The following is a 144,179-nucleotide window of genomic DNA, read 5'->3' as shown; positions in this document are numbered from 1 at the left end:
TCACATGTTCTCTGTCCTTAAGGAAAATTGCTTTGGCATTAGGGTGAGGTGGAATGAGCAGAAACCAACAGTTAGAAGACTATGGCAATTATGTAGGTGAGAAGTAACAAGGATCTGAATTAAAGAGGTAGCTGTGTGAGTGGAGAGAAGGGGTTAAATGGAATCTAGATCATGGAAGTAGAAATGGCAAGATTAGGCAACTGATTGGATAGGAGGAGTGAGGCGGAGGAGAATGATAAAGCTGAAAATGTGAGAATTATGAAAGATGTGATGCTTAGTCAGAAATAGGAGAATTTAGAAGGAGGGCTATGTTTTAAGGGAAAAGGCAATGAGCTCAGTTTTGAGCACATTGAGTTTAAGATATCTCAGAAATGTCCTGATTTACATAACTTCCAACTCCAGTGGTTCCCTATTTGCATCTAGAATAAACTAGAATCTCCTCTTTTGAACTTTTAAACCCCTATCTAGCCTACCCTAAAATCCACCTCACCATGCTCATTGTATAGTATTCACCCTCATGATTTCTGTGATCCAGTCAAACTACCATGGAGAATTTAAGAAAGCATTAAACTCTTCTTCTTTTCCAACAAAAGTAATCAGTTTTAATTTTGATTATCATAGAATCATAGGATCATCTATTTTGAGGTTAAAGGGACCTTTGACCTATCACCAAGTCTAGCCAAAATTTATAGATAATAGAGAAATTAGGTGACTTGCCTAACATCACATAGGTATGGCAGAGATGAAATTTGAACCTTCTTCCTTTGCTCCATATCCAGTGCTTTTTCTGCTATTCTATTGTACCTTCTTATTATTTGAGCACCTTCCCACTATCAGTTGGGAGCCCTTTGGGAACTTCATATTGTTTACCCCATAGCAATGAGGGACAAACAAAATCAAATAAGATTATGTATGTAAATTGCTTTGTAATCATAAAGCCTTATATAAATGGGTTTTTGTTTACTTAACATCACTTATTGAGTACAGATTACCTGTGAGGCACTGTGCTTGACACTGTGAGAAAATAAAAAAGATTAATATTTGGCCTCTGCCTTCCTCTACCAAGGAAAAGTAGGGACAAAGGGAGACACCTTCCATACCCCTTTTTGTCCCATCTTAAATTAGGCTATTGTGTTGAGAGGAAGAACTTCTTCCTCTCAACACAATAGCCTAATTTTCCATAGGCAAGCAGTGGAGTGTATAGAACTCTAGACCTGGCATCATGAAGACTTCGTTTCAAATCCTGTTTCAGAAACTTGTCAGCTTTGGGGTCATAGGCAAATTGCTTAACCTCTCTCAATCTCAGTTATCATTTATAAAATGATATAAAAAAAAAGTACCCACATCACAAAGTTGTTGAGTGGCTCAAAATGAGATGATGTATGTAAAGTGCTTTGCAAATCTTAAAGCACTATATAATTGTTAACTATTTTTATTTTTGTTATCATCATCATTAGTCTGGAAAGCTTTAGATTAGTTTCCAAGGTTTGCATAATCCCCATGTGATTTCTACCTTCTCTGAATCTGGGTTCCTGGACCTACAGGACCTCAGTAGTCAGTTCACCCAAACATTGACCCTTCAATGATTGGCTCACACATTCCAACTCAAATGAGACAGACTGGTACTAAAATGTCAATTTACTAATTGTCGTAGGAAATACAGGAGAACCTTACATATTTAGGGTTTATGAGCCATTGTCTACATTTATTTTTCGAGCTCAGATGACCTTTAATTGTATAGTAATTCATCTCACCTTAGATAAGCTTGTCTATTCATCCTTAGCTCGTGAATCAAGGTGGATAACGTATAAGACCCAAAAAAAAAAAAAAAATAGTAGTGTAAAAAAGGGCAATTGAAGGATTTTCAGGCATAGAGGAACTTAAAAACAAAGAACTATGAAACAACTTATAGAACGCCTATGTTCCTTGAAAGACCCCTTTCAGCTTTAAGAGGCCATGATTCCAAGGGCTCTATTTGGACAGTAATCTTCTAGTAGTCTGAAGATCAGTGATTTCATCAGATGTATATTACAAGACCTCTTTCTCTGAAAAGATGATCATTATGAGTCACTGTCACTGAAAAAAATTCACCCCACAGTGGCCAATCTATTGGTGATAAACTGAGCCAAGCTGGTTCCAGAGCCACAAAAAAAAAAAAAAAAAAAAAAAAAAAAAGGAATTTTTACATTTGGGACAGATACCACAAATCATGCTCAGGGCAAGTAGCATAAAGCAAGCTTGATGGAGAAGAAACAAAGATCCTGAGATAGCAACATGAGACTTCTGAGGAGGCTACCAGAGCTGAACACTTCTTTTTTTTTTTTTTTAATTTTTATTTAATAGCCTTTTATTTACAGGATATATACATGGGTAACTTTACAGCATTAACAATTGCCAAACCCCTTGTTCCAATTTTTCACCTCTTACCCCCCCCTCCCTAGATGGCAGGATGACCAGTAGATGTTAAATATATTAAAATATAACTTAGATACACAATAAGTATACATGACCAAAACATTATTTTGCTGTACAAAAGAATCAGACTCTGAATTATTGTACAATTAGCTTGTGAAGGAAATCAAAATGCATGTGTGCATAAATATAGGGATTGGGAATTTAATGTAATGGTTTTTAGTCATCTCCCAGAGTTCTTTTCTGGGCATAGCTAGTTCAGTTCATTACTGCTCCACTAGAAATGATTTGGTTGATCTCGTTGCTGAGGATGGCCTGATCCATCAGAACTGGTCATCATCTAGTATTGTTGTTGAAGTATATAATGATCTCCTGGTCCTGCTCATTTCACTCAGCATCAGTTCGTGTAAGTCTCTCCAGGCCTTTCTGAAATCATCCTGTTGGTCATTTCTTACAGAACAGTAATATTCCATAATTTTCATATACCACAATTTATTCAGCCATTCTCCAACTGATGGACATCCATTCAGTTTCAGTTTTAGCCACTACAAAAGGGCTGCCACAAACATTCGTGCACATACAGGTCCCTTTCCCTTCTTTATAATCTCTTTGGGATATAATCCCAGTAGTAACACTGCTGGATCAAAGGGTATGCACAGTTTGATAACTTTTTGAGCATAGTTCCAAACTACTTCCAAAATGGTTGGATTCTGTTCACAACTCCACCAACAATGCATCAATGTTCCAGTTTTCCCGCATCCCCTCCAACAATCATCATTATTTTTCCTGTCATCTTAGCCAATCTGACAGGTGTGTAGTGGTATCTTAGAGTTGTCTTAATTTGCATTTCTCTGATTAATAATGACTTGGAGCATCTTTTCATATGACTAGAAATAGTTTCAATTTCTTCATCTGAGAATTGTCTGTTCATATCACTTTGACCATTTTTCAATTGGAGAATGGCTTGATTTTTATAAATTAGAGTTAATTCTCTATATATTTTGGAAATGAGGCCTTTATCAGAACCTTTGACTGTAAAAATATTTTCCCAGTTTATTGCTTCCTTCTAATCTTGTCTGCATTAGTTTTGTTTGTACAAAAACTTTTCAGTTTGTATAATCAGAAATTTTCTATTTTGTGATCAGTAATGATCTCTAGTTCTGCTTTTGGTCATAAAAGACCTTCCCTTCCACAGGTCTGAGAGGTAAACTATCCTATGTTCCTCTAATTTATTGATAATTTCATTCTTTATGCCTAGGTCATGAACCCATTTTGACCTTTATCTTGGTTACGGCGTTAAGTATGGATCAATGCCTAGTTTCTGCCATATTAGTTTCAATTTTCCCAGCAATTTTTATCAAACAGTAAGTTCTTATCCCAAAAGCTGGGATCTTTGGGTTTTCAAAGACTAGGTTGCATATTTGTTGACTGTTTTGTCCCTTGAACCTAATCTATTCCACTGATCAACTAATCTATTCCTTAGCCAATACCAAATAGTTTTGGTAACTGCTGCTCTATAATATAATTTTAGATCTGGTACAGCTAAGCCACCATCATTTGATTTTTTTTCATTAATTCCCTTGAAATTTTGACCTTTTGTTTTTCCATATGAACTTTGTTGTTATTTTTTCTAGGTCATTAAAATAGTTTTTTGGGAGTCTGATTGGTATAGCTAAATAAATAGATTAGTTTAGGTAATATTGTCATCTTTATTATATTTGTCTCCTATCCAAGAGCATTTAATATTTTTCCAATTGGTTAGATCAGATTTAATTTGTGTGAAAAGTGGTCTGTAATTTTGCTCATAAAGTTTCTGATTTTCCCTTGGCAGATAGATTCCTAAATATTTTATATTATCAGTAGTTACTTTAAATGGAATTTCTCTTTGTAACTCTGACTGTTGGATTCTGTTAGTGATATATAAGAATGCTGATGACTTATGTGGGTTTATTTTATAACCAGCAACTTTGCTAAAGTTGTGGATTATTTCTAATAACTTTTTAGCAGAATCTCTGGGGTTCTCTAAGTATACCATCATGTCATCGGCAAAGAGTGATAATTTGGCTTCCTCATTGCCTATTCTTATTCCTTTAATCTTTTTCTCAGCTCTTATTGCTATAGCTAGCGTTTCTAATACAATAGTAAATAGTAACGGTGATAGTGGGCAACCTTGTTTCACTCCAGATCTTATTGGGAATGGTTGCAGTTTGTCTCCATTACATATGATGCTTACTGATGGTTTAGATGCTGCTGATTATTTTAAGGAAAAGTCCATTTATTCCTATACTCTCAAGTGTTTTTAATAGGAATGGATGTTGGATTTTATCAAATGCTTTTTCTGCATCTATTGAGATGATCATATGGTTTTGTTAATTTGGTTATTAACATGGCCAATTATATTGATAGTTTTCCTAATATTGAACCAGCCCTGCATTCCTGGTATAAATCCTACTTGATCATAGTGTATTATCTTGGAGATGATTTTCTGTAGTCTTTTGCTAATATCTTATTTAAGATTTTAGCATCAATATTCATTAGGGAGATTGGTCTATAATTTTCTTTCTCTGTTTTCAGCCTACCTGGTTTAGGTATCAGTACCATGTCTGTGTCATAGAAGGAATTTGGTAGGACTCCTTCATTCCCTATTTTATCAAATAATTTATATAGCATTGGGGCCAATTGTTCTTTAAATGTTTGGTAAAATTCACATGTAAATCCATCTGGTCCTGGGGATTTTTTCTTAGGGAGTTGTTTAATTGCCTGTTCTATTTCTTTTTCTGAAATGGGACTATTCAAGCAATTTACTTCCTCCTCTTTTAGTCTGGGAAGTCTATATTTTTGGAGGTAGTCATCCATTTCACTTAGGTTATCAAATTTATTGGCATAAAGTTGAGCAAAATAACTCCTTATTATTTTCTAATTTCCTCTTCATTGGTGGAAAGTTCTCCCTTTTCATTTTTAAGACTACTAATTTCGTTTTCCTCCCTCCTTTTTCTAATCAAATTTACCAAAGGTTTATCTATTTTATTGGCTTTTTCATAGAACCAACTCTTAGTTTTATTAATTAGTTCAATAGTTTTTTTACTTTCAATATTTTTAATTTCTCCTTTTAATTTTAGAATTTCCAATTTAGTATTTGATTGGGGGTTTTTATTTTGGTCTTTTTAGTTTTTTAGTTGAAGCCCAATTCATTAATCTTTTCTTTTCTGTTTTATTCAAGTAAGCCTCTAAGGATATAAAATTCCCTCTTATTACGCTTTGGCTGCATCCACAAATTTTGGTATGATGTCTCATCATTGTCATTATCTTGAGTGAAATTATTAATTGTATCTATAATTTGCTGCTTCACCCAATCATTCTTTAAGATGAGATTGTTTAGTTTCCAATTACTTTTTGGTCTATTTCCCCCTAACTTTTTGTTGAATGTAGTTTTTATTGCATCATGATCTGAAAAGAAAGCATTTACTATTTCTGCTTTCTTAGAGCTGAACACTTCTAAGATTATTTTGTGCAATGTTGTGTTCACTCTAGCAAACAGCTCCATCTCCTCTCCCATGGCAAACTTGGACTTTGTCCTGCAGACCCCAAGCCCCCAAACTCTAACAATAGATGAATGTTCACTTCATCTTGTCTAGGAATTAGAACTCCAGATCACTTCCTGGTCATCTCTACACTTCTCCCAGCCTCCCCAGTTCTAGTTCCCCTTTAGACTTTGTCTTCCACTCTCCCTGCCCCTCCCATTTGAATATAAAATTCCTGATTCAAGTACTATTGGACTTGTTTGTATATGTATCCTGCTTAGACAATGACTTGAAGTATTCAGTTATATCTGATTCTTCATGACCCCATTTGGGATCTTTTTGGCAAAGATACTGAAGTAGGTTTCCATTTCCTTCTCTAGCTCATTTTACAGATGAAAAAACTGAGATAAATAGGGTAAAGTGACTTGCCCAGCCACTACAGACAGATTTGAACTCAAAAAGATGAGTCTTCCTGGCAGTAAGCCCATACTCTTATCACTGTGCCACCAAGATGCCCAACAGAATGACTAACACGTGAGAAATGTTCTATGTAGCTAGTTGTCTGCCAGTCTAAAAGGGGACAAAAGAGGATCTCATTGAAGTCCACCATATTGCAGCTTCCTATTTCAATCAAGTTTTCTTTCTCACCAGGTCCTAAACTCTATTTCTTTACTTGCTAATAGACCAAAAATGATGTTAGAACCCTCTAAATTCAACACCTTTGGGCAAAGCTCCAGTAACCCCACCCTAGTTATAATTATAATTGCTCCTCAGACTTCAAACAGACAATCTATCATTTAGTCTTGGAAGGCATTCCAGTCTAGTAAGGCTTGCCAGGGTCTGTGCTCTGCTGGCATACCTTTCAAGAACCTGATGTTACCTCCACACTACATAAGCCTTGGGAATAGGCTTTTTTGTGGGAAAATTATTTCATAAGATGCAGGATTCCATTTTATGACTCATCAAAGAATATATCTTCCTTTCATCTGTCTCTCCTGTTTTACCAAATATCCCCATTCACAGCTCCAAATTTCTCAATTTGGGGGAGGAATAAAGAAACAATAATGAGATCAGCACTGGTAACAATGGTGGCAACAGCAGCACAAGGAAAGCCAGGAGATCTGGCTTTTGTTTATTCATTAATCCAACATTTTTCATTGGTAACATCCCAGTCACTATAGACAATAAGCTATAGACATAAAATCAACTTAAAAACTCTGGAGATACAATATTAGTCTCCCCTTCTCTTTCCTCACTGGTACTAGGTAAATTATTTTATTGTGCCACATATCTGTATCATAGGTCCAACAATTCTTTTCTTTTTAAAATTTTATAAATCGCTTTTGGCCAAAAAAGGTCATTATTGAGAACATTGTACTTTAGATTTTATATAATGGTCCACATAATGAATCAATCAATAAATAAATGCTTATTAAGGGCCTATTATGCATCAAACACTGTGTTAAGCTCTAGGGATGCAAGAAGAGACAAAAGGCAGTCTCTGCCTTCAAACGACTTACAATCACGACATTCAAACAAATATATACAAAGGAAACTATATAAAGGATCTAATTAATAGAGGGAAGGCACTGGAATTAAGAAGGGTTGAGGAAAGTTTCCAGTAATAGATGGAATTTTATTTGGGACTTAAAGAAAGCCAGGGAAGTTAGTAGGCAAAATTAAGGAAGGAAAATGTTTCAAGCAGAGGAGACAGCCAGATAAAGTGGGAGTTGGAAGGGGCATGGCTAACAGATGGAAGATCTTGTTCACAGAACAGGCAATGTCATTGGGATTGAAAAGTATGTATAAGAGAGTCAGGTGTATAAAGACTAGCAAAGTAGGAAAGGTTAGGTTACAAAGGGGTTCAAATGACAAACAAAGCATTTTACATTTGATCCTTGGAAGTAATAGGGAGCCACTGGAGTTTATTGAGTAGGGGGTGACATGATCAGACCTGCATTTTAAGAAAATTACTTTTATGACTAAATGGAGGCTGGATTAGAGTAAAGAGAAGCTTGAGACAAGCAGATCCAGCAGCAGATGGTTGTGATGGTCTTCAGTGGAGTGGGTGCAATAAAAGAGAAATAAATCTGGTGGTATAGGGAATAGAATAGTAGGCTAGAAGATCAGGAAGACCAGGCTTCAAATTCTGCCTTTCCTCTTACTAGATATGTGATCCTGACTGTCATTTAACTTTTATAGGTCTTTTTCAATTTATATGTAGATCACACAATCTTGTCTCTTATAAATCTATTATCCAATAAATTATAAGCTCCCCCAAGACAGAAACTACCTTGTTTTCATATTAACCTGTCACATATAGGATACTTTATAAGTGCTTATTCAATCAAATTGAAATGTCAGATATGTTGTAGGATTCCTTTTAGGTGTGAGCTTTCTTGAGATAACCAGATGGTTCAGTGGATAGAGTACTGAATAGAATCAGTAAGACCCAAATTCAAACCCAACTACAGACACTCACTAGCTCTGTGATCCTGAACAAGTCACTTAATCTCTGTTTGCCTTAATCCCCTGGAGAAGAGAATAACAAACCACTCTAGTATCTTTGCCATGAAAATGCCACGTTCTCTGTGATCCATGGGGTCATGAAGAGTCAGACATGTCTCAGCAATAACAATGAGCTTTCTTACAAGTCTGCTGAGGACCATCCTTAACTTAAAGTTCTGTGATCTGATTCTGAAATTGAATGATATGGAACACATAAATTATACTGATTTTTGTTAAGCTTTGAGGTTTACTGAAAGAATGAGAGGCAATATAACTATAGTGGATAGAGTTCTAGTTTCAGAGTTGGGAAGAGTAGAGTTCAAATCCTGCCTCTGCTACGTAATAACTATGTGTTCCTGATCAAGTCACTTAATTTCTCAGTAAGTATTACTTTCTCTAAGACCATAACTTATAAAGTGCTGATCTGTAGTAAAAGAGAGAGCTCTCTTCCCTATAATTCCTATTTCCATCTTTTTCACAAGAATGGCCCAAAATATTTTTGGAAGAATACAAATATGTAAAAACAAAAGTGGTTGTACATATATGTGATAAAATATTTTTGAAAGCATAAACTTTTTCCTTTCCAAAATCTTTGGAATTTTGGAAATCTTTGTTTCTAATCTGTCTCTGCCTCTGCCTCTTTCTCTCTGTTTCTGAGTCTGTCTCTCTGTCTGTCTCTGCCTCTCTCTGTCTCTTTCTATGTCTCCCTGAGTGTCTGCCTCTCTGTGTCTCTTTGTATCCTTCTCTCTGTCTCTCTCTCTTTCTGTCTCTGTTTCTCTTCTTCTTCCCTCTTTCTCTCTCACTTTCACAGCCCAGCTTTTTTTTCTCTCTCCTCTCTTTCTCTCTCATTCTCACTCTCTTTTTCTGTTTTCCATCTCTAGTCTCACTTTACCTCTGTGTCTCTGTCTGTGTGTCTTTGTCTCTGTCTCTGTCTCTCTCTCTCTCTTTCTCTGTCTCTCTCTCTCTCTCTTTCTCTCTCTCTCTCTCTCTGGCTGGGATTTTTCCTTTTCCCCCTGAAAGCTTCTATTATCAATCACTGCGTGGGGTAAATTTTCAAATCAGGATTCAGGGTTTTTAAACGGCATGACTCCTATTACAGCCAAGAGGAGTCAGGTGACCAGCCCCTGTGCGAGTCCTGAAAGCCTGCTCCATGGAGTCTGTTTACTTGCTTTTCTTTCTTTCTTTACTTCTTTTTTTCTTTATTTTAATAGCTTGTGTCAGTGTTATCATTTCAATGAAGCTGGGCCTGTTTACAGCACCAGCAGGCCTAATTCCCAGAGGACTGGACTGGACTATCTTTCTCAGAGAAGCCTGGCACAGGAAGGCTGGAGAAAGAATGAACCAGAAAAAAGAACGGAAATAGGGCAAATTTTGAGGCTTATTCTTCTTTGACATTTCACCAGGACCATAGTCAGTTTCACCCTAGGAGCAGCTCCCATTAACACTAGGTGCTATTATGAAGTAAGATGGTCTCTGTGTGTCTCTCTCTCTTCAGCCTCCCTCTCTGCTCTTTGTTCTAAGCCTTCTTCTCATTCCCCTCTCCTCGGAAAGCAGTATTTTTCTTTCATTCTTCAGAAGCCTAAAAAGATATTCCCCAAAGCACTAAAAGAAATTCACAAAAAGACAAAAAATACTTGAGTAATAGTATAATGTAGGCAAATGACTGAATTCCCCAAACACACTTGTGAGTCCCTTAGTCACTTTTTTTTACATGTTCTGGCTCAGGAGAAAGAGTGTGACAATTTGGGGTGAAGCAGTAAAGCCTGATAGGTCCCTCAGTCCCAAAGTGAAGGGGGAGGGCATGGTATGTTATCCCAGAGCATCAAATCATACATCACTGAGCTGACACACATAATCTATGAAAATTTCCCCAAAGTTGGGAAAAAGTGAGAATCACCCGTTTGAATCCATTACAATAATAATTTTAAATTATTAAATATTATAGATTTAGTATATAAAAATTTAAATATTTAAAAATAATATCAGTAATAGTATTTATTACCATTACTAGATTTATTATTCAGAGAAACTGAGGTTCAGAGTGACTTGGGCCAAGTGACTTAACCAACACAGGCAGTACATTGCATAGGCAGAATTTGAACCCAAGTTCATGAAAGGAGATATCTAGAGCTAGAAGTGACCTCCTGGGAATATAAAGCAATCCCATTTTATAGATGAAAAAACTGAGGCCTGAGGAGGATCAGTGATTTGCTCAAAATCAATTAGAAGTAAACATCACAAGGCAAATTTAGACCCAGATTCTCTAACCATAGAATCAAGACTCTTTCTTTCTCCTGTACCACACTACCTCCACAATCTAAACTTTTCATTCTACAATTGAGGAAAACAATGCCCCAAAGAGTTGCCTAGGTCACACAGTCAGTAAATGGAAGGTCTGGGATTGTTTGCAAAGGATTGAGAGATTGAGTATATTCCCAGGCTTTCCCATGTTCAGATAAATTTCCCCTGGAAGTTTATTAGCTTATCTTCCCAAATGAGCTTTGCTCCAAAGCTACAATTTCCACAGAACCAGGTGCAAAGTACCCAGAAGCCTGAGTCTTCTGGAGGATATCCTAAATTTCCTAGCTGACCTCTCAAAAAAAAAAAAAAAAAAAAGGGTCTCAGAAAATTACCCATATGGTCCCAATAATTCACACAGAAAAAGATAGAAAGAGACAGAGACAGAGAAATATATAGAAATAAGACAAAGAAATAGAATCAGAAACAGAGAGACAGAGAAAAGACAAACACAAAGACATAGAAACAGAGACAAAGACAAAGACACTCAAAGGGATACAAAGAGAAAGAGAGAGAGAGAGAGAGAGAGAGAGAGAGAGAGAGAGAGAGAGAGAGAGAGAGAGAGAGAGAGGAAGGAGAGAAAGGAAAAGAGCCTTTCAAGAGAGGGAAGACTAAGGCAGAAATTAGAGTATAGAAGGGATTAAAATTACCCATATGGTCCCAATAATTCACACAGAAAAAGATAGAAAGAGACAGAGACAGAGAAATATATAGAAATAAGACAAAGAAATAGAATCAGAAACAGAGAGACAGAGAAAAGACAAACACAAAGACATAGAAACAGAGACAAAGACAAAGACACTCAAAGGGATACAAAGAGAAAGAGAGAGATGGGAGGAGAGAGAGAGAGAGAGAGAGAGAGAGAGAGAGAGATTAAATAATGACTCTAACAAAACAAGCAAATATGATCTTTTCTATCCCCTTTTTCAGAAAGGACAAATATTAGTCTTTTTCTCCCTCTTAGAAATAGATATCATTCCCTTCAGTCTGGAAAGAGTGTTAGACCTGGAGTGAGAAAAAAATGGCTTTAGTTCTGGTCTTGCCAAGTATTCTCTATGTTACTATCAGTAAGTTATCTGACCTCTTTCAACTTCCATTTCCTCTTAGAGAAAATGGGTATAATAATACTTATGTTATTTATCTCACAGGGTTGTTGTTAGGAAAGTGGAAGACTAATGAGAGTTGATACTATTATCATTATAGCAATCAGAAAAAGAGAATTTAGTCATTTTCACCACAAAAAATCTTGATGGCTCTGTTTTTCTTGGTCAAAAACTATAACTCAGCAACTTGCCCAAGTAATGCCTACATCAATTCATTTCACATAGCATTTACGTACTTATTTGAATAAGAGAATGAATATGCATTTATTAAGAATTTTCTTGGATAGGACTTAGAAATATGCATATAAAAACAACACTGTTCTCAAAGAGATTACATTCAAATAAGAAGAGATAACACTTATAGAAGAATAATATCCAGGAAAAGATGTTTTGGTTTGGAAATCAAAGGGTTGGTGAATAGAACCATGGAGGAGTTAATTAACATACTTATTCTAGTAATAATGGTAATACTAACTTGATTATGGTTCTAATACTAGAAAACAGAGAACTGGAAAAAATTACCCTATGGAAGATTCCAAGAAGATAGCCAGAGTAGAGCATGAAACATGGCTGGAGTCAACTGGTTATAGTGAGCCTCGTGATACATTTCCTAATCAAGAGAGGGAAGACTCCAAGGCAGAAATTAAAAAATAGAAGGGATTAAAACTACTCATATGGTCCCAAGGATTCAGTAATAGAGTGAATAGAAAGGTCTAGCAGTACAGAGATTACAATCATTGGCAGGGCAGATGCAAGAAAGTGACAATGTTAGAATGTGAAAAATCTCAAGTCTTTATTTTGAGGCTTAAATGGCATTAGTGTCAATCAGGCCAGAATTTGTTTTCACTTGGGATTGATGGAGTGAAGAACCTGAGACACCAACATCAGAGAATTCTTCAGGATAGTCAGGAGGAAAAGTAGAGGGCAAGCTCCCTCCCTGTGATGGTCTGGCTGGAGTCTGCCATCTTTGAGCTTTGCAGTATTTTTCCAGCTTGTATTCCTGTAAGTTAATGCAGTGGGCAAGGGGAGAGGAAGGCTCCAAATGAAGTGCAGTAGAAGAATTTTGAGAGAAAAAAATGTGTGCCCTGGCAGAATTTCATCAGCCTGCATTATTACAGAGATCAAGGGTGAAGATAGATCCTGGGACAGAACAAGGGAAATAGGGTCTGGTAGAAATCTGAGGGAAGAGGGAAAGAGGGAGTATGAGTCACTAATTATATTTACTTCAGGTGAAAAAAATAAAGTTCTAGTTATACCTCTGGGACTTGCTATACAAAGACTAAAATACCCCATTCATACAAGATACCTACAGGCATTCATCTCCAAATAACATTACCTTCTACAATCCTCAAGAATGAACTCATTAAGTAATGACTTGCCGGATATCCTCTAGGAAAAAACAAGGACAGCTACTAACTGAACTCTTGACATTTTGACTTTTTGACATCTGACAACCATGTAGAAAGTGTGGTCAACAAACTTGGGGGAGATTAAAATACCTTCCATGAAAATCAAGACTCTTCTCTAATTCAACAAGCATTTAACTCTCTAGCTTTTCAGCCAAAACATCCAGTGAAAGAGGATATGAGTTGGCCCCAATGTCCTAATCCCTAGTGACAATAACAAGTGTGTGGTTATCCCAACACAGGACCTACCGCACACTACACAAGGCTAGGGGAAAGGCTTTGGGAAAAATTATCAACAACATAACCATAGAATTATAACATCATGAGGTTTCAAGGAATTTTAAGATATCACATTGTCTATCCCTCAGCCACCAAGGACATAAATCATCCTAGATAAATGGAAATTTTGGAAGTTTTCACAAAAAAAATTGTCTTTTTATTAAGAAGTTTATTATTAAGATTGCTATTTGAAAAAATGCATCTTTTTCCAGTTTCCTCATCTGTAAAATTCAGCTGAAAATAGTTGTATTCCACAAACAATGCGGTGTAGTGAAAAGAGAGCTGGCCTTGAAACCAGGGGGATATGGATTCAAATTCTGTCTCTGACTTATACTGGCTACATGACCCTAGGTTGCCTAGTCACTTAAACTCCCAGTGCTTTTAGAGAATCCTCTAAGACTATAACCCCAACTGCCTACACTGAGAGGTAGTTTCCTCATCTGGGAGTTTCTTGAACTAATGAAATCACAATAATTGTCCCAACACTTGTTCTACCCATCTCACCAGATGTTTGTTTGGTTTTGGTAAACATAACTTTGTATTGCCATAAAAATGAGAGATGCTCAAGAAGACAGAAATCCAGATAGCCCACCAATTAAAAACAATTTGAAACTAGACTTCTAGGTAGAGTTTTGTAAAAATTCTAGGAGAAAGTTGGATAGAATGGGGATTAAAGTACACATCTTGGTCTGAAAGAACACTCTTCATGGACAAATACTGAGAAGTTTAGGCATTTTGCTTCTTAGATTTCTCTTTTTGAGAGTAGGCAAGTGAGCTCCTGCTGTTGCATCCTTGTTTCTGTATGGGTGTGGATCATGGTTGTCAGCTAACCCAGACATCCCCTCAATGACAATTTTCTTCTCCCTTACCCCCAAGGTGAGGAAGGAAGCAACTCTCATCAACTGAGCAACTGTTCAGTTTTGCCTCTTCCTCATTCCCACTGCAGGAAGGAGTCCAAAACAGGAAAAGCTAATTTCTGTTGTTGCTCTCCAACAAATTACACCCCTTTCCATTTTGCTCTCCATCTTTCATGATATCTCCTCTTTTATGAAATACAAAGTTTTATTTCTCTTCATCCTTCTTATATGATTAAGATTAGAAACAGAATTAAAGATTTAGGTAATATTTGGATCTAGGTCAATAGTAACAGACAGACATGTATCTCATTTCATTGGAAAGTGGCAAAGATACTGGTTTTCTACCCATCATCACAAACACATTGGAAATACTCTTCCATAGCAAATTCAAGTTCATAAGCAGGAGAGATTTTAAGCAAAGATAATAAACTAAAATGAATCAGAATCCCCTAGACACATCCATGAAATATTTTTATTTTGCTTTCTACATTATCAAACTTTGGGGATTCATGCCAAATTTCAGAGATAATAGCTTTTGCTTTTATATAGGGCTTTAGAGTTACTCAATGATATTTTCATATAATCAGGGATGAATATATATATATATATATATATATATATATATATATATATCCTTACATGTTAAGTTACGTATGAGGATTTGAGAGGGAGATGGCAGTACCTCTCATGTAAATTCTCTCTCTCTCTCTCTCTCTCTCACACACACACACACACACACACACACACACACACATATATATATATATATATATATGACATGTTAGGGAATTCTCATGTAATCACCTGTAAAAAAAATTCATAAAGGAGCCCACAAAATACACAGATATAAATCCTTTTCCCCAAATACTTGACTCACAAACCTGGTCCATTTTACCAGATATAAGAGTTATCTGATAATGCTTCTAAAGGCAAAGTGAAATGGAAAATGCCTAATCAGAAGTACTTCAAACTTTATATTCTGATAAGGCTTAAGTATCAGCTTTCCAAAAGTATATGATAGTAGTTATAAATTAAGTTACTGAATCCCATTTCAATGTGTACTTTTATCTGTTAGTATTTCCTTTATATGTAAAAAATAAATACCTGTCACACTCAATTTATGTTGTACATTGAATATCTCTCTACTACCACTTTTGGGAGAAGACCTGGACAAAAGATATAACCTAATCTTAAAGGAATTTCAGATTGCCAGGTTTAGAGGGTTAACAAGTCAAAGATTATGATAAGTAGGGAAGTCAGTTCCCATTTTCATTAGAGGCCATGCTTCCCAGGAATTAATCAAGTTCGGATAGTATGCTTGGGCCATAGTGGAGAAATGTCATTTAGTGGAGAAGGGAAAGGGCACAATATCCTAGGTCCCAGGACCCAGCATTGGTTCTTAAATATCAAACACACACACACACACACACACACACACACACACACACATGTTTCTGGATTAAGAAAGTTATTAATCCATTCAAGTTCAATATCTCAAAACCAATTGCCTCTCAAGAAAACATGTTATAGTAGTGTTGACTAAAAATGAATCCTGTTCTGTATTATTAATTTCTCTGCCCTAAAAATCTCTCATCTTGTTCCTAAGACAAGTTTCTCCAGCCCAAGTATAAGAATCAGATAGAATCAGTTAGCTTAAGATGCTACAATGAAAGAATCCTTCATACAAAGATGAAGAAGAGGAACAAAGGGACAGAGGAAATGGAGAGAAGGGAAAGCTAAAGATGGCAGGAGGAAATGAAGGAAGAAAAAAGGGATGAAGGAGAAAAAGGAAGAAGAGTAAAAGGAGGGAAAGAAAGGTGAGCTAAAAGGAGGATAGAGACAAAGAGAGAAGAAAGGAAAAAGGAGGAAGAGAAGAAGGAGGAGATGGAAAAGAAGGGGGAGGGAAAAAGGAAGAGGGAAGTAGGAAGAGGAAGGAAGAGAAAAAGGAGAAAAGGAATAGGCAGGAGGGGAAGGAGAACTGGAAGAAGGAGGAGGGGAAGGAAAGAATGTGGTAGAAAGCAAAGGAAAAGAGAGAAAGTGAGGAAAGGAAGTACAGAAAGAGGAAGGATGAAAAGGAAGAGAGGAAAAGAGAACAGGATGAGGGGAAAAAAAAGAGAAAAGGGGGAGGAGGAGAAAAAGAGGGAAGAAGGGTTCAAGAAGAATGGGAAGAGGAGGAGACAAAATACAGTATTCCAGACTGTATTATCTTTTGCTACTGGACAAGCTCTGGGGGCTTTCTCTTCTGACGCCTCAGGCATCAGACGAAACAAACAATTCACATGTCAAAGAGTATGGCCTTGGGCCCATTCTAAGCCGCAGCCCCTGGGATGAAAATATACCAAAAGGAACTGGTGCAGACTGAGTTTGCAGACATTTGCAACAACACAGCTGGGGAAGCCTGACAAACTTTCCCTGTCCCAGTTTTGACAAATGTCCCATTTGTGTAAAGGATCAAAGAGAGTCAGAGACAGTAATCTAAGCACAAAACTCCACTCCAATGACTTTGCACATTTGCTCCCACATGTGAAGAGCACAAAAACATCATACTCAACTTTTTGGAGGGTCTAAATCCTCCAATTCTTACTTTTCCATTCCCACTGTAGCTCTTTGCTCCGTCCTGCATAAAACCTTTCTCATTAACCAAAACAAGGTGTGATCACAGTGAATCTCCATACAACCAGAATACCTCCATATGCTCAGAGATATATGTACTGACTGGAATGCTTCCCATGGATGTGAGTACTCACTTCCCAATAGATTCCAGCCCTTTATCCAATAGACTGTAAGCCCCTTCAGGACATTTGCCTCTTTTTGTATCCTCAGCACATAGCAAAGTGTCTGGCACATAATAGATGCTTAATAAATGTTTATTGACTGATTGGTCTTCATGTCTTGCTGGAGCTCAGATAATCTATTACCTGGAGTCTAGCTCTTTGCCAAAAAGCTTTTCCATAGTTAGATAGTCTGGTCCATAAATCTGACACAAAGTTCATATTGAAAGTTTTTCCCCTAGGTACTTATCACAGCTTCAGCTTTTCTGAAATAATTCTCTAAAGATAAATCATCTTATCATCTTATAGTAGAGCATCAGAGGAGGCATTTAGGGAAAATATGTTGTTCATATTTATGATTATCTTTGGATGCATAAAAAATAATCCAACCTCAGATGATTTCAGAGAGGCCTGGAGAGACTTACATGAACCGATGCTGAATGAAGTGAGTTGAACCAGGAGAATCTTTTACACAGCAACAGCAAGATTATATGATGATCAATTCTGATGGATGTGGCTCTTTTCAACAGACAAGTGATTTAGGCCAATGGTTTTGTGATAAAGAGAGCCATCTGTACCCAGAGAAAGAACTATAGGGACTGAGTGTGGATCACAACATAGTATTTTTCACTTTTTTGTTATTGCTTGCTTACATTTTATTTTCTTTCTCATTTTTCCTTTTTGATCTGATTTTTCTTATGCAGCATGATAATTGTGGAAGTATGTATAGAAGAACTGCACATGTTTAACACATGTTAGATTATTTTCTGTCTAGGGGAGGGAATGGGGGGAAGGAAGGGAGAAAATTTTTGGAACACAAGGTTTTGCAAGGATGAATGCTGAAAATTATCTATGCATACATTTTGAAAATAAAAAGCTTTAATGAAAAAAATTATTCTGCCTCAATAATATTTAAAGAAGTTCTACCAGGGTAAACTTTCTCTAATCCTCTGATGTATAAATTTCCCACTCTGTCCCCATAATATGCATACATATAATTTCTCTTAATTATCTTTTATTCCAAAAAATCGTGGCAGAAATTAGTATCTCAGAATGAGAAACATTTAAGGTAGCAGCATGATACAATAGAATGTGTACTGAATTTATTTTTAAATTTCACTTAATTTTTTTCAACTAAGAAGTATTTTTCTTTCCCTTCCCCCTTCTAGTTGAACAAAAAGGGGGGAAAAATCCTAATAACAAATATGCATAATTGACCAAAACAAATTGCCAAGGAATTAAAAATTTAAGGGATGACCATCAGTTGAATGGCTGAATAAATTGCGGTATATAATTGTCATAGAATATTATAGTTCTATAAGAAATTATGAGACAGCTGATTTCAGAAAGACTTGCATAAACTGATGCTGAGCAAAGTGAACAGAACCAGGAGAATATTAAATATAGTAATAGCAAAATTGTGTGATGATCAACTATGATGGAACTATGATGGTTCTTCTCAGCGATGTAGTAATTCAAAGCAACTCCAATCAACTTGGATGGAAAATGCCATATGCATCTAGAGAATGCACTATAGAGACTGAATATTGATTGAAGCATACTATTTTCTCCTTTTTTGCTTGTTTGCTTGCTTTTTTTTCTTGTGTGTTTTTTTCCCTTTTGGTCTGATTTTTCTTGTACAACATCACAAATATGGAAATATGTTTAAAAGGATTCCACATACTTAAATTTCATCAGACTATTTGCTGCCTTGGGGAGGAGGGGATAAGAGAGGAAGAAAGAAAAAAATTAGAACACAAAGCATTATAAAAATGAATGTTGAAAACTATCTTTGCATACATTTCGAAAAATAAAATACTATTGAGAGAAAAAAACAATAAATCCATTCTAAGATATAACTGAATTACATCACAAAGGGCCTAAAATTGCTATTTAAATAAAGTCCTGTTCAGATTGGCTAAAAGGACAGGAAAAGATAATGAATATTGGAGGGGATGTGGGAAAATTGGGATATTAATACATTGTTGTTGGAATTGTGAACTGATCCAACCATTCTGGAGAGTAGTATGGAATGCTCAAAGGGCTATCAAACTGTCCATTCCCTTTGATCCAAGTGTCTCTACTGGGCCTGTATCCCAAAGAGATCATAAAAAAGGGAAAAGGACCCACATGTGCAAAAATGTTTGTAGCATTTTGTAGTGGCAAGGAACTGGAAGTTAAATGGATGCCCATCAGTTAGGGAATGGCTGAATAAGTTATGGTATATGAATGTTATGGCATATTATTGTTCTATAAGAAATGATCAGCAGCATGATTTTGGAAAGACCTGGAGAGACTTACATGAACTGATGCCCAGTGAAGTGAGTTGAATCAGGTGAACATTGTACATAACAACAGCAAGATTATATGATGATCATCAATTCTGATGGATATGACTCTTTTCAGCAGCAAGGTGGTTCAGGCCAGTTCAATGGTCTTCTGATGAAGAAAGCCATCTGCACCCAGAGAGAGAACTGTGGGGACTGAGGGTAGATCACAACATAGTATTTTCACTTTTTTGTTGTTGTTTGCTTGCATTGTGTTTTCTTTCTCATTTTTTTCCTTTTTGATCTGATTTTTCTTGTGCACATGATGATTGTGGAAAAACGTATAAAAGAACTGCAGTATATGTTTAACAGATACTGGATTATTTGCTGTCTAGGGGAGAGGATGGGGGAAGGAGAAAAAATTGGAACACAAGGCTTTGCAAGGGTGAATGTTGAAAATTATCTATGCATATGTTTTGAAAATAAAAAGCTTTTTTATAAATAAATGAATAAAGCCCTGCCCAGATGTTAAAAAAAAAGTCATATTAGGCATGTCCAAAAATATATTATTTATCTTGTATCTTAATTCTATCTCCTCTCTATCAGAAGGTGGGTAGCATGCTTCATCTACAATGATCTGGAAATATATTTTTCATTACATTGATTAAAGTTTTTGAGCCTTACAACTTTTTTTCCTTTTTAATATTGTTGTATTATATAAATTGTTCTCCTGGTTCTGCATTCTTTACTCTGCATCAGTCCATAAAAGTTTTCTCAATTTTCTCTAATCTATCCATTTCTCATGGTGCTAATCATATATTTATATACCATAATTTCTTTAGCCATTCTCCAATAAATAGCTATTCCCTTAATTTTCAGTTTGGGGCCACCACAAAAAAAGAAAGGCTACTATAAATATTTTCATATATGTGAGTATTTTTCCTCTTTCTTTGATCTCTTTGGGTATAATGATCCTAGTGTTATCACTAGTCAGATAATACACAAACTGAATTTAGAACCAGAGGCCTGAGCTCAAATCCTTACTTTGCCCACTGCAATCTTTATAGCCCTGATCTAGTTATCTAGCTACTTTAGGACTCAGTTTCCTTATCTGTAAAATAATTGAGTTGCTATCTGAGATTCTTTCCAGCTCTAAATCTAAGATCTTTGTCTGCTACCAACGTCAGTAACATTTCATCTCTTGATAGTTTCCTTTCCCATTTATTAAAAAACAGTGCCTACCCAGTAACTTAGCAATCATTGTCAAAGTTAATTGATATCTACATCGCTTAACATTTTTCTTTTCCCTCTTAATCCCTGAAGTTCCCAAAAAATTCCACTTAGAACAAAAGACTGCCTCAAGCAATGTCATACCTCCTTCAGAGAAACAGAACTAGATGGTAAGAAGAGGGAGGTGATTTGCAAAGCAATTGAAAAGTATAGTTTCCACACTGCCTTAGAGTAGGAAGAGGGCATAAAGAAAAAGAGAGGAAAATAATTATCCTTGTAAAACTTTACTTTTTGGAAAAGACTATTTCAATGTGTCATTTCATCTTTTATCTCCTAAACTTTCAGGAACTTTTCAGGAACTTCAAAGGGAGTTATGAACACCAGAACACAGTACTGAGGTTCAAAACACTGGGGTTCTAGGCCAGTTTTTCTTCCTTCCTATTTGACTTCAAACGAGTGACTGAACCTCTCTGGACTTCAGTTTCTTCATATGCATAATCAGAAGTTTTGACTATATAATCTCTAAAGCCTCTTTTATGCAAAATGTAGCTCAATAAGAAATTCAATTCACAAAATATTTTTAAAAGCCTATCACCTATAAGAAAATAATTCATATAGTGCTAAAACAGTCCAAGAGCTTAGGATAGGCTATATGGTGTAATAGAAAGAATCATTTAGATATCCAGAGAACTAATAAAAACATAACCCCTAATCCTTGGGAGTGGAGGATGGGGAAAGGAAATGCAACAAAATATGGTATATTGTCATCAAGCATATTTAATGTATTCATTAGAGTTGCTTAACTGTACTTCCTTATTACATAGAACAATGCTTTTCAAGTTGAATCTTTGTAGGTGCTAACAATGTTAGAATGATTAATAGTAGATGATCAGTAATTTTTTAAAAGAAAGAACCTTTCTTTCTTAATGAAATCCCAACTTGACAATGTTTATGTAAGCTGGAGCAAATAATTTCTTTGAACTTAGTTTTTTCCTCTGTAAAATGGGGAGAATAATAATTGTATAATCTGCTTCACAGGATTTTTTGAGGAAAATATTTTGTAAAATGGTAAAGATAAAGGTCTTATCTTATAAGTCTTTTATCTGAAGTGGAATTTGGGGGGGGTGGACTTCAAGAATTTAGAAGGAAAAGGAAAATGTTAAAGAGATATAGATTTCAATTAACTTTGACACTGATTGCTAAATTACTGGGTAGGCAGAGATTAAATATTACTGATGGTGATAGCAGACAAAAATCTTAGATTTAGAGTTGGAAAGAATCTCAGATAGCAACTCTTAATTATTTTACAGATAAGGAAACTGGGTAAAATAACTAGATAACTTGATCAGGGTTATAAAGATTGCAGGGTAAAGTAAGGATTTGAACTCAGGACTCTGGTTTTAAATTCAGTTTGTGTACTATCTGACTAATGATAACACTAGGAACATTATACCCAAAGAAATCAAAGAAAGAGAAAAGGACTCATATATACAAAACTTTATAAGAAAGTAGTCTTAGCCTCTTAGCATAAGGTTAGATTGCCTCCCAGATCATAAAGCAACATCCAAGGAGGACAGAAGTCAAAACAAAACCGCAATTCTTAGAAAGCACAGAAGTGTGTGTTCCTATTCCCCCTGTCATTCTCCAATGCTTAGTAGTAGTTCATTCCATCAGCAATTGGCCATCACCAAATCTTCCTTCTTCATCTCATTCGTCTCTTGGGGAGTAGCAAATAAAGGGCATTCAGATCATAACATTTATTTTTGCAACCTATGAAAATCTTATAAAAAAAGAAATAAAACCTGCAGTTTAATGGCCATCAATGATTCCCAGAACAGCTATTATGACCAAGAGAGTAGTAGGTGGGGGTTGGAGGAGAGGAGCAGAGAGGGGAGGAGAAAAGAAGCCTTAAGGACTAGAGAACCAATTTTCTTCTATTTAACAATGAACAGGTATTTCTTCACCTGCCAGTGAAGAAATCATCTATTTGGGTGGATGTCTTTTAACTAACATAGACTGTGTAAAAATAGAAAATATTGGGGTGGGGGATGGGAAAGAACAGCTGCTATCCTTCATAGCTCTACTCATTTGACCCAAAACCAAACCTAGAGTTAGTGAGCCATAACTGGGGCTTCCCATTAAATAATGGGGGATTCTGAAAGCATCTCCTCATGGAAGGAGTCACATAATTACATATTATCAAACTGGCAGTTCACTAAAACTCCTAGATATGTTTCATCTTTGCTCTTGTAGACCATGACTCTTCCCAATATTCAGTTTACTTTTTTAAGCCAAGTAAATAAAATTATATTTATCCCAAATTCATTTTATCTTATAATCAACCCATGATTATGATCTATGAACATCTTTTGGTATCTGAGATCTGCTAGTTATCTAGCATTTTCATTATTCCACAGAGATTTGTGTTTCTGCAAATTTGAGAAGCATGCAATCCATGCCTAGATAGATAGAATGGAAATCACTTGATATCATGGATGCTGTCCCAGGAGAGACACCTTGGGAATACTTTAAGGCAATAGGAGATAACTGTTCATTTAGCAAAGGAGACTGAGAAGGAATGGTCAAAAGGCTATGAAGAGAACCAGGAGAGAGTAATACCATAAAAGCCAAGTGATGAGATAGTGTTCAGGAGGTTGAAGACTAAGAAAAAGCCATTGGCTTTAACAATTAGGAGATCATCAGCAATCTTAGACAGAGCAAACTCTCAAAGTCCAGTAGTGAAATTGAAAGCCAAATTGCAAGGGTCAGTGAAGTGAGTGGGCAGTGGAAATGTGAAGGCCATGAATAGAGATAGTTCTTTCTTTTTGATAGAGAATTTTGATAGAGAAAGGGAATAGAAATAAAGGAATCATAGCGTGAGAGGCTAGCAGAATTCATATTATGTTTTTTTTTTTCCTTTAGAGTGGCAAAGCTCTGACAATGGGGGAAAAATTAGTGTAAAAGAAAAAATTGAAAATAGAAGAGAGAGGGAATGATCTTTGCAAGAAGAGTCACCCCTTCATTAGAGATAAGAGATCAAAGTAAGTGAATAAAAAATAGAGGTGATTAGACCTACCTTCTTTCTATGGTCCATTATTATTGTCCCATTTACCTCAAGAACTAGTCCTTGTACCTTCAAAAATATATATGTGGGCATCTAGATGGTACAATGAATACAATGCTGGGCCTGCAAGCAGAAAGACAACTTCAAGTCTGGCCTTAGTCACTTATTAGCCGAGTCACTTGGGGGGAGTCATTTAACCACAGTTTACCCATCTGCAAAATGGGAATGATGAAGCACCTACCTTGCAGGGTTGTTGTGAGAATAAAATGAGATAATTATTGTAAAGTACCTGGTACGTAGTAAGAACTATCTAAATGTAAGCTATTATTATTAATAATATTTATTTGATTGAATTGAATTGCTTTTGGTCCTAACATTGCTCAAAAAAAAAAAAGGCCTTTTTATTGTTATTAGCATTCATTGACAACTTAAGCATTATTCATCTTAACATTCTTGCCACATGATCTTTCTCCTGTTATGTTTTCATCCTATTCTTGCTTTCATCAGCTACACAGGTATTTTGAAAATCTAAGTTGATCATTGATTTCCTTGTGTATCCACACTGGTCTCTTCAAACATTCTCTCTTCTTTGCTCATTGGAATCATTTGCATTTGCATCATAAGAATTATGATCTTGAGGAAATCTTCTTCAATTCTTCTCTGGCTATAGAATCTCAGGCTGTATAGTTCTACGTAATCTTTCTCTGAACTTTGGAATCTGTCATATGTAAGTCTAGGTGAATATCAATCAAAGTATGACCAACATTCCCCCTCCCTATCTGACTCCAGCTCTAAGATGGCAAGCTAACTTTCTTTCTCCCAAAATTCCTGTCGTTTCTACTTTGGCAGCCGGTCCCCTCCTTGTTGGTCAGAATTAGGACCAGAATAACAGATCTGCTGCTCACTCCTCTATCTTCTAAAGAATGACATTTTTGCCACAGAATTTTAAAGCAGTAAAGAGGGAGAAGCCAAATTCACACACATAAATATATGTACATGTGTGTGCATGCAATAAAACACACACACTCATACACACAGTTTGTCTCCTATCAAGACCAGAAGGAAGCAAAAATGTTTGAACTTCTTTGAAGTTTCTGAATATCCAGAATGTGATTCTTTTAACCTATTAAAAAAGTAATAACTAACAATCATTCTTTAATAAGGCAATTAATAATTGTTTTATTATGAATATTAATAATTATTATTTGTTAATTAATAATTAATTATACCTTAATTAATTATTATTAATATTAATGATAATAAGGCAAGCTTTTGTCTTCCAGTGATGGGGGCCCCTATTCTCTCTGTTAGGTGAAAATAGATGTTCTGCTGACTTCTGTTTCTCTTCCATTTCTCAGTTTCTTTCTGTTTTTCTTCAACATAATCTTTTTAAAAAATTATTCTTTGCTTCTATTGTAGAAATGCAATAGCATTTTTATCTAAAGTCTCTATTCTAAAATAGTGAGGTGACACGTTGAATTGATTCCACGTCTAGACATCACACAGGTTGGAAATATCCTGCCCCTCCATTTCTCCTACAGAAAGAGACAAAAGATGATTCCTTTATCTTACACTAAAGTGTTTCCCTTTAACTCCTATTAGGCTCTAAGCATACATTCTGGATTGATTTTACTCTACCCCAGCCTGCTTCCTTTTATTCCAATTCCCAGTACACACACACACACACACACACACACACAAAGACAATCTGGGCCACCCCACAGCAATCACCCCCTCTAGCCATATGTTAAGCTGCTATCAATAATACCCAAGGGACAGAATCAGCAAGAGCTCCAAATGCAATCACTGCTAGAACTTTCCTCTTCCTCCTCCTCCTAAACCTAGAAGATGGCACTGGTAACTAGTCCCCCACTGCTTCCACCTCTCAGAATATCCTCAAAGATCAAACTCCTACACCCCAAATTTATTTAGGCATTTAAGCATGATAGTACCACACAGCCTAGCCCCTGATCATATTCTGGAAGGAATATTGTCCTTTCTACCTTCACAATATCTCTCATATGGGTCTCCTTCTCTCATCTGAGTTCAAACAGGTTCTCATCACCTCACACCTGGACTGGCTGATTAGACTTTCTCCCTCAAGTCCCTCCCCACTCCATTCTATCATACACCAAAGTGATCTTCCTAAAGTACAGATCCAAGCATCAACCCTCCAACTCAATCAACTCCAATGGCTTCCTAATAACTCTAGGATCAAATATAAAAGTCACTGTTTGGCTCTAAAGCCCTTCATAATCTGTCCTCATGATACCCTTATATTCTTTTTATATTCTATTCACCTTCCTTTACTCTAGGGGCAGTACATGATGCAGTGGATAGAACACCAGAGTCAGAAAGATCTGAGTTCAAACCCACTAGTTGTGTGATCCTGGGCAAGTCACTTAACCTTGTCTGTATCAGTTTCCTCATCTGAAAAACGAGCTGGAGGAAGGAATCACAAACCACTTTTGAAGAAAACCCTAAATGGGGTCACAGAGTTGGATATGACTGAACAGCAAACACATATTCTAAAATCCAGTGACTGTCTCCTGTTATTTTTCCCACATGGTACTCCATCCTCCAGCTCTGTCTTTTCATCAGCTGTCCCCCATACCTGGAATGTTCTTCCTATTTCTCTTTGCCTCCTGGCATTCATTTCCCAGCTGGCTTCATTCCCTTGGTCTTCATTATACTTCCTGCCACCTCATCATCCATCAGGAACCTCATTACCCAGCAAGATCATTTCAGCCTTGGTACTCACACCTCATCAGCACTCTCTACCCTTCTGACTAGAGTCAGAGGGAAGAACTCCCTCCAAAATCTTCATTTAATGAACGCAGCCAGGCCAGCTATGTTCATTTCTGAAGCAGTTGCACTGCCTTGGATTTCTCCATCATGTCCCAGAGTCCAGGATCCTTCCCTACTCTATCCTACTTTTCATTTTTCTTTTGTGTATTATCTTTCTGTATTCAATTGTAAGCTCTTTGAGGGCAGAGACTTTCTTTTACATATTTGTATCCCTAGTTCTTTGTGTAAACACAATACCTGGCAAATAGTTTTAATAATGTTTGACTAACTGACTGACTTCCTTCAAAACTCAAGTCAAATCTTATCTTTTCCAAATGGCCTTTCCTGGCCCAACCTAATACTAATGCCCTTCGATAATTACTTTCCATTTGGAGAGCTTACTGTTAAATTTTCGTTGTGAGCATTTACATCTAGAAAACCAGTGAATGACACAAATGACATTGTTTTGTTTATTGCCTAAAATTAAGAAAATACTAATATTTCAGATTGAATATAAAAGTATATCCTTTGTAGATTTTGGGAAGGTGAGGTATTGTTAAACATTTACCAGCACACTCTAGTCTCCCCTGATAGAACGGGAGATCCTTCAGAGCAGGGTCTGTGTTTTTGCCAGTCTTTGAATTCCCAGTGCTAAGTAAGCACTTAGTAAATGCTTGTTGACTAACAATATATGAGGCCTCCACTACACCCCCTGCTGAGACCTGGGGCCTTACCTATGTGCTTCCCCTTAAGCTCTCATTGCTTCCCAGTCCTGCTTAACCATGCTATGTTAAGCACTTAAGGGCTAGGACCTGTGCGTGGTGCTGCTCACATTGCCTATACTTAATAAATATTTGCTAACTTAGTGTGACTTTGGAGGCAGGAGAAAAGGATAAAAAAGTAAAGAAGGGTTTGGTGAAAATGGGAAAAAGGATAGGGGAAAACTGGATAGCTTTCCAGAATCATTTGATAGCAGAAAGCACAATGCCCCTTAACCTCCAAAAGATCCAGGATCAATAACCCAGCTGTGACAATTAGCCCAGGCCCACAGCCAGAAAGAAATGAGGTTGCGCCTATTATAAAGCATTCTCAAGGAAAGCAGTGATTTTAATCACAATTTAAGCTGTGATCCCCAGTGTTTCTGCCTGCCACATATCTCCAGGTTTCTATGCCTCCTGACCAAGGAGCTGTCATCTTATCATCCCTGTGGCACAGGGGGGTAAAGGCTAGTGGAAATGTTGGGGGGGGGGGTGGATAAAAAATTGGAGATGGCTGTATTTTTGTTCTAACCTATACTCGGTATTCTATGGGCAGCCTCTCAGCACAACATCAAAGAACCCAAAGAGATTGCCTATGAACAGAAGAAAATTGTAATAGGAAACAGCCCCCAAAGGAGTAGGGGGAAGGACCCTGATGCTGCTGGTGGGAGGGGTCAGTTAAAGCCTCCATCTGGAGAAGATCTTCGAGTAATAATAAGTCACTGATGTACAATCTGCCACATTGTTTGTAGGGTGGAGGTGGGGAAGAGAGGGTTGTTTTCATTTTCAGCTGTTTCTCCATAATCCAGAAAAGCTAGTCACTCTTGCCAGGTCTGGGTTAGCAAAACCTACAGAGTGGGACAGATTCCAGCAGACGTCAGAAGCTCTCCTCCATCCTCCCCTCTTCTTGGGTCACCCTGAGCAGAGATGGAGGAGGAGCTGGGGACAAAAGGAGGACACGAGTAGGACTGAGGTGAGTATTCTCAGCCAGGGAAATGACTCAATAGTGACGCAGACACGAAGCCAGTGTGGTAGGACTCGTGAGACAAACAAGTTCAGGGGCGAGTGGGTGCCCCTGATTCATCTAACAGGGAAACCCCCACAGCCTAGAAACTCAGCCTTTGGGTACAAGCTGTTCATTCAGTTCTCTTAAAATGGAAAAAGATAGAAGGTGGAAATCCAGAAATGTGGGTCACTCTTTGGATCTGGATCTTTTTATCATTATTATTTTGGGGATAGGTAGGTAAAATTTAATCTTAAGCAAAGCCTGGGGAAGGGATGAACCATGAGCAATTCCCTAAGTAGATTTATAGCAATCTGGACCCAACTTGAATTTGTCAGTTCCAAATGATTAGGGTGGGCTAATAGAGTAGAATTACAGTTTTCTATAATAGGCAAGTTAAATAGACAAGCTCGCCGATCCTGAGGAGACAGAGGCAGAGGTCAGTATGGTGGCTTTGAACATGAATACCGCCCTTCCCCTCGGTCCCCTTTCACATGTGGCATGGCAACAGTAGCAGACAGATGCTACACAAAGACAGACACACCTGATTAACTATGAATGCAACAGCTGTCGGTTCCCCACTACTGCCGCTGCCCACACCCTGGCTGTTTCTGTTTTGTTTTTCCCATTCATTCACCAAGCATGAGGAAATTAAACCTACCATTAAAACCCAAGTTAGTGGGAGGGTGTCAGCATCAGGCCTTTGTTTCTTGCCTCGCAGACATGTAATAGGTACCTTCTGATTTGTCCTTTTATCTAAGGGAGGGTTGAGGCCTACCGCTGAGAGCTCAGTCAATGTAAAACCTGCTGCCCAAAAGGGGGAAAAAATGCTGAGTGGTGGGTGAAGGGTGGAGTGGAGTCAAATGAAGGAGAAAAAGTTTACTGCTAACTGCACATTTGGGGGACACCTGGCTCTCCACCCACCTCCTTTTTCTCTTTTGCCTGCTTTACTCAGAATTACGTGCTATTTAAAAAAAAAAAAAAAAAAACGCCCACTCTTAAAAAAAAAAAAAAAAGAATGGGTGTAGAAAGCTAGATTCAGATATATTATCTGGTTTTCCATTAAGTTCTGCTTTTTTGGTCCATTTTTCAGATGGACTTTAACAAAGAAGAGATAGATCAAGTCTAATTTTTTTCACACTAATTCTTGTGTGCTTCTGGAAAACAGAGTATAAATAACAAGGAGAAAGACAATTGGAATATTTTGTAACTTGCCTAGTCCTCTATCATAGTATATATTTATATTCTAGTTATTTGTATCCCTGTCTTATCTTTCCTGCTAGAGTATAAACTCCCTGAGGTTAGGGACTATATTTTATTCAACACTGTATTCTAAACACCCATAAAAAGACCATATACATAGTAGATGCTAAAAAGATATTTGTGGATTGAATTGAATACCAAGTGTTAGTTTCATGAAGAAATTTTAAACATACTTTCTTTGTATTTTGTGGCTAAATAAAGAGCAAATGATAGTGTAATCTAGTAATAACAGTAATAGCTATATCTCCTAGAACTTTTCTATCTGAACCCCATGGGGAAAAAATGAAAACAAAAAAGATAGCAATAATTGCTTCCCTAATAGCTCAGACATGTTATTGATATGTAAAAATTAAGAATAATTTAAATGTATCACCACACAAATACTTACATCCAAATTACATGTAATGGAAAGCTTTCAAAATATAGAGACATAATAGAAGAAATTAAGAACAAATAAGAATAGGATGAATTTCATCTCATCCCTAACATCTTGTTTGTCTGTTTTTACTGCAGCTGTTCTTAAGATGTTTTCAGCAAGCCTACAGAGAATGAGCTTACATGTCTATATACTTATTCACTTGGAAAAACCAATGTTTTTATGCACCTCTACAAAAGTCTGAAGATTATAAGATATAGAAGAAAAATAACAGGATAGTGACTGAACTCTATCAAAAATGACAATAAAGGGGGGCAGCTAGGTGGCACAGTGGATAGAGCATCAGCCCTGAAGTCAGGAGGACCTGAGTTCAAATCTGATCTCAGACACTTAATGCGTTCTAACTGTGTGACCCTGGGCAAGTCACTTAGCCCCAATTGCCTCAGAGGGGGAAAAGGATAATAAAAAAGGAAATAGCAGTGATGCTGATAATGAAGATGACTGACAGTTATATTGAATCGTGACATTTTAAAAGTTTGAGGGACATAATTTCTGGGTAATTTAATCACTTTATGCATAAAGTTAACATGTTTATTAATTTTTAAAAAAGTAAATAGACCTCTCAAATGCCAAAGACCCTTCATGGTTGTAGTTCACAGTTTATATGCCCTTGGAAGAGCAGGTGATTCTGAGGGTGACAATCAACTCTGCTTGCTTAACAATTGATGAGAGAATGGATATTATAAAGGGAGGTAGACAATACCACAATGAGGGTCTTGGGGTATATGACTTGGATCACCTAAATCTTGATCAAAGAGATTTATCAATTCCCTCATCAATGTCTGTCTGACAAAAGAGAGGATCCATATTTTCCCATATCTATCTGATTAAACACAATGAACTTCTTCGCAATAGCTTTCTTCACTGATTGTTGACTCCTATTTCAACTCATCTAAATTGCTATATTCAGGACTTAGCTATTTAAAGCCTAGTCCATGAGAATAGTCAATTTTTGTTCCTTCAGTGGCATCATTCCCTTCCTCATCAGAGTTGTTCATACTTTATAAAGGGAACCTTGATGTTAATACATGGTTAACATATTAACACTTCATCATTTATGGTTATATTGAACACTCCCCACACATATATATAAATATATGTATGTGTATTCATATATATACATATACATACACATATGGACATAGATGCAGACACATAAGCATGCATTATATATATAATGTGTGTATATATACATATTTTATGGCTGTTCAGCTGATCAATAATGTCTGACTCTTTGTAACACTGTAGACCAACTGTCCATGAGGTTTTGTTGGCAAAGACACTAGAGAAGTTTGTCATTTCCTCCTCCATTAGATCTAGTGGATCCTTTTGTCATGTAGTCAGAGGTTAAGTGACTGGACTACTCATATAGCTAGGAAATGTCTGAGATTGGATTTGAACTCAGGTATTCCCGACTCTAGATGCAGTGCTCTATGTACTGAGTCATCAGCTGCCTCACATATACATATAGAAAGATTGAATGTTATAGTGATAAAAGTACAGAATTTGGACTTGAGTTCATATTTCAGTTCTTGTCACTTACTACCTGTGTGACTATGAACTAATCATTTAGTCTATCTGAGCCTCAATTTCTCATTTTTTAAATCTAAGGGTTGGACTAGATGACTTATAAGGTTCCTTCTAGCTCAAAATTGATAGATAATCTCATTTGATCCTCAACAACTCTCTGAGGTTGCAAGCTTTAGTGTCTCCATTTTGCAAGTGTTATTACTAAGGCTCAGAAAAGTTAAATGAGTTACTTAAAATTATATAACTAGTTAAGTCAATGGAAGGGAAACATTCATCTTTCTCCTGCTGTATCACACTGCCTCCCATCTTTGCCTGCTCATAGTCTCAGGTTTAAAGCAGGTAAACCTATCTGTTTTCAGTCTCCAAGTTTCCACATGTGGTAAACAAGTGGAACTTTTATAAGATGTGATCATTTGGCACATGAGCAATATGCTTTCCATTTCTGGCGATGAATGCTTCTGGCTTATCATGACCAGAGGGATAGAGAAAAGATGCAAGTGTATTCTGCTTGCAAAACGTTTATACTGCCTAGGAAAAAAAATCTCTTTTGATTTTATGGAAAATAATAAAAAGAATAAACACCCCCATTGAGATGCAAATCAAACTAAATTCCCAGCTAAAGTAACATGGATTTTTGTTTAGCATCACTCTTCCCACAATTCACCCACAGAAGAGAACAAAGGAAAGTGAATGGATGAGTATTTCACTGAAGAGCATTATATCTCACAGAATTCCATCATATGTATTCCTGTAACTGTTGAAAATTGTGGCACCATCTCCCAAAAGAATGAGAGAGATTGATGCCCAGAGTTGTTATGTCTCCGAGTCGGAGCTTACAATTCTTTTCCTTGCCAAGTATGCCAATTCATTGAAGTCCTAAAAAAAATCTAGCATTTAAAAATGGCAAATGAAAAGGAATGAATCATCAAGTAGGCAGAACATGCTTCCTACAGATCTTATATCTGAACAAAAAAGGCCATTTCCTGATGGAGTACAAAGGATGGAAAGTGGAGGGCAGGAAGGGGAGAGGGAGGAGGTGGAGATGAATGCGTACATGATTAAGGCCCTGTGACTAACAGAAGTGGCTGGATTGTTCCAAAAGAGTCTTAAGACGTCATGATCTTCAGGCAATGCCCATATCAAGTAAAGGCAACACTAGACTTTCTGCCTCTCACCCATAGAATCATTCATTCATGGTACATTCATTCATATGACAAACATTTATTAACAACATATAAATATGTGTGTATGTATGTATGTCTGCTAGGTATTAGTTCAGTGCTGGGAAGAGATAATTAAAATGTACTCCTCACCCTCAAGGGCCCTACAATCTAATAAAAAGGATAAGACCTATATACTAGTAACTTGAATACAAATAAGGCATAACAAGTTTGTAAGAAGAATGAAAAAATACTAACCCTAAATGCAGGAGAGATCACTTTTATAATGGATCAATAAACCCAACTTGGAAGTCCCACCATATGACCTGGGACTTAAAGAAAAAGTAATTGTCACTCACAATAGCTGGTGACTATAGAAACTGTCCCTCACTTCTCACCTCTGGAGTTTAGAGGATTTATCCTTTTCATCCCCCTCCTCAAACCTATCCCCTCTTCCATCCCCTGTAAGGAAACTGATTGATAGCTGGGATTATCAACCCTCCATATACACAGGCATGTGTGTGGTGTGAGGGGAGAAGGAAAGGGGTGCACAGGCTAAAACTCTGTGACTGATCTTCTCTTACTTTTATAATTCTGTCCCTGGCCCAGGAGCAGTCTACTTGGCAGCTTCCTTTAACAATTTTATTATTTATCCAGAGACTTTGTCTTATTGAAATCAATTTAATTGTTCAATCAACATTTATTAAATGCCACCTGTATATAAGGTACTCTAACAGTACAAATATCAGAAAGGGGGAGCAAGTCAATAAATACCAACCTCCATACTTTCTCATCTTTATAATTGTTTCTGAGAATAATCTATATACATATTGAAAGCATCCTTGATGAAACTATGAGATGTGAACAAGTAAAAAAAAAAAACAAAAAACAAGATTTTTGCAACAACATTCTATTGTAGACCAAATCTTTAGGCAGTCAGTTTCAAGGTTGTTGTTGTTTATCCTTCATTCTCAAAGAGGACTAATGACATCATGAAGATGACATTTTGACATGCACCTGAATTGGACTTATGTAAGGCAGGGCTGTGGCAAGTCATTAGCCTTATTCTCTCCTCCAGAGTCATCTGAGTGCTTTGACATAAGTCAAGTGACATAAGGTCAGTAACATAAGTCACGGCAAATGATAAAGGCTCAGAGCTTCAAGGTACAAAGTAAACAAGATCCTACTGTTATTCATCACTGATGGTTTTTTTTAATCACTTGATTTAGTAGAGCAAAATGTTCTTTATAGACTCCAATAAGGCATTTGACATTTAAATGAATGAATGAATTCAAGAATCACTACTTCTTTGAAAGATATGACACCAAAGACAACTTGCATCCAGTTAATTAAATCAAGTAAGGCATAAAACAGGGATACATGTGCTCATCAATGATATTTGCAACAGTCATAGAAATAGTCCAACATAGTCCAAATTTAAAAAAAAAAAAAATAAAGACTGCCTATAAATACTAAGATCCTCTAGATTCTTCCATTTCTGGATTATATATTGCTGATTGTAACATCAAATGCTACTCTACTGTAGAGTAGCCTAAATGATATCCAAAGCCATTCAAAAGAATTTGACTTAACATTCACAAAGCAAAAACTAAATGGTTAATGATTATTATCCAGACTAAGATATGCTATTAGATAGAAAAGCCAAAGAGCTGGCTGGATCATATATCTTAGAGAGATATTGCAGATATATAACAAACTGGGTCCAGTATTGGATTGAAGGAAGAAAGTCAGCTGGATGGAAGTTGGAAAAATGCCCCAGTGACTTCAAATACCCCAAGTTTCTCCTGAAAACAAAATCCCATATTTTTAACATCAATGTTTCTTCAGTGATATTATATGTCTACCTTTACAGAATAGAAAATTCTTTAAGGAAACAAACCTGTGGAGCAATGGAAGGGCAATGGAGAATATAACGGGCATAAATAGCCCAGGGCAGCCAGATAGTGCAGTGGATAGGGTTAAATCTGACAAGTTAAATTTAAGAGAGATAAATGTAAAATCTAGCATGAGTTCAAAAAATCAACTTCATAAGTACAAAATGGAGGTTTTCTAGCCAAAGAGTAATTTGAACAAATTCTGAAAGAGTTAGCATAATCTGACCTCATCAGGAGTCAACTATGTGATAGGGGTACCAAAAAAAAAATTAAATTAAATCTTAGGGTTCAGTAGGAGACACAGTATTTATGAGTAGACAGGTGATAGTCTCTTACTTTGTCCTGCTCAGACCCCATCTGGAGTATTGTAATCAGTTATCTTCCTCATTCAAATTCAATTCACATCCTCTTCCTCCTCCTCTTCCTCCTCACATTCTCCTGCTCCCCCCTCTTTCTCCTTGTTCTCTTCCTTTTCCTCAAAGGTTAGTGCTAGGCAAAAAATAGTATAAACCAAAAGAGTAGAGCCAAAACTATGCTAGTAAATAGATTGCCTCCAAAAGGACATATTTTAAAGTTAAACCTGCATTATCAAAATTTTCTGCAATACTTTGTAAGTCTAGACAATCAACAAAACAATAAATCAAGCCCTGGTTTGTAGAGTTTGTTGATTTCCAAGATGTAAACGTTCATACCAAAAATTTAACCATCTGCTTTCTTAAACCACTTAGATTTGGCTCCAGCACACCTTTTAGTTGGGCTGTCAACAAGTGCTGAATTTCCTGAAGGTAATGGAATTTGAATTGGGTCTTGAAGGATGTATATAAAATCACTTTATTGCTGTTGTTTTTAGTCATGTCTGACTCTTTGTGAGGATTTTCTTTTGGAGGATTTTCTTGGGAGGGATACTGTAGTGTTCTGCTATTTCCTTCTCTTGTTCATTTTACGCATGAAGAAACTGAGGTCAACAAGGGTAAATGGCTCGCCCAGGACCACACAACTGGTAAGTCTCTGAAATCACACTTAAACTCAGGAAAAGATTTCTTTATTTCAGCCCAGCACGCTATCTACTGGGCCACCTAAGCTGTGCCACAAAATTCAGTAGGCAAGGATTATACAGAAAACTGATTTGATACAGTGTCTGAGGTCTCTCACTGTACATATTCCAAAAGTTTGGAAGGCAAAAAAGGACAGGCAATACTGCCCAGAAGTACATTTATTACTGAACTAAACCATCAGAGAAGGCATGATCCACTTGCTCTCTGAGACAAGTCCCTGCTTTTGTCAGGAGCTAGTTCTGTTTCTCCTTAGGTTCACTGGCTTAAACTCTTCAAAAGACCATACAAACCCTCTTGTCCAATTATTTTCCAGGCTCAGAGAGGTCAAATCACTTGCCTGAGGTTACATAACTAGTGGGTGGGAGATCCAAGACCTGAATCCAAGGTTTCTGACTCCTGATCAAGTGCTTTTTTCACTACAGGTTGTGCTTCCAAAATCTCTCTTTTTTCACAGTCCTTTCCTTCTTATAATTCCTTACATGCCACTCTCTTATCTCTTCCATGCCTTTGCTCAGTCTTTCCTCTATCCCTGACATGCAATTCCTTCTTACCTCCATTTCTTAGAATCCCTTGTTTTCTTCAAAACTCAACTCATTCACTACCTTCTTTTTTTTTCTTTAGGCATTAAGTGGGATTAAGTGATGTGTCCAACATCACATAGCCAGTGATTTACAAACATTTAGTTTGAGGTCATGTTTGAATGTTTTCTTTTATTTCTTTATTCCCAGCCAAGTTTTCTTTTATTTCTTTTTTCTCTGGATATCTCTTTTAAAACTTCACAATTAATTTGTTTCCTTCCCCTCCCTTTCCAGTTCTGCAGTCATGAGCCATGATCAAATTGAGCCTGTCATTGTTCTGAATGGGGTGTGTGGCTTTATTCCTTTATAGTACTGCTTACCACTCCCACCCTCTCTTTGTTTTTGTTGTTTGATCTTTCAGTCCCATGAACCTTATCTCCATAGGGTTTTCTTGGCAAAAATATTGTAATTGTTTGCCATTTCCTTAGGCCTTTAACTAGTGCTCATTCCCTCATTCATTCATTCATGAGCTGAATCCAATCCTAGAATCACAAAATATAATAATCTAGAAGAGACCATTACAGAATGGAAATTGGGGATTATCTAATTTTAAAATCTCATTTTATAGATGAAGGAATTAAGGCCTAAATAGGTGAAGTGATATGACCAAGGTTATACCATTAATTTAGAATTTGGTCTTGAAATTAGATCTCTATTGTAAATCACTGCTTACAGTAGGGGTCCTAGAGCCCTAGCTATGGGAAGATGGACCTCCAAAAGCAAAATGGTGCCAGTAACTTATGTGCTACACAGAATTGGCTCCCTGGAGAGCAGGCCAATGTAGAAAACATCAGGATAATGCAATGCTTCCTGGAGAAAATCAATGATTGGTTCAGCTGAGAGTGTTTTTCCCCACTTTGCTCCTGCTGCCTTTCTATTGGTTTAACTTTCTTTCTCAGGTTGGTTTTAATGAACTTCCTGATAGAATTTGACTTTCTAATAGACTCTCAGTTAGCAGTGAAGGCCAAGAATTGATATTAAAAGGTCCATTTTCAGTCTTCCTCTAAGACTCTGTTTCACACATTCTGCTCAACTAAAAGGGAGTTTGGCATTGAGGCATAGCTCAAACTCAAACCTTCAGCATTAAAAAGCTAATCATGGGTAGAAATCTTGAAAATATAATTAATGTAAGAAAATCTTCTATCACAATGACTCTGTGGACATGATAAATGGAGAAGGAGAACTAAAGGTTCCAGAAAATAGACTTTATATGCACACTCTGATAATGTCATTCCACTGCTAAAAAAACTATCCATTGCTTACCTAATCAAGGGAAGAATCTAAAAAGGACCTTAGACACCTTCTATTCTACTTCTCATTTTGCAGAAGAAAAATATAGCTAAAAATGGTTAATAGAATTATTGAACCCAGGTCCTTGGGACTGATTCCAGAGTCACTACTTAAATACTATATATTATACTGGATGCCCTAAAGGTGAGAAGCTTAAAGTCCATGTGATGCATATTTGTTTATTTTTTTCTTGTTTTATAATGATCTTCTATTTCTCATATCATTAGTTATCTTCAGTTTTCTTCCTCATCCTTTCCTCCCCCCTCACCATACAACAAATTATATCATTTTAATGAGGAAAAAAGTCAACTCAACTGATTAATACACTGAAAAAGTCCAAAAACATGTGCAATATGTAACTATAGGGCTTAGGAACCAGAAAATGAGTGACTAGAATAGATAGAAAGAGAAAATGTAAAATGAAGGAAGTGAGAGAAATTCTCTCTAGAAAGGATTGCAAAAAAAAAAAAAATAATCTAATAAATAGGACTAATTGACTGATAAAAACACAAAAGAAGAGATATTAAAAATTAGAGGAGGAATAGATAAATTTGAAATAAAACCCATAGAAATTATGAATAAAACTAAAAGTTGGTTCCCTTTGAAATGACTAATAAAATTTATAAACCTGAAGCTAATCTGATTAAAGAGGGCAGAAAATAGAATCAATAAAATAGCAAATAAAGAAGACAAATTCCCCACAAACCCAGAAGAATAAAAGGAACAATCTGAACATATTTTCAGAGTTATATATTAGCAACTGAGAACACAGAAGAAATAGAATAATCTTAAAAATATAAAATACCCAGGGGCAGCTAAGTGGCGCAGTAGATAGAGCACCAGCCCTGAAGTCAGTAGAACCTAAGTTCAAATCTGATCTCAGACACTTAACACTTCCTAGCTGTGTGACCCTGGGCAAGTCATTTAACCCCAATTGCCTCAGCAAAATATATATATGTGTGTGTGTGTATGTGTGTGTGTGAATATACACATATATATATAAAATAACCAAATTATCAAACCAGATAGAGATTTGAAAAACCTGGTTTCAGAAAAAGAAATAGGTCTAATTGTAAAGAAACTACCAAAGGGAAAAATAAACTCTAGGCCCTGATGGATTCACAGGATAATTCTATCCAAAAAAAAAAAAGTTAGTACTCATATTTCACAAATGATCCTCAAAACTTAAGAAAAAAAGCACTCTAACAGAATCCTTTTATGAAATATAGTCCTAAACCATTATCATTAATGAATATGGACTTAAAACTTTAAACACAATATTGTTCATAAACTATAGCAATTTAAGCCCTCCCAAAAAATTTTCCATTAGAACAAAAAGGAATTTGTACCAGAAACCACATGAATATCTCAACAGATGCAAGAAAAAGCCTTTGACAAAGTACAACACTCTTTTATGCTAACATGCTTACAAAAGATAGGCATCAGAGATAGATTAATGGAACTGACTATGTAAGAAAGAATTAGGAAAAGGATGTGAATAAACCAGTGTTTAACAAAGTGGAAAGCATAAATTACCTGGAATAGTAAATTATTTGATTTTTTAAAAATTGCTGGGAAGCTGAAAAACAGCCTGGCAGAAATTAGACTTAATCCAGAACTTTATACCATATTGCTAAGCAGATTTAACCTTGTCTCACATATATTTAAAAAGAAGTTTCTTTCTGGTCTATTTGCTATCACTGTCCTTGGTTGCTGTATTTATTCCCACCTTCTATATTTCTGTTGTTTGGAGCATTCAAAGGATCAAGTACAGCAAGTGGAGCATACAAGGATCAAGTAATATTTTCAGTTCTGATTTTCTTTCTAAGAATGTTTCAAATGCCTCTTTACAATTGGACATCCACCTTCTTTCATTTATGGTTAAGCACAGATCTTGAGGATAATTCACTCTGGGCTGCATTCAGAGTTCCATTGCTCTTCAGATCATATTATTCCATTCTTTCTACATTTTCTAGTGGGTGCAGAATGATCTCCTATTATTCAAATCTCTTTTCCTTTGTTTTTGAAGGTCTTGTCCTAAATGCTTGCAAAATTTGTTGTTTCTGAATTAAATGATTAAATTTAATTATCATATATCTTGGAGTTGGCAGACTTGGGATTTTTTTCTGGAGCCAATTTATGAATTCTTTCAAATGACATTTTGAAGTTTAAAGTTCAGAAGCTCTGGGCCATTTTTTTCTATTATGTCCTGCCTTGTGTTGTTAAGGAATTTTTGTCCTGTCATGTTCTGAGATACTCTTGTCTCTACTCATGTTTTTGAGATGTTTTGCTTATGTACTGAGTCTTTAAATATTAAGTTGTTTTGCTTCTTATCTTCTAGATGATCCTTCATTTATGTGTATTTGTAGTCCCAATCTATTGTTCTCTCTTTTGTTTCTTTGGTAAGTCCTGCCATTGTAGATTCTGGTTTTTCTATTCTTTTTTCATTATTATTATTTTTGTTATATAGCCATAAATTCTGCTCTCATAATTCTCATTCCTTTTTTGAATCACTCAAGAACAGTATTGTGGTTCCATGTTCTCCTCACATTCCATAGGACTCTCTGTCTACTCAAGTAATCTAACACTTGTCTTTGTTTTGCAGTATTTATTCATATATCTCTGAACTAATTTATTATATCTGAAGTCTATATCTCTTTTAACCATTAATGTTTTTCTTCTTGATTTATCTGCTTATGTTCAAGGTCTTTGAGCTTTCTTTCTTCTGAGATCTCTGGTAATTTGAGAGTATTTTTTTCTCTTTATTTCCCACCCCCCACCCCCCATTATTCAATGTCTGACTCCTTCCCCTTTGAGGGTAGATTCTTTAGAGACTGGAACTCAAAGTGTCTCAGCCTGCTTTTATGATGAACAATTCATGTTTCATCAGCCTAAGTCTATGCCCCAAGTGACTTCTGAAGGGACAGAATTGGCCCCAGCTGAAATTTGAGGTTTTTTCCTCAGGATTGGTTAAATGCTGCACAGTGGTACATACACACACACACACACACACACACACACACACACACACACACACACTGAGCCAGTTCCCTATTCTATTGTTTGCTATTCAGTCCAATGACCCAGTATCAGAGTTGAGAGAGCTGCCACACTAGTGCTTCAGGGTTGATTTCTGTAGTCTGGGTCTCTGAGGTTCTGGAAAGATGAAGCATGAGGAGTATTAAGCTATATTTCAAGAGCAGATATGAGCTTTTTCCCCTTTCCTGGCCCTCCTATGGGGATCTTTAGCAACACAGACCACTGCCTTCCCCCAGCCTTTCCAGCAAACCCCTATCTCTAAAGCCTTGCCAAGGCAGAGGCACTGGCTGCCAACTTCTCTGGGGGCATTGCCCCAGTGCTGGTTGACTGTTATAGCCAGAGCAGCAGCTTTAACATGAAAGGGAACCAGGTTCTCCATGGCCTTGGAGAGAGGGAGGGAAAACAATTTGCAGCTCTTGGGTTTGGTTGTGTCATCATGTCAGATTCCTGCATTGGCCAAAAACAGCCTCAATATTGGTAGTGTAGGAGATGAAAGAAGAGTGCTGAGTGAGCTTGTATAGAAGTTTATTCAGAGGTTCATTTTTGATTTTACTTTCTTTTGTATTCTAGGGGTCCTAAATAAATGGAGACAGCTGAAGTTGCTTTATCGTTGGTCCTTAATTTCTGTTTTAAAGAGATCTGAGAGATCAGGAGATCAGAGAAAATGTCTAGTCCTCCATCTTGTTGATCTCATGACTGATCTGTTCTTGTCTCAGTTTCAACAGCACCTAGACCAAGACCAGATGCAGTTATTATATTGATATATATGTTTTTGATTAATTGGACTGATAATTCTGTATAAGCTTTGAGTACTAGCCCCCATTGCGTTACTTGCCATCTGAGAATCCATTTTTAAAGTATTCCTTAAGAATGTGAAAATGTAATATCCCCATTCGAAGGCTGTTCTCTATTAGAGAATGGAATGGATCACACATGTCCCAAATTCAACTAATCATATATTATAAGGAAAGTATTTCACAAACCTTAAATGAAAGTCATGTAAAAATTTGTTATTGCTATTTTCCCACCCTATCCTCATCTCCTCTCTTACCTCAAAAAAACAACCTGCTTTTCTTCTTAATTTTCTTGGTTTTTATTATGAGCATCCAGGACTTGAACAATGTCATTTTTGATGCATCCTTCTCCTTTATCCCCCACCCCAGTAACTCAGTATTTCCTAAGAATTCTGTTTCAGCAGGTTCTCCCACACTCACCTATTTACTTTTCTTTCCTACTACCAGTAAAATGGGTTAGGTACCATGTTCCTGGACCATTTCAATACTATTTCTTCCTTCCAACTGAATTAAAATATGTTAATTTCTACCTTAGTAAGTATATTGGACTGAACCTAACAATACTATCATGACATAATGCCATACTTGACACATAGTAGGCATTTAATAAGATTTTATTGGTTGATCCAGAACACTACTCTGATCAATAGCAAATGGTTACTAAGTATTTGTAAGACAGGGTGTTATCATCAGTTCTTATTATATAATATATTCAAACATATCCTCAAAGTCAAGTTTCTTTGTTTTTTTTTTTTTTTTTTACCAAGTCCCTAATAGGACTTTATTTTTTGTGCGTTTGATTTGAGATATTCTCCTAAGAATAAAGCATTAAGAAAGAAATCTAGCTAATTCAGGTCAAAGGCTAGTTGTGCTCCAAGTAATAGTTTGAAACAGTTGTTCTTTAAAAAGAGAGTGAGAGCGAGAGCAAGAGTGAGAGCGAGAGAGAGAGAAAGAGAGAGACAGAGAGAGAGAGACAGAGACAGAGAGAGAGAGACAGAGACAGAGAGAGACAGAGAGAGAGACAGAGAGAGAGACCAAAGGTGACAGATTATAAACTGTACACTGATCCCATTATACTTTTGCCTTGGCATTTTCAAGTAATACTCATTTTCCTAAAACAGAAGAGAGAAAAGGTAGTCCCCTTCTCTATTGACATAATATAAATTGCCTCAAATGCTTTCATATTTATCTTCATTTTTACTACAACCTATAAATTACTTTCTCATGGGATGTGGTTTGAGTTACTGAAACAAACCACCCCTTCACTGCTAGTGTTCAAGTAGTTTCCACTGTCTCAGAAGTATGTCTTTTGATGTTCAGGTCCTTATTTTAATCCCCAAAGCCTAAATCAAACAAAATTATGGTACAACAGGATGTGAGGTTCTTGTAATGTGACCAATATAGTCCATAAGTACTCTTCCAACAACAAACTCTATCTACAAGGCCATCTTGACATATACTTATAATATCTTAACAGAGTTCTTTCCTTTATAACTTAAATGCCCTTGCATTCATTGTGCCCATTTTAGCTCATTTCCACTTGTCTTTACTAAACTGGTTTTTATTCAGCATCTCTGGAGATAGTATAGACTAGTGGAAAGAGAACTACCAAGCTAGAAATTCTGAGCCCTGGATCATCAGTTTCACTCAGATATTAACTAGTTGAGTGATGGTGAACTACTTACTTCCCTTCTGTTATATACTAACTTCTTTACCTTCTTCATAGGTCAGGAAATGATCAAATGAGACCATAATTAAGGAATAAGATCACCAGAAACAAGTAAAGTGATGGTCTTTTACTAAAAGTAACTCTTCAGGAGGACCTGAATTCAAATCTGGTTTCAGATAATTAACACTTCCTAGCTGTGTGACCCTGGCAAGTCACTTAACCCCAATTGCCTCTGCAAATAAATAAATAAATAAAAGTAACCCTTCATTTACTTGACAGTGAATTCAATTGATAAACATTTATTACTCTATGTATGGGCAAGGCATTGTGAACACAAAGACAAAAATGGACCTATCCCTTATTATTATATTTATTATATATTTATAATTTATATATTATATATATTTATTATATATGTTATATATATAGGGGTATATATATATGTATATAGGGGTATATATATATGTGTGTGTATAACATACCACATACACAGATAAGCACAAAACAGAGTTGAATAGATGTTTAAGAAGGATTAATATCTGGTTTGAGAGCTTCTAAGCCCTTTTCAATGCTGTTCATCCACCTTTGGTGTCTACCTGACATTCACTTCTCAACTTGGCTCCAAATATGTGCTGCATGTACATTGTTACCCTCTGATAAATCATCTTGGCAGATGGGCTAAATCAGGTTGAGGCATAACAGAGGTCTCAAACTTGTCAGTGAATTAAGAGGGATATACATTCTAATTTTGTGAAGACTTTCTCTGACAAAATGAGTGGATGAAAACAATTTGTTTCAATGGACACGAAAGCAGCTTAAACAGGTAGTGTAGAACAGATACTTAGAACTTAGTCAGACATAAAAGATACCAAGGTCATTAACTTCACTCTGGGCCTTCCTCCAGTCATCTTAGCTCTTGTCTTGCCAGTGGATATCAATGACTAGAAGACAGAGTGAGGCTGATGACTTTGTACAAGACTTTGTACAAGACAGACTTTGTTCTGTCTCACTTAAACCTAATTTATGCACAAGTCAAGATATCAGTCCCTTATGTCATTAGTCCTCTTAGAAAACAGAGAAACAATAATAGACCATAAGGGGACAAAAAAGATAGCAGGCTATGTTTGGGGAATGTTTGAGAATAGAAAGAACACTCACACGGATACTCTTCTAGAGAGGATAGCACCTGAGCTGTTCCTTAAGAAAAAGAGAAGAAGCTAGGCTGAGGAGAAAGCATATTTTTGGAATGAGGGATTAGCTTAGGTGAATGCATGTAGGCAAGCTGAAGGTAGAAGGAAGAGTTCAGAGAATAGTTTTAGTATTCTAGTTTAAATGGAATATATAACACCTAGTAGGAAGTAATCTATAATAAGATTGTAAAGGTATAAGATTCAGAGAAGTAGAGAATTTTATATTGTTAGGGACCTCAGGAGCCAATTGGTCCAACCTAAATATGAAAGGAATATCTACTATATCTTTTAGGATCTGGAGTCAGATTATAGGGTATTTTAAATGCCAGATTTAAGAGTATATTTTACCCCTAAGACTAATCTACTGCAGGCTTTTGAGCATGGGAATGTCTTGGGAGATCATTTTGGCAGCTATGTGAGTTATGGACAGGAAAAGGAAAAGGTGAGATATAAGAGGAACAAATTGGAAGTTGTTATGGTAGTCTAGAAGAGCAAAAAGGAGGGCCTAGATATGAGAAGAGAGAGAAGGACAGACTTGACCCATGTCATCTCTTAAACAATGAAATGCACTAGCTTTCTGCCTCTCCAGGATTTAAGTTAAAATCTTTTATTTTGGATTCAAACACTTTCATAATCTACACACACACACACACACACACACACACACACACACACAAAACCTTTCCAGCTTTCTTATACTTCACACCACTCTCTCATACTCTTGAAATTTAGTGACATTGGTTTGCTTGCTTTTTACCCCAGTTCCTGAATCCAGGCATTTTACAGATTTTACAGTCTCCATCCCTGAAATGTTCTTCTTCCTCATTGTCAACTCCCAGCTTCCTTGTTTCCATTCATCAAGTGCCAGCAAAAATCTTATCTTCTACAGGAAGAATTCCCTGATTCTTTTCAATTCTAGGGTCTTCGCTCTGTTAATTACTTCCAATTTGATCTAGATATAGTATTTATATATAGTAGATACATAGAGGCATACCTCCATTAGACTGAGAGCTCCTTGAAAGCAGATACTTTTTAATCTTTTCTTTGTATCCCCAGAACTTAGCCCAAAGCCAGGTACATGGAGGATCTTGATAAAAGTTTATTAATATTAATATTAATAAAGATAATTATTAATTGACTGATAAGAGACAATACCGGACAAGTATATTTAAGGTACTATTTGTGAAGCCAACCATAGTCCAGTCAGAAATTTGGAGCTATTCCCCCAAAGTTAGCTCTGCATACCCTTTCATCCAGTGATACCACTACTAGGAATATGAAAAAAAAAATCTATAGAGATAGAATTGATAGAGATTTACGGGGAGGAAGAGGGGAGGACAGAGTCAAAGAAGGTACAAAGTTGTCGACCTGGTTGGCTGAAAAGATGCATTCACCACGAACAGGGAAGTTTGGAGGAGGACGATCTTTAAAGAATATGGTGATGATGATGTTGAATTTTGGAAATGTGTGATTGTAGTTATAGAGACTGGAATGATAGATAGATAGATATTTAGATATATACATAGATACATACATACATAGATGCACATACTTACACATGTATTTCACAAACATGTATTGTACATTATTATGTGTGTGTACAGAGATGATAAGTGAATTTATAGGGGCTTTTGAGATCACATGGGTAAATATATAGAAAGAGAGGAAAAGAAGAGCCATAGGGAACACTCACATTTAGGGACCAAGAGATGGAAGATAAGCCAATAAAAGGTAAGTCACTGGGACCAATCAGACATGGAAAATAGAGAAATGAGTGTATTTAGGAGGAGGAAAAGGTCAACTATATCAAAAGTTGCAGAAATGTCAAAGCAGATGAAGACTGAGAAAAAGCCATTATCATTATCTCAAATATTAGGATATATTTGCCTTTAAGAAATTGTTAGTAACAACCATGGAGAGAATAATTTCAGTTGAGTGGTAGGGTATGAAGTCATATAAAGAATTGAAAAGTGAATTTGTAGTGAATAAATGAAGATTCCCCAATACTAACAAGTTTTCCGATGGTTGGAAGATAAATTTATAAGTATAGGATAATGTAGGGAATGTTATGATTAAATCAGGGCTTTTCCAAGATGAGGAAGACATCAATATATTTTTTGGTTATTGTGAAAGAGAAAATAGATATGATGAAATTAATGATGAGAAAGAAAAATCTAGTATCAGGAGATGAAAAGTTTCTTAAATGTGAATCTTATTCCTAGGAGCCAAAACTTATTTTAACTATTTTTAAATATTTTATATATATGTATATATTTTAAATATAGAAAGATAGATAGATTTTATATAAATCTTATTAAGATATATTCTTCTTATCCCAATGTAAACAAACAGGACACAGGAATTTGTTAGTGCCCCACTTTAGGATTATAGATTTAGACTTGGGAGAGACTTTAGAGTAGACCAACTCCTCCTTAAAGATGAAACAGCCATAGAGGTGAATTGGCCACTTACACACAGGGAGTAAGATGCAAAGTGTGGTAGAGATTTGAACTGAAATCTTTTGACTCCAAAAATATCGTTCTTTCCATGATTGTCACTTCTCAGTGAAAAGACTTTTAGGTTGTTTGTACATGCAGAGAGAGCCAAAGAAAAACACACACACAGAGAGAGAGAGAGAGAGAGAGAGAGAGAGAGAGAGAGAGAGAGAGAGAGCGCCCTATTCATTTTCACTATTTTTTATTCACTATCAAGACCTTTTTACTTATAGGTTTCAGCTATAATCTGAAGGTTACTGGAAGTTGAATTGTCAGATAAGTGAAACATTAATCATTTATTAGAAACTAGGATTAATAGAGTTTCCTTGTTAAATTCACACAGATTTCCAATTTTCAAAGAATTAAGAAACAATAAGCTATACTTAACACTAGCTATGTAACTTGGATAAATTACTCTACTTTTCTGGGTCTATTTCTCAACTCTTAAATTAGGGAACTCAAGAGTAGATGATCTCTAAAGTTGCATCCAGTTCTAGGAGTCTTCCTATTTAAAACATATAATTCAATTGTTTTTGATGACTTACCACACATATCAGGCTCCTTTGGTGGGTCATTAAAGACCTATTGTAATGTTGTGGATATGCAGAAGTACTTATTGATAAAATGCTCAGATAAAGATTTTAAATTTAGAGCTGGAAAGGATGCCATACAGCATATCCTTCTCCGGTTCTCCCTTCCTAACCCTGTCATTTTGCAGATAAGGAAACTGAGACCCAGAAGTTATGATTTACCCAAAATCACATAAAGAGTAAGTGGCTGAACCAGAATTTGGACCCAAGTCTTCTGTCTAAGATCCAGGGATCTTTCCACTGTGTTATATTTCATGAAGGAAGCAATAATTTTCTCTCTAATTATTAGATTTTTTAAATAATTATTTAAAAAATTAATTGGTAGTTATGACTAATTAACTTCTTAGAATGGAGAAAAGTCTTGTCATTTTACAAGGGATCACAGAAATATAACATGAAAGCTAAGAGACTTTAGGGCTTATCTAGAAAATCCCTTTATTTGACTAATAAGGAAACAGACTCAGAGATTAAGTCATTTAGTTCACACAGGTAGTAAGGAGCAAAACTAGAATGTGAATTTTGGACATTAGTCATAGAATCAAAGACCTAGAGCTGGAAGGACTTCAGAGGCTATTTAGTTCAATTCCTTCATTTAATATATGAGGAAACTAAAATTCAGTGAATTGACTTGTCCATAGTTATACTGGCAGCAAATATGAGGCAGGATTTGAACGCAAGTCCTCTGACTTTAAATCTAGTGCCATTTCCATGACATACACTGTTTTTCATAAACTTCTTAAGAGGTAGCACTGGCTACTACAATGTCTCAGATTTCTAGAATTTTCTTTGTTTTATGATCCCATTCTTCCCCACTCTCTCCCACATTGTCATATGGCTTCCTTTAAAAAAAAAAATTATCCAAATATATTTTGCTTTGAGAATTTTGGGACACCTCCTAAGATAAAACAGAAGCACATAAAGGCATTATACAAACCAGGATTGGAAATCATAGATAGAAGGTCTATTGCACTCAAAGTAAAAATATCTAGATTCCAACTGAGCTTTGCTAGTGATTCACCGCAGTAACTCATTTTGTGATGTGGTGGTAATTTACTCCACCTATCTATGCAGTAGTTTCCTCATTTGTAAATGGTAATGATAATATCTCCCCTCTTCCTACCTTGGGAGAAATTAAAGATTCATTAGATAAAGCATACAAAGTGTTTTCAGTTCCTCAAGATAGAGGTTATGTAAATACAAGGCATTATCATCTCCCAGGTGTTAGGGCACATTGAAATTCTGATTGGGGATGGGGAGGGGGAGAATTGTAGAAAAATCTTACTTTTTAGAATCTCTTACCTAAGGCTTATTGCCTTGAACAAAATAAACCAAGACTAGGAAATTTTCATGAAAAAAAACTTCTAACATTTGATTTTTTAAATCAAAGTTTAAATTGCTCTTGGATTTTAATATAGTTTTGAAGTAATGGTTCCAGTTTACTCTCATTTATGCTAAATTTCCCAAATCAAAGAATGCTTTTAATCATATTTAAATATTTGTATTCTTATTTTTCTGCTTCCAGTGAAATGTAAGTTCCTTGAGGTCAGGAACTAGCTCCTACTGATTTTGTACCCATAGTACCTACCATCATACCCTGGAAAACTAGACAAGACTAGTCACAAATAGGAAATCTTTCACTCCAGTCAAAAAATATTAAGGGAAAAGGGAGTCAATGGTTCAGAAGACAAAGAGGGGAAATTCTAACCCCAAAGAATCTCACCAATATCTTTGCATGGGGTTATATATAAGAGAAATGTGAGACAAATAGGGAGAGGGAAATAGCAATAGGATCTTAGGGTACCAACTAATTGAGGAAGTGTAGGTTGCTAGAGTACAATATAGTAAAGGTAGCAAGTTCTGAACAAACCTTAGGAAGAATCACCTTGCTGACCCTCCCATTCACTGCACCCTCATACCCGCAACCTGGCATTATTTCCATGACACTACACTGTTTTTCATAATCTCCTTAAGAGATTAAAATGTCATGTCAGCACCATGGATCAATACCCAAGTTATTCCATCCTAGTTACAGCTGTGGCAAAACTGATGTTGGGGAAGGGGTGTGAAGTCAAAAAGATAGACTAGGAAAAATTAAGTGGCTTCAAATATTTGAAAGGATATTGCATAAAAGAGAGATGAGATTATTTTTGTTTGGTCTCAAAGGGTAAAACTTAGATCATTGGCTGGGAGTTTCAAAGATTCAAGATCCGATCAGATGTAAAGGGAAATTTCCTACTAATAAGAGTCATTCCAAAGTGTAAGGAGTTACCATGATAGGTGGTAAGATCCCTTCCCTTTGGGGGTTTTCAAGCAAGGACTTGATGATGGCCTAGTTCTAGAATGATTCCTTCTTTAGGAATGAGTTGGACTAGATAGTTCTTGAGGGTCTCTTCTGGCTTGGAAATGTTCCGTTTCTATGATAGACTTTAAAGAAATGTTGAATTGAGCTCATACAAATCTGAAATCTTCCAATAAGAAATAAAGCCAATTTCCATCCAAAGCAGAAACCTACAACTACCTTTATTATTGAATTCCAGAAATAGCATGCAAAGCAACAGATTCTTCAGAACCAGAATGAAACCATCCCAGTCAGCACATTAGCATTTCCTCAAATGCTCCTGAGGCTAACCAAATGCTGAACCATAATTTCACTTGGAAAAGGAGTCCATGAATTTTTTCTACAAGTGAACTCCACTCAGGGTTTAATTTCAGGTAAAATAGTCAAAATTTCAACTTGTTTTTTCCTTAGAGTTCTTAAAACTAAAAGACAGTCTCAAAATCATGTTAACAAAAGGCCTTTCCTAGAACAAAGACCAATCTAGCAAGGCAGTTGTTTTATTTTAGATGGACAAACTTAATCAGAGTGTTATTTTTAAATTACCAAATATGTTTTTGTTTGTGATCAAAATTCACATTCAAACAAATCTAAAGAGGTGAATGACCAGTACATTATTCCCAGCTGGATCCAGAGACCAACAAGAAATAGAACAGCTGGCTTAATGTCTTAGTGTCAAAGGCTTAGACTAGTTCAGTGCAGAGGACAATTTAGCCACCAAGTTTCTCCATCTAGTTCTCACTTGAGCCTTAATTAAGCAGAAGATTCAATGGTTAAGCCATCTCCACATTCACCCAAGACCTTCCTTTCCTGCAAATGTGAAAGGGGGAAAAAAATACAAGAAAAAGGTGATGTGGGAGAGGGGAAAGGGAAGAGAGGGAAAGAAAGAGATCCAGGAGGGAGGGGGAAAAGCAGTTTGGGGAGAGGTAGTGACAACTCCAGAGACGAAAGGTGACAGCAAAGATTTGAAAGAAGGAAGAGAAAAGTAAATATCGAAGAAGTTACAGTCAGGCAAGCTGACAACCAGAAACTGTTTGGATTGTAAATTGTAAATGAACTCAGTGGACAGAGAAGGGGAAAGATCATTGAACTGTTACCCCTGAATGACAAGGAGAGAAATGCAGCACAGCGAGAGAGAGAAGACATCTAGTAAATTTGGCAGCAAGTTGCTTCAGGAAGGTCCTGAACGCCAAAGCAGCAGCTGATGCTGCTTAGGCTGTGACATGCATCAAAAGAGAGTCAGAAAGATGACTGGGAAAATGTCTGACCTAGGAAGAGAGATGGGGAAGCAGGAGGCACCACAGAAAACAGTAAGGCAAAAAAGGGGGAGGAAAAACCCTTGGGCATGAGTAGAATTGCTGATGAAGTACTTAATGATGAGGTGGTAAAAGAATATCATTCTGTCATCTCCAAGCAAGGAAACCAAAGATTAAAAAAAAAAAAAAATCTCACCCACATTTGGGAAATGGCAGACACCAAAATTCAGAACAAAATTGAGGAGAAAGTAAATAAAAACATCCTCTAAGAGCAGTCAGTGTATTGGCTTGTACAGAGTTTGTGAAAACAAAACTCACAAGGGGCAGTAAATGACAAAAGGATTGTGAATGAGCTGGTCTCTAAAACAAACATCTGGGAACTCCCTGGAGCTCTGTCCTATCTATAAGGCACTAAACTTCTATATCATCAAAGGCTTCAGAAATCTACAGATAGAAGACCATTAAAGGAGGATTAAGAATTCTTTATAGACCCTGAAAAAACTCCTTTGAAGAAGATTGGCAATATTCAAATAACAGTAGATTACCTTTATCTAATTTCAAGGGGGAAAGAGGCCATTACTATTCAATCCCTCTTCACTGCTGGAAAAATTCAAGATCTACAGTATCACTTTCTTGAATCTAGACAATCAATAAAACAATAAATCAAATCTAAATTTGTAGCATTTGCCAATTTTCAACCTGTAAATGTTCATGTTGAAAAATTTAGCAATTAACTCCCTCAAGCATTTTGAACCGAACTGCTGAAGAGAGATACCATTTGTAGTAAAAGAGAGAGAGGGGAGAGAGGAGAGAGGAAAGAGGAGAGAGGAGAGAGAGAGAGAGAGAGAGAGAGAGAGAGAGAGAGAGAGAGAAAACAGTGTTCTGAGAAAATGAGGGAGTCATCTTTAAGAAAGACTAAAGAGATATGTCCTTAAGAGAACTGAATTTTACTTATGTGCTATGAAAAAGAAAAAAGTATCCTAAAAAAAATTCTCAAGAGACTTGGAGCAACAGATAAGAGCCTAGAGTCAGTTCAAATATGGCCTCAGACAGTAACTGGCTCTTGACACTGGATAAGTCACTTAACCCATTTGTCTCATTTTCCTTATCTGTAAAATAGGGGTAGTAATAGCACCTGCCTCCCAGATTGTTGTGAGGATCAAATGTAATAATAATTGCAAAGCACTTAGTATAGTACATGACATATAGTACTATTTAAATGTTGATGTGAGTTAAGGAGAAATCTTTTGTGATAATTAGAGATTTCTGACTGCATTCTTTCTCACTTCGATACATTGTTGAGACATTCAATATGTGATTGTATTATTTGTAACATTCTTAATAAATTCTTCGATTAGTAACAATGATGACTATTTAAGCCAACAGAGAACAGACAATTTACAAAAGAGTAGAAAAAAAAATGCCTTTGGCTAAAGAAGTTTTCCAGCCTAAAATATAAACTGGTACAGAGACTCAAAACTAATTAATAATGAGGAAGACTTATCTTGCTATTAGTTTATGAAGAAAGAGCATAATAATGCCCTTTGATTATCATAGAATAGCAAATAAAAATTAAGGTAATGGTCAAGTAGCAGATTGAAAGATAGCTTAGATCACTGACCAGTATAATGTACCACCTAACCCATCAAAGGTTACATGCTATTCTAAAACCCAGTAGTAGAATTCAAATTCCATCCAGTGCTGACTCCAAATCTAGTACTACATTGTACTATAGACACAACATCTATAGACAATGAAAGAATACCATTCAAAGATGTTTTCAGAATACCCTCTCAAAAAGTATGGAAATGGAGTTAGGTATTTCCTAAAAATTGTAGATTAGAATTCCAATAATTCCAATGTCATCCTCTCTCCAGCTCATTGACTTAATTTAAGCCAATACATTAGTTAAGTTTTATTTATTTTACATTCTCAATATAACCTTGTTTGTCCTATTACCCTTTCTGCCCTTTCACACAAATTACCTCAATAGGTTCTAACCACCTCTCCTGATCTATTGTAATAGCACATTAATTGGTCTTTCAGTCTTTCTTAACCATCTTTCTTATAGTTTCTGCTCAAGAAATTCTAGTGGCTTTCTCTTACCTATAGATGTTGTATTTACAAATCCCTATATTTGTTTTTAGAACCCATCTTTGCCTGGCCCTGGGCCACTTTCCAGATTTTTTTCACTTACTCTTCTTGCCAAATTTGTTCTGGCAAAACTGGTCTATTCATTGATCTTAGCACACAATCTTCTATTTCTCCTCTCTATAACTAGTCAACACCCTATCATCATCCCTAACAACTCAAGAGCCTCTTCCTAGTACAAGAGTTCTTAACCTTTTTTGTGTCCTGGACCCCTTGGAATTATGGTGAAATCTATGGACCTCTTCCTAGAATAATGTTTTTAAAGGCATAAAGACAAAGGATTATAAAGGAAACAAATAATATTGCAATAATTATTTTTAAAGTTTTTTTATCCTACTCATCTAAGTGCCTCTGAGCTAGAGGCATCTATCTTCCCCCATTTGCTAGCATTCATTCCCTAAATTATTTCAAATATATTTAGAACTTGATTTTCTGTTTATATGCTGTTCTCCTCACTCTCAATCCATACACAAACCAATAGAATGTAGGTTGCTTGAAGGTAGGTGCAGCATGTTTATTTTCTTTGTATATTGAGCTTAGCATAATGCCTAGTACTATCTAGATACTTAATAAATGCCACAGAATTCATTTGAATTGAATTTATTCATCAACTTCTTAAAGGACATAAGTGCTCAACAAGTTTGCAGATGATAAGTCTGAAGTTAGGAACAAAATATATCTTGTCAGACTATAATTATAATAAAATGATATTTAATAGAAATAAAAATAAGACCCTTCATTTAGGTTCTTAAATGAAACTTTAAACATATAGGATAAAGGAGGCATTGCAAGTTATTATATGAAATATTATCCAGAACTGGCTAATTGTATGAAAAATATCTGGAGGCCTAGACAAATGTAATTTAATTTAATAGACATTCATAACTGACATCCTTTGTGAAATGTGGTACAAAGAACTGTGCTGGCAGCCTGAAATGTTAATGTGATCTTAGGTAACATTAAGAAAACAATAGTATCCAGAAGAAAAGTAGAAACATTCTGTTCTAGTCAAATTATAACTCAAATCTTGTATTTTCTTCCAAGAAGCACATTTAGAAAAGACATGAACAAGCTTTAGTGTATAAAGATCTCTCAGGATGGGGAAGGACCTGGAAATTGCATTCAAAGACTGTTTGAAGATGCTGGAAATAGCTTGTAAAAGAATAAAAAGGAGGAGGAAGAGGAAGAGGAGAAGGAAGAGGAGGAGGAGGAGAGGAAGAGGAAGAGGAAGAAAGAAAGAAAGAGAGAGGGGAGGGAGGGAGGGAGGGAGGAAGGAAGGAAGGAAGGAAGGAAGGAAGGAAGGAAGGAAGGAAGGAAGGAAGGAAGGAAGGAAGGAAGGAAGGGTTGAAAAAGAGGGAGAATGGAGAAATACTTGATAAATATTTTCTAGTGTCTGAAGAACAAATATGTGGAAGAAGAATTAGGTTAGTTTTCTAGAGCCAGGAGCAAAGGTTTGGAAATGGAAGGGAGGTGGGATGGGACAGACGAAGGGAGTGGCAGAGAGGCCAAACATTTCCTAGTAATTAGAGATATGCAATCAAAAAGCTATCTCTGAACAAAGAAGAATGCCTTCTCTGTAGGTCATCAAGCAGAGACTGGATGACCGCTTTTCAGAGATATTGTAGGGGAGATCCATTAAAAGTTGACTTCTATCAACTCTGAGGAGTTCTCTTTCAATATAATTTTATGATTCTGTCAGAGAATAAGAGACTGGAATGACCTAAAACCAAATTGTGAGGAAAGGTAAAATGTGTTTTATGAATTTTTTTTCAACAATTTCCCACTTTATCTTCTTTTATTTTTCTTTACCATCATAAAGCATTCAAACTATTCTGTCAAGATAAAGAATTCCATCATCTCATTCACACTAATGTGTTAGATTTACTAAAAACAACAATAACTAACATTTACACTTGCCTTTACAAGTGTTTTATGCATGTTATTTCATTTGATCCTCGCAAAAATCCTACTCCATAGAAGCTACTACTACATTCATTTTACAGATGAAGAAACTGAGGGAGACAGTGATTAAGTGTGTGTCTAGGACCACATAGCTAGTAAAGGATAATGGCAGGATTTGAAATAAATTCTGCCTATCTCTAATCCCAGATCTCCATCCACTGTGCCAACTTAATGTATTAAGATAAATTTATATTTTATAGGGCCATTTTTGCCACCTGTTTAACCCCTCCACTGCTGGTTTATACAGTGTTTCAAAGTTTGAGATTTTTTTTCCCTTGTATTATGCCATTTGAGTCTCTGTTAATTATCCAATCAACAGGAATTTGTTAAGTACTAGCATGTTCCAGATTCTGTGCTAGGTGTTGAGGACTGGGCAAAAATGCAAGATTCCCTGACCTCAGAGAGTTTCATTCTATCACAAAAACCTCATAAAACAGGTACTGCAGGTAACATTATTCCCATTTTACACGTAAAATTATTTTCTCATGATTACAAGGTATGTATCCAAGGTGGTCTTTTATTCAAAGTATTTTTCTTTGCTATTTTGGTGCCTGATAAAGCAGACAAATGATCTTTATTGATTATATTCAATCAGAATTGATGCATAAAAGTATCAGTTCCCTACTCCCTATAATGGCTGACTATATAATATGCTATATGCCAATTATGTGCCAGGCATGGTACTGAGGATACAAAGAAAAGCAAAAATAATCCCTCAAGGAGTTTACACTATAATGTATGTTGGCAAGGAGAGGAAATGAATAAATAGTTGATGATTATTAATCACTATGCCTAGAAACTATAAAGGATATTAAGTCTTTAAGGTATTTTTAATCTATATGGGGAAATAAGACTTACATACATGAAAAACAAACATCCCTTCCTAAAGAACCCAGTCCACATTTTAAAAATATAAGATGATATTTGAGGTGGTTATTTCTTTGGACACCCACACTTGCCTCCTCCTGATGGGGCATATCACATTAGGTGAATCTTTGACTTCAAGTCCAGGACCGTTACTCAACCCTTAGCTCCAATCTTTAACTTAGGATAGAAGTCCATTTTACTCATTGTTTCAGTCCTCTATGTATCTAGCATAATGTCTTCCATGGAATAGGCTCTTATATGGTATTTAAAGAATTGAAAACAAATGAAGTAAGATTCTCTAAAGTCACTCTAAAAGAGACTATAGCTGCTATTGAAGTTCAGAGCAGGAAGAGATCGCTGTGGGCTAGCTCAAAATAAGTACCTAATAATATGCTTATTGGTTGACTGACTGACTAACAGATTAACTAACTGACTGACTAACTAAAGAAGTCAGAGGAAGATTCATAGAGAAGGTAGGATTTGAGTTAGGTCTTGAAGGATAGATAGGATTAGATAGAAAAGAATAAGAAAGATATTCTGTGTTCAAAGTAGGACTGAAAAATTGTAGAACAAAGACAGGACTTTGAAAAACATAATCTTGGGGGTAGTAAATAGACTAGTAAATATAAATTCTCTGAAGGAACTTAATCACTTAAAAATTTATATTCCCAATACCTAAGGAACTTTGTGTTTTGGGCATATCAGGCACTTAGGAAATAGATGCTTAAAGGAGTTTGTTGAATAGACAAGTCCAGCCATGAGGGGTAAAATGACCCTGAAAAGTAAAATATGTTGAATCAGGATGCAGGCATAGTGGATAGAGTTGGTAGTTGTAATAATGTGGGATGTAAAAGATATTCAAGGAGGACTCGCTCCTCTGGTGGGAGGGCTTGCTGAGGTAAAACATATCCAAGGTAACTAAAATTCATGACCTAATGTAACATGCCCCAACAGAAGGGTGCAAATATGGGTGTTTAAAGGAATATCAAACCATCTCAAGTATCACCTTATATTTTTAAAGTTTGGACTGGGTTCTTTTAGGAAAAGAAACAAAGGAAAAACAAAGTTTTTCATGTATGTAAGTCTTACTTCCCCGTGTAGATTAAAAGCACCTTAAAAATCTAATATCATCTATAATCTCTAAACATAGTGACTAATAATCAGCAACTATTTATTCATTTCCTCCCTTTGCCAATATACATTAAATTATAAACTCCTTGGGGAAATATTCTTGCCTTTCTTTGTATCTTCTTAGCACAGTGCCTGGCACAGAGTTGACAGCATATTATATAGCTAGCTAATAATATATTACAGGTGGAGGGAACTAATACTTTTATTCATCAATTCTGATTGAATAGAATCAATAAAGATCATTCATCTGCCTTATCAGGCATCAAAAGAGCAAAGAAAAGTCATTGAATACACACTTCTTAGAATAGAAACAACATATGGTAAGATTTCAAGCTTGGCTACCCAGACTCACTGACACTTCTCATGCTCTATGGCAGAATACTCATTTTACAAATTTAACATAATAAAAATAATCCATTGCTAATTTCCATAGTTCAGCATCACTGTGAACTTGGGTTCTCAAGTCAAGTTAATATGCATTTATTCTGCTTTATTATATGTGCCAACTATATGCACTGTGCTAAATGCTAGAGATATAAAAAAAGGCAAAAACTGTCCCTTAAGGAACTCACAATCCAATGGGGAGGGGGCAGAAAATATGCAAATGACTGCATAATTCAATTCAATTTGATATCAGGCACTATCCAAAAAAAAAAAAAAAACTTAACCTCAAGAAATTTACATTCTATTATGGGAAAATTTATGTCCCAGGTAAATGAAGAAAAAAGAGATAAATAAATGCAAATACAAAAGAAAAAATATAAAAAGGACTTTGGGTTGAAAAGCTACTAATAACTAGAATTATCAGGAAAGATCTTTTGTAGAAGTTAGCACTTGATCCAAATCTTGAAGGAAGGGAGGCAAGCAGGGATAAAGAAGGAAGCATTCCAGGCATGTAAATAGTCCATTCAAATTCAAAGAGGTGGCAGATAGAATGATAGTTAAACACACACTCTAGAAGGACCTACCAGACTTAAAAGTCTCCAAGTAATAACCCCATCTTTTATCTAAAGAGCAGTCTAACTAGATTTGTTTTGTTCAGTCAATTTTCAGTCATGTCCACCACCTCATGACTGCATTTGGGGGATTATTTTGCAAGGATACTGGAGTTTATCATTTCCTCCCCCAGATCATTTTACACATGAGGAAATTGAGGCAAACAGGATTAAGTGACTTGCCGGGGATCACATAACTAATAAGTGTCTGATGCAGGATTTGAACTCAGGAAAAGGAGTCTTCTTGACTTCAAATCTGGCATTGTATTCATTACACTACATGGTTAACCCTGTTGAATTAGATTTAGAGAGACTCATTGCCAGGGGATTGCCACTAGTATGGCATGACAGTAACTCATGAAACTATCCACTAAGGAGGAGATACAATCTGTCTAAATAGAGGGAATTACTACATGGATGAAATGACAGTTGTCAATTTTCCTTCCTTCTCAAGTATAATTTTTCACAAAGGTACTATTATTTCTCTCTGGCCTATGAATGTTCTTGCCTTGTGTTGCATTCAGACTGCCTCAAAATGTGTACACACTGCCTAATTCATAGTAAGAATTATACAATTGTGCTAAACTGACTTCAATGACTGGGCTGCCTTCACCATTTATTTGTTTTTTTAATTCAAAATCCATGCAGCCATCACCCCACAGATCATTCTGTAGGTGACGCTGATCCACAGCACTCTGTTGGTATCATCTCTGCAACAAAACAAAATGTACACAATAAAGACCACATTTATATCAACTGTCACAATGGTTCATAGAGTCATAGATTTAGAACTAGAGAATACATCAGGGTCATTTAGTCTAAACTCTTTATTTTACCAGTGAAGAAAGAAGGCACCAGAGAGTTTAAAAAATTTACACAAGGTAGTTCAGTGGCTGAACTGCAATTCTAAGCCACCCACAGCTCTTATGACACCAAATCCAATACTCCTTCCTCCAGTACCATTTGTCTTGACTACATCCCTCTTTCTGAAATTGTATTCCATTTCCGTTGGTTTTGAGATGGATTAAAATCTAGATTTGTTGGGTAATAAAGAGCTTTGTTTCTTTATTCTTACACACAGAATATTTTTTCATAAGAACAGGACATTCTTTTCCCCCAATATATTTAATTAAATATTTCATATTTCATAAATAATTTCATATAGAATTTTTAAACATTAATCTTATTTAAAATCTTGACTTCATAATTTCCTCCCTCCTTCCCTTCTGCCTTCTTGAGAAGACAAGCAATTTGATATTAATTATACATGCAAAGTCAAGCTAAACATTTTCATATTAGCCATATTGCAAAATAAAACAGTCCCCCCCCCCAAAAAAAAAACAAACAAACAAGAAAAACTAAGAAAGTTTTAAAAGCTTGCTTAAATTTGTGTTCAGACTTCATCAATTCTTCCTTTGGATAGCAGTTTCCATCATAAGTCCTTCAGAATTGTCTTAGATCTTTGTGTTATCAAGAATAGCTACATCATTCACAGTTGATCATTGTACAATGCTGCTGTTACTGTGTACAAATGTTCTTTCTATTCACTTAACTTTGCATTAGTTCATCTAAGTCTTCCCACGTTTTTCTGAAAGCATCCTGCTCATCATTTCTTTAGCATCATAATATTCTATCACAATGATATAGCACAATTTTTTCATCCATTCCTCAATTTATTGCCATCTGCTCAATTTCCAATTCTTTGCCCCCATTAAAAAAGCTGTTATAGATAGTTTACCTCTCAGACCTGTGGAAGAGGAAGGAATTTATGAACAAAGAACTAGAGATCATTATTGATCACAAAATAGAAAATTTTGATTATATCAAATTGAAAAGTTTTTGTATAAACAAAACTAATGCAGACAAGATTAGAAGGGAAGTAATATACTGGGAAAACATTTTTACAGTCAAAGGTTCTGATAAAGGCCTCATTTCCAAAATATATAGAGAATTGACTCTAATAAGAAATCAAGCCATTCTCCAGTTGATAAATAGTCAAAGGATATGAACAGACAATTCTCAGATGAAGAAATTGAAACTATTTCTAGCCATATGAAAAGATGCTCCAAGTCATTATTAATCAGAGAAATGCAAATTAAGACAACCCTGAGATACCACTACACACCTGTCAGACTGGCTAGAATGACAGGGAAAGATAATGCAGAATGTTGGAGGGGATGGGGGAAAACTGGGACACTGATACATTGTTGGTGGAATTGTGAATACAACCAGCCATTCTGGAGAGTGATTTGGAACTATGTCAAAAACTGTGCATACCCTTTGACCCAGCAGAGTTACTACTGGGCTTATATCCCAAAGAGATTTTAAAGAAGGGAAAGGGGCCTGTATGTGCAAGAATGTTTGTGGCAGCCCTGTTTGTAGTGGCTAGAAACTGGAAACTGAGTGGATGCCCATCAGTTGGAGAATGGCTGAATAAATTGTGGTATATGAATATTATGGAATATTATTGTTCTGTAAGAAATAACCAGCAGGATGAATACAGAGAGGCCTGGAGAGACTTACATGAACTGATGCTGAGTGAAATGAGCAGGATCAGATCATTATATACTTCAACAATACTATATGATGATAATTTTGATGGAACTGGCCATCTTCAGCAATGAGATGAACCAAATCAGTTCCAATAGAGCAGTAATGAACTGAAACAGCTACACCCAGGAAAGAACTCTGGGAGATGACTATGAACCACTACATAGAATTCCCAATCTCTCTATTTTTGTCCGCCTGCATTTTTGATTTCCTTCACAGGCTAATTGTACACTATTTCAAAATCTGATTCTTTTTGTACAGCAAAACAACTGTTTGGACATGTATACATATATTATATTTAACTTATACTTCAACATATTTAACATGTATTGGTCAACCTGCCATATGGGAGAAGGGGTGGGGAGAAGGAGGGGAAAAATTGGAATAAAAGGTCTTGCAATTATCAATGCTGAAAAATTACCCATGCATATATCTTGTAAATAAAAGGCTATAATAATAAAAAAGAGCTGCTATAAATATTTTTGTACATATAGATTTTTCCTTTTCTATTGATCTCTTTGTAGTATAGACCTAGTAGTGGTATTATTGTATATACAGTTTATACTCCCTTGGGCATAGTAAAATAGGTATTTTGAATCTAGGGTCTGTGACCTTCATTGTTTTGTTTTGTTTTAATTGAAGTAATTCTATTTCAATATAATCAAGATATTTAAGTGGCACAGTAGATAGAATGCCAGGTCAAGAAATAGTAAGATCTGCATTCAAATAGACCTTTACTGTATGACCCTATGCAAAGTCTCTGTTTGCCTCTATTTCCTCATCTGTAAAATGGAAATAATTTTCTTCCCAGAGTTGTTGTGAGGACCAAGTGAGGTAATATTTGTAAAGTGCTTAGCACAGTTCATGCTTAATAAATTCCTGTTTCCTTGCTTCCTTTCCTTCCTTCTTATTTGATTTCCATTTTAGTCTTATGTATTTTATTTAATTAATTTTAAAACATTGTTTTTCAAAGAGATCCATTCATTTCATCAGACCCAAGGGCTTCATAATAGAGAAAAGATTAAGAAGCCCTGCCCTGGAATCTGGTTGGATCTGTAATACTCGAAAATCCAAATTTCAGGAAGAAAAGAAGAGCTCAGGGAAGCAGCAGGGTGTGAGTATGAATCACTTCACCTTAGTCTATGCCATGATCCTTCTATCAAAGGAAGGTTTGCGTAATTCTCCTTTGTTGGCTTGCTTTGCTAATCTCAGGTGGAAGGGGGATGGGAGAAAGGGAGATTTCTACTAGACAAAAGTATGAGGCAATTTCTGCCCTCCCAAGACGTGGGTGTTCTCCCTCAATTAAAGGGTTCCTATTAGGCTAGCCAACTAAGCAGCTTCTAATTTCAGTGTGGGGAGAAAGCCAGGGTGTGGACACGTTTCCTCCACGCCCTCCTGCCTGCCCAGCTAACCTACTTCCTGGCCCTACTATCTCTGATCTTTTACAGTGGCGTAAAGGGCAAAGAGAGAGTACTTAAGCCCCACAGAAACCCAGAAGATCTCCCAAGATTCCAAAAAACTCTCAAAGAATCCAGGACAGTTGGAAGACTTCTACCCAAAAAAGCAATGGCATCTTTTCCCATATAATGGGAGTTCTTGGCTGGAGAGAAATTGTTAGACACCCTAAGATGCTCTGTATGAAGAGCCCTGTAGAAATGCAAGATGATATTGTATTGTATTAATGTCACTTAATGGTAGCTGTCAATGATCGTGATGGAATAAATATGGAAAAGGAAATTACTGTAATTGATTGACAGTCTGGAAGCTTCCACATTCGACCTAATGAGAGAGTCCTATAAGCAGCCGCTTTCGGTGAAGGCTATTAATGCAAATCATATGCACCGAGCCGGCATGCTGAATTATGCAATGCCATGTGAATGTCTAATCCATTTCACCAAGCTTGTCTTTATCCGGAAAAAAAATATTCCACTGACATGCTGATTAGTATATTAGGAGAGTTTAAGAAGTTTGGTGCTAAAGTAGGTGCCATCATGGTGTTATTAATTTAGTTCTGAACAAGACAAACAGCTCTGTGCAACCATCAAAATCACTACATAAAGTCTACAAGATAACTTTGTCAAGACTGATGGGAATTTACAGAAAAGCCTTGTGATATGTGGAAGGAATTAGCAAATAGATAAGGAGCACATCATTTTTCTAGGAAACCGCTGTCAAGGTCTCAGTATCCATGCAGAATCAGATCCGGCTCAGACCTCTGCATCCCTGAATGATGGCTACTCCTCGAATTCGCAGGAAATTTGTGTGGGCTCACAAAGAAAAAGGATGTAGGACGCTAAGAAACCACAGGTTCCAGCAGGTTCTTAAGCCCATTTCTGGAGATTTGCAAGAGACTTCAGTATCACACAGGCCACAGGGAGAGAGAGAGAGAGAGAGAGAGAGAGAGAGAGAGAGAGAGAGAGAGTATGTGAGTGTGTTTGTGGATGCAGCTTGATATGACTGGAAAAGAGCCTGTCGAGTCAGAATATTTTTCATCACCGATTGTTCATGTCTCTTTCTGGACAGCGAGAAAGACCTAGGCACAATTACAGCAATTCTCAGAGTTGGAAGGAACCTTGCCAGCAAGTCCAAATGAGTCCTGAGAAAGGATGCCCTCTATCATATACTTACCTGATCATTTGTCAGCTAACCTTTGATTGAAAATCTCCCAGGAGTGGGAAATTCACTATTTCTCCCATTCTGCTTTGGCAGAGGGCTAAAGGTTAGAAAATTTTTCTGTACATCAAGTCTAAATCTGCCTCATTGCAACTTCTGGCTATTGCTTCTAGATTGGCCATCTGTGGCCAAGCAGAATAAATCTAATTTTTGCATTACAACGTTTCAAATGCTTGAAGGCAGCTATCATGACCCTGCTAAGTTTGCTCTTAACCAGGCTAAACGTCCTCAATTCTTCAACGCACCTTCATACAGCATGTCTCATATGACCAGCCAGGTCACCCTCCCACAAACATGCTCCAATTTATCAGTGTCTGGCACCTAGAACAGAATACAATACTCTCAGGGAATCTGACCGGGGCAGATTTTAATGATGTTATCATCGTTTTAATCCTGGAATGGCACTAATCTTCCTCTAAGTATCATAATAGATCTTAAAAACAAGGTATTAGAAGGGACTCAAGAGTTGATACATATTCCATTCAGGTAATTCGCCACCAGATTTGTTCTAAATCATGAGTTAACTCATTTTTATCTGTTTATTTCCAGCACCTAGCACAGGACCAAGCACATAGGAAGCACTTAATAATTGCTTATCGAATCAAATTGAATTGAGGGAATATTTCAGGAGAAATGATTCAGTGACTGATGGTTAATAAAGAAAATGTAAAAAAAAAAAAAAAAGAGGAAAAGAAAGCTAAATTAATAGATATATTTTGAATCCTCTGCCCCTCTTCCAACCCTGTGAAGTGACATGGTCTTTTCTCTTATTTTATGGGGAAAGAACCATGATCATATCCTGCTGTGGGAACTCCCTCCACAAATCAGTCTATGGCTTAATGGATGTCTCTGGAAATGTTTAAAGTACATAGAAATTACATAACTCTCCCAGGTCACACAGTTAGTAAGTGTAAGTCAGGATTTGAAACAAGATATTCTGGATTCTACAACTGGTCTTCCACTCATACCACAGCTACCTCACAAGGCTTTTTCTTTTTTCACTATTTTTTGTGTCATCATACCATTGGGGAGTCAAGTGAAGGCTGTGGATCGATTTTCAAAATAGAGTTTTTAAATGAATAAAAGAAGATGCATAGGATTACAAAGGAAACCAATTATAGTAAAACGCAGCTATAAAATATCTTTTTTAAAAAGTTCACAGATAATAGTTTATGAATTTCTGTTTTAAAGTACTCATTTTGCAGATAAAGAAAGTGAGAGGCTAAGAAATTAAATGATATAAAAAAGAGGAAACCAAGGAAATCAGTGTCAGAGCTAGGGATTGTAATCCAATCCTGCCATCTCTGAATTTAATGGTCTTCTTTGTCTCAAAAGCTCTGAATTAGGAAAATCTGTATGTAAGTGTCTTATGATGTGTGTATGTGTATATACACATATATACATGTGTGTAGATATACATATACTCACATACATATGTATTCATATCTATATACATTTATATCTAGCCCTCATCCTATATATACATATATGTTTCATATATTCATATATGTGTGTATTATATAATATGTATTCAAATGCATCTAGTTATACTGTAAAATTCTGATTCTATGGAATGGGTTGGAACCTGTATGATTCCTGGAGAATATAATAAATTATCAAATAAGATAAATAATCTAAAATATCTGAATTTGACTTAGGAAAGATTTTGTGTGTGTGTGTGTGTGTGTGTGTGTGTGTGTGTAGGGGTCTACTGGGGAGAAAACTTTAAATTGCACTATGAATTAACCCAAGCAGCTCAGTGCTCCTTGTTTAAAAAAAAAGTACACAGAACTTTTTTTGTTAAACACTATTAGGAACATAAAAAATGCTCTGTGAGGTCAGCCTCATGATTTATTTAGTCAGGGTTCTGCGCAAGACAGGAGCACCAAAGATTACATGGCAGAAAATAGTTATCCTTTTTAATATCAATCTCAAAGTTTAAGGAAATCTTCTCAAACTTCCTGGTTTCTCTTAATAGCTCAATATTAATCTGCCATCCATTAATTTATCTAAATTGTCTTTGAAGCAATTTTTCATTTCAGTCTAAACCATTTCTAGGAGATGGAAGGTGTCAGGGAGAAAAACAGGGAAGGAGAATTAATAAATTCCATAAGTTATTACCTGTTATATGGAGGAAAATGAAAAAAAAAAAAAAAAAGTCCAGCTCAAGGACTACCTTCTCCATTAAAAACTCTCCAATCTCTTCCCACCCCTTCCCCAACGGAAAGTGATCTTCCCCTGCCCCAAACTATCATAGCATTTAATTGTTCCCTGACACTAAGTCAAAGCTGTCAAATCTTTTCTCAGACTTCACAACCACAAAAAGAGATTCGTGTGTCTGGAAATCATCTGAGAATCTTGTGAATAGAAAGCCATCCTCACCCACACCTGCAGCCACACCTGGCTGTGCTATCATGGCTATGGGATCTAATATGTAAAGCTTTTTGGTGCTCCTTCTCAACACTATGAATTGACACAAGCTGGAGGCCCTATAGTGTATTTCAAAGAAGAGGGGTGACAGTCATAGAAGTGGTTATCTGCCACAGGACAATGATTTCCCCTCATAGTATCTTCAGTCTGGTGTGAAGATTTGGAGCTGAAGAGACTGTAAAGGTCATTTACTCCCCTCATCATGTTACATGCAATGCTCCCCTTTCTCCATCTCCTCTCTACCCTTGTTGCTCAAAGCAGTAAAGATTTGGTTGAGGATTGAGGAGAGACATAACCGCAGCAGAGATATGCCACAGGAGATGCCAAGATTAACAGTAATTTCCAGGACTGACTGCTGATTTTACTCATCTTGCTCTAAAATAGAATATCTAAATCAGGGGTCCTCAAACTACGGCCCGAAGGCCAGATGTAGCAGCTGAGGATGAAAGCTCAGGGCTTTAGCCCCTCACCCAGGGCTATGAAGTTTCTTTATTTAAAGGCCCACAAAACAAAGTTTTTGTTTTTACTATAGTCTGGCCCTCCCTCAGTCTGAGGGACAGTGAACTGGCCCCCTATTTAAAAAGTTTGAGGACTCCTGAATTCTAAATTCTGAGTCCCACAGTCTCAAGGTCCAGAGTTCCTGCAGAGGTCTTAACTTTTTATCCAAAATGGAAGGTCAATTAATCTTCCTTTGCCTATTAGAAAAGCAGTGGCATTAGGGAACTCATCAAATTTAAATAGCATTTCCTAGAATCTCTGTGCTAAAGATGCTTCTCCAATACCTGAGGGTTTAGGAGACTGAGAGGCTTGCTACTGCTTAATGTACGTGTGTGTGTATATGTGTGTGTGTGTGTGTGTGTGTGTGTGTATATATATCCCTGTGTAACATAGCAAGCTCAAGAAGAAAGTATGATTTATACAGTGACTGGGGACTCTGAGCTAATTCTTATTGGATAAATCTATAAATCCACACACCCTTTTACAATATGTAAGTTGAATCCCTTGGAGAGAATCAGAGGTAGACTCTGACTACCTGCAAACCATAGAAAGCATTATAATTATCACTTCCAATCAGTGGGGCAAGACATACAATGTTTATGGGACACTCCCACCCACTAATGTTGGACTCAGATTCTTGTGCTACATGTACCAGATGAATGACTATCAATGGCACCTGGTGGTTAAATGACAGGTAAGGAAACTAAGATCTGACATGATTAAATGACTTGCCCAAGCTCATACTATGAGAGCAATACAGGAGAAACAAGATCCAGAAGTTCTTACTTCAAATTCAATACTTTTCCCACTATACTATCACATAAAAAGCATCATTTCTTAAATTTGTAATTTGTTATTTCAGATTTCTTATCATATATTATAGTTATTCTCATATTTGGTTTATCCTTCTTCTAGACTGTGGACCCCATGATGGTAGAAACTGGGCCTTATCTAGTACTTATTTCCTTCCAACCCCACTAGTGTGGTTCTCTACACGCAAGAGATTTTGTTGAATAGGATGGAATTGAATTGAGTCAACCTTCAAGATACTAGTTTTTCTGTAAGAAGAACTGATCTATATTCATGAGTCAGCTATCCCTTTCTCTCAAGACCTGAGCTCTATAGCAATATCTACTGTATACTCACTTGACTAGGCCCTAAGGGAAGCAAAAAGGAAAGAGAATGAGTGGATATTAGCTTTTACAAACAGATTTCTGAGACATCCCATTAAAAAACTTATCGAGTGAATAAACACAGACCACACATTCCTTTCAGTCTGAACACGCACTTAAGAGAAGAGTTCAGAGTTCTGCTATTATAGGCCGTGTTGAAGAGATTGGAGGCTTTTGTCCTTTTATTTTTTCCCCTCACCTGTAGGGAAAACAAACAAGGGGAAATTTACTACAGAAACAACAATTGAACAATATCTGGAAACACCCAATCCCCCACAATAGTCTTTTCTCACTTCATGCACATATTCACTAACAATGCACCTTGTTATTTTTGGCAATGCTTATTCTGAAAGATTAATTCTACAATTTGCTAGATTCCTTTAGCTCAATGTTCATTTATGTATGCAGTTGTATGTCTACCTCTTGAGAAATAGGTCAGGGCTCCATATCAGGACTGGCAAATGCTTCTGTTGATGCCTTTTCTCTACCGAATGATTTGCTTTTTTTCTTATTTAATTAGTGGTTACTGTCTTCATTCAAATTAAAATACATTTCAATAAACTGATCCCATCCATAATGCACACCCTGCCCTCAGTTAACTTGCAATCTAATAAAGGGAATCTGAGGGCACAAATAATGGACAAAGAAAAATGGGTTAAGTTCAAAAGCAAAGCATTTTATTAGCAAGCACATCAGAAGAAGGGTTTTAGGCCCTTGCCCTCTGCTAGTTTGTCCAATAGAGGAAAAGCTAACTTTCCCATCTCTCTCAGCTGCTTCATGGCATTTCTCTGCATAACTCTCCAAAATCATGGCCCAGGGGAACCCAAACTTCTCAGTCGGTTTCATTCTCTATTTACAGAGTTGATCACCAAGAGCAGAGGAGTAGTTGATTGAAACCGTTTTTGATAGTGATATGCTATTGTTTTTCACACTTGGATGCTTCCCCATAACACTCACCTGCTGAGTTAAGGAGACAGCCCATCATTCCGAGTGCCACAAGGCTTCTCGTTGTTTTCTCTCCTCTTGTTTGTTTTTGTATCTGGTTCCTTGTTATTTATTGGAAGTGTAAAACAAACAGTGAAGAAAAATGAGAAATACAAATCAACCCCTCCCTCTTCTTCCCATTCCCTTGACCAACTCATATTCCCCCCCCAATATTTCTACCCCCAAAATTCATTACCTGTGTCCTTTTTCAAAAAATCATTTCAGAATCACGTTCTGTTCTGCTCACTAACTTCTCTCACTTTGTTTGTCCTGAAATGATAAAATAATAATCATGATGATTTTTTAAAGTTACTAGAATGACAACAACTAGAAATGTTCCAGGAAAATAATAATATTTTCAATTCTTAAAAATTAGGGAGATACCCCTACACATATCTAGGAGAGAGAGAAAAGGAGAGAGTTGGACAGATATGAGGGAAAGGAAAAGAAAGGAAGCAAGGCAGGAAGGCAGGCATAAAGGAAGGAAAGAAGGAAGGAAGGAAGGAAGGAAGGAAGGAAGGAAGGAAGGAAGGAAAGGAAGGAAGGAAGGAAAGGGAAGGAGGGAGCAGAGGAGGAAGAAATATATTAAGAGTTTGTGTGCCTAACAGTGTGCTAAATTCTGGGAATACAAATACAAGGAAAAAGGAAAATATCCCCTAATGCCAGAACTTACAGCAATAATAAAGGAAGATAGCACACAAAAAGAAGGTGAAAAGTGTGGGGAACGGGGAGATACTCTTGTGCAGGGTAAGGTAGTCCAAAGAATTACATATTGAGGTGGATTTAAAGTCTGCCTGACTGACATAGGTATGTCAAATGCAGGTACTGGAGAGGAACTCATCGATGGATTAAAGGTGTTGCTGGGATGAGAAGGTCACTAAGTTAGAAAATATGATTCTTACCAAAAAATCTCAAGTATACTTACACAGTAGTAAAAGTGACCATTAGTCACTCTGGTCACTTTGAGTATATTACAATTAACTCCTTTACTTTCCTAGATTTGCCACTTCCCCCTCTTCCAAACAATGTGTTAAAACAGATTTTTCTCAGATTTTGAATGCTAGAATATTAGAGCTTGAAGGGGTGAAAAACCATAGTGCTTTGTCTATAATACATAATTAAGAAACACACAATTAAGAAATATACTTAAGAAATGTTTATTGGATTGGATTGATTATGACTAAAACAACTCCATTTACAAGCAATAAATCAGAAGTCAAGACAGTAGAAATGATTTGCCCAAAATCATAAAACAAGTGAGTAGCAAAACTAGGATGAAAATCCTGGTCTTCTCAATCTCAAGTTTAAAGGCAGAAATACAGACAAAAGAAGAATAGCATAGGAGTCAGAAAACCTAAATTGCCATCATTAGCTTGAGGACTTGCAACAAGATGCAGCCTCTCTATACCTTAGTTTCTTTTTATAAAAAGGGGATAATAATGCCTGACCTAAAAAGCTTACATGGTTGTTGTGAATATCAAATGATCTATAGAATCAAAGAAATCATTCCCTTCAGAACTAAAGGGAAGGGGGCAGCTAAGTGGTACAGTGAATAAAACACCAACCCTAAAATCAGGAAGACCTGAGTTCAAATCTGACCTCAGACACTTAACACTTCCTCTCTGTGTGACCCTGGGCAAGTCACTTAATCCCAGTTGCCTAAGAAAAAAAAATTAAAGGGACTTTTCTTCATTTTACTAATGCTAAATGATGTATAGGAAAATAATTTATAAACAATGATTATCTACATATGTAAATTAATAGTAATAATAGCCTTTCAGGACTAAGATCAAGTGTGGTATGTTGCATGACTATAAATTGTATACTATTATGGAGAATTGAAACTGAAAATCATCCAAAGGGCCCTGGGGGTGTATATTTGCTAGAAGTCAACAGACTACAACACATTATTAAAAAAGAAAGAAAGAAAAAAAGAATTCACATTGTGATGTCTAGCAAATGCCTGCAATTATTGGTTGATTGATTGATTGATTTAAAAATTTTTATTAAAGAAATGTATGAGAGGAAAAGTTGATCTGGTCATCAGCGTGATGGTAGGATAACCATAATTCAAGATGATATTTCCTGAGATGTTAAGAAAAAGAAAAGCAGATTCCTTCCAAATCTGGTGGATCTACTATGGAAAATTATGGGAAGAAATGGACAAAGGTTCCATAAAATTGACGGTTGGGTTGCAATCTGCTTTGTTGGCAAAAATACTCTCAATCAATAAGATCACAGATTTATTTGAATATTTGAGATAAGCACGAATTCTTCAATGAATAAGGGAAGATAGAAGAAAAGAAATGGGAAACAGAGGAAGGGATAACAAAATTCAAGCATGACAATGACTATTCCAGAAACAGTTTTCTCAGCTACTTTTGTCTTGACACATCAGCCTGATCCTGTTTCTTTCTCTCTGCTTGCTTTCTTAAAGCACATAAAATTATTTAATTAATCCTAAACACATGTGAAGAGTATGTCCTGCGTTACTTATGCAAATCTATGCAAATGAATGTTATACTGGTGGGGCCAACAATTGGCAGAAGTGCTTGTCCATGCACTTCTCCCTCCCTTTATCTTAGCCAGGCCATGTCTGCAGAAAGGTGTGGGAGTTTCAAAATGTCAATGAAATTGGAACGGTTTATTCCAATGTCACTGTCACAGCCACTGACTAAGATGACCTCTTGGATCCCTTTTCAGCTTTTAAGTTCTATGCTTCTATAACTCTTCTGTACTATAATTTTCGCATTATTCTATAATCCTTCCAGTATGGAGGCTACAAGGTTTGCACCTCAGGGACTAGGTCTGAGCCTCTGAAGGGGACTGAGTGTATTTGAAATTCTGGAAGAAAAAAAATTTTTTTCATATTTATTCATATACATATATATATATACTCATTGTATGCTCGTTCTAAGACATTCCTTAATCACTGAATTAATTTTTTAAATGTTAGTCCCAATGTAGGTTGCAATTTTCCTTAAACTTATTTTTTTCTTTTTTAATCCCATAAAAGTTTGTAGCAAATTCATAGAATACTTGAACTGTTTTAGGATTAAAACGTTTTGATGAGGTACAGATTTGGAATATTTCCAGCAACTGGTGGGCCTGGAAAGTATAAACAGCAGGAAGGGTTCAAATGTTTTGTACTTGCCAAACCTCATGGTAAAAATGAGTTTCTTTCCACACCTTGCTTTAAAATGTGGGAACTTTAGAGAAAGGAAAGACATCTAAAGTTGCCATGCTCCATAGGAGTGATGGCCTTGCAAAGAGAGAAGCTCCTAATGAGAGAGCAGGGCAGCAAAATTATAATAAAAAATTAGCAGGAGGGAAAGGAGGGAGATTTCAGGTGTCGGTTCCAATTAGGAAGCCACAAACAGGAAATCAAAAGCATCTGTATGTGAAAGCATGTTTAGCTTTGAAGCTCATGTGGGAATATTGGCTTATTCCTTATTTTTCCCAAGTATTATGTCATCCCATGTGTAATGTTGACACTGACAAGGATTGCTTGTTAAATGATTCCTTTACAAACATCAGGGAATAACCCTGCCCTTTGATCTAAACAGATTGGGATCTTTGAGAGTTACTCTACTTACACATCTTTGGTTAGTCCATTCAAAAACTGATTTTTTTTTTTTTTTTTTAAGAAGGGGGTAGGCAGGAACATCATGTATACATACTAAAGTTTTCTTTTTTTTTAAAGAATAAATAATTAAATAAACAGAAATACATAGAAAGAATGAATTACTGGTTTCATTGTCCTATGAAAAGAAGCTGACACCTACCTATAAATCACATTGCACACTTCACAGATTTCGCTACATCTGCAGATTGTGCCCATCCATAGGTATTTGCAACTCTTTACAATCTACAAAAGATAAAATAAAAACCACAGCCACTATTAGAAGACCTTGAAGACTATAACTTTCACTGGTAATTATTTCAGAACATTTGCCCTTTTTTCCTCCACAAAAAAAGAAAGTCCCTTTCCTTTGACCACCATGACACAGATATCACATGGCAGTCTTTTATCAGCAGAGGCTTATTAGGCAACTCTGCTAAAAGTCAGCATCATCTCCCTAGGCTGGATTCTCCCTTCTCCAAAGTGGACTGATGCAAATTAGGAAGAGCACAAGTAGGGAAAAGAATTCTGTTTTCCCCTTCAGATTTTAACAAAGCTCTAAAGTTGACTCCTTATTGTTTGAAAGCGCATTATCACTCAACTCATATACTTGTCCAGTATCTCAAGAATCTGACTAATTATTTTTCATTATTAAATTTCCTTTTTAATTTATGGAACAAAATGAACATTTTCATGACATAATACAATAAAAAAGATGATTGCATATGAAACTGCAAATCTACTATGCACAATTTGCTATGCCTTTCAAATATACAACAAAATTATCATGTAAATTTTGTTTTTATTCTTCCCTCTCCCTTCTGCCTTAGAGATGGCTACCATTAAACACAAATAAATATGTGTGTATGTATGTATATATACATATACATACACAACACATATGTAACATTCTATATACAGTTCTATTTGTAAGTTCTTTTTCTGGTTGTAGATAGTTTCTTTCTTCATATGTTTTTATAGCTAATTTGAATATTTATAACAGACAAAATGTCTTACTTGCTTAAAGTCATTCTTAAAATAATATTGCTGTACTATATACCAGGTTCTCTTGGTTCTGTTCATTCTGTCTTCATCATATCATGCAAATCTTTCCCTTTTTTTTCCTAAAATCATTGAGCTCATTATTTCTTAAAGCATAGTAGTATTCTGTCACAATTATATATCACAACTTGATTCCCCATTTGATGGGCATCCCTACTTAATTTTTTAAAATTAACTCCATGTTTTTTACATCACAATAATATTTTCTCACTAGGTTCTAAACTGGGGATCAATGAACTTTTAAAAATATATTTCTATATAATTTGTTTCTTTTGTAATCTTAAATATCTTATTTTATGCATTTAAAATATTATTTTGAAGAGTATATAAGTTTTACCCTATTGTGGTCCACTGACATTTTTTCTTCTCAATCTCAATCCCACCCCCAAAGCTTTTTGACTTTACCTTGTAACAAAGAAAATGTTCTCAAAAACCAACTAGTGCCCCAACTGGACCTGTCCTCTGTCACACTAAATTGTGGAAACATCTGATCTCTTGGATTCAGTGCTGGTGATTGCATTAACTTTGAGTTCAATTACCTCTCTCTAATGTTTTTACTTACATTTTTGAAATTATTGTGGATCCTGGTTCTTACTTCACTCTACTTTTTTTCATGGCTTCCTAGATTTTACCAAATTTCTTTTACTGTTTTATGTCTTCTCCTACCTCTTTATGAGCTCTTTCAGAGTAGGGCCTGTCTTTTATTTTCCTTGGTGCCTCCAGAACTTAGCACAGTATCTGGCACAGAATAGGTACTTAATAAACATTTGCTGATTGACTCAAGGAGTCATATTGTTCCATCACACTGTTATAACAGATTTGTCCAACCATTTCCCAATTCCTGCACAAGCATGTTGTTTCTAGTTTTCTGCTGTCACAAAAAGTGCTATAGTAGATTCTTAATAAGTACTTGTTGGTTGATTGATAAGGTGAATCTTTCTAAAATGTATTTTTTGTCTTAGGTTTTTCCTGTAGGTCAAATTCCAACTAGGAAGCAAATAGACTATTGCCTGGGGATGGAAGTGCTTCTCATTTACTATAAGTAATGTGCCTGGAGCAACTAATGAAAATTGTGTATTGGTCAGCTCCACTAGAGGTAAAAATGGTGGTGATGGGGCGTGTTCTTTAGTTGGTAGGAAAAGGCTGACTGTGGCCCTATCCTCACAAATTTGGATCCCAGACTTACAGTTTAATAAAATGGAAAGGGATTAGATTCTAAAGTTTGCTGCTTCAGAAAGATATTTGGGAGAGAAGAGGAAAAGAAAGACTTTTTATTTAAAGAGTTTCAGTAATATGAAATGGCTGATTCCTCTACATTTGAGTCAAGGAAAAATCATATTTTTTTAAAATTTCAAATTTTTTTTGGTCAGAATTCCCAAAGTAAACTGTTTATTTTCCAAGTCTGAATCAATTTACATTAGGGGGAGGTGAATTTTTCTCTTCTTGTCCCAATTTTTAAAAGCAGTAAAAGGGGGAGGATTTCTATCCACTATCCCTAAAAAATACTTATTAGTTCCAAATTTACCATGAAAAAAGGAAGCCATCTTTAGAAAGAAAAACAGACATTCAGTCACCCTAGCCAATCCCCCCCCCCCCCCCCCCCCCCCCCCCCCCCCCCCCCCCCCCCCCCCCCTCCCATGTTTTTTTGCACCTATCCATCTCCAGGCAGGTTTTTCAAGGAGAACTGCAATTGTAGCTTATTGTGGGAAAGGAGAAGATTCTTTCAAGAAGAGCATCTTTTCTTTTTCCATATGTTTCTTCTCACAGTAGGATTTGGGGTCAGGCACATGGATGAATTCTTATAACATTTTGAAGGGCAATTTGGCATTTTTCTTCCTGAGAGTTGAATGTGTGGACAGAAAAGCTCTGGTTTTTGCACAGCTTTCACTCAAGGGAAAGAAAGGGCAAAGGGGAAGAAAAGGGAGAGCTCTCAAGCCCAGCAGGCTGAGCATCTGTTATCAATGGACTGGAGGTGAATGACTTTTAAAGAAAAAAAATTATCACTAAAGAGAAAAGAGTGTTAATTGAACTTTTTAAAAAGCACAGCAAATCTCTGTATCTGCTGAAAGCAAAGACTCTAAAGCGTTAAAAGCCATGGTGCCTGTTTGGCTCTAAGTGCTTCTTTAAGTGGTCTGACAGAATGGAAAGTCCCTTTTCATTCAGTTGCATTATCTTTTTTTTTTAATTGTTAGGTTTGGGCCCTCCTGTTCAGACTCCTGGGGCACAGTACAGAGCTGTCGATTCCATTTTGCCATGCACAATGTAAGTTTTACATAAATCCAAACAACAGAGAGGCTCTTTCTCTGACTGCTGGAAGATAGACTGTGTACTGTCTCTTTCTGCCCTTCCTCTCTACCCAAAACAACCTGTGGGAGCACCTCAATAATCAAGTTAATACCTGGAGACAGAATTGGTTTTGAGTTCAACAGAACATTGGGCAAAGTTGGATGGGGCTTAGAGGCACAGAGAGAAGAAGCCAGCAACAGCCAAGGGATCAGTTCCCCTGCCCAGAAAGCAAACAACCAAAGATAAAAATAAAATTGAAAACACCATAAGCACCTTCAACATCTAACAGGATATTTAAACAGGAGAACCATACACATCTCTTACACAGACTCCATAAACACAGCTAGGATTTAAATTTCTAGAGTTCCAAGTAAGCATTAATGACTAAAAATGAAATGAACTATACTAAAATGCAAGCAAAAGCAATGAAAATTAGAAGGCAAATTCACCACTGGCGTTATCATAAGGTAAAGAGCTAGATGAAAGGTAAGTTTGCATAAATGACAAAGAAATCAATTGTGCATATTCTCTGATCCAGAGATCCTACTAATAATCATAAATTCAAGGAAATCAAAGACAGAAAGGAAACTCCTGTATGCACAAAAATATTGATAGTAGTGGTTTTGTTTGTGGTAGGGGAAAAAGCCTCAAAACAAAGTAGGTGGCCATAAAAAAAATGTACTGTACAGTAGAATTAGTACTGACTTTGGAGTCAGAGAACCATCTTGGATTCTATTTAAACCTCTGCATTTGGCTGTGTGATCTTGGGTAAGCCTTTAGTCTTCATGACCACCTTTTTTTTTCATATATAATGAGGATCCTGGATTAGTGGTATCCAGGGTCCATTCTGTCTCTGGATCTATGAGGTCATGATGGGATACTTGAAGAGAGAGAGAGAGAGAGAGAGAGACTCAGAGAGACAGAGACAGAGAGGGAGAGACAGAGACAGAGAGACAAAGACAGAGAGAGACAGAGACAGAGAGAGAGACAGAGACAGAGAGACAAAGACAGAGAGAGACAGAGACAGAGAGACAAAGACACAGAGAGAGAGACAGAGAGAGAGGGAGAGACAAAGACAGAGAGAGAGACAGAGAGAGAGGGAGACAGAGAGAGAGAGAGAGAGAGAGAGAGAGAGAGAGAGAGAGAGAGACAAAGAGGAAGAGAGGGAGAGCGGGAGGGAGGGAGGGAGGGAAGGCGAGAGAGACAGAGAAATAGAGACAGAGACAGAGAGAGGAGAGAAGACAGAGAAAGGAGAGAGGGAAAGAGAAGAAATATTATTCCCATTGTAGGAAAAAAAAAAAAGGAAACAGGAATTCAGAGAAACATGGAAGGATCTATATGAACTAATGCAGAATGAAACAAGGAGAACAAGAGGAACAATATCAACCACTAAAATATGGTTAAGCAACAGAAAACACAAAGAAGCCAAACTAATCTTGGCCTAAGTGAGGAAGGGAAGAAATGCAGATTCCTCCTTCTGCCAAAGGTGGGGGGTGGGGCTGGTCAGAACATGAAGGGTGTAGAATGGGATCTACAGACATTGCTTGACAGGGCCACATGGGATTGCTCTGTCTGCTAGGCAGGCTTAATTATTTTCCTTTGTTACTTGGAATTGGGAGAGAGACAACATGTCTGCATATGCCTGTGACTTTAAAACAAAAAATCTTAAATAAAATTTAAGTAAATGACTGAGAAAGGGCAACGAATTAGCTTCATGGATGTCTATGGGCTAAAAGTCACTTACCCATACATTAGTAGATGTGAAGTTGAGAAGGAATAATAACATTAATGGAGGCCACCTTCTGGACGTGTCAGTCAGTGGACCTGAATTTAAATCCTACCTTGGTTAGGTGCTAGCTGTGTGACCTTGAATAAGTCATAAATTTCCCAACCTAGTTTTCCCCATTTACAAAATGAGGGGGTTGGACGGAGGGGCTTCCAAGCTGTGGATGCTCTCCTGCCTTTTTCTCGATGCCCCCTTCAGATGCCATCACCCTCTCCAAAGCTGCTATTCAGTCAGCACCATGAGTCAGAAAATGCCACCAGGCAGTGTGATGAAACTGGAAATGGATGCTGGTTCTGAGCGGCAGCAGCTGCAGCAGAGACTCCATGGCTAAAACCCTGGGAGACTCTCAGGGCTGGCTGCGTCTGCTTCACTGCCTCAGTCACTCCGTCTCTCTCATCCTGTCACTGCACTGAGGGCAAGCTTTCCTGAGAGCACAGCCTTTGACTGCTAAATATAATCTCTGCCCTGGCCAGAGCCATCAGGTCTTTACTTCCTTCCTCCTGAGGATTAAGCTGCTGACCTTCCTGCCAAACAAAACAAAACAAAAATGCCTGTTCCTACGCAAGGCACGGATTTGCCTATGACCACCCTTCAAGACCCCTGTTCTTTTTAAGGATCAGCTGGAAAAAAAAATAGCAAAGAGAAACAAAAAAATAGATAATTTTGTAAGTGGGATTTATACACATGTAATTCCCCAAAGAAGGGAACTGTGGGAGGGGAGTTGTAGGAGACACTCTCTACCTCTGTTTTCTAGGGCTATCCCCTATTCAAAGGGTTATCTTTCAAGCATGTGCACAGTTCTTTTAAATATGTTCTTGCAGAGGGGCAGAGGTCATCCTGATTCACATCGGTAAAAGCAGAGGGCATTGGCTGAGCTTGTCTCAATCAGTGATATATTTTGGAAACCTCCTAGCAACAACAAGCCCTTTTGTTGTCGAAGTGGAATGTTTCTGAAATGCCAGAACTGAAAAATACACAAGGTCTGTATACACTCAGGGGTACAGCAGCACATACACTCCCCAACACACAATTACAGCTCATTCAAGATTAATAACCTGCCTCCTAGTGTGAAGAGGAAGAAGAGGAAAAGGTGCAGAGCAAGATGCAATTTCTGGACCACATCTCCCCACGGCTTCCCCCACCTGGAAAAGTTTTTAGCCTTGAGCTAACCTATGGGCTATGAGTCTTGCTTTCCCCAGAGACGGAAAGGAACTTAAAAGGCATTTTCGTAATTAGACCTCCATTCATGATCATCTCCCCCAAATTCTGCAGCAGATATATAGAATGGATGAGAAAATGGAGACCAGACGGAACAGAGAGGGAGGATTGGAGAAAAGAATTCAGGGCCATATCAGCTACCTGTCATCCTAAATTTCTACCCCTTCCCAGCTGAAGCAAACTACTTTAGGGACATGGGGGAAAAAATCAGTTCTTGTGTGTGTAGTATATCCTGATAAAGCTTCCTCCCAATTTCAAACACCAGCCTCCTGCAAATGACAGCAGCCAGCATGTTTTAATGAGGTATGGCAAGCAAGGGTGCCAATTTTTGTTCCCTCGAAAGACAAATGCACATACAGAAGAGGAAAGCAGAGAAAAGAATTCTGGGTTGTCTGTAAATGGACTGACTGAGAAGTGAAACATAGTCCTATTATCTAAGATTCTCGTCTCCCTAAAACCATCAAAATAAGTGCACGGTGCCTTCTATCCTAGAGCAGAGCATGCTGAAGCTATGGCCAAAGATGCTGCCAGATACTCATGGGTAGCCCTTGATGAGCAGATGGAGAGATTGGGAAATAAAGGGGGGAAAGGGAAAAAAAATAAGCCTGGATAGCATATCCTGGAAAATAGTCAAAAGGCAGTAATGGGCCCAGAAGAGATCCTCTTATGTTTTCATGCTACCTGCCCCACTTCATGCATGTTCATAAAGCAACACATTATAATATCTGCACCCAAGAAACCAACTTCAGGACCTTTCACCAAGCTGAATCAATCTATTCCCTTTGAGTAGAGTGATAGATAATCAACAAAAGTAATTTACACTAAAGTGTTAAGATCTAGGTGATGGTTTCAGGAGGGTCCTGCTGCTGAATTGTGTTTCTTTTGAAAGATTAGCCTAGTTAAGGGAGAAGGGAGAAAGGGGAAATTGGGGGAGGAGGGAGAATTAGAAAAAGAAGAGGAGGAAAAAAAAAAAGGAGGAAGAAGAGGAAGAGAGGAAGAAAGGAGTTCATCACCAGGATTTTGGCCACTAGGTGATGATTTCTTGGCCATAGCCACTTAACTCTGGAGCTGAAAACCTTAACCCTAAGAAAACTTGTCAGGGTACATACACAATGTCACTGGGTAGGTATCTATAGAAATTCAATACGATTGAAATGGATATTGTGGATTTCAGGTCTTATGGCAATTAGAAGACACATTTGGGGAAAGGGAATCTTTTAGCTTTGCTCCTCGTAATCATATTCACTCTTTCACTTCAATAAATCAATCAGCAAACATTTACCATATCTCAGACATTGTACCAAATGCTGAGAATACAAAAGGCAAAAAAGTTTTGTGTCCCAAGATGAAGACAACAGAGTAGGATGGAACAGTAAAGGGAGAAGTTCTTAAATCTCTTAAAGTACATTTTTGTTTACACTTCTTGTAATCTTGTACCCTGGACCTCTCATGCTACCCTTGATATACTGCTGAGTTCATCCCACAGAATTCATCTTTTTCTGCCATCCTCAAAGCAACTAAAACAAACCATTCATCCAGAACTGCCAGACTATTTGAAATGCTGGAATGATGACCTTCAGAGAAGGATAGTAGTCACAGTTCATCCCCCCCCCCTTTTTTTTCAATTACACCGAAATAAGATTTAAAGGCAAACCAATTAAGTTGTTTAATGTTTTCCAACCATGTTCTCCTCTAATGTCTCATCATGGAATGAAGGAAAACCTGGATTTTCAAAGACTATGGATTATAACCTCAGTCTGTCCTACCAAGCTGGGAAAATGGGACAGTGATGGATCAAGGATCTAATGATGTTCAAAGAATTTCATTGCCAGAAACTTGGCCACCAGGTGGTGAATGTTATGGTCACAAGAACTCTTTAAACTATATACTATGATATGAAGGGGGTTGCTTATGCAGTAGTGAAGGGAGTATCTCCACTGATGAAATTTCAGTTCTTTGAAGTATAACAAAGTAAGATTTTTCCAAAGTCCTAGAAATTTATATTTGCTCTGGACCCCCTCAGCTCTGAGCCCAAATGTACCCATACTAAAATCAGGAAAATGCAGCATCCTATAGTCTTTGGCTTCTCAGAGTTTACACAAGGAAATCTCTGGATATGGCTCATGTACAATTCATGTTTTGATTTCCACACATACAGATACGAGTTCTTATTTAAGCTCTCAAGGTAACAAATTTATATTAAGACAGGTTGGCTTTTGTTTAATCCAATAGAAAATGTGGAAGACACAAAGAACTCATAGTAGCCCATAAAAAGTAAATATAATTTTCCATCTCCAAAGAGTTTCATTACTCCATCGTGCTTTCAAAATCCTTCCAATGCAATGACAATTCAGTGCCCCTACAAATGGAATAGAATTTGGAGTTGACAGAAAAGCAACATCTTATTATTTGATAATATCCCTCTTTCCCACTATGAGCCCCCCCAAAGGCTCATAGTACTAGATAGTCCTCAGAAGGCGAATATACTTTAAGACTTCTCAACAAGTAACCCCTTTTCATTGTACCAGTAGTCTAAATAATTCATGGTAATAGCTGAGAGCAAAATATAGATCTTCTACTTCCTTTGTGTTATGATTTTACTACTTTTCTATACCTCTATATCCTTACTATCTACTATATCTTTACTGCCTTTTACATTACTACCTTTCTACCTGTAGGGTCCATGTGGTCAATCCTTTTCTCTCTTGAAAAAGGCACCCTGAACTATAACCAAAGAAGTGATAAAATGGTGCATCACTTTTGACCCAGCAATGTCACTGTGGGGTCTGTATCCCAAAGAGGTCATAAAAGAGGGGAAAAGACCCACATATGACAGATCTTTTTGTAGTACAAGAAATTGGAAATTGAGGGGATGCCCATCAGCTGAGGAATGGCTGGATAAGTTATGGTATATGGATGTAATTGAATATTATTATTCTAAATGAAATGATAATTTCAGAAAAGCCTAAAAAACTTATATGAACTGATGCTCAGTAAAAGGAGAAAAAAAATAGAAGAATATTGTACACAGTAACAAGATTATGTGATGATCAACTGCAATAGAATTGGATCTTCTCAGGATTGTGCTGACTCAAGACAATTCCAATAGACTTGGGATGGAAAATGCCAGCTGCATCTAGAAAAAGACCTACACAGACTGAATATGGATCACATTTTCACCTTTTGTTTTGCTTTTTACTTCTTATGGTTTTATATCCCTTTTGGTCTGATTTTTTTTTTTTTTTTTTTGCACAACATGACAAATATTGAAATATGTTTAACCTAATTGTACATGTTTAACCTATATCTAATTGCTTGCTGCTTTGGGGGAGGTGAAAGGAAGTGAAGGAAGAAAAAATTTGGGAACACAAAATTTTACAAAAGTGAATGTTGAAAACTCTCTTTACATGTATTTGAAACAAAAAACTATTATTGAGAAGGGAAAAAGAAAAAAGAAAAAGGTACCCTGCCAGAGACTCTTGAGGCAAGCCCCAAAACAAGCACTGTCCATGAAATATCTCTTCTGTAGCTAGAAGGCTTTTGAATAACACTACCTGGGAAATCACCCTTCTTTGATATAGGGAAAGGAGATTAGAGAACAGCATTGTATATGAACTTCCCTTAGGACTATTAGAAGTGAATATGTAATTTCTGTTTGCTTCTCTAGGATATTCTACCATGCTTCCAGTTTTTAGTCCAGAAAAATTCTTTTCTCATGTATCCAAGAAAAGGTAAACAGGAATTTTTTTTCTGGTTATGTCCCCAAACACATATAGCTCACATTTGCTTCTATTCCTGGCCAGTCTAGCTGGGAGAATAGCTGCTGGGGAATAAGGAGGAAGATGAAAACAATTCAACTCATTCTGATATGGTCCATAAAGAAAGGCCAAAAAGTTGAAAAAAAGTCGAAAAGGAATAATCAGGTCTATCAACTCACTTTTCTAGGTATGCATAAAAGAGGCCTACACCCTAAAAATCCATCTTCCCATGAATCTGAAGCAACCAATCCATCTTAAGATAATACTCAGATGTTTAAAATCCATCCCAAAAAAGGGCAAAGGGAAGATTCCAGAGCAACTATAATTATCCTTCCATATCACGGGGTTTTAAAGGTAGAGCACCCCTAAGATATGGGAAATTCACATAAAATTTTTTTACCTTCCCTTTGTACCATGGAAGAAATCTGCATTATTATGGTACTAAAAGAGAAAATATGTTGAAATTATACAAGATTATATGTATATTTTATGTATTTCTAAACTTTTTTCTGTGTCATCTGTGGCCTTCATGTGTCTGCAACTTCTTCAAAACTCTCAAAATTTACCACTTAATTTCTTATGCCAATCCACAATATATCAAAACCAGGATGGATAAAGACACAATGTGGAAAATATAACTATAGTACATTTGGAGAAAACTTCAGTCACAAAATCTTAATTAGGAGTTTTTTGTTCTCTTTAGCAAAATATTAGTGAGCATACCTCTTTAGCAAGACCTCATTATATTTAATCAGTCCAGAACTAAACATTCTCTTTCCCTTTGTCCATTTTCTGACCTTCTATTTCCCATATATATCTTTTTCCCCACCTCACTTATGCTGGAAAAGGACATGCCAAATTTCTAGCCAAAATGGCTATTTAAATAGAGGCAGACCACACAATTCCCACACACTTACTCCAGCAAGACCCCAAAATACACACCAGAATAATGACCAAGAAATCCAATGAAAAGCTATTGTAAATGACTTCTTCTTCCCCAAAACTACACAAAATGTCAGCCAGAAACCCACAGATAATGAAAAAGGGGGACTTCTAGCAGATGGGTACAAGCACAGAAAAATAAGATGATATTCTATAGCATGACTAGAGGAAGATCAGAGACATTGTAGTCTATAAAATTCTGTATCTAGAGAAAGTTTCAGGTCATCAGAAAACACCAATGTGATAATTCTGGAAGCTCTAGGGAATGACAGCAACCAGTACAATATGAAAGACTTCAACTAAACATAGCTCTACGACTCTAAGTTGAGTTGACATATAAGACCCTTAATATCCAGAGCTCTGAACCTCAAGAATGTGGGAGATGCTAATCCTCAAAAAGTATAAGTACAGAAACTCACTGGATCAAAGGGAAAACCAAACAGGGTCAATCACTTTACCCAAAAGTTCTGCAGGAGTAGAGACCTGCAGGAGTAGAAACTGGCTTTGACAGAAAACTGCAATCCCAAACTAAAGCTGGAAAGAAATATAAATCAAAGACTAACCAGTGTAAAAAAAAATATTATAGATCTAGAAATTGCTCTCCCAAAGAAAGAGCAAGTAATTTCTTAACAATGACTTCATAAATGACTAAAAGGAAAGAAAAAGAATTTTCCAAGGATTATATGAATATATAGAAGAAAAAAAATTTGAAATGATTTTTAAATGAACAAAGAAAAAATTAAGAGAAGAAAAAACAGTAACATACTCTTTGAAAACTAGAATATACAAAATAGAAATCAATAACTCCATGAGATTCCAAGAAATATTACCAAAAAAAAAAAAAAAAGGTGAAAGATGATTGATATCAAAAAAAAAAAAAAAAAAAAAAAAAAAAGAAAAAAGAAAACTAGCCTGAAAAGCAAGACAATGAGATATAATTTAAGAATCACTGGCTCCTTGAAAATCATGATTAAGAAACACAACAAAAAACCCACTAAATACTATTTCAAGAAATCATAAATGAAAATCAGTCTATTAGAACCATTTGACAACATGAAAAATAAAAGGAACCTACTGATCACCTCTTAAAATAAACCTCAAAAGGAAAAATTCTAGAAATTCCATAACCAAAATTCAGAACTCCCACTATCCAAAAACAAAAAACAAAACAAAACAAAAAACTTCAAACATGAAGAAAGCAGTTCAAGTATCAAGGAATCACCATCAGGATCAGTTTCTACTTTTTTACGGGAGGGGGTCTTAGAATACAATAATCCAAAAGATAAAGGAGCTAGGCTTACAAACAAAAGCAATGTACTCAGAAGAGCATGATACTCTAGGAAAGAAAATGGATTTTTAATGGTATAGTTTACTTTTATTTTTTATGAAAAGACCATAGCAAAGTAGGGCCTTTGAAATACAAACAAAAGAGTAAGGAAATAGGTAGAAAAGTAAATTTTTTTGAGCATTTGGAATGGGCTGTATTATGATGACATAATCTTATTGTTATGCCACAGTTCTCAGTTTCCATAATTATCCTGCCCCAGTCCTGACTCAGTTTCCCTGCTTTTCAGTGCTGCAAAACCTCCCCTCTCTCTTTATCAGAATATTTGACAAGGATAAAAGATCTTATGTTTTAGAATATCAGAATGTCTCTCCCCATCCCAAGTTATCGGAATGTGAGATACCGTCTTATCAAGATGCCTCTTCTCATGTCTGGGGTGCCTCCCCCTGATTATGTCATCTCATCTCCAGAAGCTCACCCCACCCTGTCAGAGTCCTGTTCCCATCTCAGCACCCTGACTCCGCCCCTGCCTCAGTCTACCCCCTGAGTCTGAGCCATGTGTATATAGGTCATTGAGAACTCACATTGCTCGATTCTTGGAATCTCATTCAGCCCTAGGAAATTTGGTCCCAGTAAATCTCTCCCATTTAATAAATTATTAAATACTCTCTAATCTCTATCTTGCTCAGTTTCTTCAACATTACATTATCATTCCCTTGGGGAGAAAATAAAACAAGGTTCCCTTCAGAACCTTAATGTCTTCAAAAAGTACTGAGGGAATTAAATATGAAAAAACAGAGGATCTAGGGGGTAGACTACTTCTTTTCTAGAGATCTGAAAAGAAGAAAGAGAAGGGAGGACAAAAAGAACATACTGATGTAGAAAGGAGGAAGAAGGAAGTAGAACTTGATACTTGTCATAGTTGCTTGAGAAGATTAGAAATAGGAAGGGGTAAGGTAAGTGGGCATTAGATGAGCCTCATCATGACAGAGGTGGATAACACACACACACACACACACACACACACACACGTTTGATGTAGAAACAAATCAAAATCAACAAGGATAAAAACTGTAGATGATCAGGATGAATCAGAACATTTAGGAAGGAATAGTCCCAGACAAAATAAACTCCTTAATCCTGAAATGGGAAATAACAAAAAGAAAGAGATTAGAATCTTAAAGGTATTCCCATTCGTTGAAAAATGGCTAAACAAATTGTGATATATAAGTATAAAAGAGTATTACTGGACCATAAGAAATCATTTCAAAAAATCATTTCAAAGAATCATAGGTAAAATGGACTGCTATAAAGTGAACTAATACCAGAATACCAATCTCTACAAGATCAACAACAGTGTATAGCACAGAAACTTTTAAAGCCCAAAGAATACTGTTCAATTAAAAGACAAACCATATCACCAGAGGACCCTATGACAAATCATCATATCCATCTCCTGGCAGAGAGGTAATAGACTCAGGGTATAAAAAGAGAAATATATATTTTCAGACATGGCCATTCTGGGAATTCATATAACTTATGCTTATTGTTAAATTACATATGCTTATTGTTTACTAAAGGGATTTTGCTCTTTGGGGCTTTTAAGTGGGGAGAGGGATTAGAGGGAAAAAAAATGGAGCTAACAGTAGTAAATGATGATAGGTCATTGAACCATTTTTCAAAAAAAGGGAAGAAATGGAATGAAAGAAAATTCAAAAGAAAACAGTATAAAGAGTTTGGGAAATAACATAAATATATATATAGTTTTATATATATAATAATATAAATATATGTTTTTTTAAATGGTATGAAAGAAGAAAAATATGATAGACAATATCCAATATTTTTTATATTGCAATGTGTATATAGAAATGTTCTCTTATGTCTCTGTTTCTGTGTCTCTGTCTCTCACTCTGTGTATGTGTGTGTGTGTGTATGTGTGTGTGTGTGTGTGTATATATATGTGTGTGTGTGTGTTCTCCCTGTCTCCTTTCCTCCCTCTCCTGGACATCAAGCACATCACTTGAATTTCCTCTTGTTCTATTCATCATCCTTGCATTTCACAGACCATAACATTCCTCCTTGACCAGCTCTCCTATATGCATTTTCTCCCTCATTAAAAAGTAACTTCATTGAGGAAGTATTATCCCAATTTTAAATTTGTATCTCGAGAAGAATGTTTTTTAAAAGAAATCAGCAGAAAAATAAAATGGTAACAATTTGTAAAATATAATTATTTATGTTTACCTTTTCTTCAGAACAGCTAAAATAAGTCTTATATTGATTGCTTTTTAATCATAATGAATTGCTATACTTTTTTGCCTCAAACCTGAAGTTATTTATTTTTCTTAAGAAATTTTTGTAAGGAGGTATTGCTTATTTTAACTTGGGTTGGGACCTTCAGATAGTATGCATTAAAACACTATATTATATATTATGTCATCTATATACATGCCTAGGTATATTGTATCAGTACATACAAATATGTACTTAAATAAAAAATTTTTCATGACACAAACTTATAGGCTAGGTCCAAACTCTTTCAAAAATTTGTCAATTGTGTTGGATATTGCTAAAAAGAAATAAGCAATTTGTTATTACTTGGGAAGGTTTTGTCATATCAATGTTTCTGTTTTGGAGATCAGCTAGTTAATTATAACATTCACATTTATATAGCATTTTTAAAATTATTTCCTTCATAATTTTATGTATTTCATTTTAAACATTATTCTGAAAGGGAGTTTATAGGTTTTACCAGACTGTCAAAGGGTTCCATAAAAAAAAAAAAAAAAAAAAAAAAAAAAGTGTCAAGAATGCAATTGGGATTGTTTTTATTTCTGTCTCTGTGGTCCTAGTACCTAGCATACCCTAGGTGCTTAATAAATACTTATAAAATTAAACTGTTAAAATAGATATAGTGTCAAGATCTTTTCTGTTGTACTTACTGTTATTACTTACTTAGCTTCATGTTGGCTGGAATTTCCCAGCATCCCCTCTGACCTATACCTGTTTTATTCATAGAAAATTTGCAAAACCTATCTCTAGGCATCTATTTGATCTATTTGTGTGTGTGTGTGTGTGTGTGTGTGTGTGTGTGTGTGTAAGTCTGAAGATCCAAGGCTGAGGTAAACTTCAGCCAAATGGGTGTAAACTTCTCTTGGACTCATCTGAAAACAAGATCGAAATTCCAGTACTAGGAAGACCAAGGATTCTGAATATGTGTAATATGGGCCAAGAAGACTAGAAAACTACAGAATATAGCTCCTGGAAAGAAGGAAGGGGGAGCAGGAGCTGAGAGAACTCTCTTTGAGGAAGAAAGAATATTCTGCCAGGGTAGCATTAAGAAGAGAATCTTCATCTTGGAACACATCCCAAAGCCTCCCATATAATTTATGCCTCTGGCAATAATGTTTCTGACAAAGAAGTGTATCTTCTTCCCTAATGGAAGTATGATATTGTATCTGTTGTAACAAGATAAACAGCCGTTTAAAAAATCTGCGTACTGTGCTCATGCTTTTACTTAGAGATCTCCAAGGCATAAAACATGAAAAACAATACAGAGGAAACAGGCTAAGATCCAAAGATAAATAACAGACAGTTTCTTGCTCTCTTGGAGCTTATAATCGAATGGAGGTGATATCACACAACACAGCAAAATGGGCTACAAATTAGGAGATAGCATGTAAGAGAAGTAAAAGAAAAAGAAAAAAGAAAAACATAAGACCAGATGAAAAAGAGATATCACTTCTAAGTGGCAAGATCAGGGAATTATTCCCAAAGAAAAGACAAGCAGTGCAGCAGGTAGAGCACCAGCCCTGAAATCAGGAGGACCTGAGTTCAAATCTGGCCCCAAACACGTAACACATCCTGGATGTATGACCCTGGGCAAGTCACTTAACCCCAATTGCCTCAGGGAAAAAAAAAAAAAGACAAGGATGTGCTGAGAAATATTGACAACCATGGGAGGATGGGGGGCTCAGGAAAGAGAGGAAGAAGTGAGGAATGTGGCAGCACACATTTTAAAACTTTAAATTGTATCATTAATATTTCCCCATCATGTTCTTAAATGTAGAGACAATCAACAAAACAGATGAAATCCAGATTTGTTTGCAAATATCTGAGGTTAAAGGCCTACCCCAAAAATTTAATTTTTAGCTGAGCAACTCAATGATTAGATAGAGTGGTATTCCATCAGCTGTTTTTAACACACCCCTGAAAGAAGATAAACCCAGATGCTACATGGTGTACTAGACAGCTAGCAAACAACTAACTATTAGTTGAGAAGTCAAAAGGAAAGACAGAGCCCCAAAAGGGGTTTTGGGAAAATACTAAAGGAAACTTTACCTACTTGAAAATTCTGGTACAATACTACCCTGCTCATAACTCCTAAATTCTACACACCATGTGAAAATACCATTCATTTGCAGAAAATGCATGCCCAGATGTAAAGGAAATATTTAAAATCAATCCAAAGGAGATATTTAGAATCAATAAAAACTTACTAGGATTATTATCTATCCATTGTGATGATCAAAATAAAGTAACCAAAAGGAAACCAGTTTGTCTTTTTTGTCTGTTTTAACTCATGGATCCTTGGCCCTAAAGTTTCTTTTAACAATTTTTTTTTCCAGTGCTTTATTTAAAATGCTTATCACAAATGCAAGTGACATTATATCTGAATCCTAATAGTCCTACATAAAACTGTGCTGAAATTTTCCCTGGTTTTGTGGTAATTCCTGATGCTTTTCCATATTTGGGCAGGACTGGTCAATCCATATAAGCATACAAAGTTCAGAATATAGTTTATTTATATGTGTGAAAACATTTATGAATGTATATTGTGCCCAAACCTGCCTACAGAAGCAGCTGATTAATTACCACTCAGAGCTGTCCAAACTGACCTTTCAAAACACCTTTGAAATAAAAATTTCAGAATTGCCAATGTTAAGCAAAAACTCATCTTTTTGATGCAGTAAAATTAACAAAACAATGAACCCATTAGGAGAGAGTTGTGTCTAAGACTGCTACCTGAAAAATTTCACAATGGTAGCTTTGAAATTTATTTTGAAAGGACCCCTCAGGGCCTTGTTGAAACATATGTGATATAATAAAAAAAATAAGCTATGATTTTAACAGGTAAGGCAATGAAGTCTTATTATTGTTCTTGAGTCATCTTTTTTTCAAACAAAGAAGTCAGGATTTGGCAAATAAAAGGCCTTCAGTTTCCCTTTTCAGAGCAGGGATCATGCACATCCAAGCAGACATTTCCTGGAGACCCAATGAAAGAGTTGAAGTATTTACCACCCATTGTCATATGAGAAAAGATTTGATCCATCTAAGAGAATCATTGAATTTTGAATGGAACAGTTTTTAACCTAAGTCTTAGTTCAAACTTCTATGGTTCTCTCTCTTCCATATGATTCCTAATGTATTCCACCAAAAAAAACACATAGCTTCATAAAACTGCTTCACAAAACAACAATAATACCTTATATAGAGAATTTAGGGAACAGCTAGGTGGTACAGTGGATAGAATGATAGGCCTGGAGTCTCATTTTCCTGAGTTCAGGATGCTTGGTGATTAATTGATTATTGCTGTCATTTGTGCAGGAGCTTGTTTGATTTCAACACATCAAATATTTGTTAAATACCTATTTAATCATTTAACTCAATATTTACTAAACACCTAGCACATTAGCTAAGAACCAGTAAAGGAGAGATGAATTTAGTCACTGTCCCTACCCTCAAGAAGATTATAAACTACTCTGGTAAGCAAATAATTACGATAAATTATAGCTAACAAATGTATACAAGGGCAATGTACTTACAATGCTAAGAGAAATCCAAAGATAATTATCAGCATCAAGGAAGGTTTCTTTGAGAAAATAAAATCTGAGTTTAACTTTAAAATAAATAAATGGTCTTTCTGGTCTCCAATTTTTTCATTTAATAATATTTTTTTCCAATTACGTGTAAAAATAGTTTTCAACATTCACTTTTAAAGATTTTGGATTCCAAATTTTTTTCTCCCTTTCTTCACTCTTCCTTTCCCAAGATAGCAAGCAATCTGGTATGTTATATATGTGCAATCATTTTAAACATATTTCCATATTAGTCATGTTGTAAAAAAAAAAAAAATCAGAACAAAAAGGAAAAACCTAGAAAAAAAAAACAACAAAAAAAAAAAAAAAAAAAAGGTGAAAATATTATGCTTTGATCCAGATTTAGTCTCCATAGTTCTCTCTCTGGATGTGGATGGCATTTGCTTTTCCAAATCCATTGGAAATGTCTTGGATCATTGTACTGAAAAGAGCTAAATCTATCATAGTTGATCATCACATAATCTTGCTATTACTATGTACAGTATTCTTCTGGTTCTACTCACTTCACTCAGCATCAGTTCATGTAAGTCTTTCTAGAGTTTTCATATGACTACAGATGGCCTTAATTTCTTTACCTGAAAATTGCCTATTCATATTCCTTTGACACTTTATCAATTAGGGATTGACTCATATTCTTATAAATTTGACTTAGTTCTCTATATATTTTAGAAATGAAGCCTTTACCAGAAACTCTGGCAGTAAAAATTCACCAAGAAAGAACAGAACCACAGTTTCCACATAATCACCACACTACTCTACGATCATGCCCAAGCCCTATTCACTCTCAGGGTGGGGGAGAAAGTCACTCAGATCAAGGCACATGTAGCATGCCAGAAAAGCATTGTTCCTGAGATGGTACTTCTAAATTTCTTTCTATGAGGAAAAAGAAGAAAAAAGAAGAAAAGGAAAAGGAGGAGGAGGAGAAAGAGGATGGTGCAAAACAGTTCTTGACTTCAAGAAGCTTGTTTTCTAATGCTGGAAGACAAAAAATAAAAAGGAGTTAGGCATTTATGTACACAGCATAGTAGCTTGATTTGGAAATAAAGGGGAAATGATGCAACAGCCTGCTTTAAATTTTTGAGATTATTTGACTTGCTAGTTTCAGAAATCTGTCTCATCTGACTCCAAATGACTTTTATCCCTTCCCCTGACACTAGAACTGGATGCAATTTTGACATCAGCTTTTTATTACCCTTCAACTCCCTGCTACTACACATTCCAGACCACAAGAATGGATTTCTAGGGTTTGTTTACAAGGGAAGAGAGATTATACAAATGCTGAAATAATACACCAGGATAAGATAATTAGAAGTATGAATAAAAAAATTAGTTCATCATAGACTGGATAGCACTTGAGTTCAAAGCTATTTTACAATTTCTCAGGTTTGATTTTGCCCATTATTCTCTCTAGTCATGAAATAGCTGGCTCTGTCATGGCTTCTAGAAAACAATGGCTGCTTTCATCCTGTAACACCCTACCTAACTGGGAGTCACCCACCTGAGCAATTGGGATAGAGAACATTTATAAATTCTATAATCCCCAGCTCACTCTTAATCAACCAGGAAGCCTCCTGACCACATGGCAGACTTTTGGGCATTCTGCCCACATTCCTACCTAATCACTGATTATTAGTGTTCTCCCTTACTCCTAGAGCAAAGGAAACCAACAGAGAAATAGATGAGGGATTTTATCATTCCAAAAAAGTGAAGTGGAACATCCCTCTCAAAAGTGCCCAGAGACAATGTGATCCATCACAGATCTTTTGTAGCTTCCCATATTGTATTCAAAGTGTTTTCTATGTTGTATTATTTTTTGTTGGTCAGTCATTTTAGTCATATTCAACTTTCATGATCTCTTTTGGGATTTTCTTAGCAAAAAGAGTGGATTGGTTTGTCATTTCTTTCTCCAGCTCATTTTGCAAATGAGGAAATTGAGGAAAACAGGATTAAATTATTTGCCCAGTGTCATACAACTAATATGTAACTGAGGTCAGATATGAACTCGGGGAAAAATGAGTCTTCCTGACTCCAGGCACTCTATTCATCATACCACCTAACTGCCATTTTACATTATAATTGCAACATATTTGTGCATTAAGTCATACCCCTCTGGCATGAGTATAAGGTTAAATATCAGTACATTGACCACTATCTCACATAGTGCTCCCCATACACAATAAATTGATATTAAATGTGGTTGAATGAATGAAAAAGAGAGGATAAGATATGGAGCATATTTTAAGAGGATGATAAACTAATATACTTTAAGGATGCTGATTTTGGGGGGAATGGAACCAAGATAACAAAGAAAAAAGAAGACATTGCCTAAACTCTTTCGGGCTTCCCTCAGAATCAATACTACATCAAGCCTCTGAATGGATTTTAGAGTGACAGACCCCACAAACGTTTAGAGTATAATAATTTTCTAACCTAAGATATTTTGGAAGAACTTTAGGAAAGGTCTTTCTCAGTTGGACAGGGGTGTATGTGGCGCAGTACAGACTCAGTGTGGGGAGGTCCAGTGAGGAAAGCCTGACGTGAGAAATCTAGCAGGAGGCTCTTGATCAAAATACAACAGTGTTGACTATGCTGTCCTGGTTCAGAAGGCCAGTGAATCAGTAGACCAGCTGTGAGACCATTAGCACAAACACAGAAGACAAATTGTAAGCCTCAAAAACCCAGCATAACAGATGGGACTTGGTTAAGCCACCTAGTACAGTGGGGAAGGCTGCAGACCCATTGGCCTCAGTGCAAACAGTGATATACTCCATCACCGTGCAGAGGAAACTTGGGACAATCTCCTCTAAGTTCTAGGATCTCAACCTTTAAAAATGAGAAAAAAAAAGTAAAAAGAGCTCTGATCATAGAGAGCTACTATGAAGACAGAAAAGACCAGAATGCAAACCCAAAAGAAGACAGCAAAGACAAAATATCTTCAAGTAAAGTCTCAAAGGAGGTTATGAACTGGTCTCCAGCTCAAAGGGCTCTCTTGGAAGAGTTCCAAAAGAATATTAGAAGAGGGATAGAAGAAAAAAATAGTAAAAGAAATGAGCTATGCAGGAGAGTTATGATAATTTGAAAAAAAAAAAAAGCCAACAGCTTGATTGAATAAAACAACTTCTTAAAAATAATTTTGTAAAATGGGTGGGGGAGGGGGAAGAATACACTGAAGAAAACAACTTTAAAAAATAAATTTGGTGAAATGGAAAAAGAAAACAACTCCTTAAAAAATAGAATTGCTGAAATGGAAAATAAAATCCACTGAACAAAACAACTCTTTTAAAAGTACAATTGGTCAAATGCAAAAGGACATAAAAAGTTTACTGAAGAAAATAAGTCACTAAAAATTAGAGTTGGACAAATAGAAGTAAATGATTCAATAAGACATCAAGAATAGTCAAACAAAATTTTAAAAATGTAAAATACCTCATTGGAAAAACAACTTACCTGTAAAATAGATCCAAGGAGATAATCTCAGAATTATTGGACTACCTGAAAGTCATGATAAAAAAACAAAAACAAAAACAAAAATCCAGACAACACCTTTCAAGAAATCATTAAGGAAAACTGTTCTGATATCTTAGAACCAGAGGGTAAAATAGTCATTGAAAGAATCTACTGACCACCTCCTGAAAGAGACCCCAAAATGAATACTCCAAGGAATATAGTAGCTAAATTCCAGAATTATCAGATAAAAGAAAAAATGCTACAAGTAACCACAAAGAAATAATTCAAATATAGAGGAGTCACAATCAACATTACCCAAGACCTAACCGCTTTCACATTAAAGAATTGGGGCCTGGAATATGATATTTTGGAAGGCAAAGTATCTTAGACTACAACCAAGAATCAACTACCCAGAAAAAATTAAGCATTATCATTCAGGGACATTCAATGAAATAGGGGATTTTCTATCATTTCTGATGAAAAGACCAGAGCTGAACAGAAAACTTGATCTCCAAATATAAAACTCAAGAAAAGCATAAAAAGGTAAATAGAAGAAAAAAACACTATTTTTAAAAAAATAAATAAAAATGACAATTCTACCTAAATATACTTATTCAGTGCCATACCAATAAACTGTCAAGAAGTTACTGTATAGAGCTAGGGAAAAAATAATAACAAAATTCATCTGAAAGAACAAAAGGTCAAGAATTTCAAGGGAATTGATAAAAATGCAAATGAAGGTGGTTTAACTGTAGCAGGCATAAAACTGTATTGTAAAGCAGCAATATTCAAAACCATTTGGCGCAGGATAAGAAATAAAGTAGTGAATCAATGGAATAGGTTAAGTTCACAAGATACAATAGTCAATGTCTATAGTAATGTAGGGTTTGATAAACACAAAGGCTCCTGCTTCTAGGATAAAAATTCTGAGATAATCATTCAACAGAAATGTCTGGAAAAACTGGAAAATACTATGACAGAAACTAAGGACTGAGCAACATTTAACACCCTATAGCAAGATAAGGTTGAAATAGGTTCATGATTTAGACATATAGGGTGATTTTATAAACAAATTAGGAGAACAAGATCTGTGAAGAAGGAAGGAATTTATGGCCAAAATTATTGCAAACTATCACAGAATCCCTTGATTTTCTGACCACTATGATCTCTGTTCTTTTTTTGAAAATAATATTTTTCCCCAATTACATTTGAAAACAATTTTTTCTTATTATTCATTGGGATTTTTTTTTTAGTTTTGAGTTTCAAATTTTATCTCTCCCTTCTACCTTTCTCCTCTCACTCAAATGATATGATTTAGGCTATTTGTGTTTAATAATTTAACACATTTCCATATTAATCATTTTGTTCAAGAAGACAAATATAAAAAGAAAGACCAAGAATAAAGAAAGAAAGAAAATGAAAAATAGCATGCTTCAGTCTGTATTCAGACAATATCAGTTCTTTCTCTGGAAGCAGATAAAATTTTTTATCTTGTACTTTTGGAGATTATCTTGGGTCATTGTATAACTGAGAATAATGAAGCTATTCACAGTTTTTCATTGTACAATATTGCTGTTACCGTGTAGCATATTCTCCTGGCTTTGTTCACTTAACTTTGCTATCAGTCCACGTCTTTCTGAAATCATCCTGCTTGTCATTTCTTATAACACAATAATATTCTATTAGAATCATATATATGATAATATTGGAAAGACAATAGTTCTTGTTTCAGTGCAGGGGATGATGGGGGGAGGAAGAGGAATCCACCTTTAACCAGGAAAAAGCAGACCTGGAAGTCAATTTAAATTCTACTTAATCCAACCCTCTACTTACAAAATAATTTAATTATGAAGAAACAGGTTTTGTGGGGAAAGGTGAGCAGTTGGGGGACAGAAGACATGAGTTTATATTCCTGTTCCACTATTTTCTAGCCACATTCAACTCACTAAACATTCCTTAAGAACCTCCTATGATGGAGCTGCAGATATAAATTTCTTCAACTATAAAGATAAAAAACAATAGGATTGAATAATGAAATTATGCAAGTAATGGTATTTGAACCTCTGACTCACAATCCAAGACACTTTGCACTTAGAACATGCTTTGTGTGAATTTGTCTCAAAGAGAGGGAAGAAGAAGGAATAGAATGAGAAATATTTACTACATCCTTACAGAGCAGTCTTGTGCTCACATCTTGAACCTATATCCACCCAGTCCATTCAAGTTTTTTCCCCTGAATACTATCTCCAGGACAACAGTTACCGTGCTTATACTCTGCAAGGTATATTTATAGATTTCATCAGAATAAAGGACCAGTGACTGTTGTAGAGAAACAGCACCTCTGTTCTATACCAAGATAAAGAAAAGAGGAACAAGGATTGGTCAGGATATTATGAGAATACATCACAAGCACCACTATTTCCACCAAGATTAAACCTAGGGGAGCTTGCCTTATCTTAAAGTGGCCAGCAGATAATAATCATCAGCAATAAAAGTAGAAAAGCCCACATTCTAGGGATGGGAGCTTCAGCTACCTTGAGACTCTATGACTTCAGGCCAGAACCACGAAAAGCTGCTGTTTTTTGATAATCCTCTGGCCATTGTGATGGCTTTATTCTTTCAGAATGATAGCTGCAGCAGTTTGGGGTACTTTCTGAACTTCAAACAAATGGGGGAGGGGAAGAGTTACACAAAAGCTGCCAGTGGTTTGTTTGCCAGAAAGAAGGCTCAGTGGGGTTTAATGTGAAAGGGCAGGACGTCAATCCTTTCAGTGTCATTTGTTAATAAAAACAGAGAAGAGTCCCAGGCTGGACAAAGACTTGGGACTGTTGTCCTTGTGGTTTTGCTTTGTTTTATTTTGCTGTGTTTTGTTTGTGATTCTATTTTGGCTTTTTTCATGAGGAATTTGATGAGGGTAGGGGGGTGGACAAGCAAGCCATCAACTGGGAGGCCCATAAGCAACCATGTCAGCTATTTAGCTGGTGGTGCATTGCTTGGCAATTAAGAGTGCAAAGGTCAAGTCTTTTTGTATAATCTATACAGTGCCAAGGACACTGTGGCCACCTCATAATTGTTAATTTATTCTTCTGTGGCCTACATCTTAACTTAATTTAAAAAAAAAAAAAAAGAGGTGTTCACCAGGCAGACTAACATCATCTGAAATCTCCTTACCTTATCGTGATAACTCCCACATAGCAAGTTTGCAATAAATATTTGCTATACTGAATGCAATTGTTTAATCTACTGCTCAGCTAGAAATCTCCTGTTACGTGTTACATGATGTACCTATTCTAAACAGATGCCAAAGCATTCCAGATCCTAGATTATATAAAATGTCCAAGTCATACATGTGTATAAAAATTCCCTACCCACCAATATTGAGATTTCCTATACTCTTCTGTCAAGACATAGTTCTGATTTCTCTTTTGTTGGTGAAATCAACTAATTGCCTCAAAAGCAATGTTTCTAACACTTAATTCCCTGAAAATGAATTCCTATTTAAGTCAAATAAATAACTGTTTGATATATTAGTTAAGACTTAGTCTATTATTATAGTTTGTTCCAGTATAGCTCATGTCTTTTTTTTAATTAAAATATTTATAGGATCAAAGATTTGAAGCTGCAAAGAATTATAGCACTGATCTTATTCAACCCCTTCAATTTGTAGATGAGGAAATCAAATCCAAGAGAAGTGACATAGATTTCACAAGTTGCCAGAGGTAACCAGGTGTGGCAGAGAAGGGATTTGAACACAGATCCCCTAACTTGAAATTCAGTTCCAAAGCTGTACCCATCTTTCTACATAGTACAATGTTAATCGATAGATCAGTCTTCATTTTTGGCCTAATTGCTGGTATTAGTATGACACATTTTGAACCATTCATTCTTTTCATTATTATTATTACTTATTTAAAATTTAAATAGAAAATAGAAAAAAAAGTTATCATGTGCACAGCAAACATAAAGAGAACTCAAAATAGAAAGCAATAAATTTCTTCTTTAGGAAAGCTTATATAATAAATACTACAATTTGCAGATCTGATGCTAAATGAAGTGAGCAGAACCAAGAGAACATTGTACATAGTAACAAGATTTGTAGTGAGCAAATGTGATGGACTTGGCTCTTTTCAACAATGAAGTGATTCAAGAAAATTCCAAAAGATGTGATAGAAAATGCCATCCACCATGCAATGGTGATAGAAAATGCAATGACCATATAAGGTAGCTATCATAAGTCTTATCTATATTTTATGCATGGAATCTTTTATTCCATGACAAACTCTACTTTCAAACTCTAGAAGCAGAGACAAGATGGCGGAGAGGGGTCGTGTCTTTTTCTGAGCTCTCCCCATATCCCTCAAACTAAAAGCAAATTCAGCCTCTGAACTAGTTTTTGAACCCACAAATATTGGGAGTGTAACAAATTTCCAGCAGAAGATAATTTAGAAGATCTCCAGAAAAGGTGTGTTTCAGTTGTCATGGAGGAAGACAAGCTAAGCCCAGACTCTGAGTTCAATCTGCACACAGTCCCAGGGTGGTGTGGGCTACATGTGCTGGAAAATCTACCATAAAAAATCTACAGAAGCATTGGCTACTCTGTCCTAGTTGCAAGCCAGTAGATCAGCAAACTAGTTATAAGACATCCAACACAAAAATAGTGAGCCCCTAAACACCAGAATATCTAATACTGGGGGGGACCTGGCCATGCCCACCTAGCACTTGAAGTTAGTCAGCACTGACCCACTGTCACCTGTAGAGGAAGCTTGGGTAAACTCCCCTTTACCCTAAAAGCAGACCTCAACTTTAAAAAAAAGGAGCAAAAAAACAAAGAACTCTGACCATAGATAGTTTTTATGGAGAAAGAGAAAAACAGATTTCAAACTCTGAGGATGCTAAAAGCAGATCATCTCCAGATGAAGCCCCAAAAGGTGATATAAATTGGTCCTCATTTCACAAGGCTCTCTTGAAAGAATTCAAAAAGGATCTTAAAAAGGAGCTATAAGAAAAATGGAGAAAGGAAATGAGAACTTTGCAAGAGGATTTGGAAAAGGAAACAGAAATCATCTGACTAAAACTCTTTACAAAATAGACTTAGTGAAATGGAAAAAGCATATAACTCCTTATAAAATAGATTTGACAAAATGAAAAAAAAACAAACAAACAAACAAACAAACAACTCCCTGAAAAACAGAATTTGTGAAATGGAAAAAGAAACTCTACTCACCTGATTTTATATATATATATATATATAAATATATATATATATATATATATATATATAAACATATATATATAGATATAGATATAGATATATATAGGTTGAATCCCTTCCTAGTAGAGTCTAAGTTACTTGAGGTCAGAAACTGTATTGTTTTACTTTTTATATCTTTAGCTCCATGCCTTACTTATAGTAGGTACTTAAAAAATGTTTATTGACTTCAATGTGATTAGAAAATAGTGGAGCAAAGATTCAAACTACTGTCACTATTTTTATCCAACTAGTTTTCTCATAAGAAACATTTGTGTGATGATCAACTGTGATGGACTTGACTCTTTTCAACAATGAGGTGATTCAAGGAAATGCCGATAGATTTGTGATGGAAAGTCATCTGCATCCAGAGAGATGGATGTGAACTATGGAGACTGAATGTGGAACTTTGTTCTTTAGCCAATTCCTCAACTCACATGGTGATTGGTTGGAAATATCTTAACAAGATACTTCACCTCTCCTTTTATCCTGTTTTGATGTCTGTGGAAACCTAACTTCTCATACTCCTCACACTATGGATTTATAGCAGCTGTAATGACCTGTGTATTTTGTGGAGTAGGGCAAAGACTAATCTTTAACTAGGACAGGGTAACCAAAGCATTGTTTCAGAATGATAAATTCAGAGGATGCCTGAAGAATTAGAAGATTCTGACAAAATTTTCAGTCCTTTACAAGAAACATAGTTTAGCACTTGGCAAGAATTGGTTAAAATAGGAAATCATCGGATGACTAATCCTTCTTATTCTATGCCGCCCCTATTCCCCCAGCCAAAAAGAAAACCTTAAATTCAACTAAGCAGGAACTTCATGTATATGCTCAGGGGCAGTCATTAAGTCAACAAGGATTAGTCATTTTCTATGTGCCAGGCATTGTGTCAAGTACTAGAAATACAAAAAAAGTCAAAAACAGTCCCTGCTCACAACAAACTCACATTCTAATCAATCAATCAATATAAGAAACAATATCTTACCAAGAACTTCACTGACTCACTGATGAATTCAGTAAAGATTTATTTTAAATTTTGCAAGAATGGGTGCTTAGATTAGTAGACACACCTTCGAAACTCCAAAGACAACATTTTTATTTCCTGTCCTAAAACATAAATCCCTCCTCTGATTCCCCATTAATTGGATATTACAAAAGTTACATGACATGAATCTCCACCCCACATTACATAACCAGTTCCTGCCCTAAAGAAGCTTACATTCAAATCTCAGGCAACCACCTCTGATTAAAAAAGTCAGTCCCTGTCCCCAAGGAGCTTACATTCTTTTGAGGAAATATAACTTCCATCCTTGATTATTCTTTGACATCCTCAGGGTTTTCAGTTTTCTAATTTAAGTTTTGTTTTTCCAATTTAATTTTCATAACTGTGGAAATCAAATAAATGCCCATCCATTTTTCATAATTTCCCTCTTTTTCTTCTTTTTTTAATAATTTGGTTTCCACATCCTTTTCTAACCCCTCACATTTGGCTAATATTTTTTATATCCCACTTCATAAAAGTCTATTAACCCCTGCACCAATCTCTCTATACAGGATGGATAATTAATCATTTAATTCTTTGCTAATTCTTCTGACAGGGCTGTACTAGGAGTTAAACTATCTGCAATTGTTACACCTTTTCTCCTTCTGTCCAATAACCTTTCTTGAGTCATTCTATTTTCTCATGCCATTCTGTTAAATACATCTAACTACTCTGCTATTCCCTTCACTGCCTCTCTAATGCTACTTATCCAATAATATTTATTCATCAGACTAGGAATGACTAAACCCAGAACTAGATTTCTAGCCTTAAATTCAAATGCCAGGGTAAGAGGAATAGCCAATTGGATCAGTGCACAGATGTCCACTCAATTCCCAAGCAAACCATGTTTAAAACTGCTGCCTTTACAATACCACCCAAGGATTGCTTGGGATATACTCTTTCCTAAGAAATTGCCAGAGCTACCCTCAGTTGTATTCCAAACTTACATGCCACCACAATCCCTAGATTTTGGAATCTTTCACCCAGCCATGATAGACAAAATGATTGTTCTCCAGAACCAAGAGGCTAGTATAGCCTTTTTATTCCCTCACTGAAAAGAAAGGTAGAACAAAGCATTGAAATTCTCCCTGAGAATGTTATTTGGGAACAGGAGGAATTCACTCTCATGTTTTTCCATACCCAAAGGGATTAATATCATATGGGTATGGGGCAACCCATAGCATAAACATAGAAATTGCTTTTTGTTCAGACTTTACAAAATACTTTACCAATTCTACCCAGTCATTGGTGTCTATCACTTGCCTTAAGTCCTTGAGTTGATTCTATATCTTCTTAAGAGATCTATACCTATTACATCTATTCCAAATTTACTCTTTAATCTGCATTTTCTAAATGTCCAGCCCTTATAGAGAACCAAACATTACTCCAAATTGGACAGTCGGTTCCGTAAAATCCTCTTTCTCTATTAGGACACAAATATTTATTGTATCCACTTGTCTATGGCTAGTCAAGCCTTTACAATTCTGTAATTTGACAAGCATCAAACTGAACTGTTTGTGAGATATCTTTCTCAGTAATATTAACCTAAATGATATCCCCATGCTAAGTCTCAAATACTACTGTAGTAGTAAAGTAGCATTAATTCTATATAACCTTCCCCCTTCACAGGATGGATGAACTCCTTACAAGTTACCCACTCAGATACTGGGTAGTTTGGAGTCCATTTACCAACTACTTCCAGTTCATTCCCAAACCAAAGAGGAACAAAGTTTTGGGGGGCGAGGAGAAATGATATCACCTTTTAAAACTACTTCCTGATAAGAATAGGCATTGAGCTAGGTCATCCTATTTGGAGAAGCTTGAACTGATTAAAGATTCAGTTGTTGAGTCAGATTACTGAAGCTGGTCAATACAGCTGTCTAGTGTTGGTCATTTGAAAGTGAATTGCTCAAAGCCTAGAGGAAAACAAATCTAAGAGAACATTCTTTGAAGAGGCTGGACTGGATATAAGTCCATATGCAGTGGCCCTGGTTCTTCCCAGTACCCTTTAGGGAGAGAAACTTGAAAGCTTAATTTAAGAAAAATTCAGGTTAGATTGAATCAAGGTGCCTAATAGACAAACACAGACTTAAAACAGAGATACCAAACAAGTGTTTTTAAATCCTAAAAGGGCCAGATTTTTTCCTTTTGTAATTCAACTGACTGAGAGAAACATAGTAGAAAAACAGACTCACACTCAAACTGCTCAACTCACTCAAACTCAAACATAAACTGCTTTTAAATTCCTTTTCTTTCTGACTAGTACAAAGTTGTGCCTTCCCCACTTCCTGGAGAACCTCTTCTCTTCCAGAGCTCCAGTGTTTCTTTACTAGAGTTTCTTGTAAATATCTCTTGGGCAGACCCTTCCTGCACTCCATCATGGAAATCTCCACACTCCTGTGTTCCCAGATTACTAATATTTACTCAACCCTAGATTTCCTGACATCCCCCTCTTCAGGAGTATATGAGAGGTATGTCCCTTGAGTTCCCACTCCTTGATGCCATTAAATTCTCTCTCTTACCAATTTGTCTGACACCTCAGACCCAGTAAGATGGCCTCAGCAACCAAAGGCAATACTAGATAATCCATGTTCTTAACCATTGGTCTGTGCACAGACTTGCCTTTTTCCCTCCCGAATTTTCCTAGATTTATCAGTGACTTTCCTTATCAACATGGTCCTAGGATCTTGGACAGTCTAGAAGTGGGGGATGCTGGAGCCAAGTCACAAGGCTATTGAAATCAACTATCCACAGGACTTGTCTCCTCATGCTTCAACAGGGCCACCCACAACTCATAATGCCTGGATTCCAGACATAGCCCCCATTTGTAGAAAACAAAATATCTCACCAAGAACTTCACTGACTCATTGATGAATGCAGCAAAGATTTATTTTTAAATTTTTGCAAGAATGAGTGCCTAGGTTAATAGACACACCTTTGAAGCTTCAAAGGCAGCATTTTTATTTCCTATCCGGAAGCACAATTTCCTTCCCTGATTCCTCATTAATTGGATATTACAGAAGTTACATGACATGAATCTCCACCTCTTATGACATAGCCAGTCCCTGCCCCTAAGGAGCTTACATTCTTTGGGGGAAGATAACTTTCATCCTTGATGCCCTTGGGGGTTTCAGTTTTCTAATTTGTTTTATTTCTCCAATTTACTTTTCATAACTATGGAAACCAGATGCCATCCATTTCTCACACAGTAAACATTTATTAATCACTTATCATGTGTCAAGCACTGCTAAGCACTAATAAGAAAAATCAGGGTAAGGGTCTGATATTTGTCCCAAGGAGAAAATTATAGGAATTTTATATTTATATTCCTATTGTCTATGTAAACATTTATATAATTCTTTGGGCAGTGGTGCAGTGAATAGAGTGCCAGGTCTGGAGTCAAGAAGACTCATCTTCTTGAATTCAAACACTTCAAATACTTATTAGCTGTGTGACTCTGGGCAAGTCCCTTAACTCTGTTTGCCTTAGCTTTCTCATCTGTAAAATGAGTTGAAGAAGGAATGGCAAACTACTTAAATATCTTTGCCAAGAAAACCACCAAATGGGATCACAAAGAGTCGTACATGATGGAAATGACTAAACAAATGTAATGTATTGATGCTTGCAAAGTGCTTTACATGTGCTCTCATTTGATCTTCACAACATTCCTATAAAGTAAATAGTACTAATGTCATCTACATTTTATAAATGAGCAAAGTTACTTGAAGACAATTAAATAACTTGGCCAGGGTCTCAGAACTAGTCTAAATATATATATATATATATATATATATATATATATATATATATATAAAATCATTCAGTCATTTATTTATTTGTATTTACATATATATATATATATTTATATGTTTATGTATATTTGTGCTTTGGTTTTAACTCAAGTCTTCTTGATTCCAAGTTCTCTCTTGAAGCAGAATGCCTCCTAGTTTCTCATGATGCTCTAGAAAATGATTTAGTCCATTGTTTCCCAAGCCTGAGGCCCCACAAAATTTTATCCCATCCATAAAAACTTTTTCCTTAAAACACAAAAATGTTAATACTGACCCTTCCTCACTGCATCCTCTTCACTCCACCCTTTGCTCTTGAGGCAGAAGAGGGTGGAGTAGTCTTTCCTGTACAAAATTAAGATATTCCATCATTCCACAGCATAACTCGGTTTGGGAGACATCAAGTTAGACTATTTTAAACTCTGAAAACAAGCCAGCTCTGATGACTTGTTTTCCTCAGCCCACATGCCAAAACTCAAGTGGTTTTAGGTTGCTCAGGGTCATCATCTGTCTAATAAGGATTGGAATAAAGATGTCCCTATTTAAAAAAGAAAAGAAAAGAAAAACTTCTTTTTTAAAAAACATTAAAGAAAAATCCACAGGATAGGCTGGCTTACTTTTAAGAATACTTAAAGGTCCCCAAAATTAGTGAAACATTTCCTAATTATCACCAATTGAATAAACTGCCTTAATCTTTTTTATGTAAGGTATCAGTCATATGAAATTGATTTTTAAAAAGTTGTTTCCACTATTATTTTAATCTGGTAAAGACTTTATCCCAGGACAATGCCCAATAATTCCTGAGTGGCAAACTCCTTGGCTGAATGTCTTTCTATCTGGTTGGCTTGTTTTATATCTTAGCAAGTATAAATAGGCAAAGGGAGTACTAATTAAAATGCAATCATGCAGATAAATTGTACCATATTCCAAAAAAGGTGAAAAGAAAACCCTTTTGATTTCAACATTCTTTATAATGTCTAAAGCACGAGCTCAGTATGAGGCTGAATAGGAAAAAAAATCCTTCATGATTGTTACATGTTTAATTTAGAGCAAAATTAATTTCAGTTCTTCTTTAGATGCATAGAAAATGTAGCAATTAATTAAGAGTGGCCCAGTAGGACTCCCAGTGTGTAACAAGAGAGAGGAACTATTCACAAATCTTGCTCAAAGTCACCTTGAAAACTTCCTTTCATCTTTGTGTACCTTAGTTGTCCCATCTGAAAAGTGGGCCTAAATTTGAAAAAATGGAACATCAATCTCATCCAGGGTTAAACACAGCCCTAAAAAGTTTCATTACAAAATTCCCCTAAATACTCATTCGATGCACTAGGTAATAACAGTGAACAGAATAAATTTGAATTCAAAAGTAGCCTCAGATATTTATTAGCTGGGTGACTCTGGGCAAGTCACTAGACCTCGGCCTTAGTTTCCTCACTTGTAAAATAGCACTTACCTCCTAGGGATTTTGTGAGAATTAAAAAATATTCATAAAATGCATTGCAAACGTTAAAGTACTCAATAAATGCAAACTTCCATCTGGAATTTAAAAGTAACATGAAGGTACAAGGTGGTATGATAGTGTGAAAATAGAATAAGGAATTAGAAAATTTTGCTTTTAATTTCTCAGATAATTATTATTATTTAAGGAAGTTATTAAGGAACCTTTTGGAAGACTCTAAAGGAATTTTCAGTTTTACAAGAGGGTGGTGAAACTAGGGATTCCTCACCCTTTCTACTGTTCACAACAGTGATTCATTTGTACAGAGATTCACCTTGTATGAGAGTCATTCTATAGAAGGGAGGGAATCTGGGAATATAAAGGATTACTTTTGGAACTAAATCACCTCAAATGAGTTTGGTTACAATCTTTCCAGTATAAGCCTCTGAATAACCATTTCTTTTCCTCTTTCACTCTCTCTAGTTCTTCCTATTAAGCTCTTCTCCAGTGATTTTCCCTCATACTTTCTACTTCCAATCAGCCTATCCTTAATTTTCTGTACCCAGGGCACTCTTGCCATTATCTTTCTGTCTAGAACATCAGTTTTCTAAAAAGCCCTCATAGCTCATCATAACTTAGCCTCCAGCTTCATCAAGCCACCTGGGGTCCATCTCAGCCCCTCCCCAGACAGCAGGGCTGTTAAACCTCTTTCAGAGATTCACAATGCACATTTGCATATTAAAAGGAAATCTTCCCCTTGCTTGGGAGAGTCTCTATTATCTTTCCTTAAAGCATTTATAATAGAATCCTAAATGGACTAAGAGTCAGAGACTTGGGTTTAAGTTCCTACTGTTATTAACTAGTTAAAGGTAAATCATCTCACTTCTCTAGACCCAGACTCAGTTTCCTGATCTACAAAAGACCCTAAGCCAACCCTCCCAATCAATGAATTCTTAGACTCTTCCACACTGTCTCATCAAAAATCCCACATATCCATTTTCACCCACAGTCTCAGTCCCTACAGCCCCCCCTTTCCCCATTCCATCCATAGTCAAAGTTTGGACAGAGAGGTATTTTTTGCATCATCATTGGCAATAAAAAGAAACTTGTGAAACTTTCTGGGATTTTTGACTGAAAGGCGTCATAAAACATTGGACTTCACTGCTGCTGGTTCAGCCGGGAATAAATATTAAAGTCCTCGTCTACTTGCAAATTCATAGAATGCCTCTCTTACTGGGCTCCCCAAGTGGATTCCATACTCCCACACCAACAAATATTTTTCCAGCCCAGTTTCCACAGCTGGCATCGGAACTTTGGTGGAACACAGAGCCACATTCTGAAAGAAACATTTAAAAAGCCAACATTCATGACTTAATCTTAGCAGCTTACTGAAATCCAAAGTCCCCAAAATTAGGAATTCATTACCCTAAGGTAAATGTCCAAAGAAACACAGGACATATCAAATGAAATTCAATCTAACTTTTGCCAAAGAGAATGGCCATTATGAATCCTTCACATGACCTAACTCCAATATTTGGTGCCTACATCACTCTCAACATCATCTAATGCCAAAATTGCACTCCCTAAATCACACCAGGAAAAATAGCGCATAAGTGCCTTTGATAGAATATTAGCTCTTTGAGGATCAGATCTATTTAATTTTTTTTAATTTGTGTACCCAGCACTTACAAAGAGCTTGGCACATAGTAGTATTGAGGTTGGGAAGAGACCTCAAAAGGTTGGGGTCACAGACTGGTGTCACAAAATGACTCAAAAAAATTTGCAGGCTTGAAACCATATCCAAGTCAAGAGGCAAAGTTTATTGTAATTGTAACACCAATTGAAGTGGTCTGAATTCCGAGAGAATTTAGCAAAGAACCAGGAGCAAGGAGACAAATTTATCCAGTTCATGTCATTGATATGCTAATTTTATGGTCTAGACATAGAACTGATAAGTAGTCTCAGAAATTTGGTTATCACTGACCACCAGACCAAAGCCAAAAGACTAGAATCATTGACAGACAAGACTTGTTAGAACAATACTATCCTAAGGTTAGAGAATCTCAGGATCACTAATATATCTTCCCTAAAGTTTAAGGGAAGAAATATTATTATATTCCTGGGCCAGAAGACTTTACAATCATTGACAGAACAATAGCATTCTCAGGATCACAAAGCTAGAAGATTTAGAATCACTGGCAGACTGTTAGAACAAAAGCTCCCTAAGTCAGAGGACCTTAAAATTATTGCTATCTCCCTTAGAAGCTATATTTCACCGTTTCCCCTCTCAAGCAGTTTGTACCCCAAATTCATTTGGGACAAAGAGATAGAGATCTCATCTTCTGGAGCTGCTTTATGCTGATAAGGCTATAGAGCTATCCCTGCCTACTGAGGTTCAGACTGAGGAGGGAGGCACGTGACTTGAAGATGGTGGCAGCAGCAGCATTCAGAGAGGTGCAGTGTCAGAACTGGTTAACTATGGTATTCAAGGTGAACAGATAGTTGGAAATTCATAGCATGGAGTCTGGAGGAAACAAATCTACCAATAGGAATGTTAGGAAGTTATGAAGAAGTTTCAAGGAAGGTGGTGTAGAAGCATTATGAGTGAGTTTGCCAGAATGATTTTGGAATCAATTGTTATATGAATAAGAGATCCTTTCTGGAAAGAAAATAGATTAAAGTTATTCCCCTGGGCGGGGTTGGGGGAGAGAAAAGGGGTATCTAGTACAAATGAGGTGGTATCTAGGGTGGAGATGGTGACATTTGGGAATGGGGCCTTTGCAAAAATGCATCAGGTCCCATATGAAGGTTGTCTTGAGGATGCTGAGGGTCCACCCAACAATTCTGAAATCCCCCATTGCCCATGGAGTTCCCTACCCTGACTAAAGACTATGGAGTTATCTCCCCACTGGCAGGGGCCCACAGAGTGACACCAAGAAAGCTGGAGAGAAAATACTAGGAGCAAAGCTCTCATCCTTGAAGTGTTGTTAAAGATACACCTGGAAAAAGTGGAAAATAACAAAAAATAAAGAAAGCTAGAATAAGGAAGAGAAAGACACAGACAAATTCACCTTTCTCTAACCAGTATTTCTAGTGTTTCCAGGAGTCCTGAAGAAGAGCAGTTCCAGGTCCTCTATGGTTTCACAGGAATATTCAGGAGTGTCTGAGGGAGAAGAAGTAACAGGAGTTGCTCTTTTAATTTTAGAAACATGAGTTCAACTGGGGAAGGTTTCCTTTGACTGAAGGTTGAGTCGTCATAATGACCTTACATGGTCCTTCCTAATGGGAGATTCTTTACCGGATTCTCTGGAGTCTCCAGGCATAGTTTAATAAGGATTTGCTTGAGGGTATGATTCATTTTCTCCACCTTCCCAGAAGAATGAAAACTCCAGGCTGAATGGAGATGATAAGTAATCTTAAGTGCCTCAGCCACCTTTTGGGTTATTTGAGAAGTGAAGGCTGGGCCATTTTCACTCTGCAAAGACCAGGGCAGGCCAAAAAAGAAGTTCCCACTGGCTTGCCTCTGGGATTAGAAACTGGCCTGGGGGTGTTTGAAAGCATGAGAAGGAGAAAAGAAAAGAAGGAGAAGGAGAGCCAGGATGCTGGGGAATTTAAAGTGCCATGGTCAGGGGCAAATGGGCAGCAACACAGGCAGCTGAATCTGGAAGCCTGTTTCCTCAGCCTGAAGTGAATCTTCTTTCTGGTATCCTTTACAAAACATAACAGAAACTTTTCTAGGTTTGTGGACAGCTTGCAATAGTTGTAGAATTTCCCTTTCATATTTAATAGGACATTTTTTTTTTGCTATCAAAAGTTCCCTTTCTTTCCATATGGCCCCATGAGCATATAAAATATGAAAAGCATATTTGGAGTCTGTATAGATTTTCACTCTCATCCCCTTCCCCAGTTCCAAAGCTCTGGTTAGGGCAATGAGTTCAGCTTTCTGGGCAGAAGTCCCAGAGGGGGAATGGCTTAGCCTCCAAGGTGCTATTGAGGGTCACCACAGGAGGTTTATTCCTTCTTTCCCCATTTTCAAGAAAACTGGACCCATCTGTAAACCATTCACCATTTGGGTTGTCAAGAGGAATGTCCTTCAAATCAGGTTGGCTGGAATAGACAGAATCTAAAATTTCCTCACCATAATGAATAATGTCACCCAACAGAGTGTTGTCAGGGAGAAGAGTAGGAAGGTTAAGATTGTGACACACCCAGAGAGCAGGAGAGCCTACTATCTGGTAAGCCTCCCACTAGCAAGCCACTGATAACTTTTAGCTTCCAAAATGCTGTGAACCCAATGGGGAGTTAGAACATCCAATGGTGAGCTTAGAGGCTTCCTCAATTAGAAAGGCTGTGGCAGCCACTGCTCCAAAATATGAGGGTCACCCCGAAAACACAAAGTTCCTTTGAGAAGTAAGCAAAGGATCTGGGATAGGGTTTCAGAGACCTTAAATGAGTCGAGATTCCAAGGACCTGGCCTTCCATCAATGCAGATTGTAAAAGGCTTTATTTAGGCAAGACTAAAGCCAGGGCAAGAGATTAATTTAGCTTTCAGGATCTTAACAGACTACTAGGTTTTGTGGGCCTTTAAATAAAGAAACTTCATACCCCTGGGTGGGGGGAAAGGAGGATGAAAGTTAGGGGTTTGTATGGCTACAGTCAGAGAAGCCTCTTTGGATTGGGGATGCAGTTCAAGATATCATCTACATACTAGAGAGCCAGTGCCTGCCAAATATGTGGGGGCTGTCACAGAAGCCCTGAGCTACTTCCATGTTATGGACTTGATGATCCATGTTCATTGTTGGGGATTATGTTTCCCTGGATTTGCTTCTTTAAGGGCAAAAAGAAACTGTGAATCTTTATACAAGGATATGCAAAAGAAAGCATTTTTAAGATCTAAGGGAGAAAACCATTATGTCACCTGTGATACTTATCCTGGGCTCATGGCTTCTACTGATCATTTGCTCTGATTATAGAAGTTTGCTATAAAAGAAAAAAGCAGGGACATGATTATAATAGCATCAAAACAGGTCCTTCAGGCTTCTGCTTGAGAGCACATACATGACAGAATAAAGCATCCTTACTGATCATGCAGTAATAATCTCACTTTGTAGCCAGACTCAGGAATAATCATATGGGAAACAAAGAAACAGAGCTGGGAAACTGTGTCAGAAGGACCCATCTTAAGCAGAGGCTAAGGCTGTCCTCCCAGCTCTTGCCCAGATAAGATGTCCATCTATAATAATTCAGGAAGGCATTCCTCTGAGTAATTTATGGCATTTTTCTGGAATGTTGTGTTACTGACTTAATGATCAGGTGATCAAATTAAAAGCTCAAAAAATTATCTGCTACAGTCCCAAGAGATTTTAATCTCTGATAACAAATTTTACTAATTGCAGTTTAGGACTAGATACATTATTTTAAAAGTTTACCAGGACTTATACACATGAGATTTTTGTTTAACTTGTTTTATATGTTCAAACTTATCCTGGTGCAAAGGATCAATCATTATATAAGCTTATAGATTCTTAGTAAACACATTCCTTGTTTAGAAACTACAAATCCTAAAAAGACTCATTCTCAGGGCTGAAGAAAACTGGCAAGCTTACAAATTAAGGGTAATTGACAGAGACCCCAGAGAAGGGGCTGAGCTTGCTGTTGCCCATCCTAACTATTCTTATGTTTTCATGGGCTTGGCTGTTTGATAGTTCTCCCCACTTTGTGAGAGTGGAGGGGGGCAGGCGTAGGTGTTGCACACTATATACTTAGAGGTGAACTGATAAGGCTTTCACTTCATCCTTCTTGCTCTACACACAGTAGTTACCAATTTTAGGTTTAACATGATAGCAATAACTCCAAATAACTTAGTTAACAATTTTAGAATTTTCCTAATAGCCAATAGTTGTAGCTGTAATTTCTATTCCCTTAAATATTTCCCTTTTGTATTAGGGAATAAACAAGACAATTTTCCAATTCATGCAAATAATTTCTCTTTTGTGAGCCAGAAAAAGGGTTAAGGCGCCAGTTTTTACTGACCAGGGCCCTCAGAAGTCTGACTCTAGATAACGCAAAAGCAAGCTGTTTATAGCCAGAGTTTTTAAAGTAGTAGCAAACTGCTTTTCTGTTTCCTAAAGTTCCCAAACTATTCTGTTAACACTATCAGTACAAATAGATTACAATTTACATATCCTGTTAGTCAGCTTTAATTAGATCTTCTTTAAGATTGCTTTTCCTATCATATCTCAAACAAATTTCCAAATTACTTTACACACACATAGAAATCATTTATCTGTTGGTCACATCTAAAAAAAAAAACCTCATAGTTCTCAAATATGAAACAATTATACCTAATAAAACAGTTAACATTCATATAGCATGTTTTATGCTAAGCACTTTTGCAATCATGTGATCTTCACAACAACAATTATCATTTCTCTTTACAAATCAGAAGACTGCAGGGATAAAATAATTTACTATAAATTATATAGCTAATACATTTCCACAACTGAAACAAAGAATGGTGGGCTCACCAGATACAGAGGCTGAATGGCTTTCTCACCACACACTGCCATGCTGGGTGCTGCCAGTAATACCCAGATTCTTTCCTAGGCAGTTGCTAGACAGAACTTGCTGAAGGATGGAGTGGCTGGTGCCAGAATCTTCCTTTGATAATATTTTCAAGTGTCAGGAGTAGGGAAATGCTGACCATTGGGCTTTATCCCAACTCCCCCCAAACTGGTTTGTAGAAGTGTTTGGGCAAGGTTGTATGGGGTTCCCCAGGCTATTGCTGTTTCTCCTATTTCTACAGGTGAGACAGCATGTGAGTTTCCCTATACTTCCTTAGCTTTCTCTTTCCTTAATCTGATCTGAGATGAGAGGAGTTAGGAAAGAGACAGACTTGAGCTATCTTGTTAGCAATATCCATAATTGAGATGCACTCAGGACTTTGGGGAGTGGAGTGGAGAAGGTCACTTAATACCCTCTGGGGTGTTTTATCAAAGGAGCAGAAGGGAACTCTGGACAAGATAAAAGTCAAAGACAGGTTATCAAAAAGTTGCTATTTACCTAGTTTGTTTTTTTTTTTCTCTCTCTCTCTCTCAGAATGGGGTAAATTCCTGGAATTAGCCCCAATGTTTCAGGAATTTTTCTTGAAATCTTAAAATGATTAATTGCCAAACTTGTTAATCATCGCTCTCAAAACATTGAGAATTTGCTAACATGTAATTTTAATTTTAATTAGCTTATTTTTTTTGTGTAGCCCCCAACTTGGTAAGAGCTGAAGTCCACGGAAAAAGTTAGATTTTCTAAGAAATCTTTCCAGCATCCTAACTATAGCATAAAAGGTTTTTCTTGCTGGTTGCATTTTAAATCTTTCCAGGTAACAAAATCTTGCTCACAGAACAAACATGACACAGGCATTCTGTACAGAGACACAAACACATACAAAAATGTCATAGAGTAGACTTTCCCATCTTTGCCAAAAGCCATCCTATAGCACTTCTTCTACTCTGGAATCCCAGTGAAAAGATGGCAAAGATTCCATAGGAATTTTGCAGAAAATTACAAGAATTTCCAAGTCAAGTAAAACTTGCTGAGCATGGAACTCATGACAACCCAGATAAGCCTTCTCCCAGTGGCTTGGGGTGTCCCCGCTACATACTTAAGGGAGAAAAAAATGAAGGGTTTACCTTGACAAAGAGAGAATCAAGCCAGGGTAGGCCAGACTCTCCCCATACCAGGCCAACAAATGTTGAGGTTGGGAAGGGATCCCAAAAAGTTGGGGTCACAGACCAATGTCACAAGGTATCTCAAAAGAATTTGCAAGTTTGAACCCATATTCTAGTCAAGGGACAAAGTTTATTGTAATTGTAACTCCAACTGAAGTAGTCTAATTTCCAAGAGAATTTAGCCAAGAAACAGGAATAAGGAGACAAATTTATCCCATTCGTGTAATTGGTATGCTAATTTTATGGTCTAGAGGCAGAACTGACGAGTGATCTCAGGAATTTGATTATCACTGACCAGCAGACCTAGGACTATCCTAAAGCCAGAAGACTTTAGAATTATTGACAGACAAGATTGTTAGAACAATAGCATCTTCCATCAATTGGAGAATGGTTTAATAAATTGTGGTATATGAATGTTATGGAATATTATTGTTCTGTAAGAAATGACCAGCAGGATGAATACAGAGAGGATTGGCGAGACCTACATGAACTGATGCTGAGTGAAATGAGCAGAACCAGGAGATCATTATATACCTCAACAACAACACTGTATGAAGATGTATTCTGATGGAAGTGGATTTCTTTGACAAAGAGAAGACCTAATTCAGTTTCAATTGATTAAGGATGGACAGAAGCAGCTACACCCAAAGAAAGAACACTGGAAAAATGAATGTAAACTGCTTGCAATTTTTTCTTCTTCCCAGGTTATTTATACCTTCTAAATCCAATTCTCCCTGAGAAACAAGAGAACTGTTCAGTTCTGCATACATATATTGTATCTAGGATATACTGTAATCTTTTTAACATGTAAAGGACTGCTTGCCATCTGAGGGAGGGGATGGAGGGAGGGAGGGGAAAAATAGGAACAGAAGTGAGTGCAAGGGATAATGTAAAAAATTACCCTGGCATGGGTTCTGTCAATAAAAAGTTATTTAAAAAAAAAAAAGAACAACAATAGCATCTTAAGGTTATAGAGTCTCGGGATCACTAATATATCTTCCCTAAAGTTTAAGGGAAGAAATATTATTATACTCCTAGGTCACAAGACTTTTTTTTTTAAGTTAATAGCCTTTTATTTACAGGTTATATGCATGGGTAACTTTACAGCATTAACAATTGCCAAACCTCTTGTTCCAATTTTTCACCTCGTACCCCCCACCTCCTCCCCTAGATGGCAGGATGACCAGTAGATGTTAAATATATTAAAATATAAATTAGACACACAATAAGTATACATGACCAAAACGTTATTTTGCTGTACAAAAAGAATCAGACTTTGAAATATTGTACAATTAGCTTGTGAAGGAAATCAAAAATGCAGGTGGGCATAAATATAGGGATTGGGAATTCAATGTAATGGTTTTTAGTCATCTCCCAGAGTTCTTTCTCTGGGCGTACCTGGTTCAGTTCATTACTGTTCCATTGGAAATGATTTGGTTGATCTCGTTGCTGAGGATGGCCAGGTCCATCAGAACTGGTCATCATATAGTATTGTTGTTGAAGTATATAATGATCTCCTGGTCCTGCTCATTTCACTCAGCATCAGTTCGTGTAAGTCTCTCCAGGCCTTTCTGAAATCATCTTGTTAGTCATTTCTTACAGAACAGTAATATTCCACAATATTCATATACCACAATTTATTCAGCCATTCTCCAACTGATGGACATCCATTCAGTTTCCAGTTTCTAGCCACTACAAAAAGGGCTGCCACAAACATTCGTGCACATACAGGTCCCTTTCCCTTCTTTATAATATCTTTGGGATATAGGCCCAGTAGTAACACTGCTGGATTAAAGGGTATGCACAGTTTGATAACTTTTTGAGCATAGTTCCAAACTACTCTCCAGAATGGTTGGATTCGTTCACAACTCCACCAACAATGCATCATTGGGTCACAAGACTTTTACAATCATTGACAGAACAATAGATCAGAGGGCCAAAGCCAGAAGATTTAGAATCACTGAGAGATTGTTAGAACCGAAGCCTCCTAAGGTCAGGGGGCTTTAAAATTATTGTTATCTCCCCTAGAAGTCATATTACACCAGAACCTCAATAAATGCTTGAACATTGATGTTGATTACACAGGTGATACAAAGTTAGAGTCCAATGGCACAAAGGAAGAGATTCAGACAAACTATTCTAAGAAATTTTGAGGAGGCCCAGAGTCCTTCCAGCTTGAAGGAAATCATTGATGTGGGTAAATATTAAGCTTTTGTGTGCCTTAGTTTCCCCTTCTGTAAATTAAAGACAGATTTTAAAGCTGGAAAGGAATTTTTTTAAAAAGTCTACATCAGACCCCTCATTTCACAGGTGAAGAAATGTAACCCAGAGAGTTTAATTAACTTGTTCAAGGTCACACAAGTTATAAGTGACAGAGCAGAGGTAAGAATTTAAGTCTTCTGACTTCAAATTCTCATCCTTTCTATTACTCAGCACCAGATACTACTTCACAGATTTATATGGACCAAATGAAATAAATGTAAGACACTGTCAATTCAAATCAACAAACATTAATGAAGAGCTTGCTTTAAAATCACAAGTACTTGACTGATGTATTTAAGAATGTGAGGGAACACTGCCCAGAGGGGCTCTGAGCCTGGGTACAACATATTGCTGTCAATAACAATCCCTCTCAGTTCTTAGTGATGGGCCGGCTTCTCTTCATCACAAAAGTGTACCAGCCAGGGCTCAGTGAGATATCAAGCAACATATGATACTTGTTCACACTTTCATAGAGAAGTGACATTGCTGGAAGTGATTAGGGACCAAATTCAGGATTGTTTTCTTCTGTGCCATCAGTAACAAGAACCTTGAGGTCTGACACCAAATTACTCCACTTTTGACCTCTCTCAACACTTTGCAAATGTGGCATCCTTCTTCATACACAAAGAAAAGGCTAGTTTCCCATGTGAAGGAGGATATACAAGGCTATACAAATTCCTTTGGGTTTTTTGTTAGTCTCAGGGAGGGAATGTGACATGAGTCATTGACATGAGTTACTCTTTAACCTGGTTCCCCAAGTGACCAAGAACAAATATCTCAAAGATGTAGACTTTAAGAGTATTGTTTGGAACCATGAAACCAAGATTCCTCACTATTTGGAAACAAGTGTGTAGTAAGGACTTGGGTGTTGTCAGCTCCATCAGCTTTAACCCACTGGACTCACCACCCTAGAATGAACACAAGGGATTCAATAAAAATAAAGTAAGCACTTCACAAGCAACTGTGATATCATGCCTGTAAGTTTCTTTGTCATCTATTGGCTACTTCTATAAACATTGATATATCATCATAGGGTATCAGTATTTCTATTTTTTTGAAGAAAGTAGAAAGATAGGAGACAAAGATCACAGATTTGGAATGTTGCACATATAATATGCCATCATTTGTTGGATTTTGCCCAAAATTGTCTTTGTTACAAAGGAGGAGTCAAGGAATGAGATGGGAATATATTGGAAAAATTATTTTGAGGAAAAAAAGGAAAAAAATTAAGTGGGAGAAAAAATGAAAACAGGCAGCCTCTGGGTTCTTGAAGATTCTTTACTGAAAGGCTTTCTAAAGGCTAATGAGTTAATTTTCCATTTGAAATTTCTCACCAATTAAAAAGATACTGAACAGAGGATGAATTGGAGTAAGGACTTGAACCAAGTAGACCTACCAGTAGGCTATTGCAATAGTCCAAGTGTGCGGCTCTGTACCGGTGTGGTGACAATATCAGAAGAGAGAAAGAAATACATTTGGGAACTATTCTAAAAGGGAAACAAAAAAATCTTGGCAATAGATTGGATATGGACAGGAAAGAGGGAGTGGGGTAAAGAGAAGGGATGAGAAATAGTTAGAAGCCAAGGATGACATTTAAGGTGTGAGCCTAGGAGACTAGAAACATGGTGGTGTCCTCTATAAGAAAGAAGTCAGGAGGCAGAACACATTTTGGGAAGATAATGAGTTCATCTTTGCACATGTTGAGTTTAATATGTCTATTGGACAACTAGTTTGAGTTTCCTGAAAAGCAGTTGGAAGTCAGCAAGGAGTTGTGGCAACAATAGATAAACCTGAATTATCAGCAGAATGATGGTAAATAAGCTTATGAAATTGCTGAGTGAAGTAGTTCAGAAGGAGAAGGCTCAGGATAGAACTCTGTGGGACACTAATGGTTTAAGAGTGTGATCTGGATCAAGATCCTACAAAGCAAATTGAAAAGGAGGAGTCTGATGGGGACGGGTGAGAGAAGTAGACAAGGGACCAAGAATAGTGTTCCAAAAACCTAGAAAGAAGAGCATCAAGAAGAAGAGGGTAATCAACACTGCCAAAGGCTTGAGAGGTCAATGAAGACTGAGGCAATTAAGAGATCATTGGTCACTTTGGAGAGAACTGTTTCAGTAGAATGTTGAGAATAGAAAACAGATTGCATAAGAGCTGAGAAAGATATTAAAGGAATAAGAATAGGCAATGAGGAAACCAATTATCACTCTTTGCTGATGATATGATGGTATACTTAGAGAACCCCAGAGATTCTACTAAAAAGTTATTAGAAATAATCCACAATTTTAGCAAAGTTGCTGGTTATAAAATAAACCCACATAAGTCATCAGCATTCTTATATATCACTAACAAAATCCAACAGTCAGAGTTACAAAGAGAAATCCCATTTAAAGTAACTACTGATAGTATAAAATATTTAGGAATCTATCTGCCAAGGGAAAATCAGAAACTTTATGAGCAAAACTACAAAACACTTGCCACACAAATTAAGTCTGATCTAACTAACTGGAAAAATATTAAATGCTCTTGGATTGGGCGAGCAAATATAATAAAGATGACAATACTCCCTAAACTAATCTATTTATTTAGCACTATACCAATCAGACTTCCCAAAACTATTTTAATGACCTAGAAAAAATAACAACAAAGTTCATATGGAAAAACAAAAGGTCAAGAATTTCAAGGGAATTAATGAAAAAAAAATCAAATGATGGTGGCTTAGCTGTACCAGATCTAAAATTATATTATAGAGCAGCAGTTACCAAAACTATTTGGTATTGGCTAAGGAATAGATTAGTTGATCAGTGGAATAGATTAGGTTCAAGGGATAAAACAGTCAACAAATATAGCAACCTAGTCTTTGACAAACCCAAAGATCCCAGCTTTTGGGATAAGAACTTACTGTTTGATAAAAATTGCTGGGAAAATTGGAAACTAATATGGCAGAAACTAGGCATTGATCCATACTTAACGCCGTACACCAAGATAAGGTCAAAATGGGTTCATGACCTAGGCATAAAGAATGAAATTATTAATAAATTAGAGGAACATAGGATAGTTTACCTCTCAGACCTGTGGAAGGGGAAGGTCTTTATGACCAAAGCAGAACTAGAGATCATTACTGATCACAAAATAGAAAATTTCGATTATACCAAACTGAAAAGTTTTTGTACAAACAAAACTAATGCAGACAAGATTAGAAGGGAAGCAATAAACTGGGAAAATATTTTTACAGTCAAAGGTTCTGATAAAGGCCTCATTTCCAAAATATATAGAGAATTAACTCTAATTTATAAAAAATCAAGCCATTCTCCAATTGAAAAATGGTCAAAGGATATGAACAGACAATTCTCAGATGAAGAAATTGAAACTATTTCTAGTCATATGAAAAGATGCTCCAAGTCATTATTAATCAGAGAAATGCAAATTAAGACAACTCTAAGATACCACTACACACCTGTCAGATTGGCTAAGATGACAGGAAAAAATAATGATGATTGTTGGAGGGGATGCGGGAAAACTGGGACATTGATGCATTGTTGGTGGAGTTGTGAACGAATCCAACCATTTTGGAGAGTAGTTTGGAACTATGCTCAAAAAGTTATCAAACTGTGCATACCCTTTGATCCAGCAGTGCTACTACTGGGCTTATACCCCAAAGAGATACTAAAGAAGGGAAAGGGACCTGTATGTGCCAAAATGTTTGTGGCAGCCCTGTTTGTAGTGGCTAGAAACTGGAAAATGAATGGATGCCCATCAATTGGAGAATGGTTGAGTAAATTGTGGTATATGAATGTTATGGAATATTATTGTTCTGTAAGAAATGACCAGCAGGACGAATACAGAGAGGATTGGTGAGACCTACATGAACTGATGCTGAGCGAAATGAGCAGAACCAGGAAATCATTATATACCTCAACAACAATACTGTATGAGGATGTATTCTGATGGAAGTGGATTTCTTCAACAAAGACAAGATCTAACTTAGTTTCAATTGATCAAGGATGGACAGAAGCAGCTATACCCAAAGAAAGAACACTAGGAAATGAATGTAAACTGCTTGCATTTTTGTTCTTCTTCCCAGGTTATTTATACCTTCTAAATCCAATTCTCCCTGAGCAACAAGAAAACTGTTTGGATCTGCACACATATATTGTATCTAAGATCTACTGTAATCTATTTAACATGTATAGGACTGCTTGCCATCTTGGGGAGAGGGTGGAGGGAGGGAGGGGAAAAAATCTGAATAGAAGTGAGTGCAAGGGATAATGTTGTAAAAAAAATTACCCTGGCATGGGTTCTGTCAATAAAAAGTTATTTAATTGAAAAAAAAAAAAAAGAAAGAAAAGAAAACAGATTGTAAAGGGGAGAAATTGAGGAGAGAGAAAGTAGAGGCCTCTATTGTAGATGGTTTTTTGAAAGAATTTAACCACAAAAGACAGAAGGTTTATAAAAGGAATGGAAGGATCAAGCAAGAACTTTTTTGAGGATGATGGAGACATGGACATGTTTATAGGAGGCAGGGGAAAACTCACTAGACAGATAGAGTTTGAAGATAAATAAAAGAGTAAGAATAAGAGAGGGACAGTCTTCTGGAGGAGATGGCATGGAATGGGGTAAAGAAATTAACCTTAGTCAGGTCACTACATTATATGAGAAAAGGAGAAGGAGGAGACAGAATGGCAGAAGACACCTGAGGAATATGAAATGAGAAACAAGGAAGAAGAGGGACTTCATAGCTAATGGCTTTGTTTTTCTATATAATATGAAACAAGCTTCTCATTTGTAAGGTCATAGAGGATGAACTGCTATGGAAAGTGAGATTATGAGTTGATAAGGAAGGTGTAGAAGTATTTAGCCCAATAGTATTGACAGTCCAGTTGAAAATGTATACATAAATTTGTAGTGGACCCATTGAGAGTGGTTGCATGATTTTCTCCACCCTCATTCAGCAGCATGTGTGTGGGAGTAAAGGCAGAGAATAGGGGAGTCATTCAGGGCTGGAGCTTGGCAGAGCACAATCATCAATATGATAAGGAATCAAGGAATTCAAGAGAAACAGGCCATGTAGAATTAAATTGGTTCACTAAGGAGTCAAGATAGCCAGCAGAAAAGAAATAGCCCAGGAAAACAATAAGGAATCAAGGTTTTGGAAGGCATGGTGTGCAATAAAAGCAGAGTTTGGTAAGGGAAGACAGAAGGAGATTAGAAAGCCAATAGATTATGGTCAGATAAAACCATTTCAGAATTCTTGGACACGAAGGTGGTACACTTAACATTATAGCCATCATTGTATGTGACTAAGGTGGATGGAGGAGTACTTCATAGGAAATTAGTAAGTTGAAGAACTGGAAAGTTGAGATGTTTGAGGAAGTATAAGTATATTTGAAGAGGAGTAGATCATGAGAAGTGAGTAGGGTGAGGAACTGTTTAAAGTGTTTGAGGGAGAGTAAATATGTATGTTGAAGCCCCTTAGTATGAGGACAGGAGTTGGGAAGGAAAGTAAAATTGTGAGCCATACACTGAATTCATTAAGGAAAGAAAAGAATTAACCTGAAGACAATAGCTGTTAGGTTTTTGATGAGTTGGTAGATATGAACTGCATGAACCTCAAAGGAGGAGAAATTATAAAGTACTGGGGTAGAGGGAGAATCTAGAAAATTATAAATAATATTCTAATTCTACTACTTCAACAGTGAACAAAGGGAAATGAATGAGGGCACAGTCAATACTGGAAAGGGTAACCAGGAAGGTTATATCATCAGAGAAGAGGCAAGTTGTAATGATTACTAGAAGGTGAAAATGCTGGGAGAATAAAATATTTTGGATGAAAGGAAATGTGTTACCAATGGGACAGGCATTCCAGAGGGCACAGTGAAAGAAGTCAATAGTTTTTGATTGGGACTTTGGGGTGGGATAACTGAGGGAGATGAAAATGTATGTGTTGGGGAATGGGAAATGGGAAAATAGGTTCAGAATCATTGGGATGGTTAGGGTATATGAGAATATTTATCATTGAGTGAAAGGTGTCACTGCTCTTTCCAGGACTGGAAATCAGGAAGAGACAAGTGAAGCAAAAGACAAAAGGCACATAGAGCCTGTGAAGCTGCACAGTAGGAAATGGAAGTTCTGAGGTCAAAGGGAAGGATGCTCTTTGCACCAGAGGTTTCCAGATCAGTCTGGCAGCAGAAAATAGAAGCTGCTTTGTGCTGGCACACATAGACTGTTGATCCCTAGCAGCCTTTCCTTGGGTGATACATGTGGCAGGAGATGTAAGGCATTGACTCAGAGAACAGTCTCACTCCTCTTCTTACCTAAGATCAAGCTAGGTGCTAGAAATGCAGCAACAACAGGAAAAAAAAAGTGGCTGCCTTCAAAGAGCTTACATTCTAATACTATGAGTGAAGTGCTATCCTTTAAGACTCATGGTGAATTGAATAAGTTTGACATTTGAGGATCTAGTCTCCTTTTATATTGTTTCAGTGGAAAATGCTTTCCTAATACAGGCTTACAAACTTTTGGCACTCAATTAATTTTTTAAGTTGGACACAATCTGTACATGTTTTCTATTTGTAGAGATGGGCTGTAATAATACTGTAGCAAATAATATTAAAGAAATATCACAAGCATACTTAAACTGATTTCACTTTAAGTATGCTTGTGATATTTCTTTAATTTCAGAGACACATAATTGCATAGTTTTATGTATCCCATATTCAAACGTTGCCATGTCTAAAAACATTAAGTAACTGATAGACACCATCCCAGTGGTGACCTTCTCCCAAGTTAGCTGGGCCAGTTCTTAGATAGCAGAACAATCTACCACAAGGTAGACTGACAAGGCCATCTAAGATCAAGAGTCACAGTCATACCACTAGAAGGGAACTAGCTAATTAAAAGATTGTACTATGACAAGAATTTGAGAATATATTAATTGGGGAAATTAAATTCATTATACAAACTAAGTTTTAGACTTAACTAAATGTTCCTGCTAACAAACAAAACTGGGATATATTACAAATTATTTTCTCCTGCAAGTAATTGCTTTGCTTAAAACAAAATATTCCCCCATGCTTTTGTTGTTGTTGTTGTCCTCAATATGGTTTTTTCGATTCATGTGGAAGAAGGACTTAAATGATCAGTTGCCTCTGCCAGAGTGACTGCATATGTTCAATAATATATCAGTAACAACAACTGACACCGAATAGGCACACATGACAATAAATCATTTTGGGAACTTCCTGAACCTCAGCCAAGTTGTAGACAATAAAAGATCCTGCTTGTAAAGGCAGCTATAAAAGTTAATTTCATACAGGTTCCCCAGCTCACATGCTACGGTTCAGTTCCAAACAGATGTGATCCTGGAACTGCAATGGAAAATGGCATGAAGTATTTTCTTTAACTTTCTGTATCTGGGGATCCCAAGGCTTTGGTTTTGTGTAACCTTTTGTCATTAACACATTACCGTGGGTATGAAAAATGTATTCCTCAAGCATCCCTAATGGCTATGATACTGTTTTTTCATGTCTGAAAATATTCTTCCACATTGGAAAGATTATCCATCAAGTGGGACGTGCCGAGCCATAGAGAACCCTTACAGAGCAGAAATAATGAAGAAGATGGTAGGCATTTGAAGCCGGATTTTTAAAGTTTAGCCTTCCCTTTTGCAAATGAGAATTTTTGCTAACAGATGTCCAGGCAAATAAAATGCAGCAATCACATTGTACTCTCTTTGGAGGAAAAGAGGGAGTGAGGGAACAGAATGGAAAGTGAGTATAGGAAAAAGGAAGTAGCCAGTCTTATAAAATATTAGCCCAACTATGCTGATAGATTAAAACCAAACCTTTCTGGTTCACAAATTTTCCTACTTGTTTTCCCTTGATTATTAAGATGCTCACTCATTCTCCTCTTACCCGAACTCCCATTTCTACTCAAATCCACCTTATTATGAAGCTAAAATAATATTGCTGTTCACTTTAGGAAATAGTTGTTTTCCTTCAATATTATACAGAAATCTTTTTTTTTTTTAATCGGATCTTGTTTTGGGTTCATTAGAGGAGGTCCCTAATTAAAAAAACCCTGGAAACCTTTTATAATGCAAATAATCTGTCTCTCATTTATCCTTTTTTTTTTTTTAAATTAGATTTTTATAGTGCAATGAAGAAAGCATCCTTTTCCCAAAAGCAATGAAGGATTCATGGAGATCAGCATGGCTGGAACCAGGGCAGTTGAGTTGTAATTAATGCAGATAAGTTAAATGAAGGATCTTTAACATGCTAACCATGTACCGGTAGAGCGAGCTATCAACAATCAATCAACAAGCATTTATTAAGTGACTACCATGTGCTAGCTTGGGGACTGTGGTGCTTTCTAATGGGAGGCTGGATTGTCTGGGCCTTTCTGGTGACCCCCTCTGTGATACCAAAGAATATAATCAGGAAGACACAGGGGAATGCTGAAGATAAATTATGGCTTCACAAAGGAAAGAGAACTGAGGATGAGTTGTGAGAAGTGTCCAGAGTTCTCCCCCAATCACTCTATTTCGGGAATGAGAATAAAAGGCAGGCTCAGCAGTAGCAAGGATACCAACCAGCTCAGAAGGTCACAAGCAGATTCAACAATGTGACCTGTAATTAAAGAGCATGAACCAGACAGGACCTACTTCTTCAGGGACTTGGGGAACTAAGAAAAAGAAGCTCCTGAAAGCTGAAAAAGACTGAAACTCTTAATGCCTGGAAGCCAAAATACAATTTATCTTTTATACTCTTAAAAACAAAAGGCAAAACCTATCTGGACTACCTAGCCTCCGCTTCTTCATCTATAAAAAGAAAGGATTGGACTAAGTGATCTTTGCAGTCTATGATCTTAGTATAGAATCCTAAATTTAGAGATGGAAGGTGTAATAGGGATATCTAGCCTAACCACCATATTTTGCAGATGAAGAAACTGAGACCCAGAAAAGTTAAGTGATTTTTTTTCAGTTACGCAAGATGCAATTGGCAGTGTCAGGATTTGAACCCTAAATTATAAGATGGTAATTTGAGAAGTAGAAGCTACTTCAGAGACTGTCTCACCTATATACCTCATTTTGCAAACGAGATAGGAAGACTCAAAGATGTTGAATGACTTGGTCAGCATTTCCAAATAATTAATGGCAGAGTAGGATTTGAATGCAAGAACTTTGATTCTAAATCCAGGGCTTTCCATTGCACTATCCTTCTTCTTACATAGGAGTATGTCCCAAAGACCTCTGACAGCCTTCACCCATAGGCTCAGTATAATCTCAATTCTTGTTTCTGATCCTTCAAATCTGCTACTAAAGATCTAATAAATAAGCCATACTAGAATCTGATCTTAAAGATGTCTTTTGTCATCTTGGACAACACTAGTATTTAATGTGTGAGGATTTTAGAATGATCAAATACCAATCTTACCTGAGAGGCATTTGTGAATGTTCTACTATAAATATTCAGAGTGTGAAAACTCAAAGAAACCATCCTGATACTCTTGTCATAGCCTTCTCAGCATCTCTTGCTGCCCCCCAGCATTCATTCAGTCTTCCCATGGCAAATGAAACACAGGTCACCATAGCAACTGATTCACCAAGGCTACCTCACACATCCTTCATTTTTTGACATACATCAACAATCTGCCTACTTCCTGGATCCCATAAGCACCCCTCTGGAATTTTCAATCCATCCATTCCTTCTCTGCTCAATCCAGTAGAAAAAATCTCCCTGTGTGATCAGCAGCACTTCTTGGTCATCAGTCCTACATACAGTGGCTCCCTTCATTAGAAGGTAAGGTCCTTGAAGGCAGCAGTTATGCCACATTTGTGTTTGTACTGTGAGGGCTCAGCAGAACTGGCAAATGAGAAGCCTTAATAACAGAACCAAAGCCATTCATTTCATTAATGAATGAAAAATCATTCATTCCTTCTCACCCTTTTCCCTCAAGTACCAAAGTGAGTTTTCTACCATTTATCCCTCCTCCCACCACTCATTTTGAAGGACAAGAGAAGGAGATCATCAGTTAGATAAAATACAGCAAAATGATTTTGGGAGAAAAATAGTGGTCTTCCTTACTTCTAAAACAGATCTGGACTGTTCATTTCCTGAAGTGAATAATAAGTATGACTTCCGAATACTACATGGCCACAATTTATTTCTAAGTGATTAGAACATTAAATCAACAGGAATCAAGGACTTGGTCAGTCAATCTGGACATTTCTTCTATCTCCACAGATTGTGACTTGGTAGAGCCCTCTGCAACTTGGTAGAAACTCATTGTAGTGTTACCAAGGCCTAAAATATCGTAACTAACCTCACAATGAACCTCATTAATTTAGCAAACCTAACCCTCCAATGACAAACATATAATCCATCAATGGTCTCAAACTCAAAGTTTTTCTAGCTTGATATGAACCATCTCCTCTTTACATGGCTTTTGAAAACAAGGATCACCTCTGTAAAATGATCCAAAAGCATCAAAAAAGAATTAACATTATTATATAGATTTTTAAAAAATCTCTACAAGCCTATTATTCGAAATATAAGCTAAATATTAGGGAAGATGCTACATGGTACAAAAGTAAGCAGATTTCTAAAGGCCCCACAGCATACCTAGGGATTAGATTTCTCACCTGGCAGGATATAGCTTATTAGTTGATAGCATCATGTGACTTCCTAGAAGGTACAAGCTGCAAGATGGTATTCTTTGTATAATCCAGTAGTAGAAATAAATATCCTTTGGCCCAGGGAGGAATTTATTCAGCTGGCAGGATCTGAACCAACACTCTATTTATAAAGTGCCTGAATATGAGAAGTTTGAAATGATTTTGCAGCCTCTCCCACAATGACCCGTTGAGACTGGGAAAGATCCAGTCTTCTGCTTCTTATTTTACAGGAAAACTCTGGCCTTGAGAAAAGGTAGGCAGTTTGCTCAAGGTCACCCAACAGAATCAGTGGCTGAGCCAGAACCAAAGCCAAAGCTTTCACCTCACTGGGACTAAAACACTTTGCCAGGCACCAAGTAATGGCTCTGTAAGCCAGCCCAAAGAAAGGACCTTTTGTACTGGATGTGAATTTTCTCTGGTGTTAGAATTATTATAGGCTTTCAGTGTGCAGCATTAAAATACCCCAGCTAGCTATTCCAAGGGAGGTTTAATAGAGCCTAAATCCATTTAAAAGCTTTGCCATCCAAATATGGGAATTTTGACTGTGGCCTCTCATCTGTGGGGAGGGAGGGAGAAGAGAGAGTAAACCATTAGATACAGGTGCTGCTATCTCACCATCATAATGATCCCTGGACAGAAAGAGTTCTATGGCCTAAATCCAACCATCACCAACAACTAGCTATGGAATGTGATTTGACTTTTGAAAGCCCAATTCAGAAGCAGACGATTCAGCATAATTAAAAGAGGAAATGTTTTAAGTGATAATATATTTCATGTTGTAATATCAAAATAGCAGTTTCTTAGCATAGTCCACATCAATTTGAAATTCTGATTATTTGTCTAATTGATATTCTATCAATAACAGTATATTTCTAAAATTGGAAAATTGTATCATAAAAATTATTAAATGAGAAACAAGAATTTGAGGAAACATATAATATACCTTTGATCTTTCAGTTCTTTGCAATCTAACCGTTAGGATCTACACCAAAAAAAAAAAAAAGGAGGCAATTTGATGTGCCAAAAGAGCATTGAATTTAGAATCAGAAGTACCCTAGTTCAAATTCAGACTAGTTATAAGATCCCGGGCAAGTTGTTTCCTATCTCTAGGCTAATGTTTTCCAGTGTATAGGAGAGACTTTTGACAAGTCTCTCAGTCTGGGAAATCCAGTATATAATCATAGAAAGTATAAGACAGATAATGAAGTGTTTAAGTACAGGAATGGATCCGTGCCCAGTCTTTCTTTACAAAGTGTGAAAAAAATGCTGGGTTTTTATTATTGAATTAGAAAGAAAAATTGTCTAAGGCAAAGACTGACCATGCATTTATGGTCCTGAAAAGAAGCTAACAGTAAGGTTAAGAGAGTTTGAGGCACAACTGAGACACTTTCAACAGGGAACAAAGATGTAAACTCTATAGTCAAACATGAACAGAGAGAAAGTTTCTTTTTTTATTATCACCTTTTTTTTAGATATTTTAGTTTTTTTAATGAAAGTTTTTTTTATTTTCAAAACACATGCATAGATAATTTTCAACATTAACCCTTGCAAAACCTTGTGTTTCAAAATTTTTCTCTCTCCCTTCCCCCCCTACCCCTCATAGACAGCAAGTAATCCAATATATGTTAAACATGTGCAATTCTTCTATATATATGTATATATATCCACAATCATCATGCTGCTCAAGAAAAATCAGATCATAAATGGAAAAAATGAGAAAGAAAACAACAACAAAAAAGATGAAAATACTATATTGTGATTCACACTCAGTCCCCATAGTCCTCCCTCTGGGTACAGCTGGCTTTCTCCATCACAAGACCATTAGAACTATTCTGAATCATCTCACTGTTAAAAAGAGTCACATCCATCAAAATTGATCATCATATAATCTTGTTACCATATGCATCGTTCTCTTGGTTCTACTCATTTCACTCAGCATCAGTTCATGTAAGTCTCTCCAAGCCTCTCTGAAATCATCCTGCTGGTCATTCTTACAGAACAATAATATTTCATAACATTCATATACTATACCTTATTCAGCCACTCTCCAACTGATGGACATTCATCCAGTTTCCAGTTCCTTGCTCTACTACAAAAAGGGCTGCTACAAACATTTTTGCACATGTGGGTCCTTTTCCCTTTTTTATGTTTTCTTTGGGATACAAACCCAGTAGAGACACTTCTGGATCAAAAGCTATGCCAAGTTTGATAGCCCTTTGGACATAGTTCCAAATTGCTCTCCAGAATAGTTAGATTAGTTCACAACTCCACCAACAATGTATTAGTGTCCTAGTTTTCCCACATCCCTTCCAATATTCATCATTATCTTTTCCTGTTATCTTAACAGTCAGAAAGTTATATAGTGGTACCTCAGAATTATCTTAATTTGCATTTTTCTGATCAATAGTGATTTAGAGAACTTTTTTTCATATGACTAGAAATGGCTTTAATTTTTTCATCTGAAAATTGTCTATTCATATCCTCTGACAATTTATCAATTGGAGGATGATTTGTATTCTTATAAATTTGAGTCAATTCTCTATATATTTTAGATATGAAGTTTTGGGATAAACAGTTTCAAGCAAGACTCCTGGCAGCAGAGAAGAGAGCTAATTATGATTTTAAGAGGAACTCTAGCTCTGGCGATCATTACTTGAGCTTCAGAACAAAGCACAGCCTAGGACCTCACTGAATAATTCCCCCAGAAGAGACACTTCACCAAGTAGGGAGCAACATGAAGATTTCTATAAGAGAAAATAATTTTGAGGCTCTATAGTACTAAACTAGTGTGTGGCGTTGGCCATGTACATTGTCTATATTTGTGGACATTGTAATCTTAAGAGTATTCACTCTTCTCATGGATATCATGTGCACCTGTGGAAAAATGTCATGAGTTTATGGGGATGAATATTTGCTACTATTTTCACTGTGCATAATGAGCACTTTTTCTTTGACTTGATTTGCATCTACTGGTTAACTAATAAAGGGAATCTCAACAGCAAAGACTTGTCAGCTACAGTTTTAGTAGCATAGACTCAAAGGATGCCCTAGGACCTAAAAGCAAATAGCAGTTACCTATGATGACCCAACCCCAAAATGTGAATACAAAAGGAGTAGGTATCTCAGAGGGAGTATCACATTCAAATTGAGGTAAGTAAGATTAAATAGTTGACCCCCTCCAGCTATCAGTCCTATGATTCTCTATAATACATCCTATAATATGGTTTCCCCAACAATGAATCTCAAATTATTTGAATATGAACATGATAGAAATCCCACTATTCACCTAGAACATTCATGTCTAGTTGGAGAGATTTCTCTCTGCAGTTGAGATTTCATTTCAGTTTCTGATTTAGCACTTGTTCCGGAGCTTCCAGCATTAGAGTTGCATTAGACAGCGGCAGCTAGGTAGAATAGTGGACAGAGTGCCAAGCTTGGAGTCATAGGACATCTTCCTGAGTTCAAATGAGCCCTCAGACATTCGCTCTGTGACCCTGAGCAAATCACCTAATCTTGTTTGCCTCCGTTTCCTCATCTGAAAAATGAGCTAGAAAAAGAAATGACAAAACACTCCAGTATCTTTGCCAAGAAAACCCCAAATGAGGTCAGACATGACCAAAAGTTATTGAACAACAGACAAGGCAATCTCAGTCTTTAGAACTAGAACCAATCAAAGGAAGATAGAATTCATCAACTAACTGCTTCTGTCCCTGAAACCCCTACAGGTCATCGGGCAAAAACTATCTGAGGTTGCCCAATCATGGACATGACAAGAAAAGGTCAGAAAGACTGATATTGGGCAGGAACTGAGCCAGAGATATGTGGGCAGTAGGAACAATCAGATGATTGTGCTTCTAATTTCAGCACAACCGGCACGAAAACGTGATTTGGCTTGAAGGTGTCCACTTTTGAAAGTCCACTGAGTGGTATTTACTTGAGAGGTTTTTTTTCTTTCCTCTTTCTTTAAAAAAAAAAAAAACTTAAAAATTCATCTAAGCATTTCAAGGAGCCCAGTGTGTAAATAAGAACATATTCCATTGGGAAAGAATCACTTCACGATAGAAAGAAATTCTCATCCTCCAGTGTGTCTAACATCATCCAGGTTTCTTCATTTTGCCTCCCCAGCCCCAACAGAGCTTGCTTGGACTGGAGCCTCCTGGGAGCAGACAATGTCTTCCAGCTTTCCTGGGAATCAGCAGCTTTTCTTTCTCACCCTCCAGCCTGCAACAGTGGGTTCTCTTCTCTTGGCCCAGCTTTCCACCCTTGGCCTCCTCTATTGCTTCCACAAGTGAGTTTATGGGCCAATCCCAGAAAATCAATCCTGCTTTCTTTATATTCCATATGTTTTCAAGCTGATATCCTCAACATTCATCAGGAAGGCTCTGTTTCCAATTTACAACTGTCTCCTCACCAACATTAGCAGCCTCCCCATACAGCTTTATAAGAATTCCCAGGATCACTTTCTCCAACTCCCCAAACACCTGTTGCTTGCTTTGGGATTATGCTTCTCTTCTATCCATTTTTATTCTCTCTAGGGTAAGGACTGTACTAACTGACTTTTTTTCTCAGAGAAATGTAAAATATTTGTCTACTTTTGCTAACCTCATCTATTCAGAGCTTCATCAAAATTAGCTTACCCTCATTTTTATTATTTTTTTAATCATGGCTGAAGGTTTGCTTTCCATACCTTCCACATGAACACTTATGGAGAATAGCTATGTCCCCTTAATATTTCCTGTATTCATGATTAACCATAAGGTGATGCCTTTTGTGACTCATTTCACCTGCTTCCCTGGATAATGTTTTCTTTTTCTTCCTCAGAAAGTGTCTTTTTTAAAAACTTTAAATAAAGTCAAATTAAAAAAAAGAAAATGTCTTTTCTGTACTACATAATGATGATTGTGCTTTTCTAACATTTAGCTGCTTGCTAGAATTATCCCTCTCTGATATTCTTAGTTGGGAGAAATTGTCTTCTCTGAACAAACAAAATCATTTAGGTTCTTTATTTGAGAGGAAGAGGGAGGAGAATCAATCCACAAAAATTCTTATGACACATATTTAGAATTACAGAAATTTCAATGGCAACTACCTGGGCAAACTGACATAACTAAATATTTCCTATGGCAAGTACATAGGGAATTCAGACAGCAAACAATAAGTAAAATCCCTACATCTCTTACACATACGTACATATACACACACAAATTTGGGCACATGGTCTAGAAAGGTAACTTTCCAAAACTGAAATTCCAAGGTATAAAATAAGAGAGAATAATCAGCTACAGAAGGAGCCCACCCTAAGAGACTGTTTATCAGTATAAGCACTAAAGTGTCTCAACTTACATCAACCTAAAAAAACTAATATGAAATAAGCCATAATTGTAGGAATTAGTGTGTATCACTAACAATTCTGTAGTCCTCTAAGCTAATTGCAGATTTGTAGAATTTGTTGGAATTTATGATCTATTCAAAACCATATCTTATGAGTCACCATTTTCTTTTGACTCCCCCCAACCATACAGAATTCAGACTGTGAAATCCTACTATAGCAAAGGGATCTAAACTTAAGATAAAAAGCAACATTATAGAAGGGATAGGGTTAGATACAAGGAATAATATTTACATGATACTTTAAAGTTTTCAATTCATGCTACATGTTATCTTATTTGACTCAAAAAAATAGTGTGAAGAAGATGCTTTGATTTTCCTCATTTTATAGATAAGAAAATGAGTTTCCAAGAGAAACATAACTTTCCCAGTCATACATCTAGTAAATATCCGAAGTGGGATTCTAAATCCTGAACTATATTTACTACATCCTATCATCTCTCATGAATTAAATCAAGAAAGTAGAATTCCTGATCCACATTCCCTAAACTGGATTCTAACCTTCATATGTTTTCTGAGAGTATAAGTCAGCTAATTATTAAACACTGTCTCCCCAACCCAGCAAGAGGGGAACACATCAGTTTCACTCATACACTGGACTAATGAAAAGATTAACCTTTGCATGCAATTCCTTAGGATTGCTTCCCTTTTTCACTCAGTCTAGCCTACTTGAGAAAGCTATTCTGCTACTCCTGGCCACTTCTTCATCTCCCTGGCAGTTGCTTCCACAGTCTCATTTCTCTGTTATCATTTACTCATAACAAGATGTTATACTAGCATCCATAAACTGCTTCCCTTTCACTTTCCTTTCAGTCTTTCAGAATTGGAAGTGTTGAGGTTTCAGATGGCTGGAAAATACTGCTTCTTGACATTCAAGGCTCAATTTCATTGGAAGAAAAACTGCTAAAGCATTGGAGAAAATTTGTTGCTTTCTTTTGGAAGTAAGAGGAGGAAGGGATGATGACGGAAATCTTTTCTGTTCACAGGTAACTTACTCTCAGTCAACTCTGAGTCCCCAATCTACATTTTTTTTAATTAAAGCTTTTTATTTACAAACATGCATGGGTATTTTTCAACATTGACCCCTGCAATGTTCCAAATTTTCTCCTCCTTCCCCCCACTCCCTCCCCTGGACGGCAGGTAGTCCAATACATGTTAAATATGTTAAAAATATCCCAATCTACATTATTAAATTTGATTTATATACAAACCAGAAAATATCTCTTTTCCCATAAGCAGTTGCTGACCTCCAAATAGAGGTGAAAAATAGATAAACTTCCAAAACTTGGGGTTAAATAAATATTAAAGTTACTGGTTATACAAATTATTATTTAATAAATAATGACATAAACAAAAATTTACCTTTCAGCTGTAAGAAAGATCACAATCAGATCCACCTCTAATCATTATTTCCACTTTTGACTTTTCCTTGCTTCTAGAACAAAACCCCACCATTTTGTTTAATCAAAATAATCTCTAAAATCTTTCAAAAATTCTCTTTATAATGCATTAGTCCATATGCTTTCTCCCTATCTCCATAGAATAATTGCTAAAATAGTTCTCCAAGTAAAACATGATATTGTGTCCAGATATAGACACACCCCTACTTTTCATAATCTCTGCATGGCAGAGCCTATTTCCCAGTCACTCTGGAGATACTCCTTATGTCTGCAAATATAAATTGGTGCATTTTACCAAGCTTCTATACTGAATTCAGAAAGAAGAGAGCCAAATCATAATATTGTTTTGCTATATCTCAATACTTTCTGAAGAAATGGATGCTCTAGTTCAAATAATTAATATTAGTTATCTTATGTCAAAACCCAAGCATAACATAAGCTTAGGGATTGATTTCACTGGTGTGAGAAACTTCTGAATGAACAAATTTCCTCTATGAATGCAAGTTGACATCTTTCCTACAACTTATAGTGGGATATACGGGATGTTTAAGGAGTATTAGCACTTACAGTGTAAGAGTTTGCTGTGCCCTTTTTCAGGGTTGCTTACTCACTTTTGGTGTTCGCTCACTACCCAACTCTTACCTGTGGCTTCAAGAAGTTGTAGCATGCAGAGCATTCATATCCCAGTAGACCATTCAGCAGATGGCATAAACCAGGTTGAGGGTAACTGTCAAGCCTCAAACCCTTCAATGAGTTAGGAGAATGTGCATTCCAAGGATATGAAAACTTGCCCCAGTGGAGTGGGCAAATAAGAAGGATTTGTTCCAGTGGCCATGAGATGACTGAAACAGGCTCTGTGTAGAGCTTAATGCTTGATCAGACATCAAATATGCCATCCACTGCATCCTGGGCCATCTGGACTTTTGTTTTGCCACTGTATTTCCATGACTCTGTAAGAGAATGAGACTGATGGTTTTGTGCAACTCTGCTTTATTTAAATCTGATTCACTTGGACAAATCAAGACATCATGATCCTCTTCTAAAACAAAGGATGAACAATAACTTGTGGTTCTAGAGATGATTATTATCTCAAAGATAACAGCCTATGGAGGCTCTCCAAAGTACTGGCAATCTCTTAATTGCCAACTGTTATGACCTGTTCTCAGTTCTCATCTTTTTTGATCTCTCTATGACATAGGTCACTTTCTCCTGTGTATATTTTCTTCTCTAAGTTTTTATGACACTGCTTTTCTGATTATCCTTCTATCTGTCTGTTCTTTGTTGGTCTCCTTTGTTGGATCTTCATCCATGTCATTGTTGCTATACATCGTTATCCCCTAAAACCTTTTCTTGGGTCTCCTTCTCTTCACCCTCTCTATTGTCTTACTTGGTGATTTTATTAATTCCCATAAGTTCAATTATCATAAAAAAGTCACATATATGACAGCCCCAACTTCTCTGCTGAGCTCCAGTCCCAAATCACCATCACACATTTCAAACTAGATATTTCTTAGGTGTTTCAAACTCAACATATCCAAAACAGACTTCATCCTTTCCCCCAAAACTTCCTCTTTTCAACTTGCCTATTAATGTAGAACTTCCCAGCTCAAAGCACTGATGTCTTCCTTTATTCCTCACTTGCCCTCCTCCTACATAACTAATCTGTTGTCAAATCTTTTCATTTCTTACCTTCATAATATCTTTTATAAGTGTTCCTTTCTATGTACTTACACAGCCTTCTCCTTACAAAAGCTCTCATCACCTCTCATCTCACAACTATTGAAAAAGCTTTCTAATTGGTCTCCCTGCTTCCTATCTCCCAATTTTGACACAGCTGTCAAAAGTGTGGACCTGACCATGTCAGCCCTCAACCTCCCCAATAAACTGGTTCAATGTCACTTCCAGCATTAATTACAGAATGCTCTATTTGGTGTTAAATGCCCTTCACAACCTGGCCTCTTTCTATCTTTCTAGTCTTTTATTATTCTACTACCAAATATACTTTAACTTAGACACTAATTCACTTCCTATTCCTCACACATTCATTTCCCATCTGCCTGAAGCGGCAAGAGCTGGCCCTCCTTCCTGGAATTTCTCCCTCCTCACCTCCAACTTCTAAATTCCCTTGTTTCCTTCAAAACTAATCTCACATCCCATCTTCTACAAAATGACTTCCCTAGCAATGCTCTCTCCTATCCCCTCTTACCCCGGTCCTTTTCTTCTAAAATGATCTTCTCCTTAAAGTGTATGCATTTTGTTTATACAAATTCTTAGCAATTGAATGCCATTTCCCTCTTTAGAATGGGAGCTCCTTAAAAGCAGGGACAATATTTTTGTGGAAAACATGTTTGAACTGGGAAGTCTTAAGAGATAGATTCTCTCCACTAGAAACATGTTTTTTTTTTTTAATTTGTATTTGTTTTATTTTTAACTTATTAAAAAAAAAGCTTTTCCATAATATAGTAGAATAAAAAGATGATATCACATGAAACTGCAAATCTATTATGTACAACTTGCTATTCTTTTAGAATATATAATAAAGTTCATTTAACTTTCTTTTTTTTCTTCCCTCCCTTATCCTAGAGATTGCTTCCTTCACACACACACACACACACACACACACACACACACACACACCTATACACACATATGTAAAATTATTCAACACATACTTCTATTTATCAGTTCCTTCTTTGGTTGAAGATACTATCTTCTTCAGTATTTACAATAATCAAAATAATAGTCATTCAAAGTTGTTCTTAAAACAATGTTGCTATAAATGTATAGAACATTTCTACTCATTTTGCTCTTCATTATTTCATGCAAGTTTACTCATGTTTTTCTAAACTCAATGAATTCATTATTTGTTACAATATAATAGTATTCCATCCTGATCATATACCACAACTTGTTCATTTCATTTTATAATTTTTAACAAGTGTAGGTGACTTATGGGAATTCTTAACTAACTAGAGGTCCAGAATATTGTACAGATTTTGGTGCTAGATCTTCCATTCAACTAATCTCAGAATCTTCACATTTTGATTCATAATTACTATGTGAGAAGCACTTATGGCATAATGGACAGAGGGCTGGATATGGATTCAGGAAGAGCTGAATTGAAATCCTACCTCTGACATTTCCTAGCTGTGCAATGATAACCTATCTCAGCCTTGGGCAGCTCTCTAAAATTAAATTACAGGGAGATTGGTGATTGGTGTCAGTGTGGGAAATTCCAGTAGTACCTGCACTTCTTCCCCTGATGAAATCTCATGTCAAGGCACATGGGAAATATGAAATATAAAATGTGAGTCCTTTTGTCAAGAAGTTTGCAATTTGGCTATAGACATAAGACTTCGATGTATAAAATGTCAGATAACTAAAGGGCAATAGCACATGATAGGACATGATTAATTGCTAAATGAGTTGGCATTGACAACTTTTGTGAGAACGTTTCTAGTCTTTTAGCCACGGCCCAGTAAGGTTCACAATGAGTTGTTTTCTCTCATGTTGTTTATGTTACATTTTCCCTTTCTCTAGTTATTTATTTGAATCTTAGCTCACTTTGCTTTGTTGGTAAAAATGGCCCTAGCAGTATTATCTGTGCTCTGATCATTTGTGTTGTGTAACTGACCACCATTCCACAGTGTGATTATATCATTATAACACCATTGCATCTAAAAATGGGGATACACTATTTTAGATTCAGTTTCTGAGTCATATGCTGGTAATGCTTAGAAATCTCTCAATATCTGCCGGTCCAAACAGCTTAGGGCTTCTTAGATTCCACATCCAACTACAAACTTAGATGTTTATTTGACCATTGTCTTATATCTTAGTAACTACTTTCCAGGAATCAAAAGAAACTAACATAGATCCATGGGGTTTTCCCAAAATTCAGGATCTAAAATGAATTAGGATAAACAACCTATGAGAAATCAGGCTGCAGATTGATTTGTTGTTGTTTTTGTTGTTGTTGAAGTAATAAAAAGACTGAGCTTGATGATGGTGTTGGCAAGTGTTGCAACAGCTGATGAAAAAATTCATGTTCAGGTTTTTTTTTTTTAACTTTCTATAAAGCTGAGAATAAATATTTGTCTAAAATGCCTATCAAGATTAACCTGCAAAGACTTACCTGTGGAAAAGATTTTTCATCTGTCACTTTGGATTAGCTACATAAAACGTTAGTTCTAGAAAGGACCTTAGGAATCATCTAAACCAGGAGTTCTTAGCCTGTAGTTCATGAAATTTTTTAACTGAATTTCAACATGATTGATTGCTTTTGTAATCTTATGTATTTTATTTTATGTATTTATATCACTACACATACACACGAACATGTACTTGTGTGTGTATGCACACACACACACACACACTCACAGAGTTGTTTTATCCTCGGTTGCAAAATAAGATCCTTTTGAAATGGAATTCTTTCTTTTGTACAATTTATATGTCCTACCCCTTTCACGGTGCCTGAACAGTTGACACTGATTAAAAACTTCATTGATTGAAGGAAATTTCAAATTCAATAAAATTCAACAAAGATCTATTAAATTTCTACTGTTTGCAATACACTAGGCTAAAGACTAAAGGAGTTATAAAGATTAGAGATTAGGTAAATTCTTACAAGAGCTCTTTTTGCATTGTGACCATTTGATGTTACTCTTTGAGGTAGGAGTAGCTTTTTTGTTAGCTCATTATCTTCCTCTAAAAATGACCCCAGATCTCCAAAAGTGCTACTTACTCCTTTTTTTCTTTTTTTTCTTTTTTTTTTTTTTAGCAGTTTTGTTATTATAATCAAGTTTTAAATCCAAATTGTGGATAGTATTGTCCTAGGCTTTCAGTGTTCCTTACTGTTACTTTCTAAATTCTATCCAGGAGCTCAACCTCAGAGACTCCTTTTCTTTCCTAAGCCACATTTAGGGACCCTAGCCATACTAACCTGCAAGGGAATGGAGAAAGGAAGAAAAAAAAGGGGAGAGGGGAATTTACATGGTAGCTTTATTATATGTTTAAAAGAAATAGCAAGTTGTACATAGTAAATTTGGAATTTCATTGTAATCATATTTTTTATTATATTGTGTTATAGAAATGCTTGTTTTATCTATAAAGTTAAATTTAAAAAAAAAAAGATTAAATAAGATACAGTCTCAGGACTCATGGAACTTACTCTGTAGTGAGGAACATTGCATATTCACAACCTTAATATTGTTTTGTTTTGTTTTTTTAAGCCATAAGAGGCTGCCAGTATTAGAGAGAGTCCTAACATTGCTGAGAGGGCTGAGCAAGCTCCAAAGGAGTTTTCTGAAGTCTTTTTTGTCCTCAGCTTCCCTTCAACTTTGGGTACTATTTGATATCTTTCTGGCTGAATATACTTTATTTCCTTGACTTCCAAAAGTACTGTTCTTCCTGGATCTCTAACATTTCTTTCTAGTCTTTTGCTTCTTGATCCTTTTATGTAAGTGTTCATGCAATGTCTTCTTGTTTCCGTTCTTTCTTGATCTTTTTCTTGGCACTCATTAACTATCACAGCTTCAGCTCTAGTCTCAATACAACTCAACTCTCAAACCTCCATCTCCAGTCCTAACCTTTCTTCCAAGTAGAATAGAATCTCAAACTGCCTCTGCTTAACCTTTCCACTCTTGAATGTGGTGATTCACCACAATCAATAACCATTCATGAATTTTAAGTAAATTATTATGTGTGGATGGAAGACAGATTGTAAGAGGGGGAGTTTGGGGGGAAATTTTGGAAATAGTAAGTATAGGCAATAATTTCAAAAAGTTTGGCCATGAAAGGGAAAAGACATAGAATTGTAGCTGTGTTGAGACTGAGAAGGGGGACCCCAAAATTCCCAGATTGGTGCAGTGAGGTGCTTGAACCTATCTCCTAATTAAAGGGCAAAGATTTTATTGAAAGAAATATACTATTACTATTCCAAAGCAAACTGAATTCTAAGGAAATCCAGTAAAGAAACTGAAGCAAGGAGATATACAGCTTTCAGTCATAGATGTTAATTCTTAGCCAAGGGTAAGGCTAGGAAATAATCTCCAGATGAATTAAGGGTGGTCTCTGAAATTTTATTATCACTGACCAGATCATCAGTCAGCAATGAATTGAGAAATAGTCTGTTCAGAATCAGACAGATTGGGCCTATGAATTTCCTGAAGCTAGAAGCTATCTGGCTAAGCTATTAGCACTTTGGAGCAGATTCCAAAACCAAAAGTTTTAGGGTTTCATATTACATCAGCTGGATAGGGAAGAATTTAGGGAAGGATTTAAAAAAAAAAAAAAGAGTTCAGAAGACCTGAGTATCTTCATAGAGGAAAAGAAGTCATGATAAAAGAGAGGTTCACTGTGAGTGAAAATAAAGGTTGAAGATGAAAGAAGGAAGAATGAAGAGAACAATAGAAAGATAAGAAATTGTGCATGTGATGGTAGCCTCTGATGGTATAATCAAACTAGTATGTGATTAAATGGAATACAGAGAGAAATGAGCTAGAATCAAGGAGGTGGGAAAATTCTCACTACAATCATCAATATTAATGATGATATTGTGTGGGAAGAGTGCAAGACCCCTTTTCCCAAATTAACTAATCAGAGATATCATCAGGTATAAAGAGAAAGCATTTATTTAATCCCTGCAGGGTAAGGCCAAGACACAAGTGGGAACCATCCCAACTCTTCCATGTGCTCCTAAAACCTGGCCAGCTTCTGCCTTGTCTAGGACTTCAAAGCAAAAGACCCAAGCTTGTAATCATCCTTGTAATCATCCTTGACCAATGGTCACCAGTGTGTGCTGCCTTCCACAGGCCACATCACTTCCTGCAAGTTCACTAACTTACTAAATCCCAGGGTTCAAAATTTATCCCTCCAAAGATCATATGACGCCCCCCCCCCCACTCCCCAGGGTCCCAGCTCAGAACAGGGATCATGTGACAATACTGAGAAATACTTCAACCAATCAGTCCCATTCAATGTTAATAAACAAATGATGATGGCAAAATATTGGATGGAGAGAAAGACATAACAGATACTTGAGTGTGACTAAGGTCCAAGAAGGACAATTTTCTTCTGTCCCCTCTTATTCCCCGGCCAGACAGTGACACTCACTCTCCAGCTTTCTGTTGTTGAGCTTCAGCAAGTTCCTCAGAAAAGCCAGGTAGAAATAATTTACTACTACACCTATAAACTCACCTAGCTTGTAAACAGATTTGGGGGGGGGGGGTTCTCTATGCATTCATCTGGGAGGATAGGGGATAGAAAAAGAAGAGCTTAGGGCAATGAAACATAATCAATTATTTGATTTGTCTCTAGTTCTAAATACCATACTTCTTTTTTTATATGTTTCCTCATTCTCCATGCCATCCCTAATTCCAAGAATATACCTCTAACTATGATCATATATAGACAAAGGGAAAAAAAATTAAAGAACCTTATCCCTGCTATTCACATCCATAAAACAAACCAGGAATACTATTACTAACTAATAGTTACTTAAGGTTTGTAAAATATACTCTTTTGATAAACTTAAAATTGTCCTGAGACTTTTGGAACACCCTGTATTATTTTATTTGAAATAACAACCCTATAATGTAGGTGTTATTATTATCATCATTTTATAAATGAAGAAACTAAGATTCAAATAAAATTCAGAACTGGAAGGAAATCTTAGAGGTCATTGAGTTCAATGCCCAAATTTTACAGATGAGAAAACTGAGGCAAATAGAAATCAAGTGACTTACCCATGGGGTAATAAGTATCTGAAGCAGTATTAGGTCTGACTCCACTTTGATACCTCTAGTTAACTGCAAGTGTACTACTGGGAGCAGCTAGATAGTCCTTCTCCTGACAACCCATTATTTCCCTTTGGGTATAAAGGAAATAGAGAGAAAACAGTCTTGCCACATCACTCTAACCAACCTAGCCTTCTTCTCTGCCATCCAACATGAGTAGCACTTTAGGATCAGTATCCCCTTTTTTCCTACAAATCCAAAAACTAATTACCAATCATCTCCCCTTGTTCTATCTATTCCTTCTCTTAGTCAAATTGGCCAGAACTTGGGAGGATATAAAATTGAGCTAAAGACCAAATCAGAAAGAGAAAGACTCTAAAGAGCATGTTTTCTCCATCATGGGGCTGGAGAGCCAGGCCTGTGCTTTTGCATGTGCTTGAGGTGTGATGTATAAAAATAAAACAAAATTTATCTTTGAACTGCTTTTTGGAACCTCCAAAAAGACCCTGAACATCAAAGGGACTTCTGAATATAGATGATTTTATCATTGCCTCGTTGGTTCCAGCCATTATTAAGCATTTTGCTTGAATCAGCCACCTTCTGATAAAGAAAGGAAACCCCAAACCCAAAGCACATTGTCAGCAAATGAACCCAAACACTCCAGCACACACACACATGCCCAGCATATGGCCTCCATATATCCTATGGTTCAATGAAATAAAACATTACAAACTTAGATTGGAGTTTGTGGTGCTGGGCACACTTGGTGTCCAGAATACAGTGAGGTTACTTGTTTGATGTTCATGTATGTTCTCCCAGGCTGCCCCCCACCTCAAGGGAAAGATACAGAAACCTTGACTTTCAGACCTAGGGAAATATAGATGTGGCTTCAGCCTGGCCTCCTGCTGAGCAGGCAGCTCAATTCCTCAAGTGCTCTGGTTACTGAATGGGGCACAGTGTATGGACTCCCTGGCTGCACCCCCAATTAAACTATGCCCTTTTTTACAACCACCAGGATCATTTCACCTAGTGAAGATTTCCATTTCTCTTTCTCTGATAGAATTTGGTGCATTGGACTTGGACCCTGAATAGTTCAACAGGTGAGAAACTGCCTCAAAATTCACATGAGAAAGAGCTACAGTCCCTGATATTGGATAGATTTTCATCTCCTGATCTACATTCAAAAGGGAAAGAATTTGAAGACACAGAGCAAGTCTTTATTCAAGTGCCGTCTATAGATTAACAGCTGTCTTAGATCACTTGACTGTACAGAGGGAAAGAAACAGGGAAATGGGTTTGTGTTCAGTCCAGAGCGAGCTGACTTTCAAAGGTCAGAGGGACACCTGACCTTAAGACTTCACTAGAGGTATATGAAGCACACTTTTAGCCAGATACTATCAATCATGTAGCTTCTTGTTTTTGTTAATAAGTCTAGTCTTGGGATCAGGATGGGGGGAAAGCAAAAATATTTAAAGTTCAGAATGCAATTAGTTTAACAAGATTGACATAAATTTCTTTAAAAAAAAAAAAACATACATCCTGAGTTTTAATCAATAATTTTGTTAAGTATATTTTATTTGGAAGCTAAATAAAACTATTGAGGGGTGTGTGATTTTTTTTTCCTTTCAAAAAGACCTAGAAAGAGGTTGGATTGAAGAGGAACTGAAAGAGAATGAATTGTTTCTCTGAACTGAATCTCTATAAATTATATTGTTACCTAATACCTTTGCACTGGGAGCATTCATGTCCCATATTGTTGCTCCAAATACCTTTACAATCATTCTAATTCCTTGCTCTTAATGCAGGGAGTCCCAATCAAATCACATATTACTGAAATATATTCCTGAAAGCAGATGCAGTATCTTCCAGAAATAAATGCTCTCCTTACTTATCCCCTATGCCAGAAAAAAATAATGATAATTTTAATGCAGAAATTAAAATCTCTTCTCTCCCTTCCCTTGCTCCCAGTAGAACTGAAGCTTCTTCAGGAGAGACAGTATTTGGATTTTTTGTTTTGTATCTCACATGCCTATCATACAAGAGAAAATTGTTATTTGTTGAACTCAATTAATTCTCTTCCTACAAAATATTCCTTATCTTTTTCACAGAACAAAAGATCTTACAACTAGAAGACATTGTAGAGGTTAATAGGTCCAACAATCTGATTTCACAGGTGTGGAAATGGGGGCTCATTGACTTGATTGAGTTGAATTGACTTGATTAAGAACATCCCAGTGAGATGATGGCAAAATTTGTATCACATCTCAGATACTCCTGGGTCTTAATCCCATGCTCTTGTCAAGATACTACTCCAAAGTTTCAGCAGAACAGCTAGGGGAAAAATACATCATGTGCTTGATTATTTCTAGTGCGATAGTAGGCACTGCACCAAGAGTTATATGGACACTATCCTTTTCCTTAGAGAGACAAATAGCTATAAACCACGCTGGCTGCCAATATAGAAATCTGCTACATGCAGCTTACATTGACAGAAGAATACAAGGAAACCAACAAAGGCATAAAGGGTGAGGTTAATACATTCTAGTGAAGTACAACAAAGAGAGAATTTACACAAGTTACTAAGCTCATGATCTCAAAGCAATCAGGCTTAACAAGCAAGTTACTAAGTCCACCCTTCCCATAACCTGGCTATTATTCCAATTTATACAACTCAAGGATCTAGGCTTACACCCCAAAGATAGTTATCAGTCTGAAGTAAAGTGATTTAGTTATAAAATATAAGAATTTCTAAGATCATTTCACAGCACTGTTTACTGTTTCTGGTTAAGAAAACTATGCATAGGAGCATCTTTCTTGTTTTACTAACTGAATTCATTGATACAGACAGTAATAAAATATGTTCTTTGACAACAAAGACCATTTCATTTTTTTTGTTGTTTTTGTACCCCCAATACCTACCATAGTGACAATCTCACTGTAGACACTAAATAAATGTTTGTTAAATTGTAGCTAAGTGGTGCAGTGGATAGTGTTATTCTTTAAGTCAGGAAGATGAGTTCAAATTTTTAATCAGCCACTTACTAACTATATGACATAGGGCAATTCAGCTTTTCTTTGTCTCCCTTTTCTCACTTGAAAAATTAAGATACTAATGGCATCTAGCCTCACAGGATTATTGTGAGGATTACATGAGATAAAATATGTAAAGTATTTTGTAAACTGTAACAGTCTCAAAGCCCATTGTTATAAGAGTCTTGCATTAGGGCAGATATGGTTGTTGAGAAAGAAAAAGCTTCACTCTTATTAGTCTTCTTCATATTAGTTTTGGGTTGCTCCAGGCTGGATGGTCACTTTAGGTACTTTTGACTTCCATCTTTGACAGGAAAGATGAATGAGACCAACCACACTTCAAGTTGCTGAAGGAAAAGTCTTTGGGAAGATGAGAGAAGTTAGTCCCCATCATGTCCTTAGCCCCAGTTTGTTATACTAGAGACTGGGGAACTTCCTCTCAAATGACATCAATCAAATCTCACTCGAGTAGAAGATCTCACTTTTTATCTCACTTCCAGTAGAAGAGCTCTTTCACTCTGCCTTATCCAATATATATTCTCCTTTATAGATCTCTGATTTCTATTCTGCTATGATTTGGATATATGGGATATTCTCAATGTGAGATATTTGTGGAAATTTGGTGGGAAAGGGGTCAAGGCTTGAAATGGAGTTTGAGGTCCTACACCTCTCCCTATTATAAAATAGCAATCTAATTGCTTGAACCTAAAATTCCCATTCCCTAATCTATTGATATTTAAGGAAGCAGATAGAAATAATTTTAGCCTAGTAGTCCCTCTCTCTGAGGAAAATAAAGGGACATACTCTGGCCCCAACTTCCTACTTCTCATCTTGGCAGGAAATGAAGTTAGCCTTGGAGGAGGCTTTGACCCAAATGCTACCTATGAATCTAACTATACATG

At 36.5% G+C, this 144,179-nt stretch overlaps 2 long non-coding RNA genes across 3 annotated transcripts; one reads left to right on the top strand and one right to left on the bottom strand.

The window, feature by feature from the left end:
- Positions 1-24,986: 24,986 nt before the first annotated feature.
- LOC116420638 lies at positions 24,987-124,575 on the bottom strand. 2 transcript variants are annotated; one of them, XR_004231017.1, is made up of 7 exons: positions 124,483-124,575; positions 108,134-108,225; positions 103,902-103,969; positions 72,038-72,120; positions 68,449-68,522; positions 68,226-68,314; positions 24,987-25,251 (listed from the first exon to the last, which is right to left on the bottom strand). It is a non-coding gene; the product is annotated as an uncharacterized LOC116420638 (long non-coding RNA). The 2 variants fall into 2 exon arrangements; XR_004231016.1 differs by lacking the exon at positions 24,987-25,251 and adding an exon at positions 66,148-67,467.
- Positions 124,576-124,699: 124 nt separating this feature from the next.
- LOC116421335 lies at positions 124,700-141,893 on the top strand. The gene is made up of 3 exons (XR_004231659.1): positions 124,700-124,848; positions 131,925-132,097; positions 141,308-141,893. It is a non-coding gene; the product is annotated as an uncharacterized LOC116421335 (long non-coding RNA).
- The last annotated feature ends 2,286 nt before the right edge of the window (positions 141,894-144,179 follow it).

Source organism: Sarcophilus harrisii, chromosome 1 (genome assembly GCF_902635505.1).
Source record: "Sarcophilus harrisii chromosome 1, mSarHar1.11, whole genome shotgun sequence".
In the NCBI taxonomy this organism is placed as follows: domain Eukaryota; kingdom Metazoa; phylum Chordata; class Mammalia; order Dasyuromorphia; family Dasyuridae; genus Sarcophilus; species Sarcophilus harrisii.
Note: the sequence above shows the minus strand (reverse complement) of the source record. Positions and strands in the feature narration are given on the sequence as shown.